General features: G+C 44.9%; 1 protein-coding gene and 1 non-coding gene across 3 annotated transcripts; both read left to right on the top strand.

The window, feature by feature from the left end:
• The first annotated feature begins 14776 nt into the window (after positions 1-14776).
• trnav-aac lies at positions 14777-14848 on the top strand. Its single transcript has one exon. It is a non-coding gene; the product is annotated as a tRNA-Val (tRNA).
• A 23919-nt stretch (positions 14849-38767) lies between these two features.
• Positions 38768-127298, top strand: LOC103179705 (cadherin 2, type 1, N-cadherin (neuronal)). 2 transcript variants are annotated; one of them, XM_042331857.1, is made up of 16 exons: positions 38768-38892; positions 43742-43850; positions 99256-99485; positions 103551-103727; positions 104845-105000; positions 105931-106075; positions 108562-108734; positions 111600-111737; positions 113737-113922; positions 118928-119181; positions 121035-121177; positions 122523-122756; positions 123294-123524; positions 124094-124233; positions 124807-124971; positions 126873-127298. In XM_042331857.1, exons 1-16 carry the CDS (start codon positions 38830-38832, stop codon positions 127080-127082), a joined length of 2754 nt encoding a protein of 917 aa, XP_042187791.1. In that variant the 5' UTR covers positions 38768-38829; the 3' UTR covers positions 127083-127298. The 2 variants fall into 2 exon arrangements, with proteins under 2 accessions (XP_042187791.1, XP_007893279.1); XM_007895088.2 differs by lacking the exons at positions 38768-38892; positions 43742-43850 and adding an exon at positions 48321-48517.
• The last annotated feature ends 16881 nt before the right edge of the window (positions 127299-144179 follow it).

Here is a 144179-nt window from a genome sequence, read left to right as displayed (position 1 = left end):
GCTTCCGTGCCGCCCACAGCACAGAAACTGCCCTGGTCAAAGTGACAAATGACATTCTGTCCATCTGGGACCAGGGTTCCCTCTGCCTCCTCATTCTCCTTGACCTCTGCTGCTTTTGACACCATCGACCACTCTATCCTCATCCACCTAACTTTCTTTGGTTGAATGTCACAAGACCTGATTGGCTCCTGTCAGCGCCTCCTCACCTCAGGCGCTGACAGCATCACCATCCATGGATGGTGCTAAGCCAGTCTGGAACCTTGGGGTCTCGTTTGACCCTCAATTATCCTTTCTACCCCACATCAGCACCATGACCCGCTCTGCCTTGCCCCACCTCCACAACGTCCCCCACCTTGCTCGCCCCACTATCAGCAGGTGGACCTTCCGCCACTCTGCACCCACCCTCTGGAACTCCATCCTACAGTCCCTCATCTCGCCCCCTCCCTTGCCACCTTCAAGACCCACCTCAAGACCCTCCTCTTTGACCGTGCTTTTGATCTCCCTGCTTCCCCCCCCGTGCCCTCCACCCTCCCCCACCCCGACACCTCAGACCTGGTCCATAACGCTGTCTGTCCAGCGCCTTGGGACGTCCTCCAATGTAATTTTGTTGTTGTTGTTGTTTACAGTAAATCCTGGGAAGCACTTTGAGACGTCCTCCTGATGTGAAAGGCACTATACCGAATGTAAAGGTTATAAATTGTACCCATGCCAGGCTGAGCACCTTCAGAGAAGGAGAGGAGGGAAGCAAAAAAGGATTTCAAAATGAAGTCAAATTATAACTAGTAATGAACTAAACTAAACTAGAACTAACCTAGACATGAAGTCCTGTAGTTTAATGGTTAGTGAGCTTGTCTCACAAGCAAGAGGACCTGGGTTTGATTCCCAGGCATGGCGAAATGTTAGCCAAGTTTCCTTACTCCACACGCCTCTGTAGAAACCCAGTTGTTAGTTAATTGTTGGATCGCTTTTCCAGGGGTAATAATCCATTAAAAAAAGAATAGTTTGGTCACTCAATCCATGACTGTTTGTGGGACACCACTATGTGCAATTGGCTCCAGAGTTTTGCCACTAAATATACAGACAATTCACTTTATAGTATATTCTGTGAAGCGCTTTGAGAAGTCTCGAATGTATGATATCAAATGCGTGGATTATTATTATTATTATTATGAACTAAACGAGACGTGGCACTCGGGTAACAGAATTTTCACTGTGCTCTGGAGTAACACAAAAAGCCTTCAGTCTTTGGATACTCTGCAGAGCTGAGACTGGAACATTTTACAAGTCAGAGCATCTGCAGCAAATAACCAAGGAAGACATCAGCTGCAGGAGATAGATATTGGCGCCAGCACAAAGTCCATTGCTACCCTTGAGCCAACTGGGGAAGGGAATGTGCTTTAATCAACGATTAACAATCGATGTCTCAGCCAGTGTGTAATTTTCAAACACCCAAATGCACACTGACATTATTGCATTGCATAATTAATGCAATTAGCCCAGTCATAGTTGTCGGAACAGATTGACTCTCTGGCCTTGTCGCCTTAGTTTAAGATTAATAATCCTCCTCAGTTCTAATAGTTTAAGACTAATAATCTGCCTTCTCTCACCTCTACACCACCCCTCCCCCATGCTCGGGCCCCGACATCTGATTGTTCAGCGCTTTGGGACGTCCTCCCGACGTGAAACGCGCTCTATAAATGTAATTTTGTTGTTGTTGTTCGTTCTGCTGTAGGTTTTTGCTGTTCTGAACCAGGTCCATGGTCTAGGGTCTCCAAGACCAGGATTCAGATTATTTTCCTACAAACAAACAAGTCATTACACTTTTACAGGTATTCGTCTACAAATACACAGTCACTACACACTCTACAGTGTATCCTGTAAGGCTCTTTGAGACATCCTTCCAACGCGAAAAGTGTTGTGTAAAATGTAAGAATTATTATAATTTTTTCAAGGTCATTACATTGATAAGGATAAGGGAGTAGATAAGGAGCTAGAAAATGGGATTAAATCATAAATATTATTATTTATTATTATATAATATTATTATAAAATAATAATCCTAACATTTAATATAGATCCTTTCACGTTGTTTCAAAGCTTTTTACAGGATATACTGTAAAGTGGAGTGACTGTGTATTTTACAATGTCCCACAAACAGCCATGAAACTAATGGCCAATTTTATTTGAGGGATTGATGGCCAGGACACGAGGAGAAATTCCTTTCTCTTTTTGAAAAGCGTGCCATGGGATCTTTAGCCTGAACAGGTAAATGGGACGTCGGTTTAACGTCTCATCCGAAGCAAGGCACCCCCGTCATTGCCTGCATTGGAGTGTTAAGTGAGTTCAATTCCTGACTTGGGGCTGGAATCCACAACCTTCTGACTCAGAGGTGAGAATGCTATCAATTGAGCCAAGCTGACAAATGGGACTGATTGCTCTTTCAAATAGTACAGCACAAACACAGCAGTGGGTTCAATGGCCTTCTTCTGTGCTATTAATATCTATGGTTTAGATCTCGCCCCGGTGAGTGGACAGGATTACTGTGGCCTTCTATAGGCTTTCTTGAATTTTCTTAAATAATATATAATAATAATGATCCTTCCATTTGATAGAATGCTTTAGCACATTGTTGAGACGTTTCAACGCGCTTCATAGAGTATGCTGTAAAATGAAGTGACTGTATATTTTGTGGGTGAAACACGGCAGTCAATTGCGCACAGCAGTGTCCTCCAAACAGTGGTGGATTGAGTGACGAAATTACAATTATTACTTTTTGAGGGATTATTACCCCAGAAAGTGATCCGCCAAACGACTAACAACCAGGTTCGTACTCACTGCTAGGTAAACAGAGGCGTGTGTGTTGAGTAAGGAAACTTGCCTAATATTTCAGCACTTTGGGACATCCTCCCGAAGTGAAAGACGCACTATAAATTAATTTTGTTGTTGTTGTTTCGCCCGGCCTGGGAATCGAACTCGGCTACAATAATAATACTTGCATTTGATATAGCGCCTTATCATATCTTCGAGGCGTCTCAAAGCGCTTCACAGAATATACTGTAAAGTGAATTCACTGTATATTTTATGGGCGAAATGAGGCAGCCAATTGTCCACAGTGTCACACAAACAGTCGTGGATTGAAGTGACCAATTTGTTATTATTGTTTTCTTTGAAAGAATTATTACCCAGAAAAAGAGATCTGCCAATCGACTAACAACCAGGTTCCTACTTACTGCTAGCTAAACAGAGGTGTGTGGAGTAAGGAAACTTGGCCAACATATATACCGTAAAGTCTAGTGGCTGTGTATTTTGCAGGCAAGTGCATACTAGTTTTGCAGTTCAAATGGTAATTTGATTGCCTGACACAGTTTTCTCATTGTTGAGATGGAAGAAATGTATTTTTCTCACCAGTGTCTTCAGTGCCTTCCTTTCCAATACTCTCCGAGCCAAACTTTCTAAATCTTCAGCTTTCATGTAGATCGGGAACTTTCACTGCAACAGCTGTTCACACTCCTGGGTGCAAGTGTGATCATGTCTATGGTGCTCTTTTATCCTGGAGGGTCCCAGCTATGATTATGTTGCTTATTTTCCAAGATTATGTTTGTCGCTTCTCTTTTACCCTTCAGGTTCTATATTGCTCGCACAGCATCATTTCCAGTCTCTCTCTTCCTCTCTCCCTGTCTATCTCTGTGGCCTAGAGCCCATTTACGCCTTGGAGTGATTTATGCTCTGACCTTTAGAGAGGGAAATTAATGACTTGGGAATACGTTCTAAGGTTGAGGTCAGGATACTGGGACTCATTTAAACGCAGTTTGATGCTGTGATGAGGGGATGATCGGGTGGCATTCCTGGAGGTGTGAAATAAGATGAGCCACAGGGCCTTCTCCATCCAAACCAGTCTTGTGAAATTACAGCACAGAAGCGTTACTGCCCTTTCAGCCTATGTTGGATTCAGTTCACCATTGCAGCTAACCTCTTTAATCTCGGTTTGCTGCCCTTTTCCTGTCCCCTGCTAATGGACCATTCCGAATAACTAGAAGCCACACCTGGGACTAGGAAGTAAGCATCTGCAATGGGTTTAGGATGCAGCAAGGCAGGTAAATCGGAGGGCATAGGTTTAGAGCTTCGATGGGCAAATTCAGGACAAACACAAGGAAATGTTTCCTTATCTGGAGCAGGGTTGTCCAACCTTTTGGCTGCTGAGGGCCAGATACCTGATTTGAGAAACATCTTAAGGCCACATCAGCAATATTTTATCCCGAGCGGTCATTCCTGTAGCCAGGCAGAGCTTGAACCCCTGGTGACTGTCCTCTGACTGGCTCGGGGCCTCCGAGTGAGTCGCTTGTATTTGCTCGTCAGGCAGTGAAGTTGGAAATGGTTTGTGGACCAGATGACATCATTCCCTGGGCCACCAGTTGGACCATCCTGATCTAGAGGGAAATTAATGACTACAATAGGTTGTCAGGAAGAGTGTTTCAGGCCAGGACAGTGGAACTCATTTAAAAAACAGCTGATGATATGATGGGAGGATGGTTGGGTGGGTGTTGTGGAAGGATGAGATCAGATAGGCAAAACCGATCTTTTTAATATGCAACAGCAATATTATTAATCCTAACATTTGGTACTGTGCCTTTCACATTGAGAGGACATCTCAAAGCGCTCTGGGACCTTACCCTGCGTGATGGACTCTATATAAATGCAAGTTATTGGTGTTGTTGTTTTAGGAATTACTTTAAAGTGCCATGACTGTAAATTTTGTGGGCGAATTATGGACGAATACCCATAAATAGTCACATCATTCCCACGAGTCATTCCCATGGACAACTGCATCAGTGACCCCAACATGAAGCAACATTTGCCTTTAAATGCAGATCAATGTTATGCAAGTGAAGCAAAGCCAAAGTCTTCTCAAAATGGACTTCAAGACTGAAGCTGACCCCTACACAGGTATCCCTAGCAATGCATCATTTCCATGTGTTGCCTGTTTTCTTGTTTGCAAGCCAAAGAAGAAATGACAGGAAACAGCCTGGTATGATGAAGTTGTCACTCAAAATCATTAAAGAACTGCAGGTGATAGGAAGAAAAAGTGCATTGCTATAGGAACAGCCACACTTTTCCAGAATTGGTTCCAATATAGACATAATGACCCACTGGACAATACAGAAATAAACAGAAATGAATCAATGCAGTTGCACTGAGGCAATGCACTACTTAAGAAATAATGGGATAGTCAGCCTTGGTCAGGCAGCATTCTTGCAACTTAAGTCTTTGAGACACTATGCCTCATGAAAGGCAACTACATAGGTGGGCACGTTATTATTGTTGGAAGTGGCGTCCTTCAGATGAGAAGTTAAATCGAGGTTCCACGTGCTCTTCAGATAGCCATTAAAGATCCCGTGGCACTTTTTGAGAAGAGAAATGTCTCCCGTCTAACAATGTGTGCAAACTACTGCTGTGTTCGCCCACAAAATACATGTTACAATATCCTATGAAGCACTTTTGAGACATTCTCCCAATGTGAAAGGCGCTGTATCAAATGCAAAGATTATTATCATTGTAGCCTGGGTCACTATCTTGTGTGAGGGGCACTATATAAATGCAAGTTGTTGTAGTTGATGTAGCCTCCAATGCTGCACTTAGGAAATGAGTTAGGGAATTTAGGCAAAGACAAGATTGCAGACTGGATCATTTAGACTCGCTGTCCTCAGTTGTTGGTACAATACAAGTGGAGTTGTTATATTCAATCACACTTTCAGCCACAAATTCATTTTTCCAATACTATATAATTATTTGGGGAAGACACGTTTGCAGGGCTATGGGGAGAGAGCGGGGGAGTGGGATTGAATTGGATAGCTCTTTTCAAAGAGCGGACACAGACACGATGAGCCGAATGGCCTCCTTCTGTGCTGTATAATTCTATCATTCTGTGAATTCTTTTACTGCTTTCAGAAGGTGCTTGCTCCTGCTCAAACAGTGCACAGCTAAAGCTGCCTCTGAAAGGGGTGATTGAATATTGAGCCAAAATAGTGCGGTAATCCTGCCATTTTATGAATCATTGGTGCGACCACACTTGGAATACTGTGTGTAGTTCTGGAGGGCAACCAAAATGATTGAGGGGATGGAGGGATTAGACTACAAGGAGCGATTAGCTACTAACTGGGAATGTTCACGCTGGAGAAGAAAAGATTGAGGAGCGATATGATTACCGTCTTTAAGAATCTAAAGGGAATAGATCATGGAGTCAAAATAAATCTGCAGAAACACTACTTCAGTGAGCGAGTGGTAAATGTATGGAACAGACTCCCTAGGAAGACACTGGAAGCAGAAAGCATTGATTCTTTCGAGAACAAATTAGCGATTTCTGTTGGGAAATAATATCTCAAGATATAGTGTATAGTTTGGGACACGACATGTCATGCGACTGTCAGGATGGAGGAAGGTGAACTGGATGGACCTTGTTCTTCTTCTGCCTAGCAAATTCATTTTACAGTGCCTTTCACATCGGAAGCACATTTTAAAGTGCTTACATAGCGCTTTTAGACGTCTCGAAGAAGTAATAAGGCGCTATATCAAATGCAAGGATTATTATTATTATTGCTTTACGTAATCTATTGTCCTCCACCAAAATGTTCCCACCAAGTGCACCAAAAAATGCAAGTTGCTGTTGTTGAAGGTTGTGGGTTCAAGCCACACGTCAAGACTTGGAACTTGTATAGTCTATGTCAACGCTCCAATGCAGTGGCAGTAATTGTAATTGTAAATTGTATTGTATAACCAGTGGGGAACTTTTTGAGATGTCCATCTGACATGAAAGGTGTCCAGCCAGGTCAAAACAACAGGCACATTTCCTTGCTCCACACGTATCTGTTTACCTAGCAGTAAGTAGGAACCCAGTTGTTAATCGATTGGCGGAACAGTTTCTGGGAGTAATAATTCCTTCTAAAAAATATAATAAAAGAAATAATAATTTGTCACTCAATCCACGACTGTTTGTGGGACACTCCTGTTCTCAATTCGCTGCTGAGTTTCGCCCACAAAATAGCCAGTCAATTCACTTTACAGTATGATCTGTGAAGCGCTTTGGAACATCTCGGAGATGTGATTCGGAGGTGTATCAAAAAATGCAACGATTATTATTATACCCAAATGAAAAAAAAATATTTTTAACACTGCTGTCTGGGCACTGCTGTCTGTTCTTTTATAATACACAGGGCATAGCTTTTGTATGTTAACTCCATTAAGCTGAGGAAGCATAAAATATAAAGATTTACATTTTGTAAGACAATCTCGTTAAACAGAGCTAGACAAGAATCACTGTCTCTACCAATGCTACCCAGCTGTCTGTGAGCTATTTAAGCAAGTCTGTGTTGACAATCTCATTCAAGCCCAGACTGTATGTTAACCCTGTGATAGAGTTTTCTCTAATTAATGCATTTTGATACGCAGTAAGTCCACTTTTTTAAAAAAAGTTAGGCAGTGTGTCGGCCTGGTTGAATAGGAATCACCCCACGTCAATTTGTCAATATCCACCCAGTGGACCTCTGTCGACACCGCAATCATTTATCCCTTCTGAGTCAGAAAGTTGTGGGTTTAAGCCCTACATCGGGGTTTTAAACTCAAAGTCTATGACTTAAATACAGTGATGGAGATACATTGTATTGTCAGAGGTGCCATCCTTTGGATGAGACACTTAAACGGAAATCCTGTTAAAGATCCAGTGGAACTATTTGATAAGAGAAGGGAGTTTCTCTTGGCCAACAATACCCCAGTTAAAAAATATCAGTCACTAACTCCAAAGCTCTCTGAGATGCTACCCTGTGTGACGGGTGCTGTATAAATGCAAATTGTTCATCAATTGCACAAATTGGCTGCTGGGTTCACCTGCAACATACAAAGTCACTGCCCTTCATTGTAAATCTAAATCCTGTGAAGGCTTTGACATGTTCTGACAAGGTTATAAGGTGCCACATCAAAACAAAATGATTACTTAATTCATTCCTTTTTACTGTGGCATGGTGCACGGAGGATTGTCTCCCAGATCAATAATGTGGTCTGGAAACCAATGAGTCAAACATATTTGTTGCAGCCTCCCTCCACTCCCACCCTGCAACCACCACCAATAATAATAATAATACTAATAATAATCCCTGCATTTGATATCGTGTCTTCAAGATGTCTCAAAGCACTTCACAGAATATACTGTAAAGTGAATTGACTGTATATTTTGTGGGCGAAACACAGCAGCAAATTGCGCACAGTGGTGCCCCACAAGCAGTCGTGAATTGAGTGACAAAATATTATTTGTATTATTTTTCTGAGGGGATTATTACCCCTGGAAAAGCGATCCACCAATCGATAAATAATTGGGTTCCTAGTTACTGCTGGGTAAGCAGAGGTGTGTTGAGTAAGGAAACTTGCCCAATGCTTTGCCCTGTATGGAAATCAAACTTGGGTCTTCTTGTTTGTGAGGCGAGTGCTCTAACCAATACACTACGGGACTCCACAATATCCATTTGAGCACATGGCTGGATTCCTGTATGACTGAAATCCAGATAGGACTTCAGAGATAGAACAGGATAGAGAGAGGAAATCAAATAACACCAGTGGAGAAATAAAGCCAAGGTGACCTTAGCAGCATGGTATTTGTGTGTAAAAAAAGGAGGAATAGCAAGTGATGGATTGGAACCTCTGCTGAAAATCCTTTTATTATTGTGTCAGGAGAAATTGTTTCACCTGGTCAAAACCACCGCCTGCAAAATAGAAATGACTGAGAAAATATACCAGTACATCTGGGCTGACTTACTGCCGAGGAGAAATTCTAGGCCTACTCAAACAAGGATGGGCTAAATGGCTGCATTCGTGCGAGCAGTCTGAACCTGAATGATGCTAGTGATGTTTGGTGTCATGAACTTTTCATGATATATTTGCTCTTTGTGGTGAACATTGCTTTGACTGTGTTGCAATCCAGACTTTGCAACCAAACAAAGGCTTTCAACGTGAATAATTCATAGAGGCTATATTTCCCTTTTCATGGTAACTGAGGTGTCAGCCTGGCTCAGTCAGTTGCAGTCTCACCTCCCGTCAGTATTGTGGGTTCAATGTCGGGATTTTGAGCTCGTATAGTTTCTACTGACACTCCAATGCAGCACTGCACTGTTGGAGGTGCCAAGGTTACGTTAAAACTGAGGTCCCATCTGACTATTAGTGGGATGTTAAAAGATCCCATGTCACAAATCGAAAAGAAAAGGGAGTTTCTCCTGGTATCGTGGCCAACAATCCCTGAGATAAAACTGGTTATTCACTTCATGGCCATTAAGTGCTTTGAGATGTTCAGAATACGCGGTAAGGCGCTATATCAAACGCAAGGATTATTATTATCTACAAAATATGCATACCCTGCACTTTACAATAGGTCGAATGGCCCCTTCTTGTGCTGTAAATTTCTGTGATTCCATCAGCTCTTTCTAGATTTTTATTGAGCCTGAGTGAAATGGACAAATATACTCAGATTTCCTTTGAAGATTTTTTTATTGAACATCAGTTTTGTGCTAACTCAACCATGAACAAAATATGTAAGATTAGACAAAGTTTATTTACTTGTGGTTGACTATGAATAGGTTGACTTGTCTTTGACTATGAATAGGATATAAATATGAATGATATTTCTGTATAATAACAAGAAAAAGGCCATTGCTTAAAATAAAGGAAATATTTGGAACAAAATGAAATGCACGTGCAAGTCATTAGCTTTGATGTGGCGAGTTTCCTTGTCCATATTCTGCTCAGTGCTCTGAAAATAGTACATCACAGGACACAGTCTTATTTAAGGTTGGGAGTCAGCAGGTTGCTGTTTCTAAGTACCTTGAATGCACAGTCCAGGCTGACATTCCAGTGCAAAGTTGGGGGTATACTGCATTGCTGTAGGTGCCATGATTTGGATAAGATGTTCAACCAAAGTCCCATCTTCCTGTTCAGTTGGACATTAAAGTTACTCAAAAAAAAGGGCATTTCTCCTGGTGACCTAACCAACAATCCCCAAGATAAAATTGGTCATTCTTCTTGCAAGCGAGAAGACCCGGGTTTGATTCCCGGGCAGGGCAAAATGTTAGGCAAGTTTCCTTACTCCACACACCTGTTTACCTAGCAGTAAGTAGGAACCTAATTGTTAGTCAATTGGCAGATTGCTTTCCAGGGATAATAATCTCTTTAAAAAAATACTAAATAATTTGGTCACTCCATCCATGACTGTTTGTGGGACACTGCTGTGGGTAATTGGCTGCCACGTTTCGCCCACAAAATATATAGTCAATTCACTTTACAATATATTCTGTGAAGCACTTTGAGATGTCTCAACAACTTTTTCCTTTGGAGGGATTATTCCCCCAGACAACCATACGAAAATGTTGATTCATTCAAGAACAAATTAGGTAGATTTCTGTTAGGAAATCTCTTGGGATGCAGTGTATAGTTTGGGACACGGCATGTCATGTGACTGTCAGGACCTTGGTTTTCGTTTGCCTAGCAAATTCGTATGTTCTTATGTTCTCTCTCATTCTATTTCTGTCTCGCTGTCGCGCTTCTCAGACGGGACGTACCCCCAAATCCCAAGGGCAGCTCTCCTCAGAGATTGGCGGTTTCAGCCGGTCTCCCCACAACAGGCAAAACTCTTTGATCTAAGCGATATTGAGCGTTCTTTAGAGGGGCTGATTCAATTCAAGGTGTGAAGGAGTTTGATGGCCGTCCATTGTCTTTGAGACAATGACTGTGAAACATTCTTGAAACTTTAGCAGATTAACAAGAGGGTGTGAGAGATTTGGAGAACAATGTTTTTCCAGGCGGAATGGAACTGCCAGGATTGAGCGCTGGATAACCCTTTCCTTACCCAGAACACGACCGGTGGCTTTTGTTTCTTATTCATCTTTTAAATGCTACATAAACGTGGAGTCCTGTAGCTCAGTGGTGTGGAGTCCTGTAGCTCAGTGGGTAGGGCGCTCGCCTTGCAAGCGAGACACCAGGGTTCAATTCCAGGCAGGGCGAATCCTTGGGCAAGTTTCCTTACTGCACACACCTAATAATAATCCCTCCAAAAAACAAAACAATAATAAATTGGTCATTCTCAATCCACGACTGTTTGTGGACACTGCTGTGCGCAATTGGCTGCCACGTTTCACCCACAAATTACAGTCAATTCACTTTACAGCATATTCTGTGGCGTGCTTTGAGACATTCAGAAGATGTAAAAAGCGCTATATCAAATGCAAGGATTATTATTATTATGTTGTTTAGACCACTGGCCTCACAAGCAAGAGAACCTGAGTTTGATCTGGAGTCATCTTGCTTAGCTCCTGTTAACCCTTCAACAACAACAACCAAATTACATTTGTATACCGCCTTTCAAGTCGGGAGGACGTCCCAAGAAGTCTTCAAGCCAAAGCCCTAATGGGGTAGGGTGGACCTAGCTGGATGAGTGACGGTAAAGTTTTACCAGATAGCGATATCAATGGCAAGCTATGCGGTTTTAGCTGGTTAGACTCCAGCGATTACCCCAACGCACACTCTGTGGTCCCCAACCTGCTACTAATGCTTTCCGGAATTAGATAAACAGGATGTGTGCCTCCAGGGAGAGAGTGCGCATTCCGTTCCAATAACATTTCTCTGAAATTTCCATGGGTAGGTGGGACACATGGAAACCTCAGCTTGGTTTGGATACACTTCAGCATGGGGATGGGTTTCCGCATGGGTCAGACACCCGGCTGACCAAAAAATATATATTTTTAGTATCAAAGGAAAAGATGAAGACACTCAGATTATGCCAACATGATCACAGAAACACGGAGGTGGTGAATCAGTTGACATAAGCTTTGACAAGCTTCCTCAATGCTTCTCAAAGTTATTTCTACTCTCACCTGCAGATGGCTCAGCCACAGGGACACTGCAGGTAGCTTCCAACACTGCTGCGACGAGAAGATGTCACACAACTTTGAATCTTTTGAATTCTTTCACCAGTTTGAATGCAACTATGTTACACAGGTAGGAACAAAAGAAGACAGAAACAAAAGTAGACCATTCAGTCCCTCGAGCCTGTTCTATCATTCTATTATATCATAGCTGATCTGTGGCTCAACTCCAATTACAGTAGTGAATGTTGGGTAGAATGTCAGAATCGGGTCAGCCCTCTGTGGCGTCTGTGAACAGACAGGCGGGGCCTCGGGTTTAACATCTCATCCAAAGGATGTCACCTCCGATAATACAGTACTCTCCCAGCTCTGTGTTGGAGTGTCAGCCTGGGCTGTGATCTCAAAGGGCTGACATGGGGCTTGAACCCACAACCTTTTGATTCAGAAACGAGAGTGTTACCGACAGTGCCAGCTGTCACCTTGCTGATTGATATTACAACCAGCAACAACTCAAATGTCAGATGCCCGCTGTGAATGTGGGCGTATCCGTATGTGCATTAATGAATGGAATCTAAACTACACCTTGTCAATGCTTCATAAACCAAATACAATCGAAATAGCCTGAATTGTGTTTGTTCTGATCCGCAAAAGCTGCTTTCCATGAATTATCGATGATTAAACGCTGTTACGAGGGGTTGAAAATACAATGTGTCCTAACAGATTCGATGAGTCGATTATCATCTGAGATTATTAATGTCATTTCATAATCGCATTGTTAATCCAGGATTCCGCAGCTCGCACCCTCTCCCGCACAAGACTGTAAACATGAAAGCCACTGTATGAGTGAAAATTATTGTCGTTGTTCATACTGTCAGATCATTATCTTTAGCAATAATCAACAAATCTGTTCCGAAGTTTTTCACCGCAAGATTTAGAGGTGATTCGGTCATACCTGGAGTCTGCCGCTGTTTCCTGTTAACAGAGGAAAGATAAAACAATAGTAATTTGGTCACTCAATCTACGACTGTTTCTGGTGCTTGTGCTCGATGCGTGACCTCTTCACTGCTGCTTTCAATATGGATTCCACGCCTTGTCACCTGCATAAGGCTGGACTATGGGAACTCTCTCCTCGCCGGCCTTCCCGCCACCTCCCTCCACAAGCTGCAGGTCATTCAGAACTCTGCAGCTCGTGTACTGTCCCGCACCAGGCTTCGCGATCACATCACTCCCACCCTCGCTCGCCTCCACTGGCTCCCCATCCCCCAGAGGATTGATTTCAAGATCCTCATCCTCACCTACAAGGCCATTCACGGCCTTGCTCCCTCCTACCTCTCAAACCTACTATCCCCCTACCTACCTGCCCGTACCCTCCGTTCCTCTTGGCTCCGGTCTGCTCCATGTCCCCCGCCCCAACCGCCCTACTATCGGTGGTCGGGCCTTCAGCCTCTCAGCCCCGAGGCTCTGGAACTCCATCCCCCAGTGCCTTCGCCTTGCTTCCTCCCTTTCCTCCTTCAAGGCCGGTCTCAAAACCTTTCTCTTTGACCGTGCCTTCAGCTCCCCTCTCGACTCTCTTCCTCCTCCTCGCTCCCTCCCTTCCCTCCCCTCACCCTGACCATTTCCCCCTCCTCTCTCCCTCCCTTCCCTCCCCTCACCCTGACCATTTCCCTCCTGCTCGGGTCATGACCCAACTGTGCAGCGCCTTGGGACGTCCTCCTGACGTGAAAGGCGCTCTATAAATGGAATCTTCTTGTTGTTGTTGTTGTTGTTGTTGTGGAGTCCTGTAGCTCAGTGGTTAGAGCACTCGCTTTGCAAGCGAGAGAACTGAGTTCAATTCCAGGCAGAGGGCGAAACCTTGGGCAAGTTTCCTTACTCCACACAGAGCCTAATAATAATCCCTCCAAAAACCAAAACAATAATAAATTGGTCATTTCAATCTACGACTGTTTGTGGGACATTGCTGTGCGCAATTGGCTGCCGCGTTCGCCACAAATATACAGTCAATTCACTTTACAGGGTGTTCTGTGAAGCGCTTTGGGACGTCCTCCCAACGTGAAAAGCGCTATATCAAATGTAAGGATTATTATTATTATTATTATTATTATTATTATTATTATTATTATTATTATTATGTCTTCGAGAGTCTCAAAACACTTTACAGAATCTAGTGTAAAGTGGTGTCCCCCAAACAGTCTTAGACTGAGTGACCGAATTATTATTTATTTATTATTTTTCTTTTTGAGGGGATTATTACCCGGAAAGCAACCTGCCAATCGACTAATATCCGGGTTCCTACTTACTGCTAGGTAAACAGAGGCATGTGGAGTAAGGATATTCTGTGAAGTGCTTTAAGATGTCTTGAAGAAGTGATAAGGCGCTATATCAAATGCAAGGATTATTATATCATTATTAAAACATAAAATGCATATTGTTAGAATTAAAATGTGGCTGGATTCCAAGGAGCATGTCTGTGTCTGACTTTAGAGAATTAATCACTGGGCCTTTTCGAAGACAATCTGTATTGTCGTCCTTATCATGCAATCGTCTACAATTAACAATGACCTTTTTTGATCTGCTCGGGAACCTTATCTTCTCAGCAGGTAAGGTCGGAAGTAATAAAAATAATTATAACTATATCTCAAAGCGCTTCACAGGATTTACTTTGAAGTGTAACGACCGTGTATCTTGTACGAAAAAGGAAACTTGGCAGCCTGATTACGCACAGCAATGGCACACACACACAACCATGAATAGAATGACCAATTTTATTTGGGGGATATTTGGCCAGGACACCGGGAGAGAGAAACTCCCTACTCTTTTCGAACAGTGCCATGGGCTCTTTAACGTCAAGCTAGACAGGAAGACGGTAACTTGGTTTAATGTGGAGTCCTGTAACTCAGTGGTTAGAGCATTCGTCTAACAAGTGAAAGACCTGGGTTCGATTCCCGGCAGGGCGAAATGTTGTGAAAGTTTCCTCACTCCACATGCCTCTGTTTACCTAGCAGTGAGTAGGAACCCGGTTGTAAGTCGATTGGTGGATCGCTTTTCTGGGGGTAATAATCCCTAAAAAAAACAATAATAATTTGGTCATTCAATCCACTACTGTTTGTGGGACGCTGCTGTGTGCAATTGGCTGCCGTATTTCACTCACAAATATACAGTCAATTCACTTCACAGTATATTCTGTGAAGCACTTTGAGATGTATCGAAGACATGTTAAGGCACTATAGCAAATGCAAGGATTATTTTTATTATAATGTCTCATTCGAAGGACAGCACCTCTAAGGATGCAATGCACCTCATAGCACTGCACTGGGGAGGAAGCCTGGACAATGTGAGTCCAAGGTCCTATCCTAAACCCAGCACAGAGCAATTTGACGACAACAGAGAGAGAAGAAACTCGTTCCTCCCAGCCACTGGTGAGGTAAGGGAGGCTGGCAAGGAGGTTGCATTAGACAGACAGCACAAATACAATTCAACAGTTTACTATAGTGCTCACAACCTAAGATTTCCGAACAAGATACATCTACAAACAAGGTGAAGATGAATGGGAATGAACAAAGAGATGTCAGGACAAATGCACTCATACAAAAACCTGACTCAATTGTGCCTCAGGGTAAGAGTTTACAAGTCCTCACCAATTCTCCCAACTACACAGCTGTTCATTTGAATAACCCCATATCTTACATCTACTTTCCAGTTTGAAGGCAGGAGGTTGGGGGGGGAGGGGGAAAAGATCACTCAAACATATACAAAATGGAAATGATATCGGGGAACCCAAATTAGAAAAGACAACAGCAGGCAACAGTGATGATCGATTTTAAGTCATGTCACACCATACTTTATCCCTCTCCGTTACTATGACTGGTGATGGGATATTGGTGAATTGAGGACTTTTCTCCCTGTATGCCTCTGTGGGAGCATTCAACCCTCGCTGCAAATAACATCTGGCACTTGTGAAGAGATTTCCTCACCAATTAGTTTCACATCAGACAAAAGGGCTCAGCTCACAGCCAGGACATAAGAGGACAGGGTAACCTTTCTCTCCAGTATCTGCCACTGCCATTGGGTGTGGCTAATAATCCCCAGTGACAAAGAATACTGAATAACAATGGATCTGATTCAATTCACACACACAGCGTTCCTTCTTGGGCATCACTTTTGTTTACACCCTTCCCCCTGGTTCGGCTTCATGCTCTGCCACTATCAAGTGCTCTGAGACTCTACCCTGCACAAGGAACACTATATAAATGCAAGTTGTTACAATAATTCCCCCGAACCTCTACTTTTCTCTAGTTTTCTCTCCCCACCTCCCACCCCCACACACACCTTCCCACACTTTTTGCTAACAGTGATTTCCAACAATAATCCTTACATCCTCCCAACGTGACAGGCACTATACAAATGTAATTTAGTTGTTGTTGTTGTAAATTTGATACAGCAATTTATCACCTCGTCGAGATGTTTCCAAGCAGCTTCACGGGACTTTACTGTGAAGTGTAGTGACCGTGTATTTTGTTGGCAAACCAATTTGCATGCAAAATGTCCCCAAAACAGCCCTGAGTGAATGATGAATATGATTTGAGGAATTGTTGGCCAAGACACCAGGAGAATATCCCTTCTGTTTTTGAATAGTGCGATGAGATCTTTAACATTCACATGAACAGGCAGATGGTGTTTTGGCTTAACATCTCATCCGAAGGACAGCTCTTCTGACAATCTAGCCTCGCCTCTAGCACTGCGCTGAAGTGTCAGCCTAGAATATACCAAGTCCTGAAGCAAAAATTAAACCCACAACCTCTTAACTCACGACGAGAGAGTACTACCAACTGAGCCAGGCTGACCTCCCTTCACCTCGTCCCCTCCCTTTCCACATTCAGGTCTCGGCTGAAGACCTTTCCTTTTGACCGCGCCTTTGGTCACCTTCCTCCCCCTCCCCCTGGCTCGGCCCTGGGATCCGTTACTGTGAAGCGCTCTGAGACGCCGTCCGCTATATAAATCCATGTTGTTGTTGACATACAATGTACAGTATATGCCTCCAGTTCGGGCATAAAAATGCTTGATTCAGCTCAGCTCCACTGCCTCCCCATCTCCCAGTGGACTGAGTTCAAGAATCTTGTTCTCACCTTTAAATCTCTCCATGATCTTGCCCCACCCTACCTCTGCAATGTCTTCATAGCTGAATGACCCTTCACTCAGCCTGCTTCATGTTCCCCTGCCCTATCCATCCCACCGTCGGTGGGCGGGCTTTCAACCATTCTTCCCCATACCCTGATACTCCATCCCTGAGTCCCTCCGAATCTCTTTCACCTTCACTTGTTCAAGGTCCACCACAAAACCCAGCTCGTTAACAGCATTTCTGTCATCTTTCGCCTCCCCACCAACTGCAGCTCCCATCCCTAGCTCGGGTATACGTTAAATGATTTGGGATGTTCTCCTGACGTGAATAATTGTACACTTGTATTGTAATTTAAGTAAATAAAATAAGTAGCCTGAAATAAAACGGAGGGTTTCCAGTTCCCAGCTAAGCTGCTCTTCAGTCAGTCTCCTTTTTTTCCTCCCGAGAATTATTTTCTTTTCATTTATTGTCTTTCATGGTTTCCGTGCCTTGTTTCTCAAATTTGAAATAGATGTCAAGATGTGTGGCAAGAATGAATAAAGAGGAATTAAAATCGTGCTGTGCTCAACTTTAATTTGATGCTTCGTATGCCAGTCAAAGCAACATGACCTAACTGTCTGGACTGTTTGACAAGACCGCAATTGAGGAATATAATAATCCTTCCATTAATAATCCTTCCATTTGATACCGTGCCTTTCGCGTCAGGAACATGCCTCGATGTGCTTCACAGGATTTATCGTGCAATTTTGTATGCAAAGGCAATTTGTGCACAGCAATGTCCCACAAACAGCCATGGAGTGCTTGACCAATTTTATCTGGGGGAATCGCTGGCCAAGACACCAGGAGAGAAAAACTCCCTTCTATTTCTGAATAGTGTCGTGGGATCTTTATCGTCTGCCTGAACAGGCACAGATGGGATCTTCTGTTTAATGTCTCATCTGAAGTTTGGTACCTCTAATATTGCAGCTCATGCCCAGCACAGCACTGGAATATCAGCCTAGACTATGTGAGTTCAAATTCCCAGTGTGAACTCACAACCCTCTGAATCAGAGGCAAGAAAGCTTCTGAGCCAGGCTATTGCTTTCAAATGGGCAGGGACAGAACTCATACTTGACATCGCTGAATTTGGCCGAATTAAAGCACATTAAAGATATGTTAAAATAAAATTCAATTTACTGAGTTGCGCTCATTTTCTTCACGTCCTCACTGCCAAGTTTGTGCTGAAAACCTCTCCTTGGTGGATGGGCACCTGTCCTGCTGGATACTCTCCTCACTGCGGGATACTAATCTTTGCATCTGATATAGCGCCTATCACAGCAAAACACATTTTGGAAATAATCGCTGGCTAGTGTACTGTGCCTGATACACAGTCACTACACTTCACAGTATATCCAGTAAGGCACTTTGAGACATCCTCCTGATGTGAAAGGCGCTATAACAAATGCAAGGGATGATTATTACAATTATAGGATTATTGGTAGTATAAGTGTAGTCACTGTGTATTTGTAGGGAAACATTACAGCTGATTTGCACATGACAAACAGGCTTGACATTGAACAATCCTTGCATTTAATATAGCACTTGTCACGTCAGGAGGACCTCTCAAAGCACTTCACAAGATGCACTGTAAAGTGTAGTGACTGTGTATTTTTGTGGGTGAAAGCAGCAACCAATTTGAGCACAGCAATGAGTTAGAAACAGCCATGGAGGGAATGACCAGTTTTATTTAGGCATTGTTGGTTTGCGCACTTAACCGGCAAAGATGGGACCTCAGTTTAATGTCTCATCTACACGACGGTAGCTCCAACAATGCAGCATTCTTCCAACACTGCCCTGGAGCATCAGCCTTGGGCAGTCCAACTGCCAGCCCTTCATCAGGTTCCCCCCCAACACCCTCCATTTCAACTAAGCCAGGCTGACCCCATGTTCTCTTGTTTTGCTTGTGTCAATGAGCCCAGTCGGCTCGAGGTTGCAATCATTGTCCCTGTCCTCGCTGATGCCTCACTCTGCACTTCCTCAAACAACCTTCACCTCCCGCAGGGAATGGATCCGAGTTGGTTCTTGATTAAAGTCGGATGGTGCTGAGGTGTGAGTTGTCCTGTGGTGTAGCAGATGGAGTGCCGAGCTCTTCTTGTTCTCTGAAGAGCACAGATGATACATAGTCGGTAGAAAGCCACCCGTTTCTCTTTGGATCCAGCACTGCACTGCTATTCAGTCCTGGCACGAGTGCAGCTTTCTCATTAGAAACACTAAGACGCCGTTGTGCACAGATCCATTCTTGTATCATATTGTGTGTAATGCCTAATCTCTGAATAAGACATCATTTGCAATCTGCGTACACTTATGAACTCTTTCTATCTGCTCGATATTGCTCGGCTCCTGTTTCTTTGAAACTCTGTGTCTGTTGCCCTCTATGCCAACTGTTGGTGTGCGAGCTTTCCCTTTAACATAGGAGCAGTGTAGCGATGATTGAGGCAGGGTGATTCGGCCAGTGGTAAATTCCTTATTCTAATACGTTAAGTCTCCCATCATGGCACATTCGGTGCAATTTGCATAACATTTGCTCCTTGCACACATCTGTCAGAGCAGCTTTTTTCTTCGCACATATCATTTACAATGTCAAACAGCCTAATGTCCTGTGGAATATCGATATTAATCCTGGATCACTGCTGCTTCTCTTCTCCCACTTGTACAGATTTATCCTGAATATGTCAGCCTTGGTCAGCTCAATCTGTCTTACTCTTTCGTCTGGGTCAGGAATCTGTGTGTGCTAAGCCCCCCACCCCCCCACTGACTAGTTGTCAGGACTTTGAGCCCATAGTCTAGGCTGACACTCCAGCCCAGTGTTGGGAGGGGCGTTGCATTGTTCAATCTTAAAGCTATAAACCCATTTGGCTATTCAGTTGGACGTTAAAGATCCGATAACTCTATTAAAAAGAGAAGTGAGTTTCCCCGGAATTCCTGGCTGACAATCCTCCAGGCACATCAGTTATTGGCTTCATGGTTGTTTGTGGGATTCGGCTGCATACACATTAGATGCCTTGTTCATCTACAAAATAATAACAATAATCCTTGCATTTAATATGGTGGGTGGGTCGGTAACCTGAGGGCACTGATTCAAAATAGTTTTTAAAAGAAACAGAGAGGAGATGAGGAGAAATCTTTTCACACAGCAAGTTGTTTGGATCTGGAATGCATTGCCTGAATGCTTCATAGAAGTGCTTCATAGAATATACTGCAAAGTGAATTGACTGTATATTTTGTGGGCGAAATGTGGCAACCAATTGTGTACAGCAGTGTCCCACAAACAATCGTGGATTGAAGTGACCAAATTACTATTTTTTTAATCAATTTTTTTTGAAGGAATTATTATCTCCGGAAAAGTGATCGTCCAATCGACCAACAACCGGGTTCCTACTTACTGCTGGGTAAACAGACACGTGTTGGGTAAGAAAACTTGCCTAATATTTTGCCCTGTCCGAGAATCAAACCCAGGTCCTCTCGCTTATGAGGCGAGTGCTCTAACCAATTATCTCTAACCAAAAGTGTCACAGGCTTTGACACTTTTGAACATAATAAGCACTATATCAAATGCAGGGACTGTTGTTCTGAATGGAGGCAGCAATGAACGGTGAACATCTCCTCTCTGTTTCTTTCTATACGCATTGGATGAGGGGGCCGTCATAGATGGTGGTGTGGGTGGCATGGGATGTTTATCTTTCTCATTAAAATATACTAATAATATGACTGCACCAGCCCATGCAGAGACTGATCCTCAGAAACCCTTACCTCATGCTTTGGAATGTGTAAATACAGATAATACTCAGTGACCCAGATAGCATTCGATATAATGATGTGGCATCATTCACATCGGGGGGAGTGGGAGGAATGTCTCAAAAAATATACTGTAAAGTGAAGTTACTGTGTGTTTTGTGGGCAAAAGGTCAGCCAATTTGAAGGCAGCGATGTCCCACAGAGAACAGTGAAGTACATGACCAATTTTTTTATGTGGAGGATTTGTGTTTATCCCATGTTTAACCCTTATCAATTTGAATGTTCTGAAGGTCAGACTTTGCTAATGTTTACCTTGGTTTTCCGACAATAGCACTTGTTCTGGAAGGTCAGACTCCTTTGTGAATCATTCCTTTATCTTCATGGCAGGAGACAAAATGATTTGGTTGGGTAGATGAGTTTCCAAACCATCCCCCATGCTCGCACACACACAAAACACACACATATACTCACCAGTATTGTATGTACAGCACAGAATATCTCCAGTGGAATTCCATGTTTTTCTGTGGATTTACAAAGATACATTTGTTCCTTATTGGGTGCAAAATGTCTGTCCCTGAGATTGCATTGTGTTGTTTTCCAGTTGTCTTGGTTTATCATTTCCGCTGATGACTTGTTTCGTGATCACATCAACTCGCAAACGAACAAGAGCTTTTTAAAGGGAAACTATTTCTATGGATAAGTGGTAAAGTGTTAATTTTTCCCCAGAGAAGGAAAAAAAGATGCAAAAAAAGGAAGGCAATTTGTTGTTATTTTTATTTTATATAGTGCCTTTCACATCGGGGGAACATCTTAAAGCACTTCACAGGGTATACTGCAAAGAACAATGGCAGTGTCCATTTGTAGGTGAACACCACAGCTAATTCGCACACAGCAATATCTCACAAACAGCCATGAAGAGAGTGACCAATTTTATTTGGGGGATTGTTGACCGAGAGTAAGAACATAAGAACATAAGAATTAGGAGCAGGAGTAGGCCATTCGTCCCCTCGAGCCTGCCCCGCCATTTGATAAGATCATGGCTGATCTTCAGACCTAACTCTAATTACCTGCCCTGTCCCCATATCCCCTAATCCCTCTATTTTTTTAAAAATCTATCAGTCTTAGCCTTGAAGATGTTCAAGGACTGAGCATCTACAGCCTTCTGGGGTAGTGAATTCCATAAATTCACTATCCTCTGAGTGAAGAAATGTTTCCTCAATTCTGTTCTAAAAGGCTGACCCTTAATTTTAAGACTGTTATAGATTCTCCTACCAGGGGAAACAGACTCTCAGTGCCTACTTTATCAGCCCTTTAAGAATCTTATATGTTTCAATGAGATCTCCCCTAATTCTTCTGTATTCCAGAGAATACAACCTTAGTTTATTCAGCCTATCCTCATAGATCAGTCCCCTCATCCCAGGAACTAACCTAATGAATCTATGCTGCACCCCCACTAGGGCCTTTTTTAGAGTCTCATCCAAAGGATTTCAGCTTCGATAATGCAACATTGAGCTGAATTGTCAGCATAAACGATGTGAGTTCACAGTCTCAACATTACTGACACCTGAGCTCAAGTCCTGCCATGAGGGTGGAACTCATAAACCTTTGACCTAGTGGTGAAAGTCCCATCAACTGAGCCAAACTAGACAGCAATAAGAGATAGAAATCCAGGCTCATTTTCTCATTCCCAAGTCTGTGATACGATCCTCCTCCCATTGAGATTCAGTTGTCAGCCTGGTTCAATTGGTATCACTCTCGCCTCTGAATCAGAAGGTTATGAGTTCAAGCCCCATGTCAGGACTTGGAACTCACAAAGTCTGGGTCGATGCTCCAGTGTAGTGCTGGGGAAGCCCTGCATTGTTGGAGGTTTGGATGAGACTTTAAATCAAGGCCCCAATCTGCCTGTTCATGTGGATTCTCCTTGTGTCCCAGCCAATAATCCCCCAGATAAACCAAATCCTCCATTTGCTTCATGCTTGATTGTGGGACATTGCTGTACGCAAATTGGCTGCCTCGTTCACCTACAAAACGCACTTTGCAGAATATCCTGAAGCGCTTTGGGGTGCTTTTTTGCTTTGCTTTTCGGTTTAACTTAACAAATTGTTCGGAATTCAATGTGCACAACTACCATAGCAGGATTCAGTCACACAGCTTCTGTCTTGCTGGTTCCAATAAAATTACCATAGCAGTCCCATATCCATTGCAGAGACCGCTTCCAAAGCACCGTTGTTGTTAAGCGAATGAACTCCACAGGGATAAAGGGTCTACTTTTCGGTATTGTCTAATGTAATGGTTTACGAAGGAATCCTAGTCCAGACCCTCAGAATCGCAGTAACCTGCTGTGGTGTAATCTACTTCTGATTTACGGGAATTGTAACAAGATTCCTTATATTAATAAATCCTGTTTAGAAACATAATGGAAGCCGGATAAACCGGACACATTAGGCGGGTGGGCGGGGGCTTTGTCCGTCTTAAGAGGTGTCCGAGGTTAACTGAAATACAATTACCTCTTCCCGCCCAGCAGAGGAGCAGAAGGGGACCAATTAGAGGTGGCTCCAAGGTGATTGACAGGCTGAAGCTGCTTGTGGATGCATGGGCACTCCAGCCATTCACAAGCAGTTCCAGCTGCCAATCAATCGCAATTCGATTACTCCCATTCCCTCCCTTGTTCTTCCCAATTCCTCCACCCCCCACCCCCTACTCCCTTGATTGACAGCGCAACTCCAGTCGCTGGTGAATGGCTGGAGTCCGCTGTCAATCAATCACAATTACGCTCTTCCCATGTCCGTCCCGTAGCCCCTCATGGCTGAGTGAGTGAGTACATTCAGCAGCGACCAGTGGGGCATTTTGCCGGATTAACCGGATTTTTGTCAGAATCGACCGGCATATTTACAACAGATAAGAATATAAATGAACCAGGGCCGGGCGATTTGTTCAATTTTCCGTGCGTCCATCGTTAAGCGGCGTCTGGTTAAAGCGGATTCCACTGTACCACAAATTGGTCCCTAATATCTCAGGGCAAGTACTCTTGTGTTTCATGAATATATTATATGATGTTTCAGGGCTCTTAAATTTACAGGTACAAACTACCACTTGTCAACGATTTATCTTTAACTACTTTTTCTGTAGCAATAAATTAATTGTAGTGATAGATAGATTAACTTAATAACTATTTCAACGCTTAAATATAGCTGTGCTATTAATAGGCCTCTGTTGCATCAGTTAATGAAATAGTTTTAAAACAGTAATAATCCTTACATTTGATATTGTACCTTATTTATTATTTATTTCACATTGGGAAAATTATTGTGGAGTCCTGTAGCTCCGTGGTTAGAGCACTCGCTTTGCAAGCGAGAGACCTGAGTTCAATTCCAGGCACAGGGCGAAACCTTGGGCAAGTTTCCTTACTCCATACTCCTAATAATAAACCCTCCAAAACCAAAAACTATAATAAATTGGTCATTTTCAATCCACGACTGTTTGTGGGACATTGCTATGCGCAATTGGCTGCTGCGTTCGCCCACAAATATACAGTCAATTCACTTTACAGTGTCTTCTGTGAAGTGCTTTGGGACGTCCTCCCGACGTGAAAAGCGCTATATCAAATGCTAGGATTATTATTATTGGCCAGGATGTCAAGAGAAACTCCCTTCTCTTTTCGAATAGTGCCATGGGATCTGTAACATCCATTTGGACAGGCAGATAGGACCTCAGATTAACGTCTTATTCAATGGACCGCACCAGTGACAATGCGGCATTCCCCCAACTCAGCACTGAAGTGTCAACATAGACAATATGTTTTGCGAATCGCAATGTGGGACTTAAACCCACAAACTTCAGACTCAGAGGGGAGAGTGCTCCCGGCTCATGGATGTTTGCGAGGCTCATCTGTTTTCAAATTGCCTGCCTCCTTTCCCAACAAACACACAATCACTACACGTAACTGCAATTAATCAACCGCAGACGTTTCAATGTTATAGACACAATATCAGATATACAGATTGTTGCTGTATTAAGCAGTCTGCTGGATTAAGTGTACTTGAGCTGGTAGCAAGGTGCATTCTAAAGTAACAGATTTTCTTTTTGGTCTGTCACCAAAACATTTTTTCTAGTTATTTATAGCTTCACATTGCAGACGAGTAACACAGATCGCAGTCTGAAGCACTCAAGCACAAGTTCATGATTCCTGCATTAAATCCACTGACCTCAGGTTAAGATCAATACAATCTATCTAGCCACCCGTTTTAAGTAAAACATAATTTTTTGAAGTGATGAAAGCGACTCTGATATCTAGTTTAGATTCCAAGAAAGGGGAGGAGGGGTTGTGTACAGCACCAAGATATTTTGCTGAATTCTTAATGAAACTCACCTCCCCCTAACATTCAGACCACCTGTTGGAGTCAGTGGACTTGTCAAACAGCAATTATTTGTGTCAATAGTTACCAGCCCTCAGTACGGCTGATTAATCTATTCAACCCAAATCATTGTTAAACATTCAACGCAGGCACATGTTCACCGCTAAAACACAGTCACTATGCTTTACAGTGTCCAAATTAGGTTCCGTGTCAAAATACGCAGTCACTATGCTTCACAACTTAAAGGTGCATGTAATGCAAATGTAAATATTATTACAGGTATTGTGTAATTCTCAACCGATACGCCATGCTGTCATTTAAACTCTAACGCTCATAATTAATAACAAACAGACTCACAAACAAATAAATGAAGGAATAAATAACCTTTGCAACAACAACTTGCATTGAGACAACTTGTGGCTTCACGTAAGATAACATCTCAGAGCAGCGTACAGTGATGTGGTTGGATTTGGACAAGCAAGGGAGAAGGGAGAAGGGGGAGGTGACCACAGGCGCGGTCGAAGAGGTTGGCCTTCAAGTGAGATTTAAATATAGATAATCAGGGGGCGAGGCGAGTATTTTTTTAAGACTACTAAAATATTTTCTAATGAAAAAAATATTTTTTGAGGGGGGAACGACTTTACAAAAATGAAATGCTCATGTTCAAAACCCCTTGTCTGGCCAATTCCAAAACTAGCATAACATGTGAAATAAATATAAGGAGTTGGCAGTCCTCATCTTAAACTCAAACTGGAAATAATTTCCTGTTTACACAATTTTTCAATTTTAAACATACGACAGAAACATTTCTAGGCTCTCTGAGTGTTTGTTGTTTCTTCATACTATCCTAGGTCACTGAAGATCTCGCCAGCTTTAAGTTCATCCTAAGGTGAGCTTTAATGCATGTCCCAGGCCGACCTGCTTCTGATACTTCAGCTCCAATCTTCTGTTTTCTGTTGTTCATTGACATTATTTTGTTTAATTCACCGATTTTTTTTTCAGCTTTTTAATGAATGAATGTATTTATTTTGATCAGGGGTGTCTGACACAGGCAGAAACCTATCACATCCATTCAAACCCAACTGAGAACTCCATTGAAATTCCAGAGATAAATTGTTGGAATGGAATGCGCACCGTCTCTCTCTGGAGGGATGTATCCTACTTAACTAATTGTGGAAAGTATTAGGCACAAGTTGGCAAGAGCCAAGGCTTGGGGACCCCAGAGTGTGTGTTGGGGTAACTGTTGGATTCTAACCAGCTAAAACTGCATAGCTTGTCATTGATGTCGCTGTCTGGCAAGCTTTGCCACTGCTTGTCCAGTTAGGACCACCTTACCCGTTCAGTTTTTGGCTTGCAGGGTTAAATAAAGATTAAGGACCGGGCATAAATTGGAGAGGGAGTGAAATAACAGGGGGTTTAGTTTGGTCAGCTGGTTGCCTGACACATGAGGAAACCTATCACCGTGTTTTAGAGCATTCACATCAGACTGAGGGTTGCACAGATATATGCCACCTCCACATAGAAATTTCCCTGTGTTTGGAATGGATGCAGTACGTTGCTTATTTAATTCTGCATAGCATTAAATACAAGTTGACCTGAGCCAAGGCTGCTGCAGTTTAATCAATTAAAAACTCATGGCTTCTTCCAGCAGAAATGAACAATTGAGCTTTGGCTTTACTCTTGAATGTGTGATCATACGTTACCAGGGTGTTCCAACCTTTTCGGCAAAATGAACTGGATGTCCATCACTGTTCTTCCCCAAAGGCCATTGACAGCACTATCTGACAAGCTTGTCCAGCTAGGACCACCTTACTCTTTAGTACATAGGATCTCTAACTTCCACCTGAACATGGGACCCCATCCCCACGTTGCCAGCCTAGTCCCTCAGCTCAAAGTCCTGACATAATAATGATTATAATAGATTGTAAAATGCAAAAAATTGGAGGTCAACAGAACATGTCAGTGAAGTGATCTTGCCAATTAAACAACAGCCAATTAGTGGAAAGAAAGGGTATTACTTCAAATACTGCTTGGAAAATTAGTAGGAAAATTAAAACTCTCAGCAGTAAATGTCACCTAAATGATTCGATTGTATCCAAACCTTTAGCTACACTGATTCCACATCAGGTTTTGTCAGAAGTTAAGCTGCAGCTCATTATTTTTAAACTTCCGGCTTAGATCCAGCCTTGCTGTAAATGATTTGGTTTAGTCACATCCCAACAATTGAGTATCCATCTTAAATTTGAAATATGATTTAAATAGTCAATACACAGTCCAAGCTACTTGATAGTATATCCTGTGAAATGCTTTGAGAAGTCTTGGCAACGTGATAAAGCACTATATCAAACACAGTGTTTATTGTTGGTATTATTATTACTTGACGTTGCACTTAAAACGGTAGAACAAGAGGAAAAAGATTTAGAATCCCAGCTCCCTGGGACATCTTTCTGACATGAAGGGCACTATCAAGTGTAATTTGTTGTTGTTGTTGTAGAGTTGCAACGGGCAACTTTTACCAGGAAGGTTTTCTTTTACGCCAAGGGTAATCAATGACTGGGAACCGGTTGGCCAGGAAAGGTGGTTGAAACCAGGACACTGGAATTCATTTAAAAAGCAGCTTGAGACTGTGATGAGGGGCATGGTAAGTTGGGTTCTGGAGGGAGGAGATCAAATGAACCAAAGGGCTTTCTTTATCCAAATCAACCTTGTGATCTTCTTGAATCTACAGAGCTTAATTTCATATCCTGTCTGCCTTTTGGAAGTTGAAAGCCTTCGGAGAATACAATTTCACCCATTCTCTTGTATTTTGACTGACACACAAAAACAACTGGTGTTATTGCCTCAGTCATGTGTTCCTTTGGATCTTAAAACAATCCCATTTATATTACATTCTTTGTTGAAAGAAAAGGAACTCTCTAATAAACTGCAGAACAATACCAGAATTGCCATAGCTGGATGGACGGAAAGTAATTCAAACAAGCTTAGATAGACACAGAAACAACAGGCAAGAAGTATCATCACTGCCTGGTTCATATTATAAATAATTCAGTCAGCAGAGATGCAGAGCAGAAATTGAATCTCAAGGTTCTGATGACACTGAAAGCTGCTTGAACTTTGCTTTCACCGTTTGCAGTGTTATCAACACCCCTTCAATTCAGCTTTTCCTTTGCACTACATTGCACTACATCCCCAGCACTGCATTGGAGTGTCGGTCTATGGTATGTGAATTCCCAACACGGGGCTTGAACCCACAACCTTCTGACTCAAAGGTAGGAGTGCTACCGACTGAGCCAGACTGACCATAAAAATTCACAGTGCAAAAGACCATTCAATCCATCATGTCTTTGACAAAACAATCCATTTAGAACCATTTACCTGCCTTATCCTCATACTCCTGTAAATTATTCCTTTTTAGGTACCTATCTAGTTCCCTTTTGAAAGCTAACATGGATCGTACCTTGACCACTGCACCCATCAGGACATTCTGTATCATGACAATTCTTTGAGTAAAAAAATTCTACTAATCTCCACTTACACTGCCTTGCTAACTATCTGAAATCAATGCCCTCTAGTTAACTGAATCACTGACCATTGGAAATAATTTCTCCTCATCTACTCCAACGAAAGCCCTCATCATTTTAAAGAACTCTTGGTGCCCCAGCAAAATGCCAATGTCTTATGAGGAGGAGTAAAATTTGGCACACATAGTGTCATACGTGAATCACAAAAGGCAAAATAAAGACCTAATGTTAAGTTCCAACATTAGAAAAAGAAAAAACAGGTAGAAGTCAATGAGGAGAGGAGTCAGTGACTAGGGACAATAGTTATAAAATAATCACAATAAGAGTGAAAGGAGAGTTTAGGAGAAATCCTTCACTCAAAGAAATGTTGAAATGTGGAATGCCCTGCCAGATAAAATGGATAGAAGCAGAGTCTATTGCAGGTTTCAAAAGGGAAGTGGTGTATAATGAAGGAGAGAGGCTTGAAGAAGTATGGGGATAGGATAGGGTGGTGAGATTGAAATGAACACCTTGCTGTGAGAGCCAGCTCAAACTCAATGGCCCAAAAAAACTCTTTCTGTGCTGTAAATCTCTATGATTCCATCAGAAAACATCATACAAAATAACAGATGGTCATGGAATAAATTATGGAGATATTATAGCCCTTGCAAAACCTCAGGACTACATGCTTATCTACATTCAATATGATCATTCATTATTTACTTTTATTTACCTTGTTCTCTTGTTTCCTAAAGTTTTTTTTTCCCCCACCTATTTTTAGGACCTCCTACGCCATAAGTCATTGGCAGGTAATTTGTTCTCAGCCTCCTTCCATGCTGGCCTGTAAATGGCATTTGAAATGGGGCCCTGATTTTTCCTGCCTTCTGCTGAGGAAAGCATTCAGCTTCTACCTGATGGCTCAGCCAAATTCAAGAATTCAATGCGCAATCGAAAACAGGGACCATCTGTTACTCCACACTGTGTTCTTAACAAAGTGGCCACAAATGCTTACATAGGAAATCATTAGGGCTACAATAAAATAACACAGGTTGCAGTTTGCGCTGACTGAAATTGCTTTGGAACAGACCTGCAGTGTGCTGGAGAAATCAGGGATGTAAATTCAGAACAAATCTAATGGTAATTTTTGCATTTGATATTGCGCCTTATCACATCTTCGAGGCGTCTCAAAGCGCTTCTTAGAATATACTGTTAACCGAGTTGACTGTATATTTTGTGGGTGAAACATGGCAGCCAATTGTGCACAACAGCGTCTCAAAAACAATCATGGATTGAAGTGACGATATTGTCATCATTTTTTTTATTAGCTTATTACCCCTGGAAAAGTGAGCCGACAATCGACTAGCAACTGGGTTTGTACTTACTGCTAGGTAAACAGGCGTGTGCAATAAGGAAACTTGCCTAACGTTTTCCCCTGCCTGGGAATCAAACCCAGGTCTCTCGCTTGCGAGGCAAGTGCTCTAACCAATACGCTACAGGACTCCACAATCTGCAGAAATACAGCTTCAGTCAACGAGTAGTAAACGCATGAAACAGGCTCCCCAGGGAGACGGTGGAAGCAAAAAGTGACGATTCTTTCAAGAACAAATTAGATAGATTTCTGTTGGGGAATGATATCTCAGGATACAATATCCAACAGTGATTACCAGGATTGTGGAAGGCGAATTGGATGAAACTTGGCCTTCTTTTGTCTAGTAAATTCTTATGTTCTTATGTTCAATCTGCAGCCCATGAAAGTCTCCCGGACCTTCCTTTCATTGGGATGGGGTCCATGTGACTTCCTCTCTGATTCAAATTCCATTCTTTTGAAAATATAAGTAACGGTTTCACAGGTCAATTGCTGGTCAATTGTAGGCAGTTTCTGCAGGCAGACTATAGCCAACTATACGCACCTCCATGTGATGAATGGCAGGCTGGGATGATGGAGAGATCAGTACCTTGTAGGTTTACAAGCATGTTACCAGGGATGAGTGGACACAGCCATCAAGAAAGACTAGACACTTCACAGCTTTTCTCTCTGTAGTGAGATGATTGAGAGGGCACCTGATAGAGGCATTTAAGATTATGAAGGGATTCAATGAGGTGGATTTCAATGGCTGTTCCATAACTAGAGGTTGTAATATATAAGACAGCCAGATCAAACAGGGAGATTAGGAGGAACTTCTTCACACAGAAGGTGATGAGAACGTGGAACTCACTACTAGAAACTGTGGTTGAAGCATCAATGCATTTAAGAGAAAACTTGACAGCTTTACATGAGGGAGAAGGGAATAGAGGAATATTGGAGATGGGAATATGATGGTGAAATGTAGAGGATAAAGACTGCCTGACTGATTGGGCTAATTGACCTGTTTCCATGCCATGTCCGAGACGCTACCCTGCATGGAGAGCACTGTATAAGTGCAAGTTGTTGTTGTTGTATCACTCCATGCCATGACTTTTAGTAACCTCTGTCTCTGACGTATGTAGTGTCAGCCTGGTTCAGTGCTCTCGCCTCTGAGCCAGAAGGTTGTGAGTTCAAGCCCCATATCGGAACTTGGAACCACATAGTCAAGACCAACACTCCAATGCAGTGCTGGGGGTGCACTGCATTGTCGAGGTGCCGTCCTTTGCATGAGACATTAAACCGAGGACCCACCTACCTGTTCAGATGGATGTTAAAGATCTCATTAAACTATTGAAAAAGAAAAGGGAATTTCTCCTAGCGTCTTGGCCAACAACACCCCAAATAAAATTAGTCAATTACTTTATGTTTGCTGTCTGTGGGACATTGCTGTCCGCAAATTGGCTGCCACATTTGCCTACAAAACACACCGTCACTCCAGTTTACAATACATCCTGTGAAGCACTTTGAGACATCTCAACGGCTCGTTAAGACACTGTATCAAATGCAATGATTTATTCAAATATCAGCTGCAGTGTGGTCTACTGTGGAGGGAATGTGATTGCAACGGTAACCTCTGTGATCAAGGGATGAATAAACATAGGGACATCACTCCAAATGACTTTGACTCACATGAGCCAACTGTCTGAAGAGCCCTCAAGGCGGTGCTGGGTAGCTTTCAAGGGAGGATTCAGTGAACCTTGAGGAAACTTATTTCTGACCTTATGGAACTTCAGCAGTCCTCAGTCTTCAGGCAGATCGCTGGCAGCTATGAGCAGATGCTGATTTCTAGTGCCTCGTGGCGGATATCTCAGGGCAGGACTCTGACACTTGTATCAGCAGCCTGACCCTGCTCCAAGGCAGAGATGACCGCATGTCTTTCAGTACCATCACTTAGGTCTTGAGGGTTCATTGTTGGAGGCACTCTCTGCCACGTGTCCAATCCTTTTGTCAATCGAATGTTCCCAAATGGACAAGACCTTTCACCAGTGGTGACTGCCACCAAAAGTCCACCAACGCATAATAATAAAAATTAATATTAATAGTTAAATTTGATCCAGCGCCTTTCACATTGGGAGCGTCTCACAGTGCTTCACAGGATTTACTGTAAAGTGTAGTTACTGTGTGTTTTGTAGGTGAACACAGCAGCCAATTTGCACACAACAACAACTTGGATTTATATAGCTCCCTTCATGCGAGGTAGCGTCCCTCGATTTGGAGATGGGCAGAGAGGGGTCAAGACCGAGGGATTTAGGGGCAGAGAGCTCAGGGAGCAGTGGCTGAAAGCGTGGACAATTGTGAGAGTGGAGGGGACGAAGGACATGCAGAAAACCTGAGCCAGTTGAGTGAAGGTGGTGGCTTGAGGAATGGGGTGTGAGCAGATTGGAGAGGTAAGGAGGTGCCAGGCGTGAAGAGATTTGAAAAGGAGAGTAAGGATCTTGAAATTGATTCAGTTCTGCATCAGGGAGTCAGTGGAACCTGACAAGAACTGAGGTGATGGCGGTGCAGAGTCTGGTACACATGAGGAGTCGAGCGGCAGAGTTTTGAATCATTTCAAACTTCTTAATAGCGTGCCATTTTTTTAAGGAATTGTCACTGGTGGGGACTGAATTTAAAGAGGCACTTTTTATCTCACATCCCGAAACATTAAAAACAGATTTCTGGATATGAACCAATGCTTCATGTATTTGTTTCACAACAACAACAAAATTACATGTGTATAGCACCCTTCATGTCGGGAGGACATCTCAAGGCGCTGGACAATCAGAGTTTCGGACCTGAGCTGGGGGTCGGGATTGGGGAGGATGGAGGGAAGGGGGAGAAGCAGGTTGATTGACTGCACGGTCAAAGAAGAGGGTCTTGAGATGGGTCTTGAAGGAGGCAAGGGAGGGGGTGAGGCGGAGGGACTGCGGGATGGAGTTCTACAGTTTGACGGCAAAGTGGCAGAAAGCCCATCCGCCAACGGTGGGGCGGGCGGGACGGGTGACGTGAAACAGGCCGGATCTCACTGAGTGGAAGGAGCAGGCAGGGTGGTAGGGGGTTACGAAATTGCAGAGGTAGGGGGGAACAAGGCCATGGAGGGCTTTGAAGATGAGGACCAGGATCTTGAACTGTATCCTCTGAGTGATGGGAAGCCAATAGAGTCGGGCGAGCATGGGCGATAGGATCACGAGCCTGGGGCGGGAGAGGACACGGGCTGCAGAGTTCATACCTATTCTAATAAGTAGTAATCATACAATATCTTTAGTTATCAAATAATATTCTGTACAATTTCATAGAATCATAGAATTATACAGCACAGGAGACCATTCCATCATGTCTGTGCCAGCTCTTTGAAAAGAGATATCCAAATCAATCCCACTCCCCCGTTCTCTCCCCATAGCACTGAAAACTTGTCCTCCCCAAATAACTATCTACTTCTCTTTTAAAAGTTGTTATCGAATCGGCTTCCACCACCCTTTCAGACAATGCATTCCAGTTCCGAACAACTCGCTGTGTGAAAAAATTTCTCCTCACCTCCACTCTGTTCTTTTTAACAACTATTTTAAATCAGTGCCTTCAGGTTACCGACCCACCCACCAGTGGAAATCATTTCTCCTTGTTCACACTATCGAATCCCCTCATAATTTTGAAAACTGCTATTAAGTCTATTCTTAAACTTCTCTGCTCGAAGGAGAATCCTAGCTTCTCTATCCTCTCCTGATTACTGAAGTCCCTCATTTGTGGTACCATCCTGGTAAATCTCCTTTTACCCTCTCCAATGCCTTGACATCCTTCCTAAAGTGTGGTGCCCAGAACTGAACACAGTCTCTCGCTGAAACCTAACCAGTGTTTTATAAAAGTTCATCATAACTTCGTGACTTTTGTATTCTATGCCCTTGTTTATAAAGCCTAGTATCCCGTATGCTTGTTTAACAGCTTTATCTACCTGTCCTGCCACCTTCAAAGATTTACTTATAAGAACCCCCAGGTCTCTCTGTCCCTTCACCCCCTTTAAGATTCTACCATCAGCTTATATTGCCTCTCCTCATTCTTCCTCCCAAAAGGCATCACTTCGCATTTCTCCACATTAAACTTCATCTGCCACGTGTCTGCCCATTTTGCCAGTCTGTCTATGTTCATTTGCAGTCTGCTACTATCCTCCTCACTGTTTACTACTTTTCCTATCTTAATATCATCTGCAAACTTAGAAATTGTACTCCCTATACCCAAGTCCAGATCAGTTATATAGATCAAAAACAGCAATGGTCCCAATACTGACCCCTGGGGGACTTCACTGCACACTTCCCTCCAGTCAGAAAAACAACTGTTCACCACAACTCTCTGCTTTCTGCCTTCCAGCCAGTTCTGTATCCATGCTGTCACTGTCTCTTTAATACCGCTGACTTCTATTTTGCTTACAGGTCTCTTATGTGGCACTTTATCAAACGCCTTTTTGAAAATCCATCTAAACTACATCAACTGCACTACCTTCATCCACCCTCTCCGTTACTTCATCCCAAACCTCCATCAGATTTGTTGGACATGATTTGCCTTCAACAAGTCCGTGTTTTATTTTGTTTTATTTTATTTGCCTAAAATTCTGTGAAAACTGCGACTGCCAACGAAATCGCCATCACCTTTAGTATTATTAACATGGAAGGGCAATTTACTGGTGGGATTTTGAGATTACTGTGGCAGAATTCCTAGGACTTTTTCCACCACTTTATATATTAAAAATGCCCTGATTCATAGAACTGGCGAGATTGGCAAGCGGCATTACTTGAAAAGAGTTTCTCTCAGTGTCCTGGCCAACAATTGATCATTTATTCCAAGGCTGTTTGTGGAACATTGTTGTGTACAAATGAGTTGCTGTATTTGCCTACAAAATTCCTCCAGAGAGAGAGAGTGCACATTCCATTCCAATACACGAGACTCCCTATGTGTTCGTGGGATACATGGAGTATTGCACGGGTTTCCACGTGTCAGACACTCGGCTGACCATACGGTGGCTCAGTTGGTAAAGCCACTGCCAGTGTGAATCAAATTCTAGAGCCCCTCAAGGTCTGGTCTGTGTTGACCCTGTTGATCTCAGCCTACAGGGATGGACTGGCTATATGGGATATCAAAACATTTTCCAAGCGTCCCCATGATACTTACCACCCCAGAGCCCACCCTCCCTCATAAGTGACAGGTTGGACCAGCCAATAATCGCCCAGAGCCCGTCCTTCCTGATGAGTGATAGCTATGATAGCCAATCACCACCTGATGGGCCAAAGAACCTTCTTCATCCAAATCCATCTTGTGATCCGCGTGTAGGAGTCAGTGCCTACAAGGGATGTAGGGTAGGAGAAACTGAAGGGTGGACGCCAAAGGATGGTTGGAAATAATGCGAACTTCATTGTGTTCTTCTTTTTATTATAGAGAATAACAGACACGAGGAACAATCATATTGCAAAAAGCTAATCCAGAAGATCTGACGATGCCAATAATCAATGAGAAAAAGTGAGTGATTTAGTGCTTGTTGTTCATCAAAACTCGGAGATATGAGCAGTGAAGAAGGCCAAGAAGATACTGGACGTTAGTACAAGGCGTCTGGAATATAAAAGGAAATGTTGTAACATAGTGCAATAGACTTCATTTGGAGAATTTTTCACTTTGCCTTTGCCCAACCCCACTCTGATTTATAATGATCATAATCTTTGTATTTGACGTAGCGACTTATCACGTCAAGAGGACGTGTCAAAGTGCTTCAAAGGATTTTACAATGTAGTGGCTGTATCTATTTTGTAGGACGAAGCAGGAGCCAATTTGCACACAGCGAGGTCCCACAAACAGCCAACGAAGTGAGTTCATGACCAACGTTGGTTTGGGAGAATGTTGACCAGGAAGGACACTGTGAGAAACTCCATTCCCCATTTCGAATAGCGCAACAGGTTCTTTAACGTTCACCTGAACAAACAGATGGAGATTCCATTGAACATCTCATCCGAAAGATGGCACCTCTGGTAATACAGCACAACGCTGTATTTTCGTTTTTTTCTTGAATATTTCTTTATTTATTCCCTAAATAAATCAAATCGAGTCCTGTAGCTCAGTGGTTAGAGCACTCACCTCGCAAGCGAGAGACCTGGGTTTGATTCCCGGTAGGGCGAAACCTCGGGCAAGTTTCCTTACTCCACATTGCCTGATAATAATCCCTCAAGGGAAAAAGAACAATAATAATTTGGTCACTCGATCCACGAGTGTTCGTGGGGACGCTGCTGTGCGCAATTGGCGGCCGCGTTTCCCCCACAAATATACTTTGCAGTGTATTCTGTGAAGCGCTTTGAGACGGTCTCGAAGACGTGATAAGGCGCTGTATCAAATGCAGGGATTATTATTATTCGGCGCCTTGGGACGTCCTCCCGACGTGAAAGGCGCTTTACAAACGTAATTCTGTAGGGCATTGTAGGGGTCGGTCACTACAGCTGTAGAACATTGTATATATAGCTCAAGGGAAACCCACCAACATGGCGTTGAGGTCATTAATTTCTGTAAGACTTTTGACCCAAGTGCCTCGTGAAATCGTCCACCAAAAACCTACAGGAATCCCTCTCTCCCTTTCCCCCAACTCACTCACCTTTCCCTCTCCCTCTTCACCCTCTCCCGCTTTCCCTTCTTTTCTTTCTCTCCCTTTACCTCCCTCCTCACCCTCTCCTGATTTCCTCTCTTTCCACTTTCTCACTCTCTTCTCTCCCCCCACCCCCTCTTTTCTGTATCTCCTCTCTCCACCCCTTCTTTCCCCTCTTTTCCTTCTCTCCCTGATCACTCTCTCATCTTCCCATTCCCTTCTCCCCACCACCCACCCACCCATCTCTCTCTTCCCTTCCCTTTTCTCTCCCCCCCTCCTTTCCCCTCCCTTCTGTACTCTCCCCTTCGTCTCTCTCCCCATCTTTCTCTCTCCCCCATCTTTCTCTCTCTCCCCATCTCTGTCCCCATCTTTCTCCTCATCTTTCTTTCTCCCCATCTTTCTCTCCCCCCTCTTTCTTTCTCTCCCCACTCTTTCTCTCTCCCCATCTTTCTCCCTCTCCCCATCTTTCTCTCTCCATCTTTCTTTCTCTCCCCATCTTTCTCTCCCCCCTCTTTCTTTCTCTCCCCATCTTTCTCTCCCCCCTCTTTCTCTCTCTCCATCTTTCTTTCTCTCCCCATCTTTCTCTCTCTCCCCATCTCTCCCCATCTTTCTCTCCCCCCTCTTTCTTTCTCCCCATCTTTCTCCCTCTCCCCATCTTTCTCCCTCTCCCCATCTTTCTCTCTCTCGCCCTCTTTCTTTCTCTCCCCCTCTTTCTCCCTCTCCCCATCTTTCTCCCTCTCCCCATCTTTCTCTCTCCATCTTTCTTTCTCTCCCCATCTTTCTCTTTCCCCCATCTTTCTCTCTCTCCCCATCTCTCTCCCCATCTTTCTCTTCCCCCTCTTTCTTTCTCTCTCCATCTTTCTTTCTCTCCCCATCTTTCTCCCTCTCCCCATCTTTCTCCCTCTCCCCATCTTTCTCTCTCCATCTTTCTCTCCCCCCTCTTTCTCTCTCCCCATCTTTCTCCCTCTCCCCATCTTTCTCTCTCCATCTTTCTTTCTCTCTCCATCTTTCTTTCTCTCCCCATCTTTCTCTTTCCCCCATCTTTCTCTCTCTCCCCATCTCTCTCCCCATCTTTCTCTCCCCCCTCTTTCTTTCTCTCTCCATCTTTCTCCCTCTCCCCATCTTTCTCCCTCTCCCCATCTTTCTCCCTCTCCCCATCTTTCTCTCTCCATCTTTCTCTCCCCCCTCTTTCTCTCTCCCCATCTTTCTCCCTCTCCCCATCTTTCTCTCCCCCCTCTTTCTTTCTCTCCTCCTCTTTCTCTCTCTCCCCATCTTTCTCCCCATCTTTCTCCCTCTCCCCATCTTTCTCTCTCCCCTCTTTCTTTCTCCCTCCCTTTATCCTTCCCCCTTTCTCTCTCTCTCTCTCTCCCTCCCCTCCTTTTTCCTCTTCCCCTTCTACCTCTCTTGTCCTTTCTCGCTCCCTGCGCGCGCCCTTCCCCCCCCGCCCCCCTCGCGCGCCCCCGCCCCCCCCCGCGCGCCCCCGCCCCCCGCGCGCCCCGCCCCCCCGTGCACGCGCGCTGCAGGTGCCGGTCTGAGGGGGAGGAGAGAGAGACAGAGACAGAGAGAGAGGGACTCAGACACAGAGAGAAGCGGCTCCACACACCGAGACACTGACACAGCACTGCACAGCCTCTCACACACACCCCCCCACCCCCAGGGACACACACACCCCCACCCCCAGGGACACACAGGGACACACACACCCCCACCCCCAGGGACACACACACACACACCGAGACACTGACACACACCAGCACAGCCTCTCACACACCCCCCCCACCCCCAGGGACACACAGGGACACACACCCCCCCCACCCCCAGGGACACACACACACACACACCGAGACACTGACACACATCAACACAGCACAGCCTCTCACACCCCACCCCCACCCCCAGGGACACACAGGGACACACACACACTGAGACACTGACACACCAGCACAGCACCAACACAGCACCACCACAGCACAGCCTCACACACACACACCAGACAACAACCAACACAGACACCGAGACACTGACCACAGCCTCACACACACACACACACACACACATAGACATACACAGCAGCTCCCGACACACCGCCCCCCCCCACACACACACCCCCCCCCCCCCCACACCCCCCCCCCACACACTCACTCACTCACTCACTCACTCACAGCCCTCAGTCCCCGGTATCCGCACTCCGCGCTGATGGTGGACTCGGGAGGAGCGGCGCTGATGTTGTTGGTCCTCACCCTCGGGCTGCTCCCTCAGGTAAGTGACTGTGCCCCGAGCCCGGCTTCACCCCCCCCCCCACCCCCCCCCCTCACCAGCTACCACCCCCCTCACCCACCCCCTCACCAGCTACCACCCCCCCCCCACCAGCTACCACCCCCCCACCAGCTACCACCCCCCTCACCCCCCCCCCCCACCCACCCTCACCAGCTACCACCCCCCTCACCCCCCCCCCCCCCCCACCCACCCTCACCAGCTACCACCCCCCTCACCCTCTCCCCCCCACCAGCTACCACCCCCCCTCACCCTCTCCCCCACCCTCTCCCCGCCCCCACTCACCCTCTAACCCCCCACCCCCCCTCCCTCTACCCTCACCCTCACCCCACTGCCCCTCTCTCTCCCCACTGCCCCTCTCTCTCCCCATTGCCCCTCTCTCTGCCCATTGCCCCTCTCTCTGCCCACTGCCCCTCTCTGCCCACTGCCCCTCTCTCTGTCCACTGCCCCTCTCTCTGCCCACTGCCCCTCTCTCTGCCCATTGCCTCTCTCTCTGCCCACTGCCCCTCTCTCTGCCCATTGCCCCCCTCTCTGCCCATTGCCCCTCTCTCCGCCCATTGCCCCTCTCTCTGCCCACTGCCCCTCTCTGCCCACTGCCTCTCTCTGCCCACTGCCCCCCTCTCTGCCCATTGCCCCTCTCTCTGCCCATTGCCCCTCTCTCTGCCCATTGCCCCTCTCTCTGCCCACTGCCCCTCTCTGCCCACTGCCCCTCTCTCTGCCCACTGCCCCTCTCTCTGCCCACTGCCCCTCTCTCTGCCCACTGCCCCTCTCTGCCCACTGCCTCTCTCTGCCCACTGCCCCCCTCTCTGCCCATTGCCCCTCTCTCTGCCCATTGCCCCTCTCTCTGCCCATTGCCCCTCTCTCTGCCCACTGCCCCTCTCTCTGCCCACTGCCCCTCTCTCTGCCCACTGCCCCTCTCTCTGCCCACTGCCCCTCTCTCTGCCCATTGCCCCTCTCTCTGCCCACTGCCCCTCCTGCCCACTGCCCCTCTCTCTGCCCACTGCCCCTCTCTGTCCACTGCCCCTCTCTCTGCCCACTGCCCCTCTCTCTGCCCACTGCCCCTCTCTCTGCCCACTGCCCCTCTCTCTGCCCACTGCCCCTCTCAACCATTCCCCGACGTCTTCGCATTCCCTGGAGTCGCTCCATCCCCGGGACCCGAGCCCAGCTTCCCGTCTCCCTCCATCACTCGGGAGGGAGAGAGAGAGAAGGGGGGAGAAAAGAGAGAGGGGAGAGAGTGTGAGAGGGAGAGAGAGAGAAGGGGGAGAAAAGAGAGAGGGGAGAGAGTGTGAGAGGGAGAGGGAGAGAGAGAGCGAGAAGCTTCTCATCCCGTCCTTGAATATGTGTCTTTGTTCGCCCACAAATATACAGTCAATTCACTTTACATTGTGTTCTGTGAAGCGCTTTGGGACGTCCGCCCGACGTGAAAAGCGCTATATCAAATGCAAGGATTATTATTATTATTATTTGTCTGTTTGCCTTTGAGTCTCTCTCTCTCTCTGTATCTGTTTCTTTCTCTCTCTGTATCTTTCTCTCTCTCTGTATCTTTCTTTCTCTCTCTCTCTCTCTTATCTATCTTTCTCACTCTCTGTATCTGTTTCTTTCTCTCTCTGCATCTTTCTCTCTCTCTGTATCTTTCTCTCTCTCTATCTGTTTCTTTCTCTCTCTCTGCCTTTAAGTATCTCTCTCTCTCTCTGTGTGTCTCTTGTTTTCTGTCTCTCCCTCTCTTTTCTCCCTCTCTGTGTCTTTCGAGCATCTCTCGTCTTTGTATCTGTCTCTTTCTCTCTCTTCCTGTGTCTCTTTTTCTGTCTCTCCCTCTCTCTGTCTGTGAGTATCTCTCTGTCTCTCTGTGTGTCTTTATGAGTATCTCTCTGTCTGTTTCTCTCTCTCTGTCTGTCTTTGAGTATCTCTCTCTGTCTGTTTCTCTCTCTCTGTTGTCTCCGTCTCCCTCTTGTCTTTAAATATCTCTTTGTGTGTGTGTCTTGTTCTGTCCGTCTCTCTCTGTCTCAGTATAACCCTCTCGGAGTGAGGACAAACCTCCAGATTGCAAAGTGCGTTTCATTTATTTCTGTGCCCTCTTTTTCTTTTTAAAAAGAAATCAGGAATGTCTCTCTTATCTCTGTAGCAAAAATAAACCCTCTGGGAGGGTGTTGGAGGGTTGTAGCGGCCGGTCAACCAGGCAAAACAACAGCCAACACCTTTTATAGAGTTACTTTTGTTTTTGCCGGTTCAAATGCAAACCTTTCAGGCTGTTGATTCATTTTTTTTTTGTAAAGCCCTCCAGAGAAAAACAAAGGTGCATTGCCTTGTCAGTTGAGTTAAGCCCTGCGTTTCGCACACTTTCTCGATGGTCCAAATGGTCAAGCGAAATGTTCTCCCTTCTCTCTTTGGGCTGAGAAGGAGACGATACATTTCTCTGGTGTCTCTTTATCTCTGGTTGTCTGTGTCTTTTGAGTGTTTATCCCCCTATGTGTGTGTGTGTGTCTCTCTCTATCTTTGTGTCTCAGTTTCTGTCTGAGTGTTTGTCTGTCTCCCTGTGTCTCTCCTTTTCTCTCTCTCTCATCCTTGAGACACTGTACTGTGTGTTGTGTCTCTTTTTCTGTGTCTTTTTCCAGTGCACCGGCTGCCCACAACTCAGCTGTTGTGCTTTTTTTTTGAAAGAAGCCCTCTTATGTTGTGTTTTTTTTCTCCTCTTTTTAAACCCCGAAAGACATTAAGTGCTTGGAGATCCAAATCAGTTTCGCCGTGAAGGAGTAGCCCAATGTGTTTGCTCTTAGGCTTGGCGAATAAATGTGTGGTTTATCTTTTTAAGTGTCGTTAATTTGCAGCAGGTAAAACAGTAACACGGCACAGACATTGTTACCTTCCCAAAAGTATTGATTTTTAGCTACACAACCTTAAAATCGTGTGTGTGTTTCTGTGTTTGGTCATTGTATGAAAGGTCTTCGAAACAAAAGATGAGATAGAGTGCCAGAGTTCAATATTGATTATTCTGCATTTATCTGTCTTTCTTTCTTTACTTCTTTCTCTCTCTCTCCCTCCCTCCATCCTCCACCCCCTCTCGCCCTCTCTCTGGGTTTTTAAATCACAATAGATTGAGGGATTTCCATGAACTGGGAATAGGACGTCAGTTAATTCCAAGCCTTTCTTAAATGCGCTTCAAAAGCTTTGGTGTAAGTGTTTGAGGAGGAGGGGAGGGTGGGTTGATGTCTGACTACCATATCTGGGAACTGTCCAGGAGCGGTCTGTTTAATATTAGTAGAAATCCTAATAATGTATAACTTATCTCACTCTCTCTCTCGCTCCTCCGCACCCCCCCAGTTGGACAAGTTACAGTTGTATTTTGTCTGGAAGTCAACTTGCGTTCCAAAAACAAAAATGTATTGAGTGCAGTCGCTCTGCCTTACCAGTTATCACTTATGCAGTGCTCCTGAGATGTTGGGCGCTGTGTAAATAAATGTGTGGTATCACCATATCGCGTACCTTACTCCTACTTTTGCCCGTTGTTCCGACCAGAGCTGGGCAGCAACTGAAAGTACACTTTTATATTTAAAAAAAACACATTTGTTATAGTGTTTTGGTTACGCAAAAGGAGTATATATTTCAACTTGTGGTTAATGAAGGAAGTGGGGTTTGGGGAGTGAAGCTGAGCCTTCTCCCTTGATTGGAATTACCTTTTGATGGTACACATTTGTAATCTGTAGAAAGGCCACATAAACCACATAATTTACCGTTGCATTTAGGATTTAGTTCTGGTAGTTTACTCTTGTCTCCGTGGTATGTGAGGTGATTCGAGGTTGAGCCTGGATGTTTTATGTTTTAACTCTTGGCTTTGGGGGCATTTGGAGGTTTTGGCTAAATCCCTGACAGTAATATGCCATGTTCCAAAGTAATGCTAAATTGCCCGCTCTCAGGATAATTTGCCTTTTGTTCTCACTGCCTCTTGTCAACTGCCTATCTGATAAAAGAATTGTTTGAAGTATAGTAATTAAAATAGTTTGGCACTAAATCAGTTAAATGTACTGTACGCTTCGAATTACACGATCAGAGATGCACCATACTTGCACATAATTGAACTGTTTCCAGTCTGTAGACTTTGTCTACAGTGAGGCCCATAGTAGTTCAACCCGGCAGCCATTTGCTGAGTCTCCAGACCATTGTGTAGTAATGTCATTGACCTTAATGGCCAAACATTTGAGCTGAGTTTGAAAGTGTCCCTATTCTTCCCCCCCCCCCCCCGCCCCCGTCTGTGTCTACAAGGGCACTTTTATTCACTGAAAAGATAGCCATCTTCAAGTAGGATTCACAGCTCAAAGGGTTAACAACGTGTGGTTGATTTGGATCTATTTAGGAAGTAGTGTAATTTCAGCTGCTCAAGGCAGGTAGTGAGTGGATTGCNAAAAAAATTTGCCAACCAGCAGGTTACAGCAAAACAATGTGTGCTGTTGCATTCAAATTATTATTAATAATAATAATAATAATAATCCTTGCATTTGATATAGCGCTTTTCACGTTGGGAGGAAGTCCCAAAGCGCTTCACAGAACACACTGTAAAGTGAATTGACTATATATTTGTGGGCGAACGCGGCAGCCAATTGCGCACAGCAATGTCCCACAAACAGTTGTAGATTGAAAATGACCAATTTATTATTGTTTTGGGTTTTGGAGGGATTATTATTAGGCTCTGCGTGGAGTAAGGAAACTTGCCCAAGGTTTCGCCCTCTGCCGGGAATTGAACTCGGGTCTCTCGCTTGCAGAGCGAGTGCTCTAACCACTGAGCTACAGGACTCCACTATTAGACTTTAATTGTATATTTTATCTTCCTTTTAATTTAAAGGTGCCAGTAAAGGCAACTGGACATGCCACGTGCAAGACTGGATTTTCGGAAGACATTTACGATGCAGTTGTTTCAAGGAGCATTCATGAAGGGCAGCCTCTTTTAAATGGTAATTCTCTACCTCAATATCACTCTTTTCAAAGTCTTGTTGGATGATGTTTGTATTAAATTAGAGAATTTAATCAGGCATGGTGCACAGTAGCTTGAATCTTCAGATTTAAAAACAAGCAGAACAAAAGAATGTAAATATTTCGATTGGGAAGAAAAATCATAATTTTTTACTGATGGAATTTGGTAGAGAGCCAGCCGAGTCGAGTGTATCTTGAGGGATTTGAAAAAGAAGACGTGCTGAGATGTAACTTCTCCGCTCAGGAGGCGCTGGCCTGCTCCGTGTCCCTCGCCCGGCCCACCCCACCATCGGTGGTCGGGCTTTCACCCTTTGGAACTCCATCCCACGTTCCCTTTCTTTCGCTCCCTCCATTACCTCCTTCAAGGCATTTCGCAAGACCCTCTTCGACCGCGCTTTCCGTCACACCCCTACTCCTACCCTCCATCCCTCCTGATCCCACCTCCTTGCTCGGGTCTAAATTCCTGACTTGGGACGTTCCACCAGTGTGAAAGGCGCTATACAAATGTAATTTGTTGTTGTTGTGATGGTTTCATGGTGCGTGGAGGGGCAATGCTAGTTCAAGCAACTGAGACCTCGATTCCTAACTTCAAGCACCCAACGTCTCCTTGTCACTTGAGCTCACGAGCCTTGAGGTTTCACACTATTTGTCGCGAGATCCAATACTGGGTTTGTCACATGGAAGAGCCGTGCTATTTTTGTTGCCTATTCTCTGCACTTTATCCGAGTTACTTTTTAAAAAAAAGAAGGAAACACGATCCTGAAAAAGGTGATTGAGTCAGTGAATTGCAGCCATTACCTCCCCTGTCAGTGGGAGGAAGTTTGTGTTGACTTAATGTTCAACACGGAATATGTTTATAATACGTAGATGAAATCCTGCCGTTTAACTTTGTGTTATTGGGATCAAAAGCTCATGACAAGGCCGGTTAGATAATCTCTTGTATGTTTTATTAAATGCATGTCAAACATTCGTTGACAATTTTGACAAAGGGAGGAACTTTTCTTGAAAAATCATCATTGAAAGTTGGGCTTCTGACCAGGAAAGTGAAATGGAGTGGAATAATGACTGTATTAGTGTCGGAAGACTTCGGAAAATGGCTGTTTTTAAAAAAAAGAAAATGTGGGATGTTGACCCAATTGCTTACTCTTGACATGGGCTTTATGTTGAGCTTTATCCAAGCAGTGTTACAGTATGACCCCTGGGGTTATCAAATAACAATAATAATCAGCCTTGCATTTGAAATGGCACCTTTCCCTGCTGTTTACGACCGCATTACAAGGCCAGAGGAAAATGTGATGGACTCGTTGTGTGAATGCTGACTCCAGAGGTGTGGGATACCACGAGATTATGCAATGGACCATGATCGTAAAAAGCAATCATTTTAATGAGAAATGCAAATATATAGTGTGCTTATGTGAAGATTTTGAAATACTAGGTCTTTGTTGGAAAGGGAAATTGGGTGTTGTTTCGGTGCAGCTTTGAGGCTAACAGATAGATCTGAAATGTCTCACCCTGTTTGCTGGCATTTGCTGGTACAGTAAATTCAGTGTTACACTATGCTTATTGTATGTGCTCGTCTGTTGCATTTTAGAGAGTTGATTTTTTGTTCTGTTGAGGATTTAATCTCAACTTCAGTCCTCTTGTGCCTCGACCTAATTGAAAGGCACTAGATAGATATCCAAAACAGAGTAAATTACTTGGGCATAGAGAAAAGGCAAGTAAATGAGACTGAATGGATTGCTCTTTGAAAGATCCAGTACAGAAACGCAATGGTCCAAATGGCCTTCTGTGCTGTAAATCTCTACGGTTTTTATGATTGTAATGCCCTAATTGTGAGACAGAGCATCTAATATTGTTTTTGGACTTGTTGGTCCATAATACTACTACTACTACTAATAATAATAATCCTTGCATTTAATAAAGCGCTTTTCACGTCGGGAGGACGTCCCAAAGCGCTTCGCAGAACACACTGTAAAGTGAATTGACTGTATATTTGTGGGCGAACGCGGCAGCCAATTGCGCACAGCAATGTCCCACAAACAGTCGGAGATTGAAAAATGACCAATCTATTATTGTTTTGGGTTTTGGAGGGATTATTATTAGGCTCTGTGTGGAGTAAGGAAACTTGCCCAAGGTTTCGCCCTGCCGGGAATTGAACTCAGGTCTCTCACTTGCAAAGCGAGTGCTCTAACCACTGAGCTACAGGACTCCACATAAGCATTTAGGTGTCAGCCTGTCCAGCTTTGGCAGAAGGTTGTGTGTTCAACCCCTAATGTGGGGACTTTTGAGCTCACAGTCTACACTGAGACTCCAATGCAGTGCTGTGTATATGTCTGAATGTTAGGTTGGGGGGTTGCACTGTTGGAGGTCGGGTCCTTTCGATGCGATGTGAAACCCAGGTACCGCCTGCCCTTCCGGGTGGGTATTACATATCCTGTGTCGCTATTCGAAAAGTTCCTGCTGGTATTCTGGTCAACAGTTGGTCATTGACTTCATGGCTGGTTGTGGGCCAATGCTTTGTGTAAATTGGCTGCCACGTTCACCTACAAAATATACAGTCACTACATGGTAAGTATCCCGTGGAGGTATTTCAGTGGAGTGATGAGGAGCTGTATCAAATGCAAATATCATTTCCACCCCCTCGCGTTTCTCAGTGTGAAACTGGACTTATGAACTGTGAACGCATCTAATGTGGTACTGAGGCTCTTGTTTCTCGTCCTTCAAGTTTATTGGTGGTCTTCTGAGTCATATTTGTTAATTGAATATAATGGTGAGGCGATCGATGACTGCTCTTCACCCTCCCCTACCCCCACTCCCACCACCACCAACAACCAAACGGATATAAATGTCTTATTTTGTTAAGTGACAAACCACATACGAAGAGAATTAGGTGTGATGTCGTAATATCGCCTAGCACGTGTTCAATCTAATTTTTGATACAGTTCAGCTTTATTTTGCTTCAGGCAATTGAAATCGTCATTGGAACTCTTTGAAGTGCATTGCCTTTGCGGGAATAAGCTTACTGGCTTGTGCCGCACGACTCAACTGAATGCAGATAGTTTCGGTTATCGGAAATGCAGTTTTCCAATCAAGTTGTGCCCACTTGTATCTTACCTCTAAGCACACAGACAATGGTTGTTGACTAACTACTGTTTCAAAGCTGAAGCATTAAACTCTGGTCAGTCATTGATGGGATTCTTGTGTTTAAATGGAGACTCGTCTAGATGGAAGTCCTAATCATGAGAGATAAGACACAATACAACAAGTGCTCGAATGAATCCGAGGAATTTAAATTGGACAAAGCAGCGAGTTGGTTCTGATTTAATGCAGGTTCCAGTGGGGCGCTGCTTGTATTTGTAGGGCCGTGATATTAATCCTTAGTAAAATATCAGTGCCAAACTGCCGAGTACATTCATAAGTTTGAACACAGTTGATGCAAATGGTGTAGGTTATGAAATAAGTTTACTCAAGTCCTGGAGGTCTCGAGTGGATGTAATAGTTGGATTAATATTTTAAGGTTTACAGATTTATTTCCTCAGCCACTGAGGCTAAGGAAAATATGTTGGTTTTTCAAAAAGATTGCACTTGTTACGGGAATTTGGGCTGCTAGCGTTTTCCTAATAACCTTAATTTGCTTGAAATTTGAGGAAAATGAAATGCCAATTTACTAATACAGCTTACATTTATACAGCGCCTTTAATGTCGGGAGAACATTCCAAAGAGCTTGACAATGCTGGCTGGGCATTCGAGCTAAATGAATGAAGGTCAACTCTTGTCGAAGATTTGCAATGTGATGTTGATAATGTTGATACCCAGCAGATTAAATACTTTATTGGCCATATCTTGTTTAGTTTAGGTCAGTGTTTTGACTAGAGTTAGGGTGGCAGAAGGTCTTTGAAAACCGTTTTTGTTTGGCTGTGACTATTTGACGGTTAAAAGATGTAATTGAAAATTTTTAACTAACCTTGTCGAACCATAGTAATTGACAGCACAGAAGAGGGGGGTAGTTTTGCGGACAGAGGGGGGCGGGGTGGGGATCGAAGAGAAAAGGATGGTATTGGGTGAAGTTGTGATGGTCCTGTGAATAACCAGCATGTAACATTCACTGCTGAGGCTCACGCACATTGGTGAAGGGGAGGTTAGGTGGAATAACTGCTCGTTTGGAAAAACATTTCAGAAGGAAAGGGGGAAGCATGAGCTCCTTTTATTCCAAGCTGTTGATCTTCGGACCCATCATGCAATCCACAATTCTGACATGGTTTAGGGATTTTGGAAGGGGGCCTAGACGTTTGCATTCAACACTGTTTGCACTGTCAGCCCAGCAATGATTAGAGAGGCATTGTGGAACAAAACACCAGATAGAATCTTGTATGCAACTTGTGAAAACTGCTGCAAAGCTCGTTAAACATCGCAATGCTGAGTTTGTTAATGTACAGCTTTGGCTGTGGGGGTGGGAGGGGAGGGTTAATCCTCGCACAAGATTTTAATTATTTACTTTCAGCGAAGGACAAAGTTTGTGCCTGGAGTTGAAAGCGTTTTGAGTGTGGAATGTTTTCTGAGGCGGAGGGACTGCGGGATGGAGTTCCAGAGGGTGGGCAGAATGGCTGAAGGCTCACCCGCCTGCCAATGATGGGTATAGTCGAAATGGGTAAGTGAAGGGGAAAAGTCTGAATGGTTCAGGGCTATTTGAACCCCCAAGTCAGAATGCAGTGTTCTCATTGTTTCTATGTTGAGTTTCTCATGTGAGCTGTGGAGTATCTGGTGGGTTCTTGGCCAGTGATCGAGCATTTTGGGTTCAAAGAGGGATACGGACTAGTGGTGCACGAAATAAAAAAGCTTGATCGGGGTTTTGAGATAGGCTGGAGCGGTGGGATTGAATGAACAGTTTCTTCTGAGAGCTGGCGCAGACTTGATAGGTCGAATGAGTCAGACTTGATGGGTCAAATGAGTCAGACTCTCTGCCCCCACTCTTTGGAACTCCATCCCTCAATCCCTTCGCTTTGCTCCCTCTCTTGCTTCCTTCAAGGCACAACCCTCAAGAACCTCCTTTTTGACAGTGCCTTTAGCCGCCCTCCCACCCCCCTGTCCTCCCTCATCCCAGCCCTGCCCCCCCACTCTCGGGTCCTGATCCCTGACTGTTCAGTACCTTGGGATGTCCTCCCGACATGAAAAGTGCTTTACAAATGTAATTTTGCTGTTTGTTGTTGATGTATCCTTATGCACTGTAGATTTCTGTGATTCTGAGACAGTGCCGTCTGTTCTTTGCGGTGGGAAGCAGAAGCCTGGATCCTTTTTGCAGTGCCCTTGTGTGACGTAAAATTCAGTTCAATAGTGCCGACCGTTGCTGAGTTTAGAACTGTGTTTGTAGCAGCCAGTAATACTGCTCCTTAACCAATATTGTTCAGTATTTTTGCGCTTAATTACAACTGGCTGGGCATAAGTTAGATGCTGTAGCTGCACTAGGCATTTATTAACCTAATTTCAGATGCACACACAATAGCATTGTTTTCCTTCTGTAAGTGCACATAGAATAGGTACATGCAAATTTTAAGGAGCATTTTGAATGAAATGTATTGCCTTTGTATCCCAGGTAATTACTCAGTTTCTAATGGGGTTTAAAATCATTACACAGGATTTTGAGAATGAAACGTTTAATTACAAAGGCACATATCTACCTTCCTTGCATCGACTGAGATGCAAATTAACAGCGTGCAGCATTTTCTCCTCTTAAAACTAAAGATGTCCCGAGGAAGGGAGCTACCAATTAATTGTAAAGCAACCACCACAGGTGTAAAGAGCTATCGGAAGGGAGATGAAGATTTAATTGATTTATAATCACATGATTCGATGCGTACAGTGGGCAGAGTGGGGTAGAATAACTTCCTGCCTTTAAAGTGGAGAAGGATGTCAGCACTTAGAAAATGATCACACTCTGAGCTTGATGATTAATGGACAGCTGTTCCATTTCCAGACTTTTTTGTACTCAACAATATCCGTGCACATAATGGGACAGAAGGGGCGGAGGGGTGTCTGTTTCTCTAAATATGCTACTGCTGGTTTGTTAGATTAAAACCTTGATTCCCTCAAATACTTCAGACCCGCTGCCTATAAATACAACTGCAATAACGTTTATAGAACTGCAATTCAAAGGAGGATAGTACCTCAATGTTTCTGGGTTGGGTGGTAGAATAGCTGACGGTGGACGTGCTTTCTACCACTGCTCCTCGAAACTCTGGAACGCTCTTCCTCTATCTCTCCGCCTTGCCCGCTCCCTTTCCCATCTTCAGGTTGCGCCTGAATGCCTTCCTCTTTGACCGTGCCCCCAGCTAGGGATTCTGCTCAGCCACTGTCAAGTGCTCTGGGAAGCTACTCTAAATGAGGGGCACTATGTAAATCCAAGTTGTTGTTGTCAATGGGGGAGGTGACCATAGGCCAGTCGGTTGAAAAGGTAGGTTTTAAGCTGGGATTTAAAGATGGGTAAAGAGGTTTTTGGGAGTTGAGGGCACAGTGGCTGAAGGCTCGGCCATCGATGCTTATTGTCTGCGAGGGAGAGATACAGGATTGGAGGTGGAATGTACTCATGTGATGTATGGGTTGGGAAAACAGACAGTTTTTTTTTCAGGGTGATCAATAAATCCCAGGGTCTTTTGTTTTGCATTGATCAATACAGTATAATGAAGTCTCTGCTCAGTTCAAAGCCGAACATTGCTACAGGATTTGGATGGGATTGAGCGGTTTCTCTTCAGTAATAAACTGTAATAAATTTAATCGCAGCTTGTCACATCTCTCTTCTCCCCCCACCCCCACTTCCTTATTGTTCCACGCGTGACTCAGGTTGAAGCAGTACTTACGTGAGTCGTCAGCTGCTTTCTGAAAGTCACCTATTTTGGAAACTTGCCCTTGCAAAGTGCAGGAAAATTGGGTAACCCACAGAGAAAGTGATGCACTGCAGTCTTTTGTTAGGGCTTGTTTGGCATTATCTGAAGCTACTGTTAGAGCGAAGTGCCCGCCTGGGTTTGTGGAACAATTTGCCCTGGAATATGTCACAGATAAATAATAACAATAGTAATAATAATAATCCTTGTACTTGGTATAGCGCCTTATCACGTCTTCAGGACATCTCAAAGCGCTTCACAGAATATAGTGTAAAGTGAATTGATTGTATTTTGTGGGTGAAAAATATGGTCACAGTGTGGAAAGGGTTATCGCGTTTACATAGTTGTCAGCTTGGCTCAGTCCAGTCTGGAAGCACCCTGGCCACTTGATTTTGTATTATATTTGTATTTTTGCCCACAAAATACAGTCAATCCACTTTACGATACATTCTGTAAAGCGCCGTGAGGCGCTGTATCAAATGCAAGGATTATTATTATTATTGAGTCAGGAGGTTGTGGGTTCAAGTCCCCGACGTTGGTGACTTTTGAGCTCACACTCTAGGTTGACAGTCCAGTGCAGTGCTGGGAGCCCTACATTGTTGATAGTGCCTTCCGTCTAACCTGCCTAAGTGGGCGTTAAGGATCCCATTGGCACTATTCAAAAAGAGAACGGAGTTTCTCCCCGAAGTAGTGGCCAACAATCCTTCCAACAAAGCTCAATTCATGGCTGTTTGTGGGGCGTTGCTGTGGGCGCATTCGGTACCACATCAAAATTACGTAGTCATTACCTTTCACAGTATATCCTGCGCAGCACTTTGAGCCACCCTCCCGCTAAGAAAGGCGCGATGTCAAACTTGCATAGAAAATAACAGCACATAAACAGGACATTCAGCCTCCATATGAGGATTAGAATGGGGGAACTGGCTTAACTCGGCCAAAATCAGTCTGGTTGTGTTTTTGGTAGTGTGGTTGGTTTTCACTTCTCACTTTTTTTTAATATTAAAAGATGTATTGAAACAAAGAGTACAATTGCTTATTGGTAATGGGCTGGGCGCTAACTAGAAAGAAAAGAAACTAGAAAGAAACCTTTGTTAGTAATAGTTCATGTGTGATTATCGTTTCAGAATTGGATGAGTGAGGTTAGATTTTTTTTCGGAGGAGTTTCCATGGATTTTTTTTACTATGTGCCCTTGACTTGTAATTAGCCCATTAAATGAATGTTGCCACAATACCCATGGGTAGTCAGGCTACACATGGTAGAAAATGAGCACAAAACCAAAAGCACCAATACGCAAGGGTATTTCATGTTTTTCTTCTTTTCTTCTCCCCTCCCTCTCTCCTCATTCTCCCCCCACCCCAACCCTGCTTTTTTTTTAAATTGCGTGACCCATGAGATGATGTGAACATTGCAATAGAAATCCAAATAGACTGGCCAACCTCCAGTGGGAGGTTTTATTTTCGGGGGTGGAGGAAGAGGCATCAACAACGGAAGATTTCAAAGTGCATTCATGTTTTTGGAGCAGTTAAGTTACGGGAAATCTGGTATTTTGCATTAAGTGAGTTTGTGTAAATACATGCCCTCCGAGAATTGTGCTAAATACTTTATAAACCGAGGAAACGCAAACTGAGGGTCCGAGCTCTATGGGGGGGTGGGATTTATCAAGTGGAATGTAGTCGAGGGAAGGAAAAAAAAACATTGGAATAAGCTTGTTGAGATAACGCATTCTTTACTCTTTTTTTCTCTCCCCCAAAAAAGTATTTTACAAGGATGTTTTTCATCCATGCCAAGTACTGAAGGCCATCCACAGAGCAACTTGCGTTCTTTTTTGATTGGGTTCTTGAAAGTGTTTTTATTTTTAATCCTCTGCAACCAAGACGTAAGAATGCGTTAGTTTACTTGACCCGGTCCTCCTGGTTCTTTCTCTAAAATATTTTTTTTAACAAGAAACAAAACGCATAGCCACTCCTGTGAAGCGCTTCAAAACAACAACTTGCATTTGTAAAGTGCCCCTAACGTAGGGTAGTGTCTCAAAGACGTCCTCCTGACGTGAAAGGCACTATTCTGACCGCAAGCACTGTAAGATTATACTACAAACCACGCTGCATGATATTTCAAGTGTCTCTGTTTCTAGCGTTAATATGTTTGCTCTCAACTTACAAACTCAAATTCATTATTTACCTCCTGCCTTACTGGCGTGGTTGTTGCCAGCTGTATATTTGCTTGTGTTTGTAGTGGGACCAGGGTCAAGGCATCAAAGGAGATCTTACCACTTTAATGGCCTTTTCAACTTTTTTTATTACGAGAGACATCTTAGTTTCTTTTTTCCCCCCCACCCACCTCCCTCTCATTTATGTCTCCACACAACAGTGTTGTTTGTGGTGAGTTTGAGACTATAAACTGGGGAATCGAATCAGTTTTCTTAACGTGCTCTGCTACGTCCCACCCACCTCCTCAACCGGTGGCACCCGCCTGTCTCAAACACAACAGTGTACGTACATACATTCAAGACTTCCAGCACACACTGTCTCTGCAATCGTATTTAATTCTTCAATTTCCACAAGTTCCGCCTTCCTGGATAAATCCAGGCATCTCGGTTTGGCAATGAATAAATTTGACCCGATTCAGACCTGACATGTTTATGCAGCGTCAGTCACTCAAAACTTTTTCTTCCCAGGATTGGAAGAAAGCTCTCTCTCCTCAGCTGCATTCCTTCAAGACTCAGTGTTAGAAATAATTGCAGCAGATGTCTTCTAGAGTTAATTGTTCATGACAGATTACGCACAGTGGTTGTGCAAAAAGCCCTTGGATCTGGAAGTTAGCTTAAGCAATTCACATAACTCACTATTTTTGAATAACTTTTCACTGGAGGATGAGATGAAAATGAGTTTGTCATTAGTACCATTCAGCTGTATCTTAAAAGAAATGTGCTCGCTTGGATTGGTTTCCATTGGCAAAAGAACCAGTGGGGAGATGATGAGTATTTTTTTTACCCAACAAGTTGTTACGATCTGGAATGCACTGCCTGAAAGGGCTGTGGAAGCAGATTCGATAGTAGCTTTCAAAGGGGAATTGCATAGGTACTTGAAAAAGAAAAACTTGCAGGGCTATGGAGTAAGAGTGGGGGAGTGGGACTAATTGGATAGCTCTTTCAAAGAACCAACACATGCTGAATGGCCTCCTTCTGTTCTGTATGATTCTATGAGATTTTAAAATCATAATACTTGAATTTGATAGAGCACCTCATCACGTCATCGAAACGTCTCAAAGCGCTTCACAGGATATACTGTAAACTGTTGTGACTGTGTATTTTGTGGGCAAACCCTTAGAAATAATGGGCACTTGAGAGAGGCACCGGAAAGGGCCCAGGAGAGCGGGGAGATGATGGTAACAGTGCTTTTAACTGGATGCTTGTGACATTTCACCACTTGACACCCACTGGGCACCTGGCTTTGTAGAAAGCTTTGTCAAGGTCACATTGTGGCCCAGCGGGATATGGGTTAATTGATGCTTGTTATTTTAAATAATGTCCTAGTTATTAATTTTAGGTTTTTGCAATATGAGGTTCCCAGCATTTGTTCTCTTAATTACAACTAAATCTTGCTGCTCACCAAAAATAACAAATGCTTCATGTTGGCCCAAAGGACTTGGGACGAAAAGTGCTTTAACCCCTTGAAAGCAATCAGGCTTAAAGAAACCCAACAAGCATTTCGTCTTCGGACACCTCGCCCTTCTTTCAATCCCATCCCCAGCTTGGGTTCCCAGGCAGCACTGTTGAGCATGATAGGACATCCTCCCAACATGAAAGGGTGGTGTATGCATGTAAAATTGTATTGCATTGTAACTCCAGTCTCCTTGGGCCAACATATAGCCTGACAAAACACTAATGTTACAGCAGCTAAGCTCTTCAAACATCGATGTAGCTTCATCATATTAATGGTCTCTCACGTTGTACTTGTTGGCTAAATTATTTAAATACTATCGCTGTTGAATCAATCTATTTCTGGTTCAATTGGTTTTTGACTATCTCACAAAAGTAATATGTAACTGAACGATGGAGCTATTGGAAGCTGTAACTAAGTGTATCATCTTGATTATCACAGGGTTTTATTGTTAGACCTGCCGAAGCATTGTGATGCTCGTCTCGAGACCAGGTCATCTTATGAGAGCAGTAACCATGTATAATTTATTATCTAACCAAATAAAATCAGACATTCGCTTTCATGGCTGGTTTTGGGGCATTGCTGTGCGCAAATCAGCTGCCATGTTTGTCTGTGATATTCCCAGCTCTTGTGCACATAGGAAATGTTTATTAGTTTTTATTTGAGTTACTTGGGTTAAATTTTAGGCTTTTCTGACTGGATAGTTCTTGTGTCTGTTCACAATGGAGCATGAGCGAGGGATCTTCACTCTTTTATCCTCTCATTTTGAAGCTGAAAATCTAGAGATGCAGAAATTCATTGTTGGTGACTGTGTGGGGGGGACATAGATATAAGATAGTCACAAGAATGGCAAGCTAAGAACTTGAGGGAAATTTTTTTCACACAAAGAGCTGATGGCGCATGGAATGCCCTGCTAAGTAAGGTGGTAGAGGCAGAGTCTATTTGGGGCTTCAAGAGGGAAGTAGACGGGTACATGAAAGACAGAGAGTTGATGTGGATAGAGCAGAGGCACAGATAGGACCTCAGTACCATCTTATCTGAAGGACAGCACCAATGCAACACTAGGCACTGCAACAGGGTGTCAGCCAAAGTTGAAAATACCAATGTTGGGCTTCAACCCACAACCTTTTGACTCCCGAGACGAGAGTGCCTGTGGTGGTGTTGCATTGGTGCTTTCCTTTGAGGGGTGACTGAGGGCTGGTGTTCTCGTCCTGACACAGTTCAGTATAAAAGTCAGCAGAGGATTGATAATTTCACAAGCCAATTGCTGCAGATGGATTGATGATGTTCAACGAGCAACGAAAAAAGTAGAGCACAGTTGTAGTCTAGAGCTCAAGAAAAGAACCACCAAACTCCAAAAAGCACACCTAGTTGCTTCCAAAGAACCTTTTTGGACTCTGATTCGCTTACCAATATGCAATTGCTAGTCACTGGTGCCCCCAGATACAATCCTTTAAACATGTGCCTCAGCACCAAATGAAGAACATAAATTAGTCTCTAGTGTATTGTGTCATCTGTGCCTTCGAGTGCATGTTTGGGCCAGAATCAAGTTGTCTTTGTTCATTTGTATTCGCTTTCTTTATCTACCGCTTCTGAGGAGAATGGTTATGGGGAGGAACAACAGTGAGCAATTTGTACATACAGAGTCTCCCTCATGTAGGATAACGTCTCTGAGTGCTTCACAGGATGCCAGGGGAGTGGGGGTGGAGGTTGAAGAGGTATCTTATTGATCCTCAGGGAGTCACAAACCAACAGCGCCCGTACTACCGACGTGCACTGAGCAGCTTCGGGAAGCCTTATACGTTGTGTTCCCAATGTATTACAAGCTGGAATATCTGCGACAACGATCCGGGACAGAGGGAAGATGTGTGGAAGTAATGTAACTATAATGTTCCCCCATAAAATACAGTCAATCCACTTTTCAATATATTCCACGAAGCGCTTTGAGACGTCTCAATGAAGTGGTAAGTCGCTACATCAAATGCAACGATTATATATTTATAAATAAAAATTTAAATATATAACGGTTATATAATTATTATTTTGACATTTCTGCCATCCACTGAGCTGGAGAAGATTGTGCTCCTGCCTTTTTAAGCCATTAACAGTATGTAACGGTGGAGCAATGTTACATAAAAACTGTCCATAGTTTGTCGTAAGACCGCCTTGAGTGCCATTTGGAGTTGCCACAGACCGTTGGAACGCTGTTCTTGTAATTAGATATTAAACAAACCATTTAATTATAAGTCGTGGGCACATTATGCAGTTGGCGTGATCTGCTTAATGTGGCATAAAGGCTTGCTTTAGGGGGTTGCATATGTGGCCGAGATGGTTCTTGATCTATTGTACCAAACTGTGAGGAGCATTTTTTGTGTACCCCGTACTCGTGAGGATTGGGAACCAGCATTTGGTAATCTGTCTGTGCAACCAAGTGATATCTGTTTGATTGGGGGGATGAGGTGGGGGGCCATTGAAGTGAAGGACCAAGCCTCATACCAAGGTTCAAAAGCTTAGGAGTAAATACTTTGCGAATCGAGGCTGGGTATACAGATCATTCTGTTTTTATTTTGCTCAGCCGGGCATCTTGAAACGTTCCGTAAACCATCAAAGTGCTTAAGAGTATCCAAACTAGACTGAAAGTTCCACATATGTGTGCCACCTGCACATGGCAATTTTACCGTGTCTGGAATGGAATGAGCACACTCCCCCCTCCCTGCTTACCTAATTCCTAAAGTATTCGCTGCAGGTTGGCAAGAGCCAAGGCTTGGGGATCTAGGATGTGTGTGTCAGAAGTAACTGCTGAAGTTTAACCAGTTTGTCTTTGCGAGCATTGTGTGGCAAACTTCCCTCTGCTTGTCCAGCTAGGACCACGCTAACTGTTAGAGCCTTGGCTCGTAGTGTTAACAGGAGCTGAGTAGTAGGAATTCTTGCTACTCGTGACCCTTCTGCAACTGCCAAGTACTACCAATGAGTCAGGCTGTCTGAAGTAATGGACATGTGGTATTTTGTGTAGGTGAAGATGTGGACGTCAGAGTTTGGGATGCAATCTCGTCTCCGAGTCATAAGGTTGTAGGTTCAAGCCCCAGGTCAGGACTTTGGACTAGTATAGTCTCGGCTGCCAGTCGTAGTGCTGGGGATGTGCAGCATTGTTTGGAGGTATTGTCCTTTGGATGAGATGAGATCTTAACAGGCGTTTTGCCTGTAAGGATGACAACTTTTATAAACTTTTGTTGGTTCCCTGGAGAGTAGAGTGGGGGGAGGGGGGTGGTGTGAGCGTGGAAATATTGAGAGACATAATGCGTTAACAGCTGAACAAGACATGTGGAACGAAATGTGTTGCAATTCAGGCGGAAAATCAGTGAAAGGCAATTAGAAGGAATCTTAAAATCTAGTAGGAGTTTACTGAAGCAACGAGCTACTAAAAAAAAAGCCTTGAGGGTGTGTGAATTGGGAAGGGAGGCTGTGAGTTGGGGGGGGGGGTGGAGTGGCAGAGAGGAAGGAAAGCCAACTTTAATGTATTGTGATGTAGGACCTTCATCGAAGGAAAAAGTTTGGTATGAAAAGTCTAGATGCAGATTTGTGAATGTATCTGAAGTTGCTAAAACCAGGGTTCAAACAATAACCATGGGAACTGAGCCTGATAGAGGAAAGTGACCTTATCTTCCAATTAACTTTATTGCTCTTTCACAGTGTTCCCTGCCTTAATTGCCCCTGGAGTTCAATTGTAAAAAAAATCAAATTGTTCCAATTGAAATAAAAATTTTAATGTGGTGTAAAGTTTATATTGTATCAGTGGAACTTTTTTCGTGGTGGGGGAGGGAAGGCAAATCCCTGCCTTTCAGACCCCTGTCTGTGACACATCTGCTGCTCTGGCTTAATCCTCTGCCTTTGTGACGAGAGTGGATCACTTCTCGACTGTTTTCGCGCGCACACATACGCAGACACACACACACACACAAAGAGAGCCCTATGAGTGAGTGGGCAATGTCAGAGCTGACTGTGCTGGAATTCTCATTCGTCTCCTTTCTTATTAAAATCTTATTGACACTCTTTTGTAAACCATGTAAAGTTTTTTTGGGGCTGATTCGAATTTTCTACAGACCTTAAAGGATGAGTTTTTGTTCATTAAAGCTTTAACGTCAACGGCTCCCTCTCTTTTTCTCTCTCTCTCTCTCTCTTCCTCCCCAGTCTCTCTCACCTCTTCTCTCTTTTATTTTCTCCCCTCTCCTCACTCACTCAAACCACAACTGTTTGTGACACACTCTTGTGTGTAATTGGCATGCCCACAAAATAGTCAATCCACTTTACAGTATATTCCATGCAACACTTTGAGACATCTCAACGACATGATAAGGCATTTTATCAAATGCAAGGATCATTATTATTCTTTCTCCTCGCTCTTTTCCCCACTTCTTATCTCTCACTTCCCCTTCTCTCTCTCTCTCTCTCTCTCTCTCTCTCTCTCGTTTCCCCCCCTTTCCATCTCCTCCCCCTTTACCCTCCTTTTTCTATTCCAGCCCCCACTCTCTCTCTCTCTTTGGCCTCCCCTAAGAACCCTCACTCACAAAATAATTTTCCAATCAAGCCGAAGCTAGTTTATTGCGAAGTGATGCCATGCTTTTCTGCAGCAACAGCACCTTTCTTTCTCCTGTCGGGATTAGAGGATTTTTTTTGTATGGAGGGTTTTGTAACGGTCATTCTGGTTCAGCTGTTCCTTGGTCAGCATTTGTATGTATGCTTCCTCGCCCGTTTGGATCAATGTGTGGCATTTTTCAAGAGACTGATAGTGAGCGACTTGCGAGACACCAATGCAATAGGGAGGTGGTGGGGGGTGGCGGGGGGGCGAAAAAAAATGTGCGTAGTTTATTTTTGGTCAAATGATCTGTCCCAAATCGCATAGCTGAGATGTGAAGTAAAGCAGCAGAAGCAGCTCAGCGTTCAGATCTTGAGTGGGTGTGACATGACAGTGTTATCTCTTGTGTGATTAAAACCTCAGCAAACGCTTGTTCCCAAATACCTCAGCCTGTGCACTTCAAACCTCCTCGCAACCCAGTGCATTGCACACCATTGACGGCAGAAAGCTATTGTTCCAGGCTTTGGAGAGGAGTGGAGTGGGGTGGGGTTGAAGGCAGGAAGGGATTTGCTGCTTCTATAAACCCTATCTTGCAAATTGTGTTCCGCTTGAATAGAAAACCTGTAATGAATAACTTGTCTCCCCAAGCAACCGGTTTGTTTTGATCCTGGGAGGAGGAATGAAGCAGATCTTAAGACAATGAAGCAAGAAAATGCTTCTCATCAGCCTTAACACATCCTTCCCTTCTCTCTCTCCCCCCCCCACTCCCCCCATTCAAATGCATCTTACTACATTGTTGGCTGTTGTTACCTTGTGGTTGGGGCTTTTGTTTGTGCGTTTGCTTTTTGTTCCTTATACTGTTGTTGTCCTCCTTTATAGGCTATAAGTTACCAACCAAAATGGACTTACGATGTGTTAATGTTGTATTGTATTGCAAAAGGATCTGCATTGAGCATCATAAAATATTGGTGGGACCCTCAACCTTTGTGTCCAACACCACTTTGGCTTCTGCTCTGCATTTTCAATACTCCCTGAGCCCTAAGCTATCAGGTGTCGGTCAACCTGGCTCAGTCAGCAGCAGTCTTCTCCTCTCCAGACACAATATTACGGGCTCAAAACCCCGCATTTGCAGTGCCGTGCTGTGGCATGCTCTGCATTGTCGGAGATGCCATATGTCCTTTGGTCACCCTCCTACCCCCACACTCCCCGAACTCCACCCATCGTGGTTCCAAACACCAGCTCGAGTGCGGATCCCTCTGACTGTCTAGCGCCTTAGGGCGTCCTCCTGACGTGAAAGGCGCTATACAAATGTAATTTGTTGTTGTTGAGATGTGAAACTAAGATCTTGTGTATGCCCTTTCATGTTAAAAGAGAGCCAGTGGAACTGTTCGAAACAGAGAAAGGCCAACAATAAATGCCACCCCTCCCCCAGATAAAACTTCGTTTTTTTTTGTGAGACGCTGATGTGTGCAGATTGCCGGCTGCAGTCGCCTACAGAAGGCACAGTCACTGGACTGACGGGAAAATTCTATGAAGCTTTTTGAGACATCTTAACGACCTGACATGATAAATGGGAGGGAGGAAGGGGGTGGTGGTAAATGATGCGCAAAGCATGCTCAGATCGCTGTGCTTTAAATGAAAACTGATATCAGAATATTAACTGGAGTCTTTGGGTTTTGCTTGCATAGTCTTGTGCATCATCTTGAGTGAACAAAGGATCTGGTGGGAGTGAATGGGGGCGAAGGGGGAGAGGGAGAGATGGGATTTGAACAGAGGTTGTTGGCAACATCCAGTAATTTAACCAGAAAACTTCTGTAGTTTGTCAACCGTCTTGGATTTTGATACGCACGAAAGCTTCCTCTCTCTCTCTCTCTCTCTCTCTGTGCCAACAATATGCTGTTCAATTCACAAGAGTGTCAGCCTGGCTCAGTTGGTAACACTCTCAGCTTTCAGTACTCCTGGGAGTATGGGGGGTGGGGGGGTGGGGTAAGTGGGGTCTCCTTGGAGCAGAACTGGCTCTATCCAGGGTGTCGTGTTTGGCAACGGAATCAAGGTATCCCCCTGTGGTAGTCGTGGTAGTCTGGTTCCTGAGCCAGGTGGGTCTGCATTACATCCTCCAGGCCACTGCTGCTGACAACACAGCCAGTCTGGCTCATTGGCAGGACCTGGAAGGGCAGACTATCAGTGCCCAGACCTTGAGTAACCATCAGTTATTTCTGCTGCAAACATTGCCCCGTTCCTATCGCTGCTGTTTGTGTGCAGTGTTGAGATATCTATTTACCCTGTCTCGAGCTGCCTGCAGCCCTGCGTCTGGGCAGCACATCGTCTGGGCCGGGCGGTCTGCTGCAACAGCTGCATGGCACCAGTCTATTGGGAAAAGTTAAGGTTGGCATCTGTCCCAAGTGTGTCTAACCACATTTCGTCTATTATACTGCTCGGCAGCTGAATCTGGTTGTGAGACACATCCGGAGACTTTTCCTATTTAAGTAGTTTTTGTGCTTTGAGGAAATAGTTTTGACTTGAGGACCGAGTGCAATACCCCCAGGATTTGCTGTAGTATTCACTAAGGAGAACAGCTGGGAACAGCAGAGAACAAAGCCCGGTTCAGCCGGTAACGTTCTTGCCTCTGAGTCGGAAGGCTGTGAGTTCAAAGCCCCATATCAGGAGGTTTGAACTCTCGCTTAGTCTAGGCTGATGCTCCAATACATTAATGGTGGTACACTGCATCGTCAAAGAGGTGCCATCCTTCATATAATAATAATAATAATCTTTGCATTTGGTATAGCGCCTTAACCCGTCTTCACGACGTCTCAAAGCTCTTCACAGAATATACTGTAAAGTGTAGTGGCTGTGTGTTTTGTGGCGAAACTAGGCAGCCAATTCCGCGCACCAGTGTCCCACAAACGGACATGAATTGAGTGACCAAATTATTACCTTTTTTTGAATGGATTATTACTCCCCTGGAAAGTGGTCTGCCAGTCGACTAACAACTGGGCCCCTACTGGGAAATATACCTGAAAATATGAGACGCTAAATAGAGATTTTATCTCTGCCTGTTCAGGTGCACGCTTAAGATCCCATGACACAATTCAGAAAGAGAAGGGAGTTTCTCCTGGTATCCTGGCCAACAATCCCCCAAATAAAATGAGTCAATTACTTCATATTTTACTGTCTGTGGGACATTGATATGCACAAACTGGCTTCCACATTTGCCTACAAAACAAGTCATTCCAGTTCACAATGAATCCCGTGAAGCGCTTTGAGTCGCCTCGATGGTTTGTTAAGGTGCTGTATCGACTGCAATGATTTATTATTTATATAGATTTTCACCAGTTGAGAATCCAGCAGCCTTTTCATACTGGTAGCCTCTGCTAGTGTAATTAATGTTAAATCCCATATCTTACATTGTGAGTGTGAGAGCTAAGTATGCCTCGGGGTTTTTTTTTAGTGCCCCTACACACAAATTGCTACACTGTGGAATACCATTTTTCTTGGAAGTGTAACCTTTGTCTCGGCTTGTCATTTATTTTGGCTGCATTTCTATTATTTGTTCCATTCCATCACCTTTTATGAGCGCTATCACATTTTTTTATAGGCTGGAATATCTGTCCAGTGTGTTAGAGTTTGGTGTGTATTACAGAGCTGCCCACTTATTTCGAACCTGTTTATATTAACATGTTCATTCGTAGGCATTTGTTTTAACGCTTGCCTCCCCCGCTGAGCCTTGCTCCCTGATTAGATGAAGCGATGAAATCCTCTACTTGAGCTTTGGGGCATGAGGCGCATACGCAGAGAGCACAGCGCTCATTGTGTGCCCAGGCTACATAATTGTGGAGCCCTGTAGCTCGGTGGTTAGAGCTCTCGCCTCACAAGCGAGAGACCTGGGTTCGATTCCTGGCAGGGCGAAATGTTGGGCAAGTTTCCTTACTCTCTTTGGCTCTGTTTACCTAGCAGTAAGTAGGAACACTTTGAGGCGTCGAGGTTTATATTTGATAAGGTGCTATATCAAATGCAAGGATTATTATTATTATATCCCAGGGTTCATCTTGGCTACCAGTGACTGGCGGCACTTTGGATCGTTCGTTTTTTTTGTCGACAAAGTACATAAGAATTTGCTGGGCAAGGGAAGACCGAAGTCCATCCAGTTTGCCTTCCACCATCCGGGCAATCGCTTGACATGTCGTGTCCCAAATTGTATATCGTATCTCAAGATAATATTTCTTAACAGAAATCTATCTTAATTTCTTCTTCAAAGAATCAAAGATTCTGCTTTCACCGTCTCCCTAAGGAGCCTGTTCCGTACATTTACTTCTCGCTCACCGAAGTAATATTTCTACAGATTTGTTCTGCATTTACCCACCCATTCAATCGCAGATGGTGTCCTCTGGTTCTACTGTTTAGTAGAAGCTTATTGTGGTCTATATTATCCAGTTCCTTTAGATGGTCTACAATCTCGTCCCTTTATATTTTCAAGTACAATCCTTCGCTGAGATAAACATGTAATAAATAATAAATCACATAGTCAAGATGTCTCCCAAGGGCTCCCCAGGAGTTTACTGTAAAGTGTAGCCAATTTTATTTGGAGGTGATTGTTGGCCAGGACACCAGGAGAAAAGGATGAGGACCTTGGTTTAACGTCTCATCCAAAGGACTATTGGACTGTCATCCTAGATTGCGAGAATTCAATTTGTGCTTGAAGTGACGAATTTGTGAGTCTACGTTGAACTCTTACGCTGTCGTGTTATTTCTGGGATTTGTTGTGAGATTTGAGGGGCCTTGTAGGAAACGGCTTCTCCTTTATCTTCTCCCGTTTATTAATGACTTCAGGAAACCTTAACTGAGAGGCTCTCCTCTATCCTCAGCCTTTGATTTGTTTCCTCATCCACTGAGGGGTCATTTGTTCAGCCAGATAAGGTGTGAGTTTTGAAGTGTGCTGAGGGGTGTGATTCCAGTTGATTTCCTATAGTAAATTGAAACAAACACAGCCGCTGCTGGCTTAGTTTACAATATGTTGACTGAGAGACTAAAGATCTGTCATTGGAAGCCTATTTGCACACAACAATGTCCACAAACAGCCAGGATGAGGAATGACCAACTTTATGTGTTGGCCAGGATACTGGCCGAAACTCCCTTCTTTTTTCCGAATAGTGCCATGGGATCTTTAACGTGACCTAAACTGGTAGATGGGACCTCGGTATAATGTGTCATCCCAAAAATGGCACCTCTTGTCAATGCAACCCCCTTCCAGCACTCCACTGGAACATCACCCATAGACTATCCAGAAATTATCAAGAATTCTCGCAGTTAAACCTTTCATTTGATACATCACTTTTCATGTCTGAGGGGTGTCTCAAAGTGCATCACAGCAAATGCTGTAAAGTATAGTGACTATTTTGTAGGTGAATGTAATTGGCGCAGAGCGGTGTCCTATTGTGGAGTCCTGTAGCTCAGTGGTTAGAGCACTTGCCTTGCAAGCGAGACACCTGGGTTCAGTTCCAGGCAGGGCGAAACCGTGGGCAAGTTTCCTTACTCCACACGCCTAATAATAATCCCTCCAAAACAAAACAATAATAAATTGGTCATTTTCAATCCACGACTGTTTGTGGGACACTGCTGTGTGCAATTGGCTGCCGCGTTTCGCCAACAAATATACAGTCAATTCACTTTACAGCATATTCTGTGAAGCGCTTTGAGATGTTGAGAAGATGTGAAAAGCACTATATCAAATGCAAGGATTATTATTATTATTATATAAGCAGCCATGAAGTGAGAGTGACATGGAACGTCGATCTAGACTGTACGAGTTCCAAGCACCGACGTGACTCGGAGGCAAGAGTTACTAACTGAGCCTGGCTGATACCCCGGCTGAAATGGTTGGAGATGTTTGTCTTGTACTCAAAACTAAAACGGTGCTTTATTGAAATAAAATTGACACTAGCGTTTTCTAACCAGTAGCTTGAGAGCAAACAAAACCCATTAACACAGGGACAGGAATAAGTTCTGTGAGACTTTTTTTTCCCCTGGAGAATTAAGGTGGTCTTAGACATGCTGTGGTGACCCATAAAGAGGCTGGACCTTCACGTAAACTGCACCAACTAATGCAACAAGGCTTAGGGATGGCAAACTTTCTTCCAGGTTTCCATCAATATCACTTCTCGATTATAAGAAGTAAATAACTCTGATTTCTGGCAAATTTATTAAAATCAACAGGCCCACCCAACAACAACAAAAAAATACATTTATAGAGCACTTTTCATGTCGGGAGGATGTCCCAAGGCACTGGACAGTCGGTTCAGGACCTAAGCTTGGGGGAGCGATGGTGTAGGGGTGAGGGAAGGCAGAGAGGTGGGAGGGTGACTGAAGGCACGATCGAAGAGGAGAGGGTCTTGAGACCGGCCTTGAAGGAGGTAAGGGTGGAAGTGAGGTGAAGGGATCGTGGGATGGAGTTCCAGAGTGTGGAGGCAGAGAGGCTGAAAACTCAGCCACTGATGGATGGCCTTGAAATTAAGTTAGTGAGTGGAGTCCTGTTGCATATTGGTTAGAGCACTCGCCTCGCAAGCAAGAGGACTCGGGTTCGATTCACGGACAGGACAAAACAGTAGTTTCCTTACTCCACACGCCTGTTTACCGGACAATAAATAGGAACCTGGTTATTAATCGATTGGTAGATCGCTTTTCCGGGGATAATAATCCCTTCAAAAACAAACAATAATAATTTGGTCGCTCAATCGATTGCTTGTGGGACACTGCTGTGCACAATTGGCTGCCTCATTCCAATTTCCTCTGTGTTTGACTTCAGGCCTGTCCATTAGCATCACAGAAATTTGCACCATGGAAGGAGGCAATTTGGCTAATCCACTAGCTTCATGAATGTGGTGTACAAGCTCCATAGTGACTACAGCTCTTTTGACACAACATTGTGTTGTTATTTCAGTTTCAATCCCATCAAATAATAATAATAATCCTTGCATTTGATATAGGGCTTTTTCACGTCGGGAGGACGTCCCAAAGCGCTTCATAGAACACACTGTAAAGTGAATTGACTGTATATTTGTGTTTTGTTTTGAGCGAATTTTGAAATAGCGATTTTATTTACTGTTGCTAAATAATCCTTACATTTGAGATTGCGAATTTCACATCAGGAAGACGTCTCGAAACACTTCTCAGAGATTACTGCAACTCTGGGAATTTTGTAGGCGAGCGCTGCAGCCAATTTGCACACAGCGATGTCCCGTAAATAGCCGTGAAGTGAGTGACCTATTTTATCTGGTTTCTTGTTGACTGAGGGTGGTAATGGTGGAGGGGGCGCGGGGGGAGAAGGGGGAGAGAACTATTGAGCAATTGGTTGCTTCTGGTACTTGGGCACTTCAATCTGGGAAAGACGTTAAAGCCACATGTTTTCTTTTAAATAGTTGCGACGTAGCTCTTCACAGATCAAATAGGCAGACCTGTCTTTGAAAAGGCCATTGCAGATTGATTTGACACAGTTTTGATCCAATGCTGGCAATAACAGACTGGAGGATGGGCAGTGCACTATTGTGTCTCCCTTGGCTTTGGAAAATCCATTTTAGTGTGTGGCTTTTGTGATTTGCACTGAATTATTGCTAATGTCTTTTGATTTTAACGTGGGGATCTTGTGAAATCCTGTAGCATATTGGTTGGAAAACTTATTAAAATCGATAGCCTCCCCCATCACCAATCGTGGAGTCCTGTAGCATATTAGTTAGAGAACTCGCCTCGCAAGCGAGAGGACCTGGGTTCGATTTCAGGGCAGGGCGAAATGTTGAGCAAGTTTCCTTACTCCACATGCCTCTGTTTACCTGGCAGTGAGTAGGAACCCAGTTGTTAGTCAATTGGTGGATCACTTTTCCGGGGATAATAATCAGTATAGTATTACAGTATATTCTGTGAAGTGCTTTGAGACGTCTCAAAGAGGTGACAAGGCTCTATATCAAATGCAAGGATTATTAGTACTATTTGTAATCTTGAACACGATCTGCGAGGAGGTGGGAGGCCAGTGGGGCAATTGCAACATATTCTTTAGTGCTCAGTGGTCTCTGCGAAGGGAACTGAGTTCACTTGCACCAGTGATCCCTGGATCAAACCAGGTTACAAAAGATGGCCTGTGCCACACTGCCTGGGTAGCTCAGTCTTAAACTCAATGCTTAAACTCTTTGTACAGAACCACAGATTTGAATCCCTATCACCTCCAACCCAGCTACTTGTTACCGTGGTTCCCAAGCACTTGGGTCTTGAATGGTAAAGTGGATCTTATATCATTCAGACACTATGCGAGCCCGTGGAGCAGTTCATTGAATGCTTTTATTTTTTGGGAACCTTTCTGAATCTTCTTAAGCAGAGTGTACAAAGTGCACGGCTTTGGGGCTTGTGAATTAACACTGGCATTTTCCCACGTGTTCTGCCCTCTGTGGAAAGGCCCCGGTCCCTACCCTGCACAGTAACTATTGTGAAATGCTTTGAGACCACTTGATGCCAATAATCCTTATAAACTTGCATTTGGTATGGTGCCTTTCACGTCAGGAGGACGTCTCAGGGCATTTCACTGTGAAGTGACTGTGTATTTGTAGGCAAGCGCTGCACGGGATCTTTAACATCTACCTGGACAGGCACAGACAGGATCTCGGTTGAACATCTCATCCAAAGGACGGCACCCCATGAAAGTGATCCAAATCAATTACCAAATTTTAGAGAGGTATTTGAGGGGGAAGGATATAGAAGGGTACGTGAAATAATCGGGTGGGTGCGGGTTAGGAATTGCATGCAGAGCCTCAGTGGAGAATTTAGCAGCAGCGTAGGGTGATGGACCGACTAGCTGCTTCCAACGCTGTAATTGTGTATGAATATGTGATGGCATTGATTGATGATGTCCATTCGAGAAGAAGCCCAAATTGCTGCCTGGCGAGAAATGCACAGTGCCAGAGCAGCCCAGCCCACAGGAGGGAACATTTGAAGGCCAACTTCAGTGTGAGGAGGACGAGGCGGTGGGAGTGGGCGAAGGGGAGGTGTTCAGAGCAGAAGCCGTGAAGGTGTTCGGCAGTTGTCGTGGCATCCTGACATGCTTTCGAAACGCGAACGAAAGGTTAATGTTTCACGTGTTGTCAAGATTACCGTAGCTGCGGCTTTGGTTGTTTTTTTTCATGGCAGCGCAGAGGAGGAATTTAAATGGTTCTGGATGAAATAATTGTACAGTGCCTTTTTGCGGCTGGTTGAAGTGGAATTGAGCGGGGTGGGTGGGGGTGTGTGTGTGTGTGTGTGTGTGTGTGCTGGTGCGCGCATAGGTGTGCGCCTCCCTCCACCGTCTGGCTTTGAAAGGGGCATTTACCAAGCAACATGCTTGCAAATTCAATACTCCGAGAAAGAGCAATTGTTTGCTGCTCGGCTTAATCCTCGGCTAACACAGCTGCTACTTCAAGTACCTATCCTCAACCCCCCCCCCCCCCACCACCCTACACACACACACACACACACACCACACCAGATCTCCTCTTTCCTCTGCTTATTCCCGACAAGGCCACCACCCCCACACAAGTGTTTGTGCTGTACTTTGAAGTCGCTTTTGGTTAGTTGCGGTGCTTAATGAGGCTGTCTGTACCAACCACAGATTGTGGAAGTGACGCCCTGTTGTTAGACTTTCTCCGGGTTAGAAATAGCTAGCTGTTACAACTTTGATGACATCGTTTGTTCCTTTTAGGCTACGATTTTAACAACCCAGTCAGTTTTCCACGCCTGTCTTCTATGACTTTTTTCTCTCCCTCCTGTTTGACCGCATTTTAGTAAATGCTGTAAGTCCTGTAGCTCAGTGCAGTGGTTAGAGCACTCGCTTTGCAAGTGAGAGACCTGAGTTCAATTCCAGGCACAGGGCGAAACCTTGGGCAAGTTTCCTTACTCCACACAGAGCCTAATAATAATCCCTCCAAAAACCAAAAACAATAATAAATTGGTCATTTTCAATCTACGACTGTTTGTGGGACATTGCTGTGCGCAATTGGCTGCCGCGTTCGCCCACAAATATACAGTCAATTCACTTTACAGTGTGTTCTGTGAAGCGCTTTGGGACGTCCTCCCGACGTGAAAAGCGCTATATTAAATGCAAGGATTATTATTATTATTATTAATGTCCTCAGACGCCCCCTTCTTCTTCTCCCCTCTGTGATATCTCATCGAAGGCATCCGTCCAATGTGAAAAGTGCAGGTTCACCCACAAATACACACAGGGGCTATATGAGATTCCTCGACGATGCAGTAAGGCACTATACCAAATTCATTTATTATTGTTGTTGGTGTACACAATGCAGAATAAGCCTTGCATTTGATATAGCGCCTTATTACGTCTTCGAGACGTCTCAAAGCACTTCACAGAAAATACTGTAAAGTGAATTGACTGTACATTTTGTGGGCGAAACGTGGCAGCCAATTGCACACAGCAATGTCCCACAAACAGTCATGGATTGAGTATCCAGCTGATGCAGCATAAGTCGATGGTATGCATTCTGTTCTATTCTGTTGTGTTTTTTTTCTGATTGCCAGTGGTCCAGAGTTAAATTTATGTTGGCGGAAATTGAATGAAATCCTTTTCCAGGCAAGCATTTAGGGAATGCTTATCCAGATTTACAACGATTGTAACATTAGGTTTTAAAGCTTTGCACACAATAATTGGGCTTGNTTTTTTTGTTTTATAAGGTGCACAAGAAGGTTTTGTATGTGTGTCTGCAAGCCAAAGCCCTAACGGGTAGGGTGGTCTGAGTGGGAAAGCTTGCCAAATAGCGACTTCAATGGCAAGCTATGCGGTTTTAGCTGGTTAAACTCCCAACAGTTACCCCAACACACACCCTGGGGACCCCAAGTCTTAGCTCTTTCCAACCTGAACCCCAAACTTTCCGGAATTATGGTAAACAGATTGCGTCCCTCCGGGGAGAGAGAGCGCATTGCATTCCAACCATCTATCTCTGGGTTTGCCATGTGTAGCTTGGATGTATGGTATTCTCAGTTTGGTTTGGATTCTGTTAAGCACAGTGATGGGTTTCTGCATGTGTCAGACACCCGGCTGACCAAAAAAACAACTGAAGGCTTCGATCTGAAGAGCAAATGCTCTGTTAAAAGCTTGCACTTCTCTAATTCAAGGTTTTAAAAATAACGACAGTGAGGTCAAGGGATAAACTCGGTGCTCTGATCTAATTTGTATGATCCAGTTTCCCAACAAACACAGTTTCAAGGTACCTTTTTTTTGCCTACTGCCTTTTCTACGTAAATTAGCGTCCCTTTTCTCCTGCAAGAATACAGTCGCTACACTTCACAGCAAAATCATGTGAAGCGCTCCGAGATGTCTCGATGGCAAGATGAGGAACTGAATCAAAATGTTTGCATTGTAGTCAGTTGTTCCTTCCCCTCTCCCTCAGACCTGTATAAAGTGGCAGACTGAGCGTTGCTGCTGTGTTTCAAGCATTGCAATGTCTGAGCTCGAGAGCACTTGCTAGCATTCGTTAAACCGCATCATATTGTGCTATTTTTCTGCAACTTCCCCTACGGACTATTGCGAGTTTATAAACGTGTGTGTTCACACATTTGTACTCGGGCACTTGGTGTCAAACTTCACGTGCGAAGGGTAGCAAATGCAGAGGCTGCTTGCTTGGGTTATTTTAAAGATAGTGGGTTGGGGAGGGGGGGAGTGTCGGAGAGAGCTGATTTAAAAACTGTACAATAGAGGAAGCATGTGTTGGTTTTGGATAGAGGTGACTTCCTTGACCTCTTTGCAGGTTAATTTGTCCTCGAGCTTATGCTCTGTGCTCTGGTCCTAAAGCCTGATCTATTTTATTAAAAAAATTCACACAGGGAGATTTTCTCAGCCTCGACTAATGAGTCTGCCTTCGCTTTTTGTTCTCGTTCCATCGTCACGTGGCATTTGATTAAGACTGCTTTTTGCACAGTACTGAATTACTCCCCTCTCTCTCTCTCCCTCTCCCCCCCACCCCCCTCTCTTTTGTGTGCTGTGTGTTCGACTTGTCTTTCATCTGCGCTTTTGTCCATCACTGTGCGGAAACTGATTCTCCCTCTCTCTCTCTCTCTCTCTCGGGATAAGGATGGCAGAGATTTTGCATTGGTAGAGGGAGGGCAGATGTATTTCAAAGGTGGAGAGGGGGGCATTGCCTTGTGCTGATGTTCCACGGGAAGGTGTGGCGGTGGGGGAGAGAGAAAGAAAGAAAGAAGGTGTGCGCGAGGGAGTGGGGAAGGAAAGAGAGAACTTTGGCTTTGCACTAATGCTAACAAAGTAGACCACATGCTGTTTGGACTTTGTAAGGACCCACTAAAGAATTTTGCAATGTGAATAACCTTCGACCCTCCGCCCCCCCGCCCCACACTCTTTCACCCTCTCTCCCTCTTCCCCACCCCAACCCCCACTGTATGAAAAGCCAGAAGCTGAATACTGCATTGTGCTTAGAGAGCTCCCCGGAACTACTGAAGGGTCGAGGCTTAGAGACAGAGAGAGAAAGAGGGAGGGAGGGAGGAAAGCAACAAAAGCCTGAGAATTCTTGCAGTTTTAAGGGTGCCATTTTGGCCCTGAGGCTTTGTTACCAAAGAAAACGGTGGAGGTAATGTTTCTGCGATGCAGGACTGTGTGTGTGGTGGGGGAGTGTGGGGGGGCGCGGAGAAAAAGGTGCATGGAGGTTAGGAATACAATGCAGCAACTACACACTCAATGACTTTGTGTTGAAACCAGAAGCTGGGAAACCGATAGGAACCTGCAAAGGCAACTGAGCCCAGTTTTTTTTTCATCTCATTGCTCCCAAAGCTAGGATGTACCCTTTGGGAAGAAACCCAATGCGCTCTCCGCAAATTATTGTTCACTTCTGTGTTGCCGTAGTGTGTACTTTTTATTAAGACTATTTTTTGGGTCAGCCGGGTGTCTTTGACACTTGCGGAAACCCATCACAGTGCTTAAGAGTATCCAGGCCAAACTGAGAATTCCATGCATCCAACCTACACGTAGAAATCCCAGAGATAGATTGTGGAGTCCTGTAGCTCAGTGGTTAGAGCACTCGCTTTGCAAGTGAGAGACCTGAGTTCAATTCCAGGCAGAGGGCGAAACCTTGGGCAAGTTTCCTTACTCCACACAGAGCCTAATAATAATCCCTCCAAAACCAAAAACAATACTAAATTGGTCATTTTCAATCTACGACTGTTTGTGGGACATTGCTGTGTGCAATTGGCTGCCGCGTTCGCCCAAAAATATACAGTCAATTCACTTTACTGTGTGTTCTGTGAAGTGCTTTGGGACGTCCTCCCGACGTGAAAAGCACTATATCAAATGCAAGGATTATTATTATTATTGTTGGAATGGAGTGTGCTCTCTCTCTTCCTGGAGGGACACATCCTGCTTACCTAATTCCGGAAAGTATTAGGCGCAGGTTGGCAAGAGCCAAGGCTTCGAGACCCCATTGGGGATACTGCTGGAGTCTAACCATTTTTTTTGTTTGGTAACCCTTTAAACCCATCTCCAGTCGCCCTCCCCTTCTCCCTTGCTCGGCGTCCAACCCCACCATTGTACATCGTGCCTCGATTCGCTGTCCTGAGTGACGAAAGGTGCTGTATATATGAAAGTTGTTTGTCCAAAGGATTACAGGCCAATGTACACATTTTACAAGCACTTTGATTCAACCACAAATGTAGCATGAGCGATCTTAAGAGATGAGTAGCTGGAGATTATTTGTATCCTGGCCTGCAATACATAGTCCTCCACTATCCTGTGAAGCTCTTTGCAACGTCCTCCTGACCTGAAAGGCGCTGTATGAAATGCAAAGGTTATTATTATATATTGCATTGTTTATGACCTGCATTTATTAGCATGTGCTGACTTGAGTAGATTTGTGATCTGGGACAGAATGTTATTTATCCTTATACGGAAACACTTGCAGGGCTATGAGGTATGGGGTGGGGGGGGAGCGGGGTGGAACTTGTTTGTAGCGCTTTCAAAGAGCCGGCACAGGTACGATGGGCCGAATGGCCTCCTTCTTGTGCTGCAAGATTATATGATTCGACGTAATCCAGGGCATACATTTGTTCTAAATAATGATGTGTGCTCTCCCGGGGCAACAGACAATCAGCATTGTTCTATATGTGTCTCCAGATAAATTATCTGCACACTCCCTGGTGAGCCGATGAGACTTGAAATATTATTAAATAACTCCAGAATGTGATACATCAGGTCTCAGTCATACAAAAGTCACAAAAAACGTCTCATTTCCTCTGTTTTTGCTCTCTTTATTGCTGTAAATTTCGGTGTGTGTCTGCATGTCCGTGCATCCCTATCTCTGTCTACGTGTCCGTGCGTCTTTGTCCCTGTTCGCTCCCGCCACTCAGCCTGCTCCATGTCCCCTGCCCCACCGTCGGCTGTCGGGCCTTCCGTTTGATTTGCCCCCACCCGTTGGAGCCCCCTCACTCAGTCCCTTTGCCTCACTTCCTCCCGTGTCTCCTTCAGGGCCCATCTCCAGACCCTCCTCTTCGACTGTTATCTTTGGTCACCCTCCATTCCCCTGCCCCTCCACCCCTCCTGCTCCCAATCCCCAGCTTCAGCTCCAAATTCCCGACTGTCCTGCACCTCGTGACAACTTCCCGGCGCGAGAAGCGCCATACAAATGGAATGTGTCTTCATCTGCGCTTCTCTGTCTCTCTGTGGGTGCGCGGGTATGATTGCGTGTGTTTGCAGCAGGGAGCTGTTCGCAGCAGATGTGCAAAATGGGGCTGCTGATAATAATGAGAGAGCTCCAATTCTCAGCTGATTTTCCTACAAGCCCCGGCGCAGATTGGAAAATTTCCCAAATTGTCCCGTTTGATTTTGCAAGGCGACCTCTGAGTGGCAGTGATGTCTTGCTCCTGTTATGAGCCGGCTGTTCCAAGGCGGCAGAAAAGAAAATGTTATTGTTGGATAAGTGGCAGGATGCTTCTTCTCCTTCCGTGCTCCGTGATAGCACTCAGCTGTTTTGCAGGATTATTGGACTCAGGTTTTCTCTCCATTCCTGTGGTCATTTCGAATCTCGCTTATAACAATGGTTATTGCTGTTACTTAAAGCCTGCAGTTTAACCGCGTCTAAAACTGCTCGGATACCAGCTCGCCATCAGTTGCCTCTGGGTCAGAAGGTTAAGAATACAAACATAATATTAGGACTCAACCCATAGCCTGTAATAATAATCCTTGCATTTGATATAGCAGCTTATCACGTCTTCGAGACGTCTCAAAGTGCTTCACAGAATACACTGTACAGTAGACGGTCCGTGTATTTGGGTGAAACACGACAGCCAATTGCGCACAGCAGTGTCCCACAAACAGTCATGGATTGAGTGCTTTTTTAAAATTATTTTCTTGGAAGGATTATTACTCCCGGAAAAGTGATCTGCCAATCGACTAACAAACAGGTTCCTACTTACTGCTAAGTAAACAGAGGTGTGTGGAGCAAGGAAACATGCCTAACGTTTTACCCTGCCTGGGAATTGAACCCGGGTCTTCTCCCTTGCAAGGCGAGTGCTCTTACTGCTCCATAGTCCAGGTTCAGCAGCTTGATTCTCTTGGGGGGACGTAGAGGGAAGAGCACTGCATTATCCAACGCGCTGCTTTGTCAAAGATGCTGTCCTTTACATGAGACGTTCAATCAAGGCCCTGCTTGGTTGGATCCCTCGGCATTATTCTATTCTAAAGAGAAAGCAGTTTGTCTCCTGACGATTTTCCCCTCCCCCCAGTGGTGTCTTTGAGCATTTGGGAAAATTCAAGAGAATGTCGAGATGAAAATGAAGACGATAAAGGTAATTTACATGTGTAAATTCAGTTGCATACTTATTCCAATTAGCATTTAAAATGTGACCAAACCGATGTTTGTTTAGAATCCTCCAGCCGTCCCCGGGGCAAATTGTTTTTATTTTACATTAAAATGAGTTTTTTGTTTTAATTTAGGCAACCGCAGAAGTAAAACTGTTGAACCACATTCTCACCTCCTGAGTCAGAAGGTGGTGAGTTCAAACCCCATGTCAGGACATAGTACTCGTAGAGTCTAGACTGACTCTGAAATGCAGTGCCAAGCAAGCACTTTGTTGTTGGAGATGCCATCCTTCCAATGAGACTTCAAACCAAGGTACCATGTTTGCCAGTTCAGGTGGACGTTAAAGATCCCAGGCAACTATTGAAAAAGGGAAGGGAGTTTCTCCTGATGTTCGAGCCAACCATCTCCCAGACATAGTATACAGTCAATTCACTTTACAATATATTCCGTGAAGTGTTTCAAGACGTCTCGAAGAATTGATAAGGCGCTTTATCAAATGCAAGGATTATTATTATTATAAAATCAGTCGTTCACTTCATGGCTGTTTGTGCAACGTTTTCTGTGTCCAAATTGCCTGTTGTGTTCGCCCACAAAACGCACGCAGTCACAGGCGCCACTTTATAGTATATCCATTGAAGCATTTTGAGACATCTTTCTGACAGGGAAATGCGCTGAATCTAATGCAAGAATTGTTAATTTTTTGGCAGGAATCTCAACAACAATGTAACAGTAACAGTAATGAATTGCAGAATGAGTGGGCAGAACCTCATGACAATCCGCTGCTTATTTGCCTGAGGGCGCGAGGATAAGAATAGGGCGACAGTGATGTAGATGGAATAATTGTGCGAACTTCATGTCTGCGGTGCACGCCGTCACTCTGTTTCAGAGACTTGGCCGGTTGCTGTGAATTAGCATAGTGCGCATCAAATATTAAGGGTTTGGCCCATTTTTCTATCCAGTCTGTTGCTTTCCTGCGGAGTTGTACTGCATTCTCTTTGTCTCTCTTTGTCTCTCTCCCGTACCCCCTCCTCTACCCATAAACATTTACGCATTGACTATCTATCCATCATTGCACTTGTATTGACTCGCTGCATCTTCTGTCATCATCAGTGAATAGTTTGTAATTGGTTCCAATTCAAGACCACATGGGGAGGGGGAAGTTTGTTTTGTTTTTTCCTGATAGGTTACGGATAAGAAATATGAGCTGCCTGTTTTATATTACATTGCATTGCACTAATAATAATGATAATAATAATCCTTCCATTTGAGTTTTCATGTCGTTGAGACGTCTCAAAGCTATCTCCTCCTAACCCACTCTCTCACCCAACCCCCCACACGCACATTCCATCAATGTCCACTATTGTAAAGTGATCTGAGGTATTATTTTCAGTGAAGGATGTTTTGTTGGCTTGCGGTCGTAACACTGTCCTTGCTGACTGGGATACTAGGTTCCACTGCCTCAGTCATTCTAGCCTTGAATCGGGGCCTAATCTCCTGCAAATTTAATTTTCAGAACACAGACCTGACAGATGGTGGGGTGAAAATATAATTTTTTCAAAACAATCTGTCATGTTTTTTCATCTTCTACAGAGGATTTTTTGGTCAAGCAGTTTTGTCAAACAAATGCTTGTGTCTCTCTCTTTTCCTGGCACTCTCTCGAAAACGGTGGTCAGAAAATTAATACTTCCTCTCCAAAAAATAGCTGTGTTAACAGAATTCTGGTTGACATCACATTCCCAGTGTCCGCCCAGGGGGAGGGGAATTTCGTAATCATTTTTTATTTACTTTTACTTTGCAAAAATAAGTTCATCAAAAACAATCGTGCTTATAGAGCAGCCTTCAAAGTAGGATTCCTTCCCCACTCCCAGCCCATCCAGCTTTGTCACGTTGAGACATCTTTCTGGCGTGAAAGGCGTTATGTAAATCATATGGATAGCATCTCTCGCAGCGCTTCACTGTGGCTGACGGGCTTGGACGTGAGTCGGAGTTGTGGGTTTGGACCCCAAGCCGGGGACGTTGGACTTACAGTCCAGGCTGGCACTCGGATACAGTGCTGGGAATGTGCTTCATTGTTAGTGGTGCTGTCCTTTGGATGAGATGTTTAAACCAAATCTGCCTGTTCGGATCAACCGCGGAATATGCTGTGGGTGGAAAAGACCAGGGAGTTATTTCCCGTGTCCTGACCATCAAACTCCCAGATAAAATTGGTTGTTCACTTCCTTGGCTGTTTGCAGGATATTGTTGGATGCAAAATTGGCTGCCAGGTTTGCCTCCAAATACACTCCATTTCACGGTATATCAGGTGATAAGGCTGCATATCAATGCAAGGATTATTATATTTAGGAAGGTTTTTAAGCATTTGTGAGTAGTGCTTCTGGTCTCTGGTCTTGCAGATTTCTTTTCGCTTGGAGGATTCTGGGTTTGCATCTAATCGTAAACATTTACAGCACAGAAGTTTGGCCCAGCCAGTCTGTACCAGCCCTCGGGAATGCTACACTGCATGATGGGCACTATATAAATGCAAGTTGTTGTTGTGCCAAAGGAAACTTCCTTGGGATGTCCTCCTGACCTGAAAGACATTGTACAAACGTAATTTTTTGTTGTTTTTGTACTTTGCTCTCAGAACGAGATGCTCTTTTCCTTATCCCCCTTCAAGCCTCTCCTATCTTTCATATACCCGCTCTGCCTCTGCCACCTTGTTTGGCAGGGCATTTCATGTGCCAACAACACTGAGTGAAATCATCTCTCTCTTCCCACCACCAAGTCCTCTGATTGGAACAGTTTCCTTTGTTATACTGCAACACCCATTTCGTCTCCCACTCTTCGTCTGGCTACAGTGGCATAAAATGACACCCCGGTAAGCATGCCAAGCACACGAGCGCAGCGGGAGATGGACTAAAACAAGTGCGTTGAGAGGTTGTCGGGAGGAGATTTTGATTGACGTTATACAATAGCTAAGGAGGATAACTGGGCAAAACGCCTGAACTGACTGGAGAGTGTATGAAATGAGAGGTTGGGTGTAACTGGAAAGAGACCAGATATTTTAAAATATATATGATGCCTGTCAGAAGGAGAAGTAAAGCTGATAAATGTTTAGATTTTAGACGGTGCAGAGGAAAGAGATACATCCGGCAATTGAAATGATTGCTTATTCAGTGGAAATTTTCTTTTAAGTGTGAGATTCAGGAGATCTAAATATCTTCCCTGCAGCCATGTGCTACTCCCCAAACCAACATCTGTCGCCTCCACTCGATTACCTGCGGCCTCCTGCTTGTCCCTCGCGCCCTCCGTTCCACCATTGGTGGTTGTACTTTCAGTTGCCCAAAACGATGGAGCATTCTCCCTCATTTCCTCCGTCTTGCCCCTTCCTTCCCCATCTTCAGGTCGTGCCTGAACACCTCCCTCTTTGATTGTGCTTACCCTCCCACCTCCTGGCTCGGCGTCGTGCTCCCCCACTCTCAAGCGCTCCGAGACGCTAACCTGCATTCGGGGCGCTTTATAAACGCGAGTTATTGTGCTAGGGATAGAGGCAGAGAGGTAGAGAATTGGACAGGATTCCTTCCCACTCTTGGTATCTATCTGCGGACCCCACTGGGAAGTGCATGTGTGTGAAGGTGTCACGCACCGATGTGCAGTGTTTGCACTCGCGCATTGCCTAGAGGAATGGAGCATCATAATATGATATTAATAATCCTTAAATTTGATACAGCGCCTTTCATGCCTCGAACATTTCAAAGCGCTTCACAGGAGGCACTGTAAAATTCAGTGACTGCATATTTTGAAAAGTAAACATGGCAGCCAATTTATGCACAGCAATGTCACACAAACATCTGTGAAATGAATGACCAATTTTAGAAATGCTTAATCGTTTCAAACCAGACTGAGAGTCCACCTATACGTTGTTTCCAGAGGGATGTCTCCTGTTTACCTAATTTAGGGGAATATCAAGCATGCGTTGGCAAGAGCAAAGACTTGGGAGGACCCCAGAGTGTGTATTGGGATACTGCTGGAGTCTAACCAGCTGAAACTAATTGCTTGCCATTGAAAGCACAGTCTGGCAAGCTTCCTGGTGCTTGTCCAGATAGGACCATCCTGCCGCTAGGGTTTTGGCTTGCAGGATTAATAGGAGACGAGTGGGACGAGTTCCTGACCCTATTCTGCCCTCCACATCCTGCTGGTCTGTCATCAGCAGTGCCCTGGAGTACTGCAGACCCGCCTGACTCAAGAACCAGTCTGCTGAGACCATCACATAGAATTGACTCGATTCTGATTTGCTCTACACAAATTGGCTGTCCGCATCTCCTACAAAATATACAGTCAACAACATTCCATTTATAAAGATTCCATTTATAAAGCGCCTTTCACGTCAGGAGGACGTCCCAAGGCGCTGTAGTCGATACATTTTGCAATCATTCCTGTGAAACACTGGAGACTTCACGATGGGGTGATCAGGCTATATGAAATGTAAGGATCCTTATGAACCCAGACCACTCCCATCATAATTGGGCTTCCCCCTTACGAGGGAAGGAACTTACATTTTTAGAGTTGCTTATCGCACAGAGTCTCGCTCGTGGCCGATTCCTGCCATGTGCAGTGACTGTTTGTAGGCAAACCGTTCTCCGAATGACTGAAATTTCATTCTTATTAAATTTCAAGTGGGTGGGGGGGGGGTCTTGAATCAGAGACCACAAGAGATTTCTGGTCTCTGGTTTCTACTGTGCTTTGTTGAGTTCACTGAGCTAACCGCACCGGATTGATGTTAATTACATTGCAGAAAAGGAGCAATAGTTTACAGACTCCCAACTTCTACGGCTATAATTTGCAGGCGGGGAATTTGTGGAGGATAAATATGCACGGCTAACAATCCCTTTAAGAAGAAATTTTGACATGCTACATTAGTGGTTGCCGCTGTTTACACAAAGATGTGACTTAACTCCGTTATAAAGTACAGTTCAGTGGGTGTGGCTGCACACGCTCACTGCGAGTCAGCTGCATCCTGCGCTAAAAGATAAAATGGCCCACTCCTGGTGATCAGATCACTGGCAATTAGCAGCGACCTGAAGAACGTTATATAAATGCAAGTTGTTTTTTATGTACCTGGCGAGCCGGACTAAAAGAGGGGAGAACTGCCCTCTCTTTCCCACCTACCCCCCCGCCCCGCATTGTAATTGTTTGAAATAATCTTCCTCCTGCTCATGGGATTCAAACAATGTTGAGTCAAAGCCGATGTCCCTGGCCACTGTGAATATATCCACGAAAAATGTTTGCTGGAATAACCTTTATGGAAACGTGGGATGTACGTACGTATCAGTTTTGGAATGTCAAGTGGTAACGTAAAACTCGGCTGCTCTATGAATGTTAAATGTGACCTCGCATACATTCTCTATAACAGGGCAATTACCCAACAGATACCTGCGCTCCGAGATGCTATCCTGCGTGAAGAACTCTGTACAAATGCAAGTTGTTGTTGACTCCCTCCTTCATCCCCTCCTCGTTTAAGGTCCATCTTGAAACCTACCTAAATAAATACGGTCAATTTTCACTTTACAGTCTATTCTGTGAAGCGCTTTGAACGTCGAGAAGACGTGAAAAGCGCTATACCAAATGCAAGGATTATTATTATTATTATTACCTCTTGACTATGCTTACAGCTAACGCCCAACCAACCACACCCAGCTCGTACTGTTGAGTGCTTTGGGACGTCCTCTCCCCCGAAGTAAACGGTGCTATAAAAGTGTGAGTAAGCATAATTTAGTAGTGAATTGAGTGCATTGAGGCCAGAAATATTCCTACGATTAAATATTCCTACGATTAAATATTCCTCGTAAGCAGAATTCTGTGGTCCTGGGAGTTATTGTTTTTGCTTGTTTCTATTCCTAAAAATAATGGGCCTGACTGAGGTTTGAGGATGAGGTTTCTGCAGTGTTTCCCATGGTGGCTGTTCCAGTCGGAACATTACACTACACAGCAGCCCTGTGTTAGAATTGTGAAACCTATTGTGTCTTTGTTCAAGGGCTTTACTCACTCGCTAACTCTCGGGGATTTGTTCCCGCCTTCTCCCTTCCCTCCCTCTCCCTCCTCGCTGTCGAAATCTAATCATGAAGAGTTTCCGAGCTGCCACGAGAACTCAGGCGGCCAGCCAGGCGGGTAGGCAAGCGAGTGTATTAGAGGTATCTTTGCAGTGTTCTGGGACATTGCTGTGCACAAGTGTGTTGCCGCGTTTGCCTACAAATACACAGTCATTTCATTTCACAGTAAGCGTCTTATCCTGTCAGAAGGACGTCTCAAAGTCCTGTCAAATACAAGGATTATTATTATTACTGTGAAGTGGAGCGACTGTGTATTCTGTAGGCAATCACAGCCACTCGCAACCCCCAACCTGGAGTGAAGGTGCTGGGCAGTGCACATTTACTTAATGGTACCTTTTTTTTTACAAATTCACTTGTGTATTTTGTAGGCAAACGCAGCAGTTAATTTGCACACTGCAAACAACCGTGAAGCGAAAGCCCAGTGTTTACTTAGGGGTCTGTTGGCCAGGACACCAAGAGAAAGAAATTCCCTTTTCTCAAGTTATCAAGTTATTGTTTGGCCGGGTGCAAAATCCCAACTCTGTGCTGAAAAGTACCCACACCAAACAGAATTCCATGCATCCCACTTGCACCTGGAAATTCTCGGGTATTGGAATGGAATGCACACACGTGGAGGGATGCATCCAGCTTACCTAATTCCGGAGAGTAATGGGCACAGACTGGCGAGAGCCAAGGCTTGGGGACCCAGATTGTGTGCTGGGGGGAGTGGGGGGTGGGAACTGCATCCACTACGTTAGCTATTAACTAAAAGTCAGATTGAACATAATCACTTCGTCCGAGCGAGAGTGGAAACACTGAGTGCAGTTTGTGACACCAGCTATGTGGTCCCTGTTTGCCTTGGACGAGTGACCTTGGCACTGCGTGCGAGCTTGTCCACGCTGCGCACTGTGATTGGAACGGGACCAAACGCACCAAATTCCAGCATCTTCTCACGCAGTGTGACCTTTTCAGAGCTCGTCGGGGCTGGAGAAAGCACAGGTATTGATGGGTGTAAGTGGTTAGTATCTGGCAGTGTGCGCTGCGAGCTTGTGCTGATAACAGAAGAAGGAAAAAGGGGTAGATTAAAACCTTTGTTTTTCCTCACGTGCAGAGAGAGGGCTATTGGGATGTGGAATACTTCACCACAAATCGATGGTGGAGGGGTTGAGTGCGGGAGTTTTTGAGCTTGGTGGCGTGGTTTTGGGTAAGTAGGGTGGGGGGCACGCAGACACCCAAGATATCCAAGCGGGTGGTGGGGAGTGAGTAGAGGAATGCGGTTTAATGCTGTGCCTTATCACGTCTTTGAGACGTCGCACAGCGCTTCACAGAATATACTGTGGAATGGATTGACCGATTATTTTGTGGACGAAACGCAGCAGCCAATTGCGCAGACTAGTATCCCACAAACAGTCGTGGATTGAGTGATCAAATTATTATTACTATATATTTTTTGAGGGATTATTACCCCCAGAAAGCAATCCGTCAATCGACTAACAACCTACTTACTACTTGGTAAACATGAATGTGGAGTAAGGAAACTGTGAAACGTACCATAGAAATTGTCGATGTTGAAGATCCCATGGCATTATTCGGAAAGAAAAATTAGTTTTTCCCAGTTTCCAGACCAACAATCCCCCAGATAAAGTTTGTTCACTCTCATTTTGGGCTGTTTTGGGAGAATTATCGTGTGGAAATTTACCTACAAGTACATTTTCCAATAAAACCCTGTGAAGCACTTTGATAAGCCATTTTATGAAATGCAAATATGATTTTATAAATGTGCTTTGAAGCAAGCAGCTTTGAGCCAAAATGCAGGGACTATGGTATAAACACAGAAGTGGTTGGGAACACGCAGCAGGTCAGGCAGTATCCACGGAGAGACGGAAATGAGTTAACGTTTCAGGTCTATGACCTTACGTCAGAACCTGAAACGTTAACTCGTTTTCCTCTCTCCATGACTGCTGCCTGACCTGCTGCGTGTTCCCAGCCACTTCTGTGTTTATGCCAGATTTCCAACATCTGCGGTACTTTGCCGTTTGCAGGGACTGATTGCTTTTGTGCATTCGGTGGCAGTGCAAACCTCTGCAATAGCATCGCTGAAAGCGTTCCTCAGCTTGACTTCTCTAAAAGGGCGACAGTGACAGTGGAGCTTTTGCTGCTGTCTGTTGCAGTTAGTCACGTTTCAGTTCATTCAGACTTGGGCTTGATGGACGTCAATCTCAGGCGTATCCCTCAAAGAGAAATTAAGTTCAGTGCTCAACTGACAAAAGCAAATGGCTCAGTTTACCTCTAAAGGAGGTTAAATGTACTCTACAGGTTACGCATGAGCAAGTTCTATTACACCGATAAAGGGAGGCTCAAGCTGATCGGATTCAACGCAGAAGGTAGAGTAAAAGACTTGGTGCATGTGACACACATACATATGCACTCTTGCGCTAGCACACACCTTTTTTCTGCTCAGCCTACCTGTTCTTTGTCAAAAAAAATTCTCCTGCACCAAAGGAGAATGTTTTTTTTACACAACAAGAACAAGTTGCTTACTTATTCTTAGTCTGATTCTGAGGGTGTTTTTCACCATGATTTTTTTCCCCTCTCCCTTTTCCCCTTTCCCTTCTGTTCTTTTCCAGTTCAACTTAAAAAAAAAGGCCTTCCTTCAAGGTATTAATAATAATAGTAATCTCACTTGCTTACTGAAGTAGCGTGGAACCTCTTTAGTGAGCGAGTAATAGACGGATGGAACCGGCTCCCAAGAGTGGAAGCAGAAAGTATTGATTCATTCAAGAACTAATTGGATTGATTTCTATTAGGAAATAATATCTCTGGATAGATACAATATGTAGTTTGGAACATGACGTGTTATGCAGCTGCCAGGATGGTGGAAGGCAAACTAGGTGGACCTTGGTCTTCCTTGGCCTAGAAAATTCTTATGTTATGTGATCAATCCTTGAGTTTGATAAGAGTGCGTTTCGCACCTAGAGAGCGTCTCAGAAAGCTTAGCACGATTTTACTGTAAATTGCAGTGGCTGTGTTTTGTAAAGCAACGGGGCAGTGGGCGGGGGTAGGAAAGCTGCAAAATGTGCTCACCAATAAAACTTCGGGGGGGCGGGAGTAGATCAGAGTGCTCTTGAAGAAAGAGCATTCCCGGAAACAGCACAATTTCCGAGGTGGGTGAATGAAAGAAACTCGATATCCAACTTCAGATTTGGAACCATATACAATAGGCCTTTGCTTTTGCGAAAATATTCGTCCTGTTGTGGGGGGGTTTAACGAACGGTTAGCAGTCACAGGGTCATTTGCTCCACATAACGCTGAGCACCGCCATCAGTTTTATTATTTGCTGTCGCTGCTGAATAAACAAATTAATTCTCCCTGTCCCTCCCTTCATCAAATTTCTTCTGTCGCGTTCAGTAACAGCTGGATTTTCTAGGGACTTATTTTTTTATATATAAGAAATGTGTGGCAGCATGTCAAAGGCGAACCGAGTCTGTTTCCCATTAGTTCACTACATTGCGCTGGGTTTGTTTGTCACGGACACAAGAACACAGCGGATCTGAATTGATTATGTGCTGTTTCTAGACACCCTTGACTGTCCAGCACCCTGGGACATTTTTCTGACATGATGGACGCTATACAAGTGTAATTTGTTGTCTCTTGTCTTATGTTGCCTCTGCAAAATGTGCAGTGACTTGTTGTGAATTGTGCATATAGTAATAAAAATAATAACCCTTTAATTTGATATTGCGCTGTTCGCCTCCGGAGGACTTGTTGACGCGCTTCACAGGATAAACTATCAAGTGCAGTGACTGTGTATTTTATTGGTGATTGCGACATTCAATATGCACACAGCACAACATTGTCCCGCAAGTGGTCAATTTTATTTGGGCTGTTGCCGCCCCGGACACCAGGAGAGAACCTGCCTTCGCTTTTCAAATAGGGTCACGGGATCTTTAACGAACCTGAACAGGCGGAAAGTGCCTCGTTTTAACATCTCGTCCGAAGGTTGGCCCTCTGACACTGCAGCATTCTCCTGGCACTGCAATAAAGTTGGGACTTGAACCCCTAACCTTCTGACTCAAGAGACAAGAGTGCGACCAACCGCCACAGGCTGGGACCGTCATTGAACGTTGCAAGGACGTCTCAAAGCCGTTTGACATTACCGGCTGGGCACGTGAGCTGGGGGTGGGAGTTGAGGGGGTGAATAGGGGAAAGATAACAGAAAGTGTGGTCGGATATTACCCTCATTTGAGGGGAGGGAGTTACCGAGTTGAAGTGGCTGCAGGATGGGAGTCTTAGAGAGCAAGGCCAGAGTGGCTGATGGTGGAGTGATTAAGATGGGGCACATGTCTGAGTATCCCTGAACACAAGGAGCAGACGGGTTAGTTTGGTTGAAGAAGATCGCAGAGGTCAACTGTGTATAATGCTTTGTGCATTAAGGCTTGTGTTCAGAAATTGTGGCTTCCACACTGTTAATTTTGCAGTGAGGTTTTATTTCTGACAAGCGTCTGACCAGAGCCAACACTTTTACACGGAGGAAGTGGTTGTTTCTGACTGGTGTTTACAAACCGTTCATTGCGTATCATGAATGGCATCATGTGGAGGCCTGTAGTGTATTGTTTAGAGCACTCGCCTCGCAAGCGAGAAGACCTGGGTTCAAATCCCGGGCAGGGCGAAACGTAAGATAAGTTTCCTTACTCCACACGCCTCTGCTTACCTAGCAGTAAGCAGGAACCCTGCTGTTAGTCGATCGGCAGGTCGCTTTTCCAGGTGTCATAATTCCTTCAAAAAATATATATATAATAATAATTTGGTCACTCAATCCCTGACTGTTTCTGGCACACTGCTGTGCGCAATTGGCTGCTGCATTTCAGCGATGTGCATTGTCGGAGGAAATGTCAAACCGAGGAGATGTCGGCCTCTTCAGTGGACATTAAATATCCCATGGCACTATTCGGAAAAAAAGAGGTGTTTCTACCAGTGTCCTGGCCAACAATTCGCCCAGATAAAATTAAATCATAAATTTCATGACTGTTTGTGGGATATTGCGGTGCGCAAATTGTCTGCCGTGTTCACCCACAAACTACAATCGCTAAACGTTACAGTAAAAATCCTGTGAAGCGCTTTGAGATTACTCGAAGACATGATGAGACGCTATATCAAATGCAAGTAATTATCATTACCAGACTTTGGATGACTATCTGATTAAGAGTTCAAGTGTGAAGCAGGGAATTGAGAAGAGGTATTCTTCACAGAAATTCCTTAGCAAACTGAAAGTGACTCGTGCTAAGGTTGTCAACGATCATAAATAATAATAGTAATAATAATCCTTACATTGGATAAAGAGCCTTATCACGCTATGTAGACATTCCACAGTGCTTCACGGTCTTTTACAATGAAGAGTAGTGACTATGTATTTTGTAGACGAATGTGAGAACCAATGTCCCACAAACAGCCATGAAGTGAGTGATCTATTTGTTAGGATGTTGGCCAGGATACTGGGAGAAACTCCCTTCTAGTTTCCAATGGATTCTTTAATGTCCGCTTGAACAGACAGACGGGGCCTTGATTTAATGTCTCGTGTGAAAGACGTCACCTCAAACAATGCAACGCACCCCCCAACTCTGAATTGGAGTATCTGCCTTGTGTGAGATCAAAGTGTCTCGATGTGGGGCTGGATGTGGGGCTTGAAATCGCAACCTTGTGACTTAGAGGCGACTTAGCCAGGCTGACACCTGAGCGTATGTGGAGGGGGAAGCTGAAATTTGTGACCAACAAGAGCAAGACCAATGTTGCAGCCCTGTTTGAACACGTGAACTTTTTTCTCTTGAGTGAGAAGCATTAAAATAAATTGCGTCTGCATATCAAAAACGTCTGAAACCTCGCTCCCAATGAGCGGAACGTGATAGGCCTGTAAATACATGGCTGTGCTTGTTCGGAGCCTCAGCACTTTTGTAAATGATGAGGAAGGAGGCTGACAATCCCGGGCATTTTCTTTGTGCCTTTGTTAGCAGTCAAACACACTACAGTTGAGCGTTGAGGCTCTCCAGACTTGAGCAGAGTCCTGCACTGTATGGAGAACTGCAGGCTGTGATGGGACACCCATCGAAAAGACCATGAATTACAATGCAATTTACATTTATATATAAAGCCTTTCACACTAGGAGGATGTCTCAAAGTGCCAATCACGGTGCTGTACGGGCAACTGAGCTGGGGGTGATTGGCGGGGAGGGAGAGGGGAAAGTTGATCGAAAGCAAAGTCAAAAAAGGTACATTGGGAGAAGGTAGGAAGTGCCTTTAATTCAGCGGCTCTAAATACAAACCCATTGGAATCCTGTATCCCACAGAACTGTGTGGCATCCTGTAGTTTATTGGTTTGAGTACTCATCTCGCAAGCGAGAGACCTGGGTTTGATACCCTGGCAATTATGTTATTCATCGATTGGCGGATGGATCGCTTTTCCAGGGGTAAAAATCTCTTAGAAAGTAATAATAATGATTTGGTCAATCAATCCACGACTGTTTGTGGGACTCTGCTGTGTGCAATTCGCTGCCGCGTTTCACTTGATAGTATATTCTGTGAAGGCTTTGAGACATCTCAAAAGACATGAAAAGCGCAATATCAAATGTAAGGATTATTATTAGTAGAACTGAGGGAAACAGGGTGGGAAGAATTGTTTTAAGTGGAACTGGGTTGTGTTTTTAATCTACAGAAAGTACTTGAGTGAGTGAGCGAGCGAGTTATGGGACGCTGTGTGGTCGTTGAACCATGAGGCCTTTCTTCCTATAAGGCGTTTGAATGTACGAAGGGCTGTAAAGTGTGAAATGCTGCTTCGGACTGTTTTGCCTGCTCTAATGTAAAGGTGCAATTTCACCTGCTGTTCACACACACACACACACACTCCAGCGTGTGTAATTGTGGCCACCTGGGTGGCTTGTACTTTCCTTCGGGTAAGAATACAAAAGTAGGTCGTGGGGTCGGAACTGGTTGTAAATTCATAACATCTCCAGAGACTTCACTCAGCCTTGACCTTGTTTGGAGATGCAATAATAAAAGAGAAAGAAAGGCATTTCACAGCCAAATTGCAGCTGTTAGTTGGACATTTGCTCTGCACATATTAGCTCTCGTGTTCGCCCACATGCAGTTTTTCTCTCTTTTCTCTGTCACACCCACATATACAAGAACATAAGAAATGCTAGATGAAAAAAGACCAAGGTCCATCCAGTTCACCCTCCATCTTCCTGGCTGTCGCATACATAAACACCTTCAGCTTTTCCGCCCTCATCCTCTGGAACTCCACCCCCGAATCCCTCCACCTCACCTCTTTCAAGGCCCATCTCAAGACCTTCCTCTTTGACCGTGTCTCCTTGACCACACTCCCAGCCCCACTCCCTCTACCCTCCAGCCCCCTTGATTCCAGCCCCTCGGCTCGGGTGCAAACCCTTAACTGTCCAGTGCCTTGAGACATCCTTCCAACGTGAAAGGCACTGTATCAATGTAATTTGTTGTTTTTATTGTACATAAACTCTCTCTTTCGCGCTCTCTCTCTCTCTATGCCTTCAGAAAACTTCTAAAATATACATTATACTTATCTATTTATCTTCCACCATGCATTTGGTCAGTACCTTTAAAACTCTCGTACACCTGCTTTGTGACCGCTGCTATAATTGTCAAGTGTTTTCAGTTGTTTGTTTACACAAATGCGCTGTATAAAGGCAAGCCGAGTTGACAAAAAAAATCACTGCAAATTGATTGATGTGTTTGGTCAGGGTAGGTGGGTACGAGGAACGAGCTGGTGCTGAATGATGACAGAATATGGAGACCTATTTGCGGTTTGTAGTGATAGATGGTGCTTGTCAGCCTGGCTCAGTCGGCAGTACTCTCACCCCCGAGTCCAGAAACTGTGGGTTCAAGCCCCCAAGTCGGAACTTCTTGCTCATGAACTGGGCTGATATTCCAGTGCAGCGCTGGGGGAGCACTACATCGTCAGAAGTGCTGTGGCATGGATGAAATGTCAGTTTGAGGTCTGTCAGCCCATTCAAGTGGACGTTAAATGGAACCACTTGGAAAGAGAAGGGAGTTTCTCCCAATCAGTGAAGTCCAATCGGCTCGCAAGCGAGAGAACTGGGTTTGATTGCCGGACAGGGCGAAACGTTGGCCACGTTTCCTTACTCCACACACCTCTGTTTACCTAACAGTAAGTAGGAACCTAGTTGTTGATTGGCGGATCGCTTTTCCTAGGATAATAATTCCTTGTAAAAAATAATAATAAATAAATACATTGGTCACTCAATCCATGAGTGTTTGTGGGACACTGCTGTGCGCAATTGGCTGCCGCGTTTTGTCAACAAAATATACAGTCAATTCACTTCACAGTATATTCCGTGAAGCGCTTTGAGACGTCTCGAAAACGTGATATGGCGCTATATCAAATACAGGGATTATTATTAATATAATTCGTCATTCACTTCATGGCTGTTTATGGGACACCTCTGTGTGCAATTTGGCAGCTCCGTTCGCCTACAAAAAACACAAGTCGCTACACTCTTACAGTAAAGGTTGTTAGTCGATTGGCAGATCGCTTTCCTGGGGATAATAATCCCTTCAAAAAGAATAATTTAGTCACTCAGATATGTGGTCAAATACCCTTGTTTAAAAATGTGTTAAATGTGTCCCGCGGTTTATCAGCTATTTATTACTCTCCTCTCCTCCCGCGCCCCCCAAGCCTCAACAGCCGCAACCCCAACAAAACTGACTGTAAATGCGCACACAGATTTGCTGATGCTCAGATGAGGGACTTCAATTAGCACTCACTCACACAGTGGATAAAGGGTCGGTCATTACCTCAGGGGTGGGGGGTCGGGGGAGAGAGGGAGTTAGCATAAATGAAGCTAATCAATGATTAACCTCAAATTGATCGATGCTGCAAAAAGCCTACATTTTTATTAATTGGGCTGAGGTCTTGGTTTACGACCACGGTTCAAAGCAAAGCAACATCATCCAGCTTGAGGCTGTGACAGACTCGCACACAACGGCACGCCAGCGATCACTTTGCTGGGCGCTATTCCAAGGACCAAGTGCATACGGGTGTCAGCCTGTCTCAGCTGGCAGCCCTCTCGCCTCTCAGAAGGCTGTGGGTTCAAGCCCCACATCGGGACTTTGAATCCACAGTCCAGACAACCGACATGTGGAGATCTCTCTGTATCTGGAATGGAACGCACTCTGAACAGGTACAGACAGGACCACGGTTTAACGTCTCATCCAAAGGACGGCACCTTCATAAATCCAGTGCCCTCTCCCCCCCGCCGCCGCCCCCAAAGAGTCGAGATTGCTACCAACTGAGCCAGGCTGACACTTCTACTGTACAGTCAGTGGTATGTACGGGAACATGGCAGCCAGACTGCACACACAAAGCAATGTCCCACAAATAGCCATGAAGTGAACAATTTCATTTTGGGGGATTGGACAGTAGGAGAAACCCCCTACTCTTTTCTGTGCCGGACTATTTGTTTCGGAATCCTGTAAGCAAGCTTTTTGCTGGGTGACGGCAAAAAACAATTATAATTAATGGCGTCTTTTTTTTGGCGGAGTGAGTGGTGGGGGTGTGGAGGAGAGGGGGTGGGTACAACATGGAAAGGAAGAGCTGTTTGTGTGTGTGTGTGTGTGTGTGTGTGTTTGGAGACTCATAATGGTTTTGTTTTGTACAGATGGTTTCAGCAATTGAAACCAGAAGGTTCTTGTGTGGATTTGAGAACAATGGACATGGCATTAGTGCAGTGAGTGGATGATCCGCGTGAGGACAAAGCCAGTCATCATCATCAATTCTGGTCTCATGCAAAGGACTCGCTCCACACTGCACCCACCACCCTTACACACACACACACACTCTCACTCACAGACACGCACACGCTCTCACGCACACGCACTCCCACTCACACACACGAACCACGCGCACACTCTCTTTCACACACACACACACACACACACGGAGCATTCGTTAGACCAGCTGTCTCGATCACATCTGGCGCTGTTCCACACACGCACATTCAAATCAGGGCCGTTGGGTAGAGCAACATTTTAAATCTCTCAGCGTTCATCACCAGACTTGGGACATCTTTCTGACGTGAAGGGCACTGTATAAGTGTAATTTGTTGTTGCCGTTGAATCCACAGCCTTCTGAAGCATTCACCCGAACAGGCAGAGCCTTGGTTTAATATCTAGTTGGAAGGATGGCACTCCCGACAATGCATTGCTCTTCTCTTCTCTCCCCCACCGTGCGCTACAATGCATGAGAGTTGTACGCGTGTTGTGCACACTCAGTACACTCCTAGCACCGAAGTATTAACGTTAGGAATATTTCACTCTACTTGTCATTGGTGATAGTTAATTATATTTATTAAATTCTCTATTATACAGCATTTGCTAAGGTGGCTTCTTTGTTGTCAATGGTTCAAATGCTCTGGGACGCTATGGTGAGTAAGGGGTGCAATATAACTAAGTTGTTGTCAGTAGATTTTTTGTGGCCGCCTGTGTACATGGTGAGATCCGTGAGGCTTTTCTGACTTCAGTGTCTTGACTGCATTCGTTCTGCAGAACTTTCAAGCGTTAAGTGCCATAGGTTGAACCGCTGCAATATCCCTGTGGGTCCAGTGGGTGATGATGATAAAAGACTTTGTTTGCAATTTCCTTTGCTGTCACTGAGGTGGCTTTGTGTGTGTGAGACTGACTGTGTTTGTGTGTGTGTGTGTGTGCGCCTTGGGACGTCCTCCCGACGTGAAAGGCGCTTTATAAATGCGATCTTGTTGTTGTTGTTGTGTGTAACTGACTGTGTTTGTGTGTGAGACTGACTGATTGTGTTTGTGTGTGTGTGACTGACTGACTATGTGTGAGATTGACTGTCAGCAGAACCTGTGGTGGGGTGGGGTGGGGGGGATTGTCACCGTTTAACCCAGTGTAAACTGTCAGCAGATCTTCTGCACAAAGTGACCCATGAAGCAATGAGGACAGTGGCAAATAGTGTATATTGTGTACATCTTACCTCTCATGAGCCGTGGCCCGGTCCCGTCCCTTCCCCTCCCTCCAATTCTTTATTAATTCAAGCGAATCAGGTTGACATCTGACTGACTGATGTGTGTGTGTGTGTGTGTGTGAGTGACATTCACCTGTCAACCTGACAATAGGTAGCCCCACAATTTATTTTGAGCTCACAGTCTCAGACAATTCTCCCAAGCAGTGCCGGTGGTGGTGTGGTGGGGGGGGGGGGATGCTGTGTGGTCAGAGGAACTGTCCTTATTCTTTTTTTATGTATTAAATGAAAAGCTGAATGGTTGCGGTGGGGTTGGAGGGGGTGGGGGTGGTGAGAGAGAGCGAGTTGAAAACATGAATGGGACCATTGAATTGGAGGTAATTCCTGCTTTGCTTGTTTTTGCTGATTCTGTTTTACAAGCAGCTGCATTGGCATTTTTTTTAACTCGCGCTCCGTCTCTCAATCTCTCTGTCTCTCTCGTGCACACATGCGCGCACCTACACACATTTTTAACAAAACTAGAGCCGATTAGCCGATTACATCTTAATGAGGTTTTGCTCCAGTGGCCGCCGCAGAACAGTCAATTTAATTGTCCGGGTTTTAGCCACTTCCTGTGGTACATAGAATCAGGCCGTGTGATGAGAACTTGTAATAAGTGAGGCAACGCACTGTGTAATTGCTGCTGCAACTTCAAAGTTGTTGTCTCTCTCAGATCAGAGGACAATCTGCAGATTGCTTGCAGTTTAGTCTCTTATGGTTGTGCACCACAGCAGGAATTTGGGGGCACTTTCCAGTCCTCCAGTGATTCTAATCTGTAACTATTATTAACAATAGTACTAAACACCCGTACATTTGATATCATTCATGCCTTTTACATCGGGAGGATATCTCGAAACGCTTCACGGGATTCACTGTAAAGTTTAGTGACTGTATTTCCAACTGTCATTGGCTGCTGTGTTTCACCCGCAAAATATAGTCAATTCACTTTACAGTACGTTCTGTGAAGCGCTTTGAGACGTCTCGTAGACATGATAAGGTGCTATATCAAATGCAAGGATTATTCAGCGCCTTGGACCGTTTGCTCAACGTGAAAGGGGCCAAATGTAATTTGTTGCTGTTTGAAGGGATGCAGCAGCCAATTTCTGCACAACAATGTCCCACAAACAGCCACCAGCAAAGCGAGTGACCAGTTTTATCTGGGGGATTGTTGGCGAGGACACTGGGAGAGAGAAATTCCCTTCTCTCTTTGAATAGTGCCTAGCACATTGCTGCCTTCTCCCACTGTATTGGAGCATCAGCCTAGACTGTACGAGTTCAAAACCCCTAATCCAACCGACTTGAACCTATAGCATCCTAACCAAGGCGAGTCCGCTACCGATTGAGTCAGGCTGATGCTACTCCACAGAACGTGGGTGTGATACGAAAGAAGCCGTGGCTTGGAATTGAACCAGCTGAAACTGCCCAATTTATTATTTGCATTTGGTGTAGTGCCTTATCACATCATGGAGATTTTAATGTAAAATAATGTGACTGCGTATTGCTATGGGTGAGGCATAAGGCAATTTACATCTGCTAGCACTGTTTACCAGTGCTAGGCACATTGAAATTTCTACCATCAGTGACTTTGCTGTTTTTTGAGCTCCTTCGGTTTTCATGATCCTCACAAGCTCTCCTTCATTGCATTCTTTGTTGGCGTTTTTCCTCCCCCCTTCACTGGTTTCTCCATCAGCACATGAGCGAGGCTGCGCACCTGCTCCTCGGATACAATGGGAATTCCTCAAGTGGTCTTTTCAGCGTTAAATGGTTTGCTGCAGGAGTCAGTTGAGTGATGGATGGAATCCAGGACAGCAGCTGGAGAGAAGACAGGCCTGCAGGAAAACAGTAAAGTCAAGAGACTGACTGGTGCGCGGTGTCGGGGAGGATGTGGCGTGGGGTTTGGGGTGGGGGGGGGGAATTATTTGATACGCATGAGCCTTGAAGCTCAAGTCCTGCTCAGAATGGGATCTGAAGCTGCCCGTTAGCAAAGTTCCCTCGTGTAGGCGAGTATGTAAAACTCAGTCTGACCGGTTTGGATACTCTTAAGCACAACGACAATAGGTTTCCGTATGTCAGACATTCGTCTCACCCATCCACCAAAAAAAAACACATTGTTGTGTTCTGGACTGTAAATCCTGATGGAGTATAAAGATTTATGGCCCTGACGTGAGAACATTCCACACGCTACGAAAGCGAGGCGAAATTCTGCCCCCCCAACCCTACTATGAATAATGGAATTTGTATTCTAACCCAAGTGTCTGTGCAGCAAGGATTATTATTAAATCCGCTTTACACCCGAAGATTGAATCAGATTCGCATGTGAACTGTGAGCTTTATTTATATGGAATTCACAAGGACACTTCGGGCTTTAGTCAGGGAAGAGGGGAGGAAGAGTAAGGAGTTGGTCAATACTTTAAGACACTGTGGATAGTGCAGATTTTCTGCGGACTGTAAATTTACACTCTTGAATATGTTACAAAACAGTGGCGTCTGTCTGGTCATCTCTGTAAATTGGATCAGCATTGTATTTGCCCCCGATGTGGCCGATAGGGGAAGTTCGTTGGAATATCACTATGTCGAAGTCTCAGCTTGAAATGTGTCAGCCTCCAGTTTATTATAATAATAGTGATCCTTACATTCAGTGGAGCGCCTTTCACGGCAGACGACGTCTCAAAAGAACTTTACAGGATTTACCGGACTGTGTGTCTTGTACCCAAACGTGGAAGCCAATTTGTGCCCAGCAACAAACAGCCGTGAAGTGATGACCAATTTAATTCTGGTGATTGATTGTTGACCAGTGCATTGGAGAAACTCCCTTTTTTTTTGACCAGTGGCTCAAGATCTATACCTGAACAGGCAGTTTAATTGTTTCATCGGAAGTACGGCATCTTCAATAAGGTAGCCCATCTCCTCCCCCACCACCCCACCAGCAATGCAAGGAGTGTCAGCCTAGACGATTACAAGTTCAATGTTGGCTTGGCTTAAACCCACAACCTCCGGCTCAGGCAAGAGTGCTGCCAACCTAGCCAGGCTGACGCACAGTTTAGCTTTTGCACAGTGAGCCTGCAGAGATACAATTGGAAAGCAGCATTCGCTTTGCTACATGTTCATTATTATTTTAATGCCTGCATTGTTCAGATGACGATTTGCTTAGGTCAGCAGTAGGTTATTGGGCGCTCTTAACAAATGCATAAAATAAAGTTTAGAGGAGGAACGGTAGCATTGTCTCATTTGATCTAATTTGGGCATAAAACATCACTCTGGAGACTCAGATTGGTTCTACTTGAGTTAACTGGTTAACCGGTAACCTTAAAATTCCTGTCACAATTTTCACTGACGTCAAATGAGCTGACAGAGAAAGGGCTGAGTGCTCTGTTGTGTTGATGGTGGTTGCTGTGCTTTTGCCCTCTAACAGTGTAATTAATGGTGCATTCTTCTCAAACAAAGCTTGCTTTTTTGCTGTCCTATATTTTTTCGCGTCTGAAGATTATTACAGGCACCACGTAGTAAACGGTCTACCTGTTTATCCTCCTGGGCGGAATGGGGGGGGTGGCGGGGGAGAAGTAAGTAGCGTCTTCTTGGAATTGAGCTGGATCCAAGTCCTTGGTCACGGAATTTCAGAATCTAGCCACCATTCCATGGTGGTCTCGGTAGTCTACGATAACAACAACAACAACAAAATTACACTTGTAAAGCGCCTTTCACATCAGGAGGATGTCCCATGGCGCTGAACAGTCGGGGATCAGGACCCGAGCATGGGGGGCGGGGGGGAGGTTGGTGCAGGGTTGGACGGTTGAAGGCATGGTCAAAAAGGAGGGTCTTGAGTCGTGCCTTGAAGGAGGCAAGAGAGGGAGCAAAGTGAAGGGATTATTGGATGGAGTTCCAAAGGGTGGATGCAGAGAAGCTGAAAGCTCGAACGCCAATGGTAGGATGGGTCGGGCTGGAGACATGGAACAAGCCGGATCCTGTTGAGCGGAGGGAGCGGACAGGTTCACGGTGGGTTAGCACGTCAGAGATGTAGGAGGCGGCAAGACTTCTCTGAAACTGAGGACGAGGATGTTGCACTCTATCCTCTGAGGGATGGGGAGCTAGTGGAGCCGGGCGAGGGTGGGGGTGATGGGGTCCCAGAGCCTGGTGCAGGTGAGGACACACGCTGCAGAGTTCTAGATGATCTGCAGTTTGTGGAGGGAAGAGTTGGGGAGGCGACAAGGAGGAAGATTCCGTAGTCAAGGCTTGAGGGCGCCGAATGCGTGTACGAGTGTTTTGGCAGCCTGAAGGGTGAGGCAGTGGCAGAGTCGGGCAATGTTGCAGAGGTGGGGGAATGTAGAGCGGCTCATGGCACGGATATGGTGGAGAAAGGACAGTTTAAGGGTCTAACCCCAGGTTCCTGACTGGCTTGGTGAGGTGGAGGGTGCAACCAAGGATGTAGTTTAGTTCCTGAGCCAGGTGGGTCCATGGTATTCCAGGGCACTGCTGATGACAGCACAGCCAGCCTGGCTCGATGGGCAGGACTTGGAAGCGCAGACAGGTCACTGAGGGCAGGGAGTCATCCCACTCCACTCAGCTCCTGTTAACCTTGCAAGCCAGAGCCCGAATGGATAGGATGGTCCTAGCTGGACAAGCAACAGGAAGGTTGCCAGACATTGTTTTCTAAGGTAAACTATCATAGTTTTACAGTTAGATTTCAGTTGTACCCCAACGCACACCAAGCCTTGGCTGTTGCCAACCTGCGTCTAATACTCTGGAATTAGCTAAGCAGGATGCTTCCCTCTGGGAGAAGTGTGCACATTCCATTCAAAACATGGGAATTTCCATGTATTGGTGGGGTATATGGAATTCAGTTTGGTTTGGAATATCTTAAGCACAGTGATTGGTTTCTGCTCGTGTTAGAAACCTGACTGAACAAAAACAGATGTAGGTACCTTTCACGCCGGGCAGGCATTTCAAAGCGCTTCACAGGCTTTACTATAAAGTGGAGAAACTGCCCGTCTTGAGGGTGAATGTAGAACCTGACTCAAACGAGACTGCTACCAGTTGCCAGGCTGACACGCAGTTTAACTTTGCATAGTGAGCCTGCGGAGACGCAAAATAAAAGCAGCATTCACTTTGCCACTTGTTCATCTTAATGCCTACATTGTTCAGATGACAGGTCACATTGAGATGTGCTTTTGCTTCTCCCAATGCGCTGTTATTGGAGCTATTTGCCTCCCTATTGGGGCCGCATCCCGAAACACAAATTGTAATTGGATTTTTAATTCATTCGCTGTGAGGGGAAGATGCTGGCTGATGTCTCTTGCAGAAGGTCCAAAGCTGAATTAAAACCTTAAAAGGCCTCTAAGAGAAGAGACTGTCTCCCTCCCGCCTAGCTAACAATTTTTGCCCCTAGCCCTCATTTGGTCATTCACTCCATGGCTGTTCATGGCATATATTTGCATACAAAGTGGCTGCCGCTTGTTTGCCTACAAACACCCAATCACTTCACATTCAGTCAAATCCTCTGAAGTGCTTTCAGACGTCCTTGCAACGTGAAAGGAGTGCCATAAAATGTCAGGATTAATATTATTAATAAGGACCCATCCCTTTTCACATCCTTTATGGCTTCTTTTTACTTTTGGAAAAGATCCATACTATACTGATCTATAATGAGCATACTCAGATAAAGGTTGAGTGTGGGTTTAGTCTGACTGGGCCAGAGATGGTCTTACTGCAGACAACAACTTGAATTTATATAGCGCCTATCACATAGGGTACCACCCCCAGAGTGCTTGAGACGCGCTGACAGTGCAGTTTTACAGATGAATCGTGGTGGGTTCTGTTTTTCTGTGTCAGAAAGCATTCGAGTGTCTGACGTGCAGAAACCGTTCACGGTGCTTAAGAGTATCCAAACCAGACTGAGTTCCACACATATACACCACCTGCACATGGAAATTTCCCTGTGTCTGGATTGGAAAGCTCTTCTCCCCTGGAGGGATGCACCCTGTTTATCTAATCCTGGAGAGTACTGGGGTACAGAAAAGCCAAGGCTCAGGGGAATCCCAGAAAGTGCGTTGGAGTAACTGCTGGGACTCATCCAGCTACAACCGCATAGCTTGCCATTGAGAGTACTGTTTGTCCATTGCTTGTCCAACTAGTACCCCCTACCTGTTAGGGCTTTGGCTTGCAGGGTTAGCAGGAGCTGAGTGGGAAGAATCTCTGCTCCCACTGTCTGGTTTGCCCTTCAAGTCCTGCTGCTGAGCCGGCTGACTGTGCTGTCATCAGCAGTGCCCTGGACCTGCCTGGCTCAGGATCTGGACTGTCCGAGACCGTCACAGAGGGCTGGCCAACACGTGCAACACCTTATTAGCCCCCTTATTGAGCCGAAGCTTTTATGCAACAATTTCTACACGAGCAATTTCGTTCCAGTTGCGGGGTTTTTGTGCAGACCCTTCACAACCCAATCTGGCCACGTGTTCCAATTGTCTCGGAGCAGCTCAGGCCGGTTCAGGTTCCGTGTTCACTTTTAGTGCGACTTTGCAAACTCGGCTTTCCAGTAAGCTCCTGGGTCTTGATGTTCTCTTAACTTTAATGCTTGGCTCCTAATCCTTTACAGTTTTTAATAACTGGTTGGGCAATCACATCCACAAATCGTGCGTAATCTGTGCAGTGCCCGAAGGACAGCCGCAAAACTATAGGCTGCCTTATGTGAGTCAGCCCATTAGTGCCTTTATCAGATGGCTAGTTAACGCGGGCTGAGTTTTCTTATCTCCTGAGCCACATACAGTATCCGAAACCAATTACACTGACACAACAGAAACTGTTTGTAGTTGTCTTCTAAGATTATACAGCTCGCTTTTCATATTGAACTATCCCTTTTTTTCTATCTCTATCCTATGATATCATGAATTTTTTTATTAAAAAAAATCTTTAACAAAACACATCTATCATATGAAATGCTAAAAATTCACCAGGCATCTATCACTGTATATAAGCGGGCGGTGCGACGGTAATGATAATCATTGCATTTGATTATAATGCCTTCCACGTCGAGAGGAAGTCGAGAAGCGATTTGCAGGACACACTGTAAAGTGGGGTGGCTGTGTGTTTTTTTTTTTTGCCGAGTCACGGCATATTCTGTGAAGCGCTTTGAGACGCCTCAATGATGAGATAAGGCGCTATGTCAAATGCAAGGATTATTATTAAAGGTGCCTGGGCTGATTTCATAACCAGGAACTTGTATTTTGAAGTCTATTGTTTCTAACAGTGTTGGCGTGAAAGGTTGCATTGCCAGCCACCTGTTTCCGCCTGTGCAGATGGTGTCAATAAGTGCCGTGCTATTTCGTTTTTTCAGTGGGATTTAACGACTGCTCCGGAGGTGCGACCGTACAGTATGAAACGAACGACCCGAATATCGGGGTACACCCTGACGGCTCGGTATATGCGGCGCAAAGCGTCCACGTGTCGGGGAAGCAGGCGAAGTTTGTGATCACCGCACGACGACCACAGACTCGGGAACAATGGCAAGCTGCCGTGAAGCTAACTGTGAGGCAGGAGCGAGACGCCCAGCATCCTGTTCAGAAGGTAATAGCAACGCACTGACAATGATATCGATAGTCTTGATGTATAATTCTGATATACAATAATTCTCGCACATGATGGTAGTGCCTTATCACATCGTTGAGCTGTCTCTTTTCGACAGCGCCATTGGTCAACTTCCTCCCCCTCCCCCTGGCCCGGTCCCGGGATCCGTTACTGTAAAGCGCTCTGAGACGCAAAGTGCTTCACAGGACACACTGTAAACATGGTGAAACGCGGCAGCCCATTTTCACACACAATGTTCCACAAGCAGCTATAAAGTGAATGAACGATTTTATCGGGGGGTGGATTATCATCCAGGACACTGTGAGAAACTAACTTCTATCGAGCGCTACGGGATGTTTTAACGTCCATCTAAACAGGCAGACGGGACCAGACCTCGGTTTGTGAATGACCCCAGAGTGCGTGTTGGATTGGGTCGGGTCAGTGTCAAAACTGAGGTTGACTCTGTCCAAAATCCAGCCTGTCACAGCATTAAGAGTTCAGAATTGGCTTGAAGATGATGAACCTATTTCACTGTTGCTTTTGTTATTGCCGAGAGTCCCAGTGTGTACGCTAGTATATCACCCAGCTGCTCTGCATAAAGTCAAATAAATTATAGCACAGCAGTTCCCTAAAGCTGTAGCAACAGTAGGTTACTTCCACAAAGCTGGAAGCGCATAATATTTAAATTCCTCAATTGTGTGTTGGAGCCTCTCGGCTGGACTATTCTAACGCCCTCCTCGCCGGTCTCCCATCCACGACCATCCATAGAATCCAGATCATTCAACACTCTGCCGCCCGCATTCTCACCCACCCCAAACTCCGCTCCCCGATTACCCCAGTCCTTGGCTGCCTGTCCCAGAGAGGATCAACTTCAAGATCCTCACCCTTGTATTCAAATCCCTCCACTCCTCTGCACCCCCCCTACCTCTCTGACCTCCTTTCTCCTCAAAACAGTACCATTGCCTTTGTTCCTCCGGGTCTGGCCTCCTCCTCGTCCCCCAAGACTTCCGCTCCACCCTTGGCGGCCGTGCCTTCAGCCACTATGCCCCGAGGCTCTGGAATTCCCTTCCTCACTCCCTTCGCCTCGCTCCCTCTCTTCCTATTTTCAGGTCTCTGCTGAAAACCTTTCTCTTCGACCGCGCCTTTGGTCACTTTCCTCCCCCTCCCCCTGGCTCGGCGCCGGGATCCGTTACTGTAAAGCGCTCTGAGATGCCGTCTGGCGTGGAGGGCGCTATATAAATCCAAGTTGTTGTTGTTGGAGCCGAGTTGCCACTGTTTTTTTTAATATAGATGGATTCCAGTTTTAGAGTGTTTCAGTTATACTGACCCTGTCCTATTTAGTGGCACTTTTGCTGATTATGCTCCCTCCATAATCAGTAAATGTTATGTTATGTTTCTGGAAGGGAACCATAAAATTATTGCTTATGTGGCCCGCGGAAGTTTCTCAAATAGGGCATCCGGCCCTCAGCAGCCAAAAGGTTGGACCACCCTGGTCTAGGCTGACGTTTCACTCTACCGCAAGAAATTCTGTGGAGCGTGTACTTCAAAAAACGATCACGGCAGCTAGTTTGCATCAAGGTGTTTGTCAGCCTGGCTCAATCGGTAGCACTTGAGCCAGAAGGTCGTGGGTTCAAGCCCCACGTCGGGAATTTGACCTTATGTAGTCTAGGCTGACGCTCCAATAATGTGCCGTCGTTACTGATGAGAAGTTAAACTGAGGTCCCGTCTGCCTGTTCAGGTGGATGTTGAATATCCTATAGCCCTGCTTGAAAAGAGGTGGATCAAGACCCCACAACGGGACTTTGAGAGAGTTTCACCTTAGCAATAATCCCCCAAATTAAAAAAAATTGGTCATTCACCTCATGGATGTTTGTGGGACATTGCTGTGCGCAAATTGACTGCTGCCTTGCCTACAAGATTCACAGTCGCTACACTTCACAAACGGTGAGGTTCTCCCAAAGTGAAAGGGGCCTGCATCGAACTATAACTTTATTTATTTTATAGTTGCTGGGAAGTGGGCAGCGCAAAAAAAAAGCTGCCATCCTTCTCAGTTTATTTTTATAACTTTAAAAGAATTTTAAAGTTCAGCATAGAGTAATTATATTTTATATTGTGTGTGTGTGTGTGTGGACTCGCTGCAGTCAGCTAATTGTATCAGTGTATTGTTTGATCCTTATCCTTGGAATCGTTTTCTAATTACCAGCGACAACCCATCATATCTAACCCACTGCATTGTTTCATTGACTGTGATGTATTCTTTTCAGTCTTATTAGGTTTTCTGTTCTGCCATTCTCTCCGTCCCCTGACAGGCAACTGTTTAATTGCTGTTGAACGTTAAAATTAGCTTGCGATTGCTGAACGGTAATAACCACCCCCCCCCCAATATGCGCTGCTTGGCTGCAAACTGCAATGCACTGGCGAGATTGGTTGCAAATGCTTTCTCTCAAGCCTTATCGTGTGTTGAGAAGTCTCAAAGCGCTTCGCAGAATATATTTAAAATTGGATTGACTGTGTATTTTGTGGACGAAACACAGCAGCCAATTGGTTGCACCAACCGAAATACAGAGCATCAGTTACCCTCACTGCTTCCTGGCTCCTGTACAATGTAATTACAAGTCTGCGCTGCCAGGTTTAATAAGCCCATAAATGTCGGGATTCATTCCTTTTTTGTAAGCCATTCGTATTTATCATTAACTTATTTTGTAATTGAAAAAAGCCCACATCCTGTCCACCCCCTGAATTATGTACTCGTTTGCCAGATTATTTTTTTGAAGGGAGATTATCAATTATAGTGGAGCGAGCCCAGGAGTTCTCTTGGGTGGTTTGTGTGTGTGGTTTGTCTGTGTGCGTGTGGGAGTGTATGGGTGGGGTGTGAGTACGGGTGTGTGGGTGGGTGTATGTGTTGGGGGGGTGCGGGGGTTGTGTGTGTGGTGGGGATGGGAGGGGTGGACATTCACTTACGAAACAAAATGAACGCAGCCTTGCAAGAGGCACTTTGAGGTATTCTGAAGAGCGATACACATAAATGGAACTGGACGTATCAGTGTACAGTAATTACCAGCCGTACAACTGGTGGGATCACAATGCAGAAGCACTGACTGCCAATCAGACCCCCATTACTATCCGGATAGGGATTTTATGGCCCCACCTTTCTTCTTTCTCCTCAGCTCCCCTGCCCCCCCCATTCTGAGTCTGGAATCTAGAGCTCCCTCTGTCTCGCCTCCACCCTCCCCGCTTTAAAGCTCACCTCAAACCTTACCTCTTGGACTATGATTTTGCCCATCTTTCCCACACCTCCTCCTCCCACCACTCACTGCCTTGTAATGCAGTTCTACCGAATTAAACACAGCAATGGGTTTGGAATGTGCAATTCCCTGCCACAAACATTTAGTGAAATCGCTTTTCAAAGGGGAATTAGACGGACGATAAGGAGCGCCTCATGGGAATTGCAGTGCCTTTGAATTTGTATTTGTGCATTTGGATGCTTCAAGGAGGAGGAACATTGAACATAGGCCATTCAGCCCCTCAAGCTTATTGTCTTCAATTACCCACCTTTGCCCCATAGCCCTTGATACCCTGTCCTAACAAATATCTATCCACCTCAGTCTTGAACATTTGAATGGATCCAGCAACCACAGCCTTTTGGGGCAGAGAGTTCCAGATTTCCACTACCCTAAAAAAAAAGCTTCCTGATTTCACTCCTAAATGGCCTAGCTCTAATTTTAAGATGATGCCACCTTGTTCTGGATTCCCCCACTAGAGACAATCATTTCTCTGTAGCTACCCTATCGAATCCCTTTATCATTTTAAACACCTCAATCAGATCAGGCCATGAAAGGGGTTTCTGGAGAGCGACATTAAATTAGGCTTGGCCCAAGTGGAGGAAAAAGGCCTTGATGAGGGCTTGAAAAAAAGGGCTTGACTTGATGAGCCAAGTGGGCAGTTTCTGTATTAAACAATTATTCCATCTGGCCACCGATGAGCATTGGGTGTACGTTTGGTTGTGAAAGAAAACCAATGTTGTTGACTGTATTTTTTATCATCTCCCATTTTTTTTTCCTGCAGAGCTGGAAGAGTAGCGATGGTGGTGGAGCTTTGTTTCAGCAAGTGCCCGACATTGTGTTTCCAATGGCCCCGCCTGAGTCGCAGAATCAGCTCAAGAGGCAGAAGAGAGACTGGGTCATCCCTCCAATTAACGTGCCCGAAAATTTCAGAGGTCCCTTCCCGCAGGAGTTAGTCAGGGTAAGGAATTTCACGAGAGCTAGGGTGGTAGTAAGAGTGATTGGGTGGGTGGGGAGTTGAGGGGAGTGGTGTGAAATGAGTGGAAGAGTGTGAGAAACAACAACAAATTACATTTGTAAAGCGCATTTCATGCTGAGTGGTGGAGCGGATAGGCTGATATGGGGTTAGCGGGTCACAGAGATAGGAAGGAGCAAGGCCTTGAAGGCGAGGACGAGGATATTGAACTCTGTCCTCTGGGGGATGAGGAGCCAGGGGAGCCGGGTGATGTATATTATATAAGCTGTTGTATACTTGTGTGCCAATCGGGCTTTACCTGCGTAAAAATATTATACGTAGGTTTACTTTACACTGATTTCCGTGTGGCTTCTGAAGAGAATTCGGCTGCCTTTTGTTCAGTGAGATCGACACTTGCGTAAAGGTTCACACGCCTTAGGTGGCGTTGGCGGAATATTTAAACCGAGTGTATGTTCATGAATTTGGGCAGCAAAATTTGCCTAGCGCATGGGGATTGGTGAACGGGCTATAATCTTGTGATAACTGAATGGCAGTAACTTGATTGTTTGTTGACATTCTTTTCAAAAACTGCGGAAAGAGTTTGTGTCATCAAAGCAGTTAGAGTGGCGGGGGGGGTCTGACAAATAGAAAATAACTAATGTATTTGTAGTCTTCAATGCTTAATTTGGCTCCTCATAAAATTGGCAAAGACCAATCTGAGGTTGGATTTAATGACCTGTGTTAGAACTTCAAAACTCACCATCAGATTCATGGATGTAACGTGAGGATCAGCATTATGACATTGCACAATACAACATAGATTGTATTTATACAATGCCTTTTGCATTGAGAGGGCACTTGACGCTACTGGCTGAGCACACGAGCTTGGGGTTAAGAGCTGAAAGGGAATGAGGAGGGGAGGGGAAAGGTAACCGAAAGCTCAATCAAAGAGGTAGGTCTGGAGAATAGGGTGAGGTGCTACAAAGCATTGTGCTTCAGGACAATAGTAGAAATAGCACAACGAACACCAGTGTTTTCCTTTCTTCTTCTATCTCTGTCGATTTTTTTTCTCTCTCGCTCCCCCGACGATATATAAATCAATGTCTTCTTCCTGTATCACTAGATCCGATCAGATCGCGATAAAAACCGCTCGTTACGCTACAGTGTTACTGGACCAGGAGCCGACCAGCCACCAACTGGGATTTTTAACATCAGTCCCGTCTCCGGCCAGCTGGCCGTCCTTAAACCTTTGGATCGGGAAGAAATTGCTTCTTATCATGTAAGTGGATGTTTTCCTCTCAACAACTCCCATTTCTTTCTTTAAAAAAATGATTAAATGATCCTTGCATATGATTTGACTCCTTTCACGTCAAGAGGACGTCTCAGAAAGCTTCGCAGGATAAACTCAATTGGAGTTACTCTCTGTCTTTGGGTGAAATGTACATACCAATATCTATTTTGCTCACAAGCAAAAATCCCCGGGTTTACATTGAAAATATCCTCAGTAAAACGCGCCTAAGTCTGATCTGTATAAATCACCTTAAGTTGTACATTTGTCCAAGTCCCGTTGTAGAGTTTATATTCTGTGCATGTTTGGCATAACTCGTACTTTGCATAAATCATATTAAATGTATGGTCCGAACTGTTACGACTTATGTGACGTTTACTGTAATTGGCTTATTGATATGCAAAAGCTTTATTGCAAAGTTTTTAGAAGTTCTGAAGCTAAAAAAATTGAAGAGGCAGGAACTGCAGTGTGAGCCCCCGCACTTAATAAAGATTAAAATCTGTGGGACGTGCTTCCATGGCTTGTTCATGAATTTCTTGCAGTTAGGGTAGTCTTTAATGGGCTAGAAAGTTTATGCAGCTGATATTTATCGTAATTTAGCACAGCGACCTATCGTGGTCTCAAAGAGCTTCACGGGATTTTACTGCGGAGTGCAGTGACCGTGCGTTCTGTAGGTCAAACGTGGCAGCAAACAATTTGCGCACAGCGAGGTCCCAAAACAGCCGTGAAGTGAATGACCAAAGGTTAATGATAACACTTACATTTGATACAGCACCTTTCATGTCGGGAGGATGGCCCAAAGTGCTTCACTGGATTGACTGTAACGTGATGTGACTGTGTGTTTTGCGGATGAAAATATCGCTCTTGGTGACTGCACTTGGTTTTAAAGGCTGTGCTAATCATATAGTTTTTGTCTGGCAGCTGAGGGCCCATGCTGTGGACCTGAATGGAAATCAAGTGGAGAATCCCATCGACATCGTCATAAACGTCATCGATATGAATGATAACCGGCCTGAGTTTTTGCATCCAATTTGGAATGGGTCTGTTCCTGAAGGGTCGAAGCCAGGTAAAACGGCAACTCATTTAAGAGTTCCCAATTGTGTCCGTAAACAGTGATTGATTGTGCACTTGATGATTCAGATTATAAAGTCCTGTGATGTATTGGTTAGAGCACTCGCCTCGCAAGCGAGAGGACCCGGGTTCGATTCCCGAGCAGGGTGAAATGTTGGGCAAATTTCCTTACTCCACACGCCTTCTACCTAGGTAAAAACCTGGTTGTTAGTCGATTGGCGAATTGCTTTTCCAGGGGTTAGTAAGCCCATACATTTTTTTAAAAAAATAATAATTTGGTCACTCAACCCACGACTGTTTGTGAGACACTGCTGTGCGCAACTGGCTGTCGCGTTTCACCCACAAATTATACAGTCAATTCACTTTACAGTATATTCTGTGAAGCGCTTTGAGACGTCTCTAAGACGTGATAATGCAAAGATTATTATTATTTATTATTCATAAGTTGCTGGCACACTCCCCCTTCGTTCAAAGGGGATTCTCTCCCTAGGCAAAACATTACATTGCATTATTAGCGCATTCGCAAATGGAGTCCCATGAAACCTTCTGCTTTTGTTTTAGGAAATCCAGTTTGTAGCCTCCACAGTGAGACAGACCTAATCTTAAGTGCTAGCTTGTCTCCTTTCTGCTTGGCTTGACATCACTGTAAATTTGACTTTATGCTACAATTAGTTGCTGTGTTCTCCTGAGCAATGTGACTTCCACATTCTACTTTTTTGCCCCGGGTTTCCTGGTCTTTAAGTCTTGGCATCAGATCAACTGTTTGTGCCAGAAATTGGTCCTTTAGTGGAATCATCAAGGTTTATAGCACAAAAGGAGGCTGCACCAGCTCTGGAAACAAGGTGTTCATTCAATTGCGCTGCCCTGCCCTATCCCCATACCCATAGCCTCTATCCTTCATATACCTGTCTACTTCTCTGTTGAAACTGACAGTGGACTCTGCCTCTATCACCTTACTTAGCAGGGCATTCTACACAGCAATTTGCTTTTATATACAGCAACAACAACAAGATTACATTTGTATAGCGCCTTTCACGTCAGGTCCCAAGGCGCTGGACCATGTGCAGCGTTTCAGACCCAAGCTGGGGTCGGGGGGGAGAAGGGAGGGGAGGGTGTGTGTGTGCATATATATATAGCGTTCTTCACTCAGGGCAGCGTTCGGAGCGCTTAACAGAGGCGAAGTCAGAGGGAGGGAGGAAAGCCTTCAGTCGTGATGTAAAAGAGGGGAACAACAACAACAACAACAAAATTACATTTATAGAACGCCTTTCACGTCGGGAGGACGTCCCAAAGCGCTGAACAGACAGGTGTCGGGGCCCAAGCATGGGGGAAGGGTGGCGTAGGGGTGAGGGAAGGCAGAGAAGTGGGAGGGAAACCAAAGGCACGGTCGAAGAGAAGGGCTATGAAGCAGGCAAGGGGGGAAGCGAGGCGAAGGGACCGTGGGATTGAGTTCCAGAGAGTGGGAACAGAATGGTTGAAAGCTTATCCGCCGAAGGTGGGATGGGTAGGTCAGGTAGGGAACGTGAAGCAGGTCGCTGTTTGCTGAACGAAGGAAAAGGCTGGTTCTGTTTTACAGTAGAATTGTATTGTATTCCTCTGATGCAGGACGGAAACTCCTCTCTGCTTGTGTGACACAAGTGCTGTCCAGAGCATCCTGTGTTATTTCTCTTCTCAAGTGTGTGGCTCTCAGATGCCATAACACTTCAGTGATATATAGCGCAGTCCTTCACGAGTCTATTTTTTGAGACGGGAGGATGGGGGCAGAGTGAATTTTTGCGGTCTTCAACAAGTGAGGCTGGCCTGTGCTGGAGCTCAGAACATTATCCCACCTTTGCTATTATTATTATTTTTATTATTAGTTGATGATATTCCAAGTCTGGTTCCAACGCAGAACAGAAGTAAGCTAAATCTACCCTCGCCACGCCTCTTCACTTGAAATTCAGAAGTGTCCTCACAGTGCAACTCAATAACAAATTTCTCCACTCTCTATTCCCGCTATCAAGCCTTTCGTATTCTGAACAAATCAGGCTACGTGGAGTGAGGCAGCACAGAAACAGACCAGTTGGATCAACTTGTCCTTGATTGTATTGATACTCTAGACAATCCCCCGCTCCCCACTCCAATTCCCCCTTCCTTTATCCCTGGTAGCTGTGCGAGTTGCCACCGTGCCCCTAGTCTTGTTCCTCTCCTCCCCCACCCCACCAAACTCCTATTCTCTCAGCAGAAGATAGTTCGAGAGCAATTCAAATGGGCTTTGCAGAGGATTGGATGGACCTGAATAGCTGATGAGAGTATTTTCTTTGTAGGGAAGTGCTATTTTGCCTCTAATGGAACTCATTTGAATCTCACAAAAGTGTTGCACAGATCGTCTTGAAGAGTTAATGGGCCATGCAATGCAGCGAGTGTATCGAGGCGAGAGAGTGTTTATAAACTATTTACACACTTGCCGGAGATTGACCTTTCCTCTCCCTTCCTACCCAGGAACCTATGTCATGACTGTAACTTCTGTTGACGCTGATGATCCTCATTCGTCCAACGGCATATTGCGATACAAGATCCTCTCCCAGACACCAAGCAGCCCGTCCTCAAACATGTTCACCATCAATAATGAGACCGGAGCTATCGTCACAGTGGCAGCCGGGCTAGACAGAGAGGTATTGTATCTGTTGATATCTATTGAACATAAATTCCTTCAAAATAAATGAAAAGAATTTGGTCACTTCAATGTATGACTGTTTGTGGGACACCGCTGTGCGCAATTGGCTGCCGTGTCTCACCCACAAAATATACATTTTACAGTATATTCTGTGAAGCGCTTTGAGATGTCTCAAAGACATGAAAAGGCGCTATATGAAATGCAAGGATTATTATTAAAAAAAGGGCTGCAGAATATTAAATGAAGCCATTGAGGTGCGTTGCAGAAATACAGTAACATTTATACTTATAAGGCAGCACCTTTCAAGTCAGGAGGACGTCCCAAAGCGCTGGACAATTCTGGCTCGGCACCAGAGTTGGGAGGATAACCGGAAGTGCGGTCAACATAGGAATATAGGAAATGCTGGATGAAAAAAGACCCAAGGCCCATTCAGTTTGCCTTCCACTATTCTGCTGGTCGGGTGCATGTGTCATATCCTGAGCTACTCATAATGTATCCCAAAAAGAGGTACCTTTTGAGTCATGCAGTAAAAGAAGGATCTAAACATGTACATATGATAAATTTATATATCATATATATAAATTTAAGCATTGTTAGCGATCAGGGATGTTTGAAAGAAAATAAGCCTTGAAAATGATTGACTTCTTATGTTGCTTTTTAAGAAAAAAAGGATACCGTTAGCTCTCGTTAACCCTGCAAGCCAAAGCTCTTAACGGGTAGAGTTGTCTAGCTAGACGAGCATCGGGAAAGCTTGATAGACCGTGCTCTGAATGGCAAGCTGTGTGGTTTTAGCTGGTTAGACTCCCAGCAGTTACCCCAATGCACATTCTGTGGTCCCCAAGCCTTGGCTCTTGCTAACCTGTGCCTAATACGTTACCGAATTAGGTAAGCAGGATGCATCCCTCCAGGGAGAGAGAGTGCATTCCATTCCAACAATCTATCTCTTGAATTACCATGTGTAGGTGGGGTGTAATGTTTGGACATAATTTTTGTTTTGTTTGGATACACTTATGTATGCTGATGGATTCCTGCATGTGTAAGACACCCAGCTGACCCCCCCCCCCCCACCCAAAAAAAATGATACGCCAACTGGGAAGAGATGCATAAACCGTGAAGCGTGTAGACAGTTAATTCTCTTGACAGCAATTGGGGCACAGGTGGTAATTGGGGAGTATGGAAAATCCTGGCAAAATTGCATTTCGACGTGTAATTTTGGCTGGTCAGACCTTTTTAATTGTCCCAATAGGGATATCTGTGTCATCATTGCAAAAACAAACCTTCCAGCCAAAGAGGGAGGGATCAGTTTATAGGTAACGGTTAATGCTTGGCAACAGGACGATGTTCTTTGATAACGGTACCCAAGGGATCCCGTGCTTGTGAGAGGACTGGCTTTCTCTGCCGACAGAATCTGCGGTGTCATTGATCTGCCCATTACCTAGCAACCTGCACCTTAATGGTCTCTCTGGAGTGGAATCACAGCTGTTAGACGTAAACCCTTCTCTTCTTCCCCCCCCCATTCCCTCAAGGCTTCAGGTCAAATCGATAGCAGCCTCCTGTGCTACCGATACTAACTGTGCCTACTCATTGATTTCACTGGCCGCACTGTGTGTGTTATACAGAATAAGCAGACAAAGGATGAAACTTTACTCTGCTCTAAATGGAGAAAAGCTATTAACGCTGGTTTGGAGAGGGCGGTAAACAGTGAAGGGAGTGTTTGGATCCTTTGTATTTGTCATGCATTCCATTTAGGGAAAGTAGTCTCAAATTTCTATTTGTTCAGCCCTTTGATGTGCGTTTTGATTCCCGTGCGCAGTACGTTTTCTTATAGAAGAGGAATTACTGGCGACAATGTGGACATTTTGCGAGACTGCTGTCGCTGCGCGGGTGTAAAGTGCGATCGGGTCTTGAGAACATCTCGGAATTTTATCCCTGCTTCCTTCCGCTTGATGCCCCATGGCAATTCTTCCTTCAGTAATCTGCGTTTTAATTGAGTTGCCTTGTAATGAAACCTGGCATTAGGTGATAGTTTAACACAGGGTATTTATTTACTGGTAAGTCTGAGGTTGGAGGAGGGGTGGGGGGTGTGATTGTTTGGAATATGAAAATTTTCGATGTGTGATGGTGTGGTTCACACTCCTTTTTTTTCTCTCCCTTCCCCGTACAAACACGAGCATGCACACAAATACACACAATAGACCCACTTCCATTTTGAAATGCTCCTGGGATCTGAGTTGACAGCAAACACTTCAGAAGCTCGCATCAAAAACTTAAAATCTCTAGAACAATTGAATCCCTACTCTTGACAGCGTAATTCCTTACAGAACCATAGAAATTTACAGCTGAGAAGAAGACCAATTCAGCCCATCGTGTCTGCATTGGCTCTTTTAAAAAGCAATCGTTTCAAGTCCCCTTAACCTGTCCCTTTCCCCATATCCTGTAATTTATTTCTTTTTAGCCAACTTTCCAGATCCCCTTTGAAAGCTCGTATAGATATTGCCTCAACCATCGCTCCTAGCAGAGCATTCCATATCCTTATTGCATTCCATATCCTAAATGACAGCATACGCTTCATAAACTGCAGCACTGAAACTTAAATTTTTCCATGAATTGAATTAATTGTAGGGAGCCTGAGCTTTGAGTCCTTAATTGGGATGCCTTTGTGATGGATATGAGCTCCAAGACATGACAATCTCTAGCGGTGGATTATACAGCACTATACAAATGTACATTTATATAGGACGTTACAAAGCATTGGGGTGAGAGCCATGAGAGCGTAGAGTGGGGAAAGGATGGACGACCAGCGCAGTTACATTTAATTATGTGTTCTTTTTTGTCTTCCCTCCCTCTCCTGTTTACATAATAGAAAGTTCCACGGTACACTTTAATAATACAAGCTACCGACATGGAGGGAAGCCCAACATACGGCTTGTCTAACACTGCGACTGCTGTCATTACGGTAATAGATGTCAACGACAACCCACCAGAGTTTACCTCTGTAACAGTAAGTATTGTGTTGATATTGTTTTGGGAGTATTTGAGGCTTTTTTTTAAATTAAAAAAGGCTTTAGTTTTATCCCACTCAGCTTCTGTTAACCCTGCAAGCCAAAGCCCTAACGAGCAGGGTAACTAGCTGGATAAGCAGTGGGAAAGTTTGGCAGACACGGATATCTTTCCACTGCCACCGCCCCAAACTGCAGCGGGGAAGGTAAGAGCTTCCACACCGGTGCCACTTTGCTCTTTATCGTTTCATGCCGAGAGTTATATTTAGGTGTGTGCAAAAGATGTTGTCCTGCATATATTGGGATCCAACAGTGTGATCCCACAATCTCTGTGATAAGTGACATTTCACATTGGCTGGCAGCATTCTGCACCACGCAGTTGTCAACCAGATGGTTCAGTAAAGATTACACGTCAGCCATCAGTTGCAGCATTGAGCTCCTCTTCCCGTCTCTCCCTCCTCAGCCCCCCCCCCCCACCACCAATGGTTCTGCGCGTAAAGCAACTGCCTAGAGAGAAACCAAGTGTTGTAGGTCAGGTGAGCAAGGTCTAGGTCTCAAATCAAATCCCTGGTCCGCTGTGAGTTCGTTGACATCGGTCGGGTTGCTGCTTCTGTTGTAAATGGCCTAAGCCCTTCCTAAGAGCTAGGGAAGGGGACAAAGAACTACAACAACAACAAGATTCCATTTATTGAGCGCCTTTCACATCGGGAGGACGTCTCAAGGCGCTGTGCAGTTGGGTCAGGACCCGAGCAGGGGGGAAATGGTCAGGGTGAGGGGAGGGAAGGGAGGGAGCGAGGAGGGGGTAGAGAGTCGAGAGGGGAGCTGAAGGCACGGTCAAAGAGAAAGGTCTTGAGACTGGCCTTGAAGGAGGAAAGGGAGGAGGGGGCGAAGGCACTGGGGGATAGAGTTCCAGAGACTAGGGGCTGAGAGGCTGAAGGCCCGGCCACCGATGGTAGGGCGGTTAGGGCGGGGGATGTGGAGCAGACCGGAGCCAGAGGAACGGAGGGTATGGGCAGGTAGGTAGAGGGATAGTAGGTCGGAGAGGTAGGAGGGAGCAAGGCCGTGAATGGCCTTGTAGGTGAGGATGAGGATCTTGAATTCTTGAACTACCTACCACATTGAAGAGTTATTAACAATTTAGTTCAGGTATGAGCTGGGCAGGTCGGCATCTGTTGAACTCTATCCTACTCTCCCTCACTGCCCCCCCCCCACCCCTCCTGGGCAAAAATAGGTCAATGTTGTGAGGTGGCAGTGAAAGCAACCTATACAGGAATGATGTAGTCTAATATAGAATTATACAGCACAGAAGGGGGCCATTCGGCCCATCGTGTCTGTGCCGGTTCTTTGAAAGAGCTATCCAATTCAATCCCACTCTCCCGCACTCTCCCCATAGCCCTGTAAGTTTGTCCTCCCAAATAATTATCCACTTCTCTCTTAAATGTTGTTATCAAATTGGCTTCCACAACCCTTTCAGGCAATGCATTCCAGATCCGTACAACTCGCTGTGTGAAAACATTTCTCCTCACCTCCCCTCTGTTTCTTTTAAAACTACTTTAAATCTGTGTCCTGGGGTTACTGACCCACCCACCAGTGGAAACAGTTTCTCCCTGTTCACCCGATCGAATCCCCTCATAATTTTGAGCACCTCTATTAGTGCTTTAAAAGAAAATCTTGTTCAAAGTGAATGTACGGTTGTGGACAATTTACAATATTGGGTCGGTGTAGTAGGCAGAATTCAGGGCAGTAACCGACATGGATGTATATGCTTGCAAACCTCAATGTTGCTTTACAATGTTTAGTTGTTGGAGACTTTCATGTTATTTCTGTAGATTTACCTTAAGGTTGGTATTCACTGTGTGAAGTAAACATCAAACTGGGTTATTCATTTAAAAAAACACACTGCTGTCAGTACAAAACAAAACTTGCGTTTGCTGTGTGATGAAGTGCAGAGCTTAAACCAATTCTCATATATGTATGCGTGGGTGTTTTTTCCCTTTGCAGTTCTATGGAGAAGTCCCAGAAAATAGGATCAATATTGTTCTGGCAAACCTGACAGTGACTGATAAGGATCATCCCCACAGTCGAGCTTGGAATGCGGTCTATAAAATTACTGGTGGGGATCCTACTGGTCGTTTTGGCGTGCCCACTGATCCCGTTAGCAATGATGGTCTGGTGACGGTTGTCAAGGTATGTGTTCTGCTCACTTTTCCCAATTCAGCTTCAAAGTAAATGCCTGCTCCTTCTGGGCGCACTGTGCGTGAAACCCATTAGCTGACATTTCTTCAAAATAAATGCAATCTTTTTTACCTCCCCCCCCCCATTCACGTGCTACATTTTAACAAACTGTGCATTTCACTGGGAGCAGGGATTCTTCCCACTCAGCTTCTGTTAACCCTACAAGCCAAAGCCTTAATATGTAGAAATATTAATAATAATCGTGTATTTGATATAGCGCCTCATCACAGTCTTTGAGACGTCTCAAGGCACTTCACAGAATGTACTGTAAAATGAATTTGTGGGCGACATGTGGGGTGGTCCTAGCTGGACAAGCAGCAGGCTTGCCAAGCAGTGCTTTTAATGGCAAGCTATGCAGTTTTAGCTGGTTAAACTCCTGGAGTTGCTCCAATGCACACTCTGGTCCCTGAACCTGTGCCTGATAATCTCTGGAATTAGATAAGCAGGGCGTATCTCTTCATTGGAGAGAGAGAGAGACACAGAGTGCTCATTCCATTCTAATATACAGGAATTTCCATGTGTCAGTGGGACACATGGAACTCCGTCTGGTTTAGATTCTGCTCTTAAGCATGTTGATGGGTTTCCACACGTGTCAGACACCTGGCTGATCAAAAAAAATACATTCATGTATAAATGCAGCTGTATTGATATAAAATCAACCTTTACAAGGACTACTCCACCCATAACTGGTCTGCCCTTCTGTGGATGAGTCGATAGTCGTTCGCCCACAAATATACAGTCAATTCACTTTACAGTGTGTTCTGTGAAGCACTTTGGGACGTCCTCCCGACGTGAAAAGCGCTATATCAAATGCAAGGTTTATTATTATTATTATTATTATTAGAACCTCTATCCATTCTAGGTCACTCCACCTTGATTTCACTGCTGGCTGCTTGTAATTTTCGAAGTGAGTCCTAGAACTTAGGACGTAGGAATTAGTACACAAAAAAAATACTTAAGGTCCATCCATTTCGCCTTTGTGGTAGTCGCTTGTTGCAATAATGTAGATGTGGATAGCTTGCGAGGTATGTGAATATCATTTGTTCCATAATTATGGTAAGCTTTGTAATCTTGCTCATAAGTATTCACTTCACGTGGCTATTGGGATAATTAGTGAACATAATGGCTCCAGATGGCACATCAAGCTGTGGAGCCCGGTACGTTTTACTGATACACGGTGATCATTAACTGCTAACGGGACAGTATGCTTTGCATCAAGCTTTCATTTTCCTTCAATATAAAACACATTTGCTGACGTTTCTTCAAAATACATTCTCATTTCTTCAAAATCGAGCTCGTTCAAAACTCTGCCGCCCGCATACTGACCCGGACCAAACTCCGCACCCTCATCTCCCCGGTTCTGGCCAGGCTCCACTGGCTCCCCATCACTGAACGGATCGACTTCAAGATCCTCACACTCGTGTTCAAATCCCTTCACTCTCTGGCACCTCCCTACCTCTCCGACCTCCTCACTCCCCAAACCACCACCCGACGCCTCCGCTCTACTGGCACCGGCCTCCTGCTCATCCCTCGCACCCTCCGCACCACAATTGGAAGTCGCGGTTTCAGCCACTGAGCCCCAAAACTGTGGAACACTCTCCCTCAATCCCTCCGCCTTGTACCCCCACCCACCCCCTCTTTCACATTCTGAAAACCTTTTTGACCAGCTACTGTTGAGCGCTCTGAGACGCTACCCTGCGTGGAGGGCGCTATATACGTGCAAGTTGTTGTATTTCAAGAGTTACTTAACATATGAATAAAATCCTTGTACAAGGTCCATAGCACCTTTCACGTCAGAAGGTTGGTCACAGGATGTGCTGAAACCAACCACTTGCTCCCTCGACCCCATCCCTGCCCCTGTCCTTACATCCCAGCTCCATCTCCTTGCCCCTCTACTCACAGACATCATAAATCTCTCCCTGTCCACTGGCACCATCCTACCTCTTTAAAAATGTCTGTCATCACTCCTATCCTTAAAAAAACTCTCCCTGGACCCTGCTCTCAAACTACTGCCCCATCTCCAACCTCCCTTTCCTTTCCAAGGTCCTGGAATGAGTCGTTGCTTCCCAGCTTCACTCCTTCCTCTCCCACCACTCCCTTCATGAATCCCTCCAAAAGGGGTTTCTGTGTCGCCCACCCTAATCCTAATGACAAAGTGACAAATGACATTTTGTCCTATCTGTGACCAGGGCTCCGTCTGCCTCCTCGTCTTCCTTGACCTTTCTGCTGTCTGCGATACCGTCAACTACTCTATCCTCATCCACCGCCTCCCCTTTCACCTCAATCTTCATGGTTCTGTCTTTGACTGGTTCAGATCGTACCTCTCACACCACCTCCACTTCATCTCCACAAACGGTTTGTCCTCTAGCCCCCGCACCGTCTTGGTCCCCACTTTCAAAGCCCTTTGTGGCCTTGCTCCCCCTACCTCTTCGACCTCCTAACCCCCTGTCAACCTGCCCACTTCCTCTGCTCAGCAGACGCCAGCCTACTTCGCATCCCCTGCGGGCAGTTCTTCAGCCACTCTGCCCCCATCATCTGGAACTCCATCCTGCAGTCCCTCCGCCTCATCAACTCCCTTGCTTCCTTCAAGACCCATCTCAAGACCCTCCTCTTCGACCGTGCCCTCAGTCATCCTCCTTCCCCCCTTGCCCTCCACTCTCCCCGATCCCAACCCCTAGGTCGAGTCCGAAACACTGACTGTCCAGCGCTTTGGGACGTCCTCCCGACTTGAAAGGTGTTATACAAATGTAATTTTGTTGTTGTTGTTGCTGTAAAGTGTAGTGACTGTTTATTTATAGGCGAGCACCGCAGTCAGCTTGTGCAGAGCAATGTCCCACAAACAGCCAGTGACAGACCAATCTTATTTGGGGAATTGTTGACCAGGGCCCTGGAAGAAACCTCCTTTTCTTTTTCAATAGTCCCATGGGATCTTTATTGTCCGCCTCCAACAATGTACCCCCTCCTCTTACCCCCCCCCCCCCCACCACCACCACCACCACCACCCTGCAGCAGCAGCACTAAACTATATGGGTTCCATGTCCCAACATGGGGATTGAACCCGCAACCTTCTAATTCTGACCTAAAGAGAGAGTCTGCTACTAACCGAACCAGGCTGAAGCATCTGATCCAGATAATGAGTTCATGCCTAGTATTGGAAGAGAATCTCTACAGCAGTAAAAGCCTTGAGCTTTCAGAATTTACATTTATGTGCAGAATTTATTGAGGTCCTGATTGAAATCCTTTTTATTAAGAATTTATTGTTTGGAGGAGAGGGAGATCATAAAGCTCCTGCTTTCCCTTCAGAAGCTCTCTGCTTAATGTACCTCTGCGCCTATGGTCACCTCCTTTGCCTCTTCTACCCCCCACTCAACCCCAACTCCCTCTCTTCCCTCCTCCCCCCACTACCGCCTGTATTGCCATTTATAAAGCACTTAGAGACATTGTTCTCCTTGAAGAGCACTGTATAAATTCAAATTGTTTTTGTTCTGTTGAATCCCATTCATTAAAACATTAATGGCCAACAATCATCCAGATAAAATTGGTCCTTCATTCCATAGCTCTTTGTAGGACATTGCTGTATGCAAAGTGGCTACTGTATTTGACATCGAAACACAGTCACTCACTTCACAGTGTAATCCTGTGAATCACTCTAAGACATCTCAACAGTGGGATAAGTAGTGACCTCAAATGCAACAAGTATTATTGTTATAAGGATAATAGTGCAACCTGGTATTAATTTGCTTGCAAGCAGTTATTAAAACCCCAACTAAAATCTGCGTAAAGTTGAGAGGAGGGGGAAAGGACCTGACCCTGTAAGATTAAATTCCCACTTCCCGGTGGCTAAATTTGTAGCAATAATAGTAATCCTTGCATTTGGTATCGCGCCTTATCACGTTGTCGATGCCTCAGAATTTTTCACAGGACATACTGTAAAGTTATCCGATTGTGTGCGTGTCTGGGGGGGGTTTGGCTGTGGATTTAAAAAGCGTTTTACTGCAAATGCAGGTTTGAAATTTACAGGGGATGAATTCTGCAGTTGTTACACAACCAGGACATTACAAAAGTATGTTGTTGACGGGGATCATGTAGGATTAGGGATGCTATGCTGATAAAGAGCAAGCCAAAGGTCACAGTCAATTTAAAAAAGTACCCATTAAGTGTTGGATGCTGTGCTTAATGCATGGATATTTTGATGCTGACATGCAAAGAAGGAGATGATTTGAACAGCCACATTATGGATCATTTTTATCCTCGGGCGTTTTAATTTTGAATGCTGCTTATTTTGTTTTTCAATACTTCACCTAAACATCTATGTTTAGAGATGCAAAGGGCAACTTCAGGACAGACTTCAGGAAGGTTTTCTCATTACGCAGAGGAGGAGGATGACTTTAACGACTGCCGATTTAAACAAAACGCAGCAGCCAATTTGCACACAGCTGTGCCCACAAGCAGTCGTGGATTGAGTGACTAATTTATTTTATTTTTTTGAGGGATTACTTCCCCCGGAAAGCCATCTACCAATCGACTTAACAACCTGGTTCCTACTTACTGCTGGGTATGTGGCATGTGGAGTAAGAAAAGTTGCCTAAGGTTTTGCTCTGCTCAGGAATCCAACCCGAGTCCTCTCGCTTGTGAGGCGAGCGCTAACCACTATGCTACAGGATTCCAAGTGAGAGACCTGAGTTCAATTCCAGACAGGGCGAAACCTTGGGCAAGTTTCCTTACTCCACACAGAGCCTAATAATAATCCCTCCAAAAAAACAAAAACAATAATTAAATTGGTCATTTTCAATCTACGACTGTTTGTGGGACGTCCTCCCGACGTGAAAAGTGCTATATCAAATGCAAGGATTATTATTATTTTATTATTCCATGAGGCGCGTAGCGTATATCTTGTATGTATATGTGTGGAAAAGAATGTATACTAAAGAATCTTTGTTCTTTCCCTCCCTCGCAGCCTATTGATTATGAAATGAACAGGGCCTTTGTGCTGACGGTGATTGCAGAAAACCAGGTTCCTCTGACGACGGGTATTCAGCTTCCTCCTCAGTCAACAGCCACAGTCTCCATCACGGTCATTGATGTGAATGAGAGCCCGTATTTTATACCAAACCCTAAACTCATCAGACAGGAAGAGGGGCTTCCCGCAGACAAACAGTTAACAGTGTTCACGGCTCAGGATCCGGATCGTTACATGCACCAGACTCTAAGGTACAGTTTTTATTCCTCGTCCAAACACTGGTGACCAGGTCTCCATCCGATGTGTGGCTGGAATCCTGTTAATATTTTATAGCTTCTGCAACCCTATTGACCCCATTGCTTTCTTCACTCGCCTGATTTATGTCCCTAACCTCTCTACGCCATGATCAGCAGGCGAGCTTTGAGTCATTCTGCCTTTCAGTACCCTGGGGCGTCCTTCCGACGTCAAAGACACTCTACAAATGTAATTTTGTTGTTGTTGTTTCACCCCAAAAATATACAGTCAGTGTATTCTGTGAAACACTTTCAGTCTCCTCAACAACATGATAAGGCGCTAAATCAAATGCAAGGATTATTATGTTATATTTAATTTTGCTCTGCTTCTTCCCTGCTACATTTCTCCCTCTACCCGACCTGCCCCATCTTGAGAGAGGGAGTCAGCCTGGTTTAGTCGTAGCACTCTCTCTCACCTCTTGAGTCAAGTAGGTTCAAGGGCCTTGTTGGGATTTGGACTCATATAATCTTGGCTGACACTCCAATGCAGTGCTGTGGGGTGCATTGCCAGAGATGCTGTCTTTCAGATGAGATATTAAATCGAGGTCCAGTCTGTCTGTTCAGGTGGACGTTAAAAAATCCATGACGCTATTTGAAACGAGAAGGGAGTTTCTCTCAGCCAATGTCCTGGCCAGCAGTAAAATTGGTCATTCATTCACTTTGTGGCTGTTTGTGGGAGGGACGCTGCTGTGTGAAAATTGGCTACCACATTCGTTCACAAAAAGCACAGTAAATGAGCTTCATAGTAAGTACTCCTGAAGTGAAAGGCGCAATATCAAACGCAAAGATTACCATTTTAAACCTCTTTGGGTTACGTAATGGCAGTGCAATGTGCCTGTATTGTGACCATCATTCTGTAAAATTCCCCTATGGAAGCTGCCATTGGAATTTATTCCCTTCCAAAAAAAATGCTTAAAATCTTCCCATTTTAATTGTAGGAATTATGGCCCAAGGGCTATTTGGGATTTCAGTGTGAATGTGAAACCATTTCTCCTTCTACCTCTGCTCTCTCCCGCCCCCACCCCACACGTAAATCTGATTGAATATAAACTACAGGGAATAAATGGCTTCCTGCATATTTATAAACCTCTGCGATCGACGCAGAGTGTGGGTGAAGGAGGCCCTCGAGGGATTGAAAGGCACAGTGTGTGGGCGTGGAAGCTGGAAGTGCAATTTCAGCACTGTCTGGAAGAAGAGGGCCGTTTACCCACAGAGCACACCAGTTACAGTGAAATCCTGTGAAGGCACTTCACAACGTCTCGACGGAGTGATAAGGAGCTGCACCGAATGCGAGGATTATTTAAATGATCCTAATCCTAATAATAATCCTTGCATCTGATATAGTGGCTTATAACGTCTTCGAGACGTCTCAAAGCACTTCACAGAATACACTGTAAAGTGAATTGACACTATATTTTGTGGGTGAAACGCGGCAGCCAATTGCGCCCAACAGTCTCCCACAAATTGTCATGGATGGAGTGACTAAATACTTGCGGAGAGCACAGGTAATGGTCATAATGATACCATCACCCTCACTCTGCACCATCGCTAGCTGTGCCTTCAGCCACTAATCCCCCGAAACTTTGTCTCAATCCCTCCCTCTTTGTCCATCTTAGATCGCAGCTGAAGACCTTCCTCTTTGACCGGGCCTGCGGTCACCCTCCCTTCTCTTCACGCTCGGTGTCCTCTGCGGTTAAGCGCTCTGAGATGCAAATTGTCGTCATTGCTTGTGGAATCGATCCACTTTAGAGTGAACGGGCAAAAGAGTAATGTCACCTGAATTCGATTTCCTTTTTGTTACAATTTTTCAGGTATTCGAAACTCTCAGATCCTGCAAACTGGCTCAGTATCGATTCAATCCATGGCCACATCACCACGATCGCCACCCTGGACCGCGAGTCTCCCTATGTTAATAATAACATGTACAATGCCACTTTCCTGGCATCAGACAATGGTACGTGGAACGCTTTCTCTCTTTGCTCATTATTGCGGTATTCTGTGCTGTTGGGTCAAATGCCTTATTTTTTCAACATGCTCATTTGTCAACAAGGGAGTTTCTCTCCCAGTGCCCAGGCCAACTATCCTCCAATTACAGCGATTGGGGAGGGAAAACTGATGGTGTTTGTGGGTTGAAGGCAGGGAGGAGGGGAGAGGATGAATAAGGAGGAATCGGATTTTAGGAAAAAAACTGCAATAATGATTAACGTTTAATTGCGAAGACTTTGGAGACATGATTCATTGCTCACGTAAGCTGATGATTCTCTCCTCCGCTCACGAGCTGTGGTTCAGATTCAAAAGCTGGAGATCAATTCTCCTTGTTCTCCGGTGCCACACGAGCGAATTTGGGTTGAGAGAAAGGGTTTGACGTTGCAATGTATTCCTTTACAGATTGGTTGCAGTGCAGCTGGAGTCAGTGTGAGTGAGCAATGAGCTGTTGTGTGGTGTGAGCTTCAAATTTTTGATGCTTTGAACAAACGCCTTAAAAATAAATTCTCTTTTGGCGAATTAGAATGTGACAGCTTTGTGAAACGCTAGAAGATTGCCTATGGGTTTAGGAACATAGGAACAGGAAGCAGACCTTTCAGCCCCTCGAGCCTGTCCCGCCATTCTGTTAGATCATGGCTGATCTCCAAATACCCGTCTTTGCTCCATATCCCTTTAGACCCTGACCTAACAAAAATCTAACCACCTCAGTCTTGAAAATATGGATAGATCCAGCATCCACAGCCTTTTGGGGGGAGAGAATTCAAGATTTCCACTGCCCTTTGCATGAAAAAATGCTTCCTGTTTTCCTCATTTCACTCCTAAATGACCTAGCTCTTAATTTAAAGATTATGGCCTCTTCTTCTGGATTAGAGGAAATACAAGCAGAGGGAGTGCCAATCTAATCTTGTTTTATTTGAAAACTCTGTCCTATGGTTTGTGTGTGCAGTTCTTAACTGGGGTGGGTGGGGGGTGGAGGGTATTTAAGGCTGTTCTAGCCTAAATGTTTTTCTTTGTTTAAGTAAAAATTTTTTAAAAATTGTATTATATCCATTACCGTTTGGTGTGTGCTTTAACCCATTCACTGACTTGCCGAGGTCTGGAAAAAACAGCGTTGGAGACTGTGATGGTGTGTAGGGTATAGGTAAAATGTGCTTTTTGTAAGAAGCACTTTAATTACGTTAGAAAGAGAGAGAAATTCATTTTTGTCTCGCCCAATGCAAAGCATCGACCTCCTCCCCCTAACCAATGTCGTAAGTCTGTGTCATTGTGAAGGGAAGCTACGATACCGTTTACTCATTCCTATCTTTGTGCAGGTATCCCTCCTGCAAGTGGAACAGGCACACTGCAGATCTACCTGCTGGACATCAATGACAATGCCCCAGTGGTATCCCCTCAAGAGGCTTCGATCTGTGAGAGGCCATATCCTAGTGTCATCAACATCACGGCTGTAGATGAAGACATTGATCCAAATGCTGGGCCCTTCGCCTTTGAGTTACCCAACAGACCAGTACACGTGAAGAAGAACTGGACCATAACTCGCCTGAGCGGTAAGAAAGCCAGGGCATACCTTCAAAGCCTAAATAATGTTGGGGAACATTTCTCTCAGCACTGGGTCAGAAGGGTTGTGGATTCAAGCCCCTCCCCCCCATAGGACCTTAAAGTCTCAGTCTGGGTTGACACCCCATCTCAGTGCTGCATTGTCAGAGGTGCCACCCTTCTGATGAGAAGTTAAACCGAGGTCCCGACTGCCTGCTCAGGAAGACGTTAAAGATCCCATGGCAATGCTCAAAAAGAAAAGGGAGTTTCTCCCAGTGTTCTGTCCAACAACGCTCCAGAAAATAATTGTTCAGTCACTTCATGGCTGCTTGTGGGACTTGACTGCATGTAAATTGGCTGCCACATTCAGCTACAAAATACACAGTCATAACACTTCACAGTATAACCTGTTAAGTGTTTTGACAGCTTCTCCTGATGCGAAAAACGCTATACTAAATGCACGGATTATAACAACAGTCCTATGAATGTTAAAACTTCAATTAATGCACTAATTCATTTGTGTTTATTGTGTGTGTTTTTTTAATTAGGAGATTATGCACAGCTGAACCTCAAAATCGGGATTGACAACGGTATCTATGAGATTCCTATAATAATCACCGACTCTGGAAATCCTCCCATGTCAAACACCTCTGTTCTTCTGGTGAAGGTTTGTCCTTGTGATGAAAATGGGGACTGCACTTCCATTGAAGCTATAGTTGCTGCTGGATTAGGAACAGGAGCCATTATTGCCATCCTCCTCTGCTTCATCATCTTACTAAGTAAGTACCTGGAACTGTTCCTTTACAGTCGGTGTTTGACATTGGGTTAGGTCAGCCCGGCTCAGTTGTTAGAGTTCGAGTTAGAAGGTTGAGGGTTCAAGCCCCACGTCGGGACTTTGAACTCGCAGAGTTTAGGCTGAAACTTCAATGTATTCCTGGAGGGTGATATTAAAGATCTATCTGAAAAGGGAAGTGAGTTTCTCCCGGTGTCCTGGCCAAAAGTCCTTCAGATTAAATTGGTTGTTCACTTCGTGGCTGTTTGTGGGACGTTGCTGTGCGTAAATTTGCTGCCGCGTTCGACCCCAAATATACAGTCACTGTATTCTGTGTGTCAAAGAGAAGGGTTTTGAGACCTGCCTTGAAGGAGGGAAGGGAGTGAGGCGAAGCGACTGTGGGATGGAGTTACAAAGGGTGGGGGCAGAGAGACTGAAGGCCCAGCCGCCAATGGTGGGGCGGGCCAGGCAGGGGCCATGGAGCACATCATTGAGACTATCAAAGCAAATAGTCCAGGTTTGAATACCATCTCTCAGCAGCGCTGTTTTACATTGGCTGTTCCCCACCTCTTGCAGTCCTGGTTTTGCTCTTTGTTATCTGGATGAAGCGACGAGACAAAGAACGACAAGCGAAGCAGCTGTTGATCGATCCCGAGGATGACGTGAGGGATAACATACTGAAGTACGATGAGGAAGGAGGCGGAGAAGAGGATCAGGTGAGATGAAACGCGCCAAAGCACATTTGGCTTATCTAGTGCACTGCCAAACTCTCTGAGACGCTGCAACGCGTGAAGGGCAAATGCCAGTTTTTCTTGTTGTTGTGGCCTATTTAGTGCTGTTGCTCCACACAAAAAGTAAGTTACGCCCGTGGAGGCAAGATTGCCAAGGTTTGTGGAGTCTCCGTAGAGTATTGCTTGGCGCACTCGCCTCGCAAGCGAGAGGACCCGGGTTCAATTCCAATGCAGGATGAAACGTCAGGCAAGTTGTTTCCTTCCTCCACACGCCTGTTTACTCAGCAGTAAGTAGGAACCCAGTTGTTAATCGATTGGTGGATTGCTTTTCCGGGGTAATAATCCCTTCATAATAATAGTTTGATCACTCAACCCATGACTGTTTATAAGACGCTGCTGTGCGCAATTGGCTGCCGTATTTTGCCCACACAATGTACAGTCAATTTACTACAGTGTAATCTGTGAAGCGCCTTGAGACGTCTCGAAGACGTGTTAAGGCGTTACATCAAATGCAAGGATTATTTTTGTTATTATTATGACACTCTTGTATGTCCGCAGGACTATGACCTGAGCCAGCTCCAGCAGCCAGATGCCATGGAACCCGATGCTATAAAACCCATCGGAATCAGACGTGTTGACGAACGGCCAATCCACGCTGAGCCTCAGTATCCTGTCCGATCTGCTGCTCCTCACCCCGGCGACATCGGGGACTTCATTAATGAGGTAAAGACTGTAATCAGACCAAGGGTGCGCTTCTAAAGGTTTTTAAAAAAAAATTCTTGAGAGCTTTCAGGTGTCCTCCCAACGTGAAAAGCACCCACAAAATTTTCGCCCACAAAATATACCGTCAATTCACTTTACATTATATTCTGCGAAGCGCTTTGGGACCTCTCAACAACGTGATAAGGCGCTATTATCAAATACAGGGATTATTATTATTATAAGTGCCGCATCAATGCAAATTCTGGTGCATGTGCATATACGTGCAGGTAATAGATTGAGAAAGGACAGGACTGCTTTTGTCCTTCCCTTCTCTCTCTCCTATTCCCTCCCCCGACCATCACCCTGTCATTTTACCCGCTACACCTCACCCTTGGTGCCCAAGTAGAAAAAGGAAAAAAAAGTCAAAACCTCCTTCAAGAGAGAAGACGACTCGACAAAATGCTTAACCTTTTTTTTAAGAGTTGGCCAAGTTAATGAAATCAGAGCGGAGAGAGATTCTTTAAGGACAAGCAAGTTGAATAGCTTATAAAAATCTAGGTATTGGTGTTGCACACAAAGTCTGTGGTGGGAAAGGGCTAATACGTAGGGCTAATATAATTACGCAGCTTCGCCCTGAGATCGTTTTGTGAAATGTAAAGCGTTTATTGGCATTGCTAATTAAAAATCAGTCTTGTATCCTGAGAATAGTTGAGGGTGCACTGAGATTAATGGTATGTTTGGGGGAGCGGGAGAATGTGGAGGGGGTGGAGCAGTGGTGCAGAAGGGGGAGAGGAAGGAGTGAGAGCAGGACAAAGGTACTTCAAAATATAATGTCATTTTATCAGGTGAGATTAATTTATAAAAAAATCCATTACCCAGCAAATCAGAATTGTATGGCTTAAATGGAGCTGAATAGCAGCCCTGCAATCCCATTACCATGGGCCAGTTGAAACGAGATTTTTTTTTAAATAGTCTGAAAATTGTAAATTGATACATCTGCTCCATCCTTTCAGTCTAATTAATTTAATACCGCATAAATCATTGGTCTAACCCACAGCCTCTCTGAAGGAAGAGAGTCGTGAGGTTTCTGTCTTTGATGGTGGCAAACAAGAGGAGGGGGGAGAGTTAATATCTTAATAAACGGAATTAATTCTGCAGTTTCGTGGGAATAATTGGGGAATGAATGAATACCAGATTTTCAGAGCTGTGTTATTGCAATGAAGAAATGTTCGAGCCTTTAATATCTTTTCAAGCCTTGTCGTATTGAATCAACCCATGAATGTAGCAATAATCATAATCCTTGCGATTGATATAGCTTGTTAGTGCATTGTCGACACGTCTCGAAAAGCGCTTTGTAGGATTTTCCCGTGAAGTGCAGTGACTTGTGTATTTTGTGGGCGAATGTGGCAGCGAATTTGCGCACAGAAGTGTCCCGCGGATAGCACGGAAATGAATGACCGATCTTATGTGAGAGGATTGTTGGCCAGGTTTTGGGGGGGTGGGGGGTGTGGGGTTCTATCCATGCAAGCTCTTCTGTACACATGCCGTTGCTACCTCGTTGACCTCGCTTACTGTCATCTCCCTCCTAACCCGAGTGCGGGTGCCAAGCCATTGTTTGAATTATTTAAGCGTTCTGTACACAGAATACACAGCCAATTTCCTTTGCAGTATGTTCCAGCGCCTTTGAATGTCCTCCCGACGTGTAATTTTGTTGCTGCTGTTGTTCCGTGAAGAGCTTTTGAGCCGTCTAGAAGACGTGATAAGGCGCTATAGTCAAATGCAATTATTATTATTAAGCACCTTTGAGGGCTTGAAAAGAGGTGCTGCATACTCTAAATCGTATTGTTGTTGAAGCGGGAGAGTGAGCAGAGCATTTTCTAAACAGTATTTGATGTGTGTGTGTGCGCTTCTCCGAATCGCAGGGACTCAAGGCAGCAGACAACGACCCCACAGCACCTCCTTACGATTCGCTTCTGGTCTTCGATTACGAGGGCAGTGGGTCCACAGCGGGTTCGTTGAGCTCCCTCAACTCCTCCAGCTCCGGTGGCGACCAGGACTATGACTATCTGAACGACTGGGGGCCACGATTCAAGAAGCTAGCGGACATGTACGGAGGGGGCAGCGACTGTTAAGACATCGGACGGAACAACTCGAGTGGAATCGTTGCAGACAAAGATATAACTTCCTATAAACCGATATTCCCAGCAGCAGCGAAAAAAAAAAGCTAGGCTTTTACTTTGTAGTCAACTGGCACAAACGCTTTTGGAAGCTTCGGTCATAGGCTGCAAACTGTTTTTGGCTCGGTGGGATTATCGGTACACACTGACACTGTTTTAGAAAATTGGTTTNAAAAAAAAATGAGAGAGAGAGAGAGCTCTGTTACACTTGAATTTCAAAGTACAGAAGCACTGGGATTTTATGTGCCTTTTTGTACCACTTTTTTGATCTCCTGAATCATTAGGTTTATGTTGTATACATTACCTTAACAGTAACCCTGACAATTTGAAGCGCGAAAACTCAACAAGGCGAAACAGGGGAAGGCAAAGACCCAATGCGCGTATGGTAGGCTTACTGTGGGTCTTATTTTCCCCCAAACCCTTCTCCCCCTTCCTTTAGCTCCCCTCCCCTCTCCCCCGCTTTTAGTTTCACTGCAGCTGATGAAATAAGAGATGCTAAAAACACCAAATTTTGTTGTAAATACCCTTTTGTTAAAATGGGTGGCGGGGAGGGAAAGATGAGCGAAAACAATTTCAGCTTTGGAAACAAGAGTTTAAAAAGATGAAGCGGGCTGAAAATAAAGGGGGAAGTTGTCAAAAAAAAACCTTCCAATGCTTTTTTTGTTAATTTCTCAAATTTCGAAGCGTGCGTTTGGGGGTAGAGAATGAGGAGTGGGGGTTGGGTGGGGGGAAACATTTCATTTAAACTCATTTCAACCTTAAAATCGACAGCTGGTACTGACTTTTTAAAAACAAATACTTGCTCCCCCCACCCCCCCCGCCCACCACAAAAAAACCTTCCCTCACCCCGTCCCCCTTAAAGAAAACCTAAGCCCCCCCCCCCCATATTCTCCCCCCAAAAAGTGTACATAATTTTCAAAACAAAGAGATGAAGTTAGTCTACACCGTTCGGATGATGTGTATGTATAATTTAGGCATTGCAGGCAGTTCAAAACTTTTTTTTTTGCATGTTTTTATCTTTTCACTGTGGCGGGGGGGGAGGGAGGTGGGGGGTGGGGGGGTATAAAAAAAATTAAAAGTATTCACGGACGGACAAATGCTTTTTTTTTGGAGAAAAGTGAATGTTGACACGTTTGAAGAATTAGCTAGACAGCCAGACAATGATTTTTTTTCCTTTTTATTTTTGGTGTCATTCTTACTAGCACAAGTGTTTTACATAATTTGTACCAAAAAAAAAATAAACCCTCCCCCTGAGAGAGTTTAGGAAGCTTGCTGGTGGCACTAATTAAAGCGCAGCTTTTGAGACCGGAGAGTATTGTGGCATCAAAAAGCTTTGCCGATTTTACTGTGTACCAGGATAGAAGAGATATCACTCCTCTGGCCCCGATACGAATTAAAGGCTACTTTTTGGAATATTTTTTTTCCTGGGTTTTGAATTATTATTTTGCTTTCATTTTTAAAGTCTTGGCGTATCTCAAAATTGTCGGCTTGTGATTCCCTCAAGGTAAGATTTCCCTCCCTTTTCCCCCCTCTCCCCTCCCGAAAACGAGGAACGGTGGATTTTACAGGTCATGTCAATCATTTCAGTCTGCGTTATTAGCTCATAACTATTTGGGACACGACATGTCATGCGACTGCCAGGATGGTGGAATGCGAACTGGATGGACCTTGGTCTTCTTTCACTTAGCAAATTCTTGCGTCTAAAATGTCTGGCAACATGAACAAAGATGCCTTTCTACCTGGGAGAAGAAGCTAATATGTAGAGTATCATGCTTTAGCTAAGCTTATACGTAGTGTTTCCTTTTGATTACTGGTAATATTTGATAAGTAATCTTATTTTTCTTCCTCAATTTTAATTTTTAATAGTAATACCTGCATTTTACATTGCATCTTTTCATGCCATCCAGGCGCCTCGAAGCGCTTAACGGAATATACTGTAAAGTGTAGTGACTGTGTATTTGTCGATGACGCTTGTGGGTTCGAGCCTCACGTCAGGACTTAGAATACATTAGAATATGCAGCACAGAAACAGGCCATTCGGCCCAACTGGTCAATGCCGGTGTTTATGCTCCACATGAGCCTCTTCCTGCCCTTCCTCAACTAAACCTTCAAGCATAACCTTTTGTTCATCCTTGTGAATCTCCTTTGCGCCCTCTCCAGTGCCTCTACATCCCTTCTATAATGTGGGGACCAGAACTGCACACAGTATCCTAAGTGTGGTCTAACCAAGGTTCTATGGAAGTTTACCATCACTTCCCTGCTTTTTATTTCTATCCCTCTAGAAATGAAACTCAATGCCTGGTTTGCTTTTTTTATGGCCTTATTAACCTGCGTTGCTACTTTTAGTGAATTGTGTATGTGTACCCCTAGGTCCCTTTGCTCCTCGACCCTATTTAGGTTTTTATTTTCCAGGATGTATGTGTCTTCAAGCTCATATACTCTTAAGATCATCTTCTAATGCAGAGCTTTGGGGGGGGGGGGGGGGAGAAAGAAGAGTGAGTTTCTCCCGGTGTCCTGGCCAAGAATCCACCAGATAAAATGGGATCATTCACACCTCATGACACTGTTGTCCATAAAATTAGCTGTCACTTTCGCCTGCAAGTACAGTCACTACACTTTGAAGTAAATCCTGTGAAGCACTTTGAGACGTCCACCCAATGTAATCAGGCGCTGTGCCAAATACATGGGTTGTTTTTGTTGACTGGGACAGCAGCTTCTCTAGTTATATTCCCTGGTTGGATGCTAATGGTAATAATCCTTACATTTGGTAAGGAGTCTCCGTTGGGATAGTTAAAAAAAAAGCTCTGATCCTCACAAATCGTTTGGCTGCTGCCGCTGAGCTAAAAATATAGGACGTTGGCGGAATCTTCAACCATTTCCCCAGACGGTACGTTTACAAGCACAGACAGTATTGATGTTTTACATTGGCCTGTCCTGGTCTCCCAGCCATCTCAGGAATGATTTCATCTCCCACTGTTTTTAGCCTCTCTTGTATTGATGAGAACGAGATAACATGGCAATATTGATTTAGGTTCTCTAATGTGTAGCTTCACTAATGGGTAGGCAATCTTGTTTGGTCTGGATACTGTTTCTGCTTATGTTGTGCTGCCGTGTTTCACCCACAAAATATAGTCAGTTCACTTTACAGTAAATTCTGTTAAAGCGCTTTGAGATGTCTCGAAGACATGATAAGGCTTTATATCAAATGCAAGGATTATTGTTGTTATATGTCAAGACACACCCGGCTGACTACAAAAAAAATAGGGCCGACTGGATTTACACAGCGCTCCCAATACGCTACACTGATGGTTTCACTATAATACCGTTTGACAAGAATTTCTCAGCACTTTTAATTGTTTGCCTACAAATACAGTCAAATACAGTCATTACACTTCACAGTAACATCCTGTGAAGCGCTTCAAAGCATCTCGATGGTGTGATAAGACCCTTAACAATACTTTTTTTTTTGACACTGAAAATTATTTTTCAAAATAGCATACAACAAAAACAACTTGCATTTACTCAGCGCACTTCACACGGGATAGCATCCCACAGCGCTTAAATATCCACTCATTGTTTGATCCTGAGGATGGGAGAAACAAGATGGTTAGGATGTCTTGGCTCGTACTTTTTTTTCAATCAATCCTATATAATCCTGACTGCCTGGACATTTGCAAGAGTTATTGCACTACACACTGACTAGCGAGCAGCTTCCAGATCAGACACAGTACATTTCTACTTTTTGAAGTACAGGGAAGTAAATCAAATTTGTTGCAATTCCATGTTCAATGTACATACAGCACGTCAAGTGCTGTGCTTGGGAACTCGTAGCGATGGTGTTTCAAATAAGAGTCGGGTAATGCCAGGATAATCCTCGGAGGTGTTAAGAGAGTTATAGGATTGTCGATCTGATCGTATCCAGGTTCTTAAAGCCAAGATTAACAGCAATGCAGTGTGAGAGTCTCGCAGCACCATGTTTTATCGTGTTTTATTCTGGTTCAAACCTCTCGTAATAATAATAATCCTTGCATTTGATATAGTATTCGTTGGAATCCTGTAGCGTATTGGTTAGAGCACTCGCCTCGCAAGCGAGAGGGGCCCAGTATCGGTTCCCAGACAGTTAGGGCGAAACGTTGGGCAAGTTTCCTTACTTCACACGCCTCTGTTTTTAACTAGCAGTAAGTAGGAATCCAGTTGTTAGTCGATCGGCAGGTCACTTTTCCGGGGGTATTAATCTCTTCAAAACAAATTATAAAAAAATAATAATTTGGTCACTCGATCCACGATTGTTTGTGGGACACTGCTGTGTGCAATTGGCTGCCGCATTTCACCCACAGAATATACAGTCAATCCACTTTACAGTATGTTCTGTGAAGCGCATGAACTGGCAACATAACAAAATATTCCGCAGCCATTTAGGAGAACGTGCCATTCTGCGTTGGCCAGGCTCAAGTTGGCAGCGGTCTCGTTTCCGAGCCAGAAGATCGTGGGTTCAAGCCCCCACTCAAAACCTCAAACTCGAGTCTAGGCTGGCACTCAATACAATGTGGAAGTGACATTAAACCAAGGTCCCGTCTGCCTTTTCGGGTGGACATTAAAAGATCCCCTGCCACTATTTGAAAAGAGAAGGGAGTTTTCAGCTGACCATTCCACCCCCCCGATAAAATAGGTGTATCAAACAAAAGGGTTATTGTTGGCGGAGACCTCAACAACAAAAACAAAATTACATTTGTAAAGCACCTTTTCTCGTCAGGAAGACGTCCCAAGGCGCTGGTCAGAGAGTTATGGACTCAAGCTGGGTTTCGGGGAACGTGGAGGGCAGGGGGGGAAGCACAGAGATCGAAAGCACAGTCGAAAAGAGGACTGGGTAAGAGGAGACATTGGGTAAGAATAGGATCCCATGGGTTACAAGTTCATCGATAGTTTATGGAGTTAATCGAGAATGATTGAGAACTGGCAACAACCAGTATAAGCTAATCCCACAAGCTGGCCAGTTCATGCCAGTGCCAATTTAGAGTTCCTTATTCAGACTATTTATCCTGACAGAATACAGATTCAATTCTGAGATGAATTAACCTCTATTTGACGGTATAAACAGGATGTTGCTGATGTGTTGATTTGCTCATCTTGGCTGGATTTGAGCCCGACACTGGGGGTGAAAGGCATTGCTGCTACAATATATCTTGCCCACTGGTCAAGTAAACGATTTATATGCGTAGATAGGTTCTTCACACAGGATAGCTTCTCTGAACGCTGACTGGTGGATGGACACCGAGGAGGGAGTTAGGGATAGGATCAAGGATTAAGTTCTCAAGGACCTTTATTTATACTGTATATATAAAAAAAATACTGCTACATTTGTTTTTTTTGCAGATCCCAGACATCATCAGATAATGGTGCATTGTGTGCAGTTGGAGGCTTGAATCTATTTAAAGGGGATTATCGTTAGGAATTTGTGGCTTGGAAATTAGAAATTCCTGACACTGTTGTTCCCTTTAATGCTGCTTTTGTGCTGAATGTTGTTTGGCAGCAATTGACTAGCAAATGTGGAATATAAGAAAGGGTGTGTGTGTGCGTCCATCACATCAGTATCAGCCAGTCTCCACTGGCCTCCCCATCACCAAACAGATCGATTTCAAGATCCCCACACTTGTCTTCAAATCCCTTCATGCCTTGGCACCTCCCTACCTCTCCGACCTGCTTACACCCAACCCATTACCCACTGCCTCTGCTTGACTGGCTCCAGGCATATGCTTGTCCTGCTTGCCCTCCGTTCCACCATCGGTGGTCGGGCGTTCAGCCACTACGCCCTGAAACTCTGGATCAGTCTTCCTTTATCTCTCTGCCTTGCCCCGTCCTTCCCCATCTTCAGGTCGCACCCAAAGACCTTCCTCTTCAACCGTGTGATGGCTTGCCTTGTGATGAGAGCTGTGATCTCTCTGTCATTTGACCCGGAGCAGGTACAACTAGCTGCCCAGTCTTTTGAGTGGAGATAAATGGCCTTAGTGGTCAAACCAGGATGATGAGCTCACAGTTTATGCTGATGCTGCTTTGCGGGGGTAATAATCTCTTTAAAAATTAATAAAATTAACAATTTTGGTTACTGAATCAAAGATTGTTTGTGGACACTGATGTGTGCAATTGGCTGCTGCATTTCGCCCACAAAATATACAGTCAATTCACTTTTTCAGCAGAAATATAGAAAAAGGAGTAGGCCCTCGAGCCTGTTCCACCATTCTATAAAGATCATAGCTGATCTGTACCTCAATTCCAATTACCAGCCCGTGCCCTGTACCCCTTGATATCCTGACCTGACAAATATGTATCCACTTCAGTATATTCTGTGAGACGTCTCAACAGTGCAATAAGGCACTATATCAAATGCGAGGATTATTATGTATTATTGCATTGTCATAGGTGCTGTTCTTCAGATGAAACGTTAAAACCGAAGCCCCATCTCCCTGGTTGGGTATACATTAAAAGATCCCGGTGCAGTTTCTCCTGGTTCCTGGCCAACAATCCCCCAGATAGAATTGGTGGCTGTCTTCACTTCATGGCTGTTTATGGGACATCACTGTGCACAAATGGACTGACCCATTCGCCTACAACTACACAATCTCTACACTTTACAGTAAAATCCTGTGAAGCCCTTTGTGTCACCTCGACAAAGTGATAAGACACTACATCAAGGGGTTGTTGAGTACTGTATTGGGAATGTTTTCTCAAACCCGTTGTAAACCATTTTTAAGCAAAAGCGCACAACCAGATCGAGATTACTTGGGGGGCAGCAATCACCAAGGATGTAATGCGCAAGACGCAATTGACTGCCACGTTTCGCCCACAAAATACACAGTTAAGTCACTTTGAGACTTCTCGAAGATGTGATGAGGCGCTATATCAAATGGAAGGATTATAACTATGACTTCCTCAAATGTTTTCTGAAAAAACATCCAAATTGTCCAACTCTATAGATCTTTAGACCCAGGAGGGGAGGGAAAGGAAAGGAGGGCAGGAGAAATCTGAGTGTTTTATACTGTGTCAGGGAAGCACTCTGCCCTCGGAGTCAGAACGTTGTGGGTTCAATCCCCCATGTCAGAACTTTGAACTCCAGTCTACTCTGGTTCACACTCCAATGCAGTGCTTGGGGGTGTGCTGCACTGTCAGAGGTGCCAACCTTTAGATGAGATGTTAAATCAAGGTCCTGGTCCACCTGCCCAGGTAGATGTTAAAAGATCCCGTGGCAATGTTCGAAAAGGAAAGGGAGTTTCTCCTGATGCTCTAGCAGCAACAACAACAACTATTTGCATTTATATAGCACCCATCACACAGAGTAGGGTCCCAGAGCTCTCAAATCAATAAAACCCCAAGATAAAATTGGCCACTTTTACTTTATGGCTGTTTGTGGGACATCGCTGCATGCAAATTGTCTGCCACATTTGCTCTCAAAATGCGGAGTCACTACACTTTACAGCAAATTCTTTGAAGCACTTTTGAAACACCCTCCTGATGTGAAAGGGTGATGTCTAGATATGTATAGTTATTGATTTGTATTATTTTGTTATGAACCTGGACTTTGAAGGACCTTGATAAGGCAGCAGCATTGATTCCCAGGAAAATTCCCTGCTCTGCAATAACACAATAGTGTCGCACTCAAAGCACTATTGTATTTTTATTGTATTAATGAAATGTTAAGAAGTAGAAAAGTAGAGGAAAATCTGTACCCTCTGTGAGTCCTGCAGCGTATTGGTTAGAGCAAGCAAGAGGACCTGGGTTCGATTCCTTGCCAGGGCAAAACCTTAGGCAAATTTTCTTACTCCACGCGCCTCTGTTTACCCAGCAGCAAGTGGGATCTTGGTTATCATTCGATTGACGGATCACTTTCCGGGGGAAACAATCCCTTCAAAAATCAGTAAATAAATAAATAATTTGGTAACTCAATCCACGACGGTTTGTTGGACACTACTGTGCGCAATTGGCTGCCGTGTTTTGCCCACAAAGCACACAGTCAAATCACTTTACAGTATATTCTGTGAAGCGCTTTGAGACGTCTCGAAGACGTGATAAGGCGCTGTATGAAATGCAAGGGTTATCGGTGTTATTATCCTCCAGAAAGCTCGCCGCGTGTTCCTGGGATGCAGGGATGGAATGTGGAACGAGTCGAAATACTTTGTGGGCTAATGCTTTGAGCTCATTAAGGACGTCAGCGCTGAGGAATGCATTGTTCCCATTTTGGGTACTCAGTATCAGCAGCGAGCATTCCCAGGTCATGTTCAACACAGACAGACACAAAACATCTCTACTGATGCCCAACAAGCCTCAGAACCTACCCCTCCACACACCACCCCCCACCCCCACCCCATCAATCCCACAGCATGACATTTTCATCTTAAAACATCAGACATGGGCCTGGCTTCAAGCTCGGAAGGGAAACTGACCGAGACAGTTCAGAATGAATTACCTCACACCAAAGGGTGATGTATCATCGCGGAATGGGCTGATGGGGGAGGCAGACTGTGTCAGTAAGTTTGAGAGGCCCTCACCTTGCCATTTAGGGAAGAAGTCTATGGCGGATTATAAGTTAATAGTTTATGGAAAACTTTTGTTTGATAACTGGTCCCCACAATGGTCTTATCACTCCTGTACATTCCTATGTTCCCATGGTGTCACCCTGGCTCGATCCATCACACTCTCGTCAGCCTCCGAGTCAGAAGGTCATAGGTTCAAACCCCACGCTTTGCATCCAATATAACGCCTTGTCAGCTCGGCGAGACGTCTCAAAGCGCTTCACACAATATGCTGTAAAGTGTAGTGACTGTGTGTCTTTGTAGGCGAACGCGGCAGCCAACTTGCACACAACAATGAAGTGAGTGACCAATTTCAGTTGGGGGAATCTTGGCCATGACACGGGTGGAGAAATTCCCTTCTCTTTGCGAATAGCGCAGTGGGATCTTTAACGTTCACTTGAACATGCGCAGACGAGACCTCGGTTTAGCGTCTCACCTGAAGCACAGCATCTCTGACAATGCTGCGCACACACACCCCACACACACACATCGACCCACCCCAGCACTGCCCTGGAGCATCAGCCTGAACTGTGTGAGATTAATAATAACCTGCGAGAAACTGGTGTGTCTGAGGTGCAACAGTTTACAGACTAAAATGCCTTTTGCTTTCAGTCAGAGTCTGTCACAACAAAACCAAACCTAAATGGGGACATTTTAAGCATTAATAAGAATTTGATGACACACAGTGGGAGATCATCTCGAAGTGCTTCACAGGATTTTACTGTAAAGTGTAGTGACTGTATTTTTGTGAGGATATTACTAGATTTTTCCCCAACTACTGTGCGGCAAGTGGAGCGGAGGGGGGAAGGGAGTGGGGAGAGGATGAAAAAGAGAGTAAAGAAGTAACAAAAAGAAGTCGAGAGGTTTCAGTTACTTAAATAATTATAAATACACAACTCAGCCTAAAAATACAGAAAGATCTACAGAAAGTTCCTGAACTGTTGGGACTGCTTTTTTTATAGTATATTTGCAAACCACTGTAAAATCACAAACTCCCCCTTTTTTTTACAGAAAAAATACTAATCCTTACATTTGGTATTGCGAATCCTTGTCACATCACCGAGGTGTCTCAAAACGCTTCACAGGAAATTACTATAAAGTGTAGTGACTGTGTGCTTGTAGGCAAACAGGGCAGCTAATTTGCACACAGCAACGTCCCACAAACAGCCTTGATTATTTGGAAGATTGGTGGCCAGGACACCAGGAGAGAGAAATCTCCTTCACTTTTTGAGAAGTGCCATGAGATCTTCAACGTCCACCAGGACAGACAGACGGGACCTCGGTTTAACATCTCATTTGAAGGACGGTTGCTCGTGGCCAATGCAGTGCTCCCCCAGCACCACACTGGAGTGTGGGCTAATTCGACCCAAGTACAAGGAAATTGGTCTCAAAAATGACTCGGATGCTAAGAAATTACGGGTGAAAACGCGCTGGAAATTCACAAGAAGGCCAAGGGTTAAGAAAAACTAATCGCTGTGAGGAGCCAGGCTGAGATGCTGATTCCATGAAGTAAAAATCATTGAGAGGAAAAGCAGGGACTTGGCAGTAAGCTGCTTTTACAGCTCACCGCAGGTCCACAATTGAATTCCTCGCCTGCTCTCCAAACACCGATGAGAAAATTGCAGAGTAAATTCCAAAACGTATAGTAATGTGACCCAGTGAGGATAATAACACCGCAAATCACTAATCCTTCAGTCGCGTGGGTGGGTGTGGGGGGGGGGGTGGGTGTGGGGGTGGCAGGTGTGGGGGTGGGGTATGTGTGTGGGGGGGTGTTGTGTGGGGGGGGGTGTGTGTGGGGGGAGGGATATCTTCCTTTTATTCTTTCATCTGGGTCTTTGCCCACAACCACGCAGTCACTTCACTTTAAAATAACAAGACTAATAATCCTTGCAGTGGATATAGCGCCTTATCACGTCACCTGAGACATCTCAAAGTGCTTCACAGGATATACTGTAAAGTGAATTGACTGTATATTTTGGGGATGAAACGGGGCAGACAAATGGGCCCAGCAGTGTCTTTAAGGTGTTTCCTTTGAACCGCATTGCGACACAGACACAGGCAGAATAGACCACGGCTTAACATTTTATCTGAAGTACGGTGCCTGCAATAAATCAACACCTCCCCCAGCAATGCACAGGAGTGTCAGCCTGTGTAAGTCCAAAGTATCAATTTAAGGCTTGATGTGCTAAGTTCCTTGAGTTTCCAAACTGAATTTGACCTAATGCTGAAAGCAGAATACAGTACATTAGAGCTCTTACTTTACCCTGGAGATGTCCATTCAGAGGGGTTTATAACACGATGAAAGGCGTTCGATAAGGTGAAGATAGATTATTAACAAGGAAGAGAGCATAAAACTGAAGATAGCCACGAACAGATGGAAAGGAGGAGCAGTGACAGCAACACATTACAATACAGTGTTTGTTTCTTCGGTGCCTGTCTTTCATCTCAAAAGTGCATTTACAGTGCTGGCTGGGCACCGAGCTGCGATTGGGGGCAGGGGGTTTGGGGAAGCTGAGAGGGGGCAGTGGAAACTCCTTACCCCCTTACACAAGCTTCTATTCCCCTTTTCCCCCATCTGAAGGTCTAGCTTCCTGTTAATTGCATCTATACTATCTGATTGAACCGTGGCTTCAGGCAGCGACTGTCACAATCTCATGACCCTCTACGTGAAGTAGTTCCTCCTAAATTCTCTTTTAAATCCCTTAGTCCTTATTTTATAGATGTTTCCCTGGATAAAGACTCCCAAAACAGTGGAAACAGCTTATTTATGTTAACCTTATCGAACCCTTTTATAATTTTAAACACCTATATTAGGTCGACACTTCTCCAAGCGAAGAAAAGGCCTAACCTTTCCAGTTTATCCTAATACAGTAAAACTCACATAAGTCATATCACTCAGAACCATAACATTTAATATGACTTGCGTGAAGTCCGAGTTGCAGACAAACTTGTATAAATTCGTATAAAATCCAATTTAATCTACACAGCTCATGAGTAATTCAATGCAGCCAGTAAGTGCACATGCATTGACGGATCAAGACTACAAAATATACAGACAATTCAATTTACAGTTTATCCTGTGAAGTGCTTTGAGACGTCTCGAAGTGATAAGGCCGCTGTATCAAATGCAAGGATTATTATTATTTAACCAGCTGAAACCTCACGGCTTGCCTCTGAGAGCACTGTCTGGCAAGCTTCCTGGAACACGAAGTGGGAGCATTGTTGAGCGCTGACAGAAATTATTTTTCTTTATTACTTTGAGTCAAGCTTGAACCATGAACCTTTCACATCAGCGGGACTTCTCGACTATGGATAACCGAGCTGGGGGTGGGAGCCGAGGGAGTTTGGGAGGGGAAAGATGACCGACAGCGCAGGTCAAAGAGGTACATTTTGAGAAAGACCTTGAAGAAAGGGTAGGGAGAGAGCGAGTCGGAGGGACTCCAGGATGGATAAGCCACATCCTGGAGCGTATTGGTTAGAGCATTCGCCTCGCAAGCGAGAGGACCTGGTTTGATTTCCCAACAGGGCAAAATGTTAGGCAAGTTTCCTTACTCCACACGTTTACCTAGCGGTAAGTAGGAACCCGGTTGTCAGTCAATTGCCAGATCGCTTTTCCGGGGATAAAAATTCCTTTAAAAATAATTTTAAAATAATAATTTGGTCACTCAATCCATGACTGTTTGTGGGACACTGCTACCCACAAAATATATAGTCAATCCACTTTACAGTGTATTCTGTGAAGCGCCTTGAGACATGTGACATGAGACTTGATAAGGCGGGGATCAAATGCAAGGATTATTATTATTGAATCCAAATTGCTCTGTGGGACCACCTGTAAACATATACCTTTCACTACCCTCTGCGTGATACTTTGTTGTGAGACATTGAGACGATAGGAGTTCATTAGCACCAGGCACCCACCAGTGCTTCACTAACAAGTGCTCATTCATCAGGAGTCAGCCTGGGCAGTGAATGTGACTTACAACCATAGACTTGCACTGTTTGGTAAGACTATCCCACTGTCCTGACCGACAATCCTCTTTCTTTAAGAAGAGACAAAGAGCTTGCATGTTTACAGCTCCTTCTCGCATCAAAATGCCTTAAAGCACTTTACGGTAATCACAGCCAACTTCAGCAACTGATTTTATTTGCGAACTTGGCAATATCCAACCAACACAAATAATAATCCTTGCATTAAACAGAGCCGTGTGGAGTAAGGAAACTTGCCCAATATTTAGCCCTGCCGGGAATCAAACCCAGGTCTCGTGTTTGCGAGGCGAGTGCTCTAACCACTGAGTTACAGGACTCTACGTGAAGTGACTGACCAATTTTATCGGGGGGATTGTTGGCCAGGACACCGGGAGAAACTCCCTTCTCTTTGACGCCCTGAACAGCCAGATGGGATCTCGGTTTAACGTCTCATCGGAAGGACAGCACCTCTGACATGTAGCTCACTGTCAAGCACTGCATTGGATCGTCAGCTTTGACTGTGTGAGTTCAAAGTCCTAACATGGGGCTCGTTCACAGTCTATCACCAGTTCTAAACTTTCTGTCAGCCTACAGTTGACCTCATGTCCCTATGTACTGTCTACGTCCGAGTCAGCCTGACTCAGTCGGCAACACCTCACCTCTGAGTGAGAAGGTTGTGGGTTCAAGCCCCCACATCGGAACTTTGACTTCACAAAGTCTATGCTGACCCTCCAATGCAGGGCTGGTGGTGTGTTGCACTGTTGCAGGTCCATCAAAGCGACATTAAACCGCAGTGCTGTCTGCCTGTTCAGGGTGGCGTTAAAGATGCTGTAACAAATGCAACCTCAGGACTAAAATATGTTAAAGCTGTACAACAACGCAACTTGTTCTGTACAGTATTATTTTCTCACCAGAGGAACATGTTGCTGTAACGCCCCGTTATTCCACCAGAGGTTGCTCTAGGATTATGTTTCTGAGCAATGATTCCTGCCCGAAACTCTGGGCAGCTTCAACCAACCTCATTCCAGCCCCTGAAATTCAAATAATAATAATTATAATTAATAATCCACTGCATTTGATACAGTACCTTCCCACGTCGTTGAGACGTCTCGAAGCGCTTCACAGGTTACCCTGTAAAATAATAATAATAATAATCCTTGCATTTGGTTTAGCGCCTTAATAATAATAATCATCCTTGCATTTGATATAGCGCTTTTCACGTCGGGAGGACGTCCCAAAGCGCTTCACAGAACACACTTACAGTGAAGTGACTGTATATTTGTGGGCGAACGCGGCAGCCAATTGCGCACAGCAATGTCCCACAAACAGTTGTAGATTGAAAATGACCAATTTTATTATTGTTTTTGGTTATGGAGGGATTATTGTTAGGCGTGGGGAGTAAAGAAACTTGCCCAAGGTTTACCACGTCTTCGAGATTTAGAAATGATTTCTTATATATTTTATAGGTTCCAAGTCCTGTCGGCGATGTCGTCCTTTGGTTGTGATGTTAAACCGAGTCCTGTCTGCCTGTTATCAAAAAGTGAAGGGAGTTTTTCTCTCCAACAATCGCCACAGCTACAAATTGTCCATCTACTTCATGGCTGTTTGTGGGACGTTGCTACAAATATAATCTGGGGAAGGTGTGAGCGGAGACTTGCAGAATGTATGGGGACGTTATTAAATCCAAAGGGTCAAACTTGTACGTTTAATTCACAAATTGAAGCCCGTTGGCGACTGAATGACGAACAAAACATCAACAACAATTCGTATGTATACAGTGTTCTTCACTCAGGATAGTGCCTCAGAGCGATAGTGAGCTGTCAGAAGTTGTGGAGACCTGTAGCTCAGTGGTTAGAGCACTCGCTTTGCAAGCGAGAGACCTGAGTTCAAGTCCAGGCAGAGGGCGAAACCTTGGGCAAGTTTCCTTACTCCACACAGAGCCTAATAATAATCCCTCCAAAACAAAAAACAATAATAAATTGGTCATTTTCAATCTACAACTGTTTGTGGGACATTGCTGTGCGCAATTGGCTGCTGCGTTCGCCCACAAATATACAGTCAATTCACTTTACAGTATATTCTGTGAAGCGCTTTGGGACGTCCTCCTGACATGAAAAGCGCTATATCAAATGCAAGGATAATTATTATTATTATTAGAAGGGAATAGAATACAGGCTAGTATTTAAGTAGCGCCTTTCATGTTGGGAGGACGTCTCAAAGTGCTTGACAATGCTTAGTGGGAACCCGAGCTGGGGTGGGGGAGTGGGGGAGGTTGGGAGCCGAGGTGGGGTGGAGAGGGGAAAGATGACCGAAAATGCGGTCAAAGAGGAACGCTTTGAGACGGATGCGGGCGAGAGGGAGAGGGAGAAAATCAGATGGAGCAAGTCGGAGAGAGGGAGAGAGGGAAGGAGTCGGAAGATGGAGTTCCAGAGAGCGAGGGCAGAATGGCTGAATGGTGGGGTGGATAGGGTTGAGGGGAGGACAAGAAGCAGCCGGTATTCACTGATTGAAGGGAAGGAAAGGCAATCGAATGCTGGAATAATAAATATGTTAATAATCGCAACGCAACAGGTCCTGCCATGTGTCCCATTGGGTCAGTGATTTCAGTGAGAGTTTTCTGCCTGAAGAGGGAGTTGCAGTCAATGATTGGTGTGGCTTTGTTCCTTGATCTCACCCCTTATCAACACCGTCCAGACATCTCAAAGCACTTCAGCGGATTTTACTGTAAAATGGACTATGTATTTTGTAGGTGAAAGTGGCAGCCCATTTGCGCGCAGCAATGTCCCACAAATTGTTTTGAATAGCGCCCTGGAATCTCTAGCGCTGGTTTGACATCTGCCAATTGCGCACAGCAGAGTCTCGCAAACAGTCGTGGATTGAGTGACCAAATTATTATTATTATTTTTTTGAAGGGATTGTTACCCCTGGAAAAGCGATCCGCCAATCAACTAACAACCGGTAATCTACTTACTGCTCGGTAATCAGAGGCGTGCGGAGTAAAGAAACTTGCCTGGGGTTTCGCCCTGCCCGGGAATGGAACCCAGGTCCTCTCGCTTGCGAGGCGAGTGCTCCAATCAATTCGCTACAGGACCCCCCAATGTCGAAGTCCAATATTGCTGCTTCTCATTTATTACTTACCTGAGGTATGAGGCTCACCTGTCCCCATGACAGTGTCTGTTATTGTGTGTTGTTTTTGAGACACTTCTTTCGACGCATCACAACATGCTGTGAGTAGAAACCCGGTTGGAATACCTCGACCCACCACCAGCCGGCGACTCAATCCCTCTCTCCTTCCTGTTAACATTAATCCCACTTTGTTCACTCTCATGCAGTGTTTGGGTAACTTATCTCCAGCTGAAACTTATATCTTTTGTGATAAACTTGGTGTGAATGTTACTTCTCTCCAAGACATCATTGTCGACGAAAGCATCGACTTTCTCGCTCTCACTGAAACCTGGATCACTCCAGGCGACACCTTCCCCCTGACTGAGGCCACACCACCCGGCTACACCTTCCATCACACCCCTCGACGTAACCGCCGTGGTGGCGGTGTGGCTCACATCTCTCGGTGCCCGCTCGACTCCTCTGGAATCTTCCCTTCCTTCGACCACCTTACCCTTTTCATCACCCCTCCAACCTTTCCTTCAAAATTTTCCTTATCTATGACTCCCCCCCCCCAAAGCCCTCCCCCACCTTCATCCCCAACATCTCCACTCTCCTATCTTCCCTCTCCCTCTGCTCCGAACGCCTCCTCATTCTAGACGACTTCAACCTTCTCTTCAGCCTCCTTCGCTCCCTCCTGTTCTACCTCTGCTGACTTCTCCTCCCTTATCTCCTCCTTCAACCTCTCCTTCCACATCCACTCTGCCACCCACTTCCGCGGTCACCCCCTCGACCTGGTGATCACTTGGGCCTCACCATCTCAGACCTCACCATAATCGACAAAGCGATCTTGGACCATCACTTCATCTCCCTTAACTCCTCAATCCCTCTCCCCGCCACCCACCCCACCTCCATCTCATACTATGAAAAATAACCCCCCCCCTCCCTCTCGGCTGCCTTGGAGTCATCTGAACTCCTTCCCCTCTGGGCTTCCCCCCACAATGACCTATTCTCCTCGGTCACTCTTCTCCACAGCTCCCTCTCCACCACTCTCGATTACCTTGCTCCCCTCTTTTCCCGAACCGTCTCCTACTCACGAAAGTCACCATGGTACACCAGCCACCTCCGCTCCATTAAACCACAGATGTGTGCCGCTGAACGCACCTGACTTAAATTGAACTTAACGGTCCATCGGCATATCTGGCTGAACCTTATCAAATCCTCCTGCTCTGCCCTCGCCTCCACTAAATCATCGTTCTACTCCAGGACAATCTTGGAGGCCAAGGACAACCCCAGGCTCCTCTTTTCCATTATCAACCGACTTCTCTGCCCACTCTCTCACGCCTCACCCATCCTCACCTTCAATGCCAACTGCGAGCCGATGCTGGACTTCCTCGAATCCAAAGTTGAGGGGATC

This window comes from Callorhinchus milii, unplaced genomic scaffold (genome assembly GCF_018977255.1).
Source record: "Callorhinchus milii isolate IMCB2004 unplaced genomic scaffold, IMCB_Cmil_1.0 Scaffold2, whole genome shotgun sequence".
In the NCBI taxonomy this organism is placed as follows: Eukaryota; Metazoa; Chordata; class Chondrichthyes; order Chimaeriformes; family Callorhinchidae; genus Callorhinchus; species Callorhinchus milii.
This window is presented reverse-complemented; position numbering and strand designations above follow the sequence as displayed.

Coding starts and splice junctions, on each gene's coding strand:
- LOC103179705 (XM_042331857.1), top strand. CDS start 38,830: ATGGTGGACTCGGGAGGAGCGGCGCTGATGTTGTTGGTCCTCACCCTC. Junction 99,486..103,550: donor CCCAGCATCCTGTTCAGAAG/GTAATAGCAACG, acceptor TTTTTCCTGCAG/AGCTGGAAGAGTAGCGATGG. Junction 119,182..121,034: donor TACATGCACCAGACTCTAAG/GTACAGTTTTTA, acceptor ACAATTTTTCAG/GTATTCGAAACTCTCAGATC.